The 144,179-nt window shown below is 39.0% G+C and overlaps 2 protein-coding genes and 1 long non-coding RNA gene across 3 annotated transcripts; all 3 read right to left on the bottom strand.

The window, feature by feature from the left end:
- Positions 1 to 41,043: 41,043 nt before the first annotated feature.
- On the bottom strand, positions 41,044 to 109,596 carry LOC131401776 (flavin-containing monooxygenase 5-like). Its single transcript, XM_058536934.1, has 10 exons — positions 109,374 to 109,596; positions 108,208 to 108,386; positions 54,985 to 55,125; positions 52,185 to 52,373; positions 51,601 to 51,763; positions 48,711 to 48,853; positions 47,686 to 47,885; positions 44,031 to 44,380; positions 42,479 to 42,551; positions 41,044 to 41,398 (listed from the first exon to the last, which is right to left on the bottom strand). Exons 1-10 carry the CDS (start codon positions 109,594 to 109,596, stop codon positions 41,044 to 41,046), a joined length of 2,016 nt encoding a protein of 671 aa, XP_058392917.1.
- Positions 109,597 to 116,450: 6,854 nt separating this feature from the next.
- LOC131404732 (uncharacterized) lies at positions 116,451 to 124,688 on the bottom strand. The gene is made up of 5 exons (XR_009219839.1): positions 124,631 to 124,688; positions 122,899 to 123,056; positions 121,480 to 121,622; positions 117,295 to 117,454; positions 116,451 to 116,953 (listed from the first exon to the last, which is right to left on the bottom strand). It is a non-coding gene; the product is annotated as an uncharacterized LOC131404732 (long non-coding RNA).
- Positions 124,689 to 124,710: 22 nt separating this feature from the next.
- Positions 124,711 to 126,533, bottom strand: LOC131401769 (flavin-containing monooxygenase 5-like; the record flags this gene model as incomplete). The annotated part of the gene is made up of 3 exons (XM_058536933.1): positions 126,388 to 126,533; positions 125,707 to 125,859; positions 124,711 to 124,818 (listed from the first exon to the last, which is right to left on the bottom strand). Coding segments are annotated over exons 1-3 (267 nt in total), but the record flags the coding sequence as incomplete, so codon positions are not given.
- Between the last annotated feature and the right edge of the window lie 17,646 nt (positions 126,534 to 144,179).

Here is a 144,179-nt window from a genome sequence, read left to right as displayed (position 1 = left end):
TGGTGAGAACACTTCAGATCTACTCTCTTAGAAAGTTCAAGTATGCAGTATAGTGGTATTAACTATAGTCACCATACTGTACATTAAGTCTCCAGCACTTATTCATCTTATAAATGAACGTTCCATTTAACCAACATCTCTCCAAGTCCCCAACCACCAGTCCCTGGTAACCACTCTTCTACTCTCTGTTTCTAAGAGTTCAACTTTTCGAAATTCCACATATAAGTGAGATCATACAATATTTTTCTTTCTGTGTCTGTCGGTCTTATTTTACTTAGTATAATGTCCTCCAGCTTCATCCATTATGTGCCAAATGGCAGGACTTCCTTTTCTTTTAAGGCTGAATAATATCATACCACATTTTCTTTCTTCCTTCATCCACCAATGTTCACTTAGGTTGCTTCCACAGCTTGGCTTTGTTATTAACAATGCATGAACATAGGAGTGCAGATATCTCTTCAAGATCCTGTTTTTATTTCCTTTCAATATATACCCAGCAGTGGGATTGCTGGATCATAAGGTAGTTCTATTTTCAATTTTTGGAGGAATCCTCATACTATTTCCCATTTACCAATTTACATTCCCACCAACGGTGCGCAAGGGCTCCTTTTCTTCACATCCTCACCAATACTTGTTATCTTTTGACGTTTTTATAACAGCGATGCTAACATATGTGAGATGATATCTCATTTTATATTTGCGTTTTCCTAATAATTAGTGTTGTTGAAAACCTTTTCAGTACCTATGGGCCATTTATGTCTTCTTTGGAAAAATATCTATTTAAACACTTTGCCCATTTTTAAATTGGGTTATTTAGGGTTTTTTTTCTATTGAGATGTATGAGTTCCTTACATATTTTGAACATTAACCACTAATTGGGTCTATGGTTGGCAAGTATTTTTTCCCATTCCATAGGTTGCCTTTTTGTTTTGTTGATAGTTTTCTTTGCTGCACAGAAAATTTTGATGTAGTCCCACTTGTTTATTTTTGCTTTTGTTACCTTTGCTTTTTGTGTCATATGCAAAAAATAATTGCCAATACCAATATCAAGGAGATTTTCCCCTATGTTTTCTTCTAGGACTTTTACAGTTTCAGGTCTTACATTTAAGTTTTTAATTGATTTTGAGTTGATTTTTGCATATAATAAGTGTCCACTTTCATTCTGTTGCTTATGGATATCCTATTTTCCCAGAACAATTTATTGAAAAGATTATCCTTTCTCCATTGTGTATTCTTGGTATCTTTGTCAAAGATTAGTTGACGATATATACTTGGGTTTATTTCTTTTTATTTATTTATTTTTTAGATCTACATTTTTTTTTATTGCGGTAACATTGGTTTATAACATTTTATAAAGTTTGGGTGTACATTGTTATACATTGATTTCTGCATAGGTTACATCATGTTCACCACCCAAAGACTAATTACATTCCATCACCACACACATGTGCCTAATCATTCCATTTCCCCTTTTCCCTTCCCCCTGGTAACCACCAATCCAATCTCTGTCTCTATGTGTTTGTTGTTGTTTTTGTCTTCTACTTATAAGTGAGATAGTATGGTATTTGACCTTCTCCCTCTGACTTATTTTGCTTAGCATAATACCCTCAATGTCCATCCATGTTGTCACAAGTGGCTGGATTTCATCGTTTCTTATGGATGAGTAGTATTCCATTGTGTATATATACCACAACTTCTTTATCCATTTGTCCCTTGGTGGGCACTTAGGTTGCTTCCAAGTCTTGGCTATTGTGAACAATGCAGCAATGAAGAGAGGGGTGCATGGAACTTTATGCATGTGTGTTTTTATGTTCTTTGGCTGAATATCTTGGCTGAATCCTAACAGTGGAACAGCTGGATCATATGGTAGTTCTATTCTTAATTTATTGAAGAATCTCCATACTGTTTTCCATAGCGCTGCACCAGTTTGCACTCCGACCAGCAGTGTATGAGAGTTCCCTTTTCTCCACATCCTCTCCAATGCTTGTTGTTTTCTGTCTTGTTAATTATAGCCATTCTGACAGGAGTGAGGTGGTATCTCATTGTAGTTTTCATTTGCATTTCCCTGATAGTTAATGATGTTGAGCATCTTTTCATGTGCCTTTTGGCGATCTGTCTATCTTCTTTGGAGAAATGTCTGTTCAGGTCTTTTGCCCATTTATCAGTTGGTTGTTAGGTTGTCTTTTCATTTTATTGAGGGTTTCCCTTACCATGCAGAAGATTTTTAGTTTGATATAGTCCCATCTGTTTATTTTTTCTATTGTTTCCCTTGCTTGGTTGGCCGTGGTACTTGAAAATATGTTGCTAAGACTGATGTCGAAGAGCATACTGCCTATGTTCCTCTAGAAGTTTCATGGTTTCAGGTCTTACATTCAAGTCTTTAATCCATTTTGAGTTGATTTTTGTGTATGGTATAAGACAATGGTCTACTTTCATTCTTTTGCCTGTGGCTGTCCAATTTTCCCAACACCATTTGTTGAAGAGACTTTCCTTTCTCCATTGTATGTTCTTGGATCCCTTGTTGAAAATTAGCTGCCCATAGATGTGTGGGTTTATTTCTGGGCTCTCGATTCTGTTCCATTGATCTGTGTGTCTGTTTTTGTGCCAGTAGCATGCTGTTTTGATTACTATAGTTTTGTAGTATATTTTGGAATCAGGGACTGTGATACCTCCTGCTTTGTTCTTTTTTTTTTTTTGTGAGGAAGATCAGCTCTGAGCTAACATCTGTGCTAATCCTCCTCTTTTGCTGAGGAAGACTGACTCTGAGCTAACATCTACTGCCAAGCCTCCTCCCATTTTTTTTTCCCGTTTTTCTCCCCAAAGCCCCAGTAGATAGTTGTATGTCATAGTTGCACATCCTTCTAGTTGCTGTATGTGGGACGCGGCCTCAGCATGGCCGGAGAATCGGTGCATTGGTGCGCGCCCGGGATACGAACCCCGGGCCACCAGTAGCGGAGGGTGCGCACTTAACTAAGCCATGGGGCCGGCCCCCAGTTTTGTTCATTTTTCTCAGAATTCTTTTGGCTCTTCGGGGTCTTTTGTTGTTCCATATAAATTTTAGATTTCTTTCTTCTATTTCTGTGAAAAATATCACTGGAACTTTGATAGGGATTGCACTGAATCTGCAGATTGCTTTAGGAAGTAGGGACATTGTAACTATGTTAATTCTTCCAATCCAAGAGCACAGAATAGCTTTCCATTTCTTTGTGTCTTCTTCAATCTCTTTCAACGATGCTTTATAGTTTTCAGTGTACAGATCTTTCTCCTCTTTGGTTAAGTTTATTGCTAGGTATTTTATTCTTTTTGTTGCGATTGTAAATGAGATTTTATTCTTAATTTCTCTTTCTGCTACTTCATTGTTAGTGTATAGAAACACAACTGATTTTTGTATGTTGATTTTGTATCTTGCAACTTTACCATATCCATTTATTATTTCTAAAAGATTTTTGGTGGATTCCTTAGGGTTTTCTACATAAAAAGTCATGTCATCTGCAAATAGTGACAGTTTTACTTCTTCTTTTCCAATTTGGATCCCTTTTATTTCTTTTTCTTGCATGATTGCTCTGGCTAGGACTTCCATTACTATGTTAAATAGGAGTGGTGAAAGTGGGCATCCTTGTCTGATTCCTGTTCTTAGAAGGATAGCTTTCAGTTTTTCACCATTGAGGATGATATTAGCTGTAGGTTTGTCATATATGGCCTTTATTATGTTGAGGTACTTTCCTTCTATACCCATTTTATTCAGAGTTTTTATCATAAATGCATCTTGTATCCTGTCAAATACTTTCTCTGCTTCTATTGAGATGATTATGTGATTTTTATTCTTCATTTTGTTGATGAGGTGTATCACATTGATTGATTTGCACATGTTGAACCACTCCTGCATCCCTGGCATAAATCTCACTTGATCATGGTGTATGATCTTTGTAATGTATTGTTGTATTTGATTTGCTAGTATTTTGTTGAGGATTTCTTCTTTGATGTTCCTCAGTGGTATCGGCCTGTAATTTTCTTTATTTGTGTCGTCCCTGTCCGGTTTTGGTATCGGGGAAATGTTGGCTTTGCAGAATGAGTTAGGAAGCTTCTCCTCCTCTTGAATTTTTTGGAAGAGTGGAGAAGGATAGGCATTAAGTCTTCTTTGAATGTTCGGTAGAATTCACCAGGGAAGCCAGCCTGTCCTGGACTTTATTAATTGGGAGGTTTTTGATTACTATTTCGATCTCCTTAGTGGTGATGGTCTAGTCAATTTCTCTATTTCTTTTTGCTTCAGTTTTGGAAGGTTGTATGATTCTACTAATTTATCCATTTCTTCTAGATTATCCAATTTGCTGTCATATAGCTTTTTGTAGTATTCTCTTATAATCTTTTGTATTTCTCAGGTGTCCATCGTAATTTCTCCTCTTTAATGTCTGATTTAATTTATTTGAGCCTTCTCTCTTTGTTTCCTTGAGGGTCTAGCTAAAGGTTTCTCAATTTTGTTTATCTTTTCAAAGAACCAGCTCTTTCTTTCATTGACTTTTTTCTATTGTTTTTTTAGTCTCTATTTCATTTATTTCTGCTCTGATTTTTATTATTTCACTTCTTCTACTGATTTAGGTCTTTGTTTGTTCTTCTTTTTCCAGTTCCTTTAGGTGCACTGTTATATTGTTTATTTGAGATTTTTCTTTTTTGTTGAGTTTGCCTATACTTCTATAAACTTCCCTCTTAGAACTGCATTTGCTGTATCCCATAAATTCTGACATGTCGTCTTTTCATTGTCATTTGTCTCCAGGTATTTTTTGATTTCTCCTTTGATTTCTTCACTGACCCAATCGTTTTTCAGTAGCATTTTGCCTAATCTCCACATATTTGTGGCTTTTCTGATTTTCTTCCTATTGTTGTTTTCTACTTTCATACCGTTGTGGTCAGAAAAGATGCTTGGTATTATTTCAACCTTCTCAAATTTATGGAGACTTATTTTGTGGCCTAATATGTGATCAATCCTGGAGAATGTTCCACGTGCATTTATAAAGACGGTGTATTCTTCTGTTTTTGGATGGAATGTTCTGTATGTATCTACTAAGTTCATCTGGTCCCATGTGTCATTTAAGGCCAATGTTTCCTTCTTGGTCTTCTGTTTGGATGATCTATCCATTGGTGTAAGTGGAGTCTTAACGTCCCCTACTATTATTGTGTTACTGTCTGTTTCTCTTTTTATGTCTGTTAATAATTGCTTTATGTGTTTAGGTGCTCCTATGTTGGGTGCATTGATATATACAAATGTTACATCCTCTCCTTGGATTGTTTCCTTGATCATTATGTAATGCCCTTCTTTGTCTCTTGTTACAGTTTTTATTTTAAAGTCTATTTTGTCTGAGATAAGTATTGCTACCCCAGCTTTCTTTTTATTGTAGTTTGCATGCAGTATCTTTTTCCATCCCTTCACTTTCACTTTGTGAGTATCTTGAGGTCTGAAGTGTGTCTCTTGTATGCAGCATATATATGGGTCTTGTTTTTTTGTCCAATAAGCCATGCTATGCCTTTTGATTGGAGAATTTAGTCCACTGACATTTAGTCCATTGACTTAGCTATTGATAAGTAGATACTTACTGCCATTTTTTTTTTTTTACTTTTTTTCTGGATGTTTTAGTAGTTCTTCTCTGTTCCTTTCTTCTTCTCTTGCTCTCTTCCCTTGTGGTTTGATGACTTTCTTTAGTATTATGTTTAGGTTCATTTCTCTCAGTGTTTTGTATATATATTATAGGTTTCTGGTTTGTTATTACCATGAGATTCATATATAATAACCTATGTATATAGCAATCTATATTAAGTTGATGGTCTCTTTAGTTTGACCTCTTTTTAAAAGCTCTACTCTTTTACTCCCTTCTTCCCACATTTTATGTTTTTGATATCATATCTAACCTCTTAAGAAACTCAGAGAAAATGGACATAGAAGGGAGAATATAAAACCAAATGACATAATTAATATCTTTATGGATAAAAGAAGATACATGTACATAAAATAAGCCTAGATAGCTTCAAGAAAGGGACATCAGAGAAAAAGAACTTCTGGAAATTAAAAATATTAGCAGAAATGTAAAATCTCTGCAGGAGATCTGGAAGAAAAGATTGAGAAAATATCTTCCAGAAAGTGGAATAAATAGATGGAGCTAGAAAACTGAAAAGACAGAAAAAGCAGGTAATCAGGAAAGGAGATTCAATACGCAAAATATAGGTCCTCTAGAAAGAGAATAAGATGAAATAGAATAAATACTTTTTAAAAATTTAAATATATTTCCTAGAACAGAAGGATCCAAATCTCTAAACTAAAAGTCCTCTGCATGCCCAGCACAAAGAATGAAGGAAGACCTACTCCAGGGCTTGTCATCATGAAATTCCAGACCACTGGGAATAAAGAGAATATCACAAAATATTCCAAGGAGAAAAACAGGCCACACTTAATGTTAGAAGATAACGAAGAAAGTCCTTAACAAGTCAGATAGGAGATCATTTTGAATCTAGAATTCCATACTCAGCTCAATTATCAATTAAACATGGAGGTAAAATTAAGACCTGCATGGTTTAATAAAACTTACTACCAATAAACACTCCCTCATGAAGCTACTGGAGGTCATGTTCCACCAAAAGAAAATGGTAAGCCAAGAGGGAGAAGACCCAAGATCCAGGAAACGTGATTCAAATCAAGAGCAGGGCAAAGAAAATTCTCAGATGATGAAGAAAAGCCCTGGAATGGCAGCCAGTCCAACCCTAGTAGATCAGCAGATTCCAAGAGACAGGGCTCTAAGAAGGGAGAAAGAAGAGAGAAATACTTTTACCTAATGTTTTTAACCAAATTAAGAGGAGATTTTCAGCTTTTGCAGGAGGATTTGGGTCATATAAGTGCATGGAGAATTAAGCAAATACAAATGCAACAATTAACGCGAAAGAAAGCAAAAATTTATAACAAGAAAGGAAATATAATCACAGCATTTTTACCCAATACCTAAATTTGCCCTACAACTAAAAAGTTTACAACTTCATATGAGATCATTTTGAGTCTCTTTTGTTCCCCCAGCTTTCTTGAGTTATATTTGAGAAATAAAATTTATATATATTTAAGGTGAACAACTTGATATATGTATTTCATAATTTTATTTATTTATTTTTTTTCCCCCAAAGCCCCGGTAGATAGTTGTATGTCATAGCTGCACATCCTTCTAGTTGCTGTATATGGGACGTGACCTCAGCATGGCCAGAGAAGCGGTGCGTCGGTGCGCGCCCAGGATCCGAACCCTGGGCTGCCAGCAGCGGAACGCGCGCACTTAACCGCTAAGCCACGGGGCTGGCCCTGTATTTCATATACATTATGAAATAATCACTACAATCAAGCTAATTAACATATCCATCACTTCACATAGTTACCATTTTGTTTTCTTTTTTTTCCTGGTGAAAACACTTAAGATCTACCTTCTTAGCAAATTTCAAGTGTATAATACATTATTGTTAACTATAGGCATGTCATTGTTCATTAGATCTCCAGAATTTATTAATCTTGCGTAACTGAAACTTCGGACTACTTTACCAACATCTCCCCATTTCCTGGCAACCACCATTCTAATCTCTTCTTCTATGAATTTGTCTATTTCAGACTCCATATATAAGTGAGATCATGTGGTAGTTGTCTTTCTGCATCTGGCTTAGATCACTTAACATAATGTCCTTCCAGGTTCATCCATTTTGCCTCAATGGCAGGATATTTCATGACCGATTTTCTTGGATGAAAGGTCATTCTGCCTCAGCAAATAATATCAAGATACAGCTCCACTGTATAGACTATAGAAAAATATAACAAAACTCTGAAAATTCTGATACAACAAGAGTTGAAATGCCACATATTTAAAATGACTAGACAGTAACTCGATTATCACTTTTCTCGTCTCTTCTGGTCTTCAAATTACTCTTCCCTTTAGGCTCTTTATAAACATATATTCTCAGAGTTGACGATATCCGTTCATTGGTTCCCTTCTTTCTCTCCTTCAGTTTATAGTGGAAATTTAAAAAGCAATTTTGCATTATGGCTAAGTCCAGGAGAAACACGTAAGGACAAAAAATCATTATATAGTGGATGAGCATTGACCAAAGAGCCACAAGGTCCCAGGTTTGAATCTTGATGCTGCCCACCAGCCAGCTACGTATTTAATGCAAGCCACTTGGCCTTTTGGGTGTTTTGTCTTCATCTGTAACACAAAAGGTTAATTAGGTGACTGCTGAGGCCACATCTAGCTCCCAAACCACAGTATACAAACAAGCAAACGTGTATATAAGGGCTGAGATATTGATAGTGTAGAGTTCTATCCTGGTTATCTTGCTTGGAAATTCTTACAGAAGCTAATTAACATTCATTGTAACTAATGAGAATTAAAAGTACTTGAAGATCTGGAAGAGTTTTCTATTGCTGAATAACAAATGATCACAAACAGAGAGAGTTAAAAAAGCACCCATTTATTGTCTCATACTTTCCACAGGTCAGAGTTTGGGTACAGTGTAGCTGGGTTCTCTGCTCAGAGTCTCACAAGACTGAAATCAAGGTATTAGCCAGTGCTGAGCCTTGGGGTCCTCTTCCAAGCTCACATGCTTGTTAGCAGAACTTATTTTCTTGCAGCTGTAAATCTCATGGATCTGTGTCTTCAAGGTCAGCAGAAGCATGTCTCTCTGATGCTTCACCTCTTTTAAAGTCCTCAGGCCCACCCTAGATAATCTCCCTTTGATTAACTCAAAATCACTGATTAGGGACTTTAATTACATCTGCAAAATCCCTTTTGCCATATAAAGGAACATAATCATTGAAGTGATACCCCATCATATTTACAGACTTTACCCACACTCCAGGGAAGAGAATAATATGAGGACGTGGGTCACTAGGGTAATTTTAGAATTCTGCCTATAACAATATCCTTCTTTCCCTTTCTTCTGATCTTCACTGATTATGTGTAAAAGCATTTTCTAACAATATCCTACAATAGGATATCCTTTTATCAGTAAACACACTGTGACATCCAACAGCTGAAAGAAAATCTTTTAATTGGAAAAAATCTCAACACAACAAATTGATAAATTAGAAATATAAAGGAAAACAAAAAAAAATCCAAATACACAAAAGTTCTTTGAATATAGTAGATTCTAATTTTATCAAGTAATAACGAAAAACTCAGCATTCCATTGTTATGAGCATCTATTTTAGTGCTTTCGTTTTGCATATTTCTTCTCTATGCTTCAGAAATTATAGGAGGTGGAGAATATCACAGATTTATTAAATTTACTGAAACTTTCAAATAGAATTTTTCTTGTTCCTCCGAAACCTCTTTTTTCCTGAGTTTTGTTTCCCTCTTTCCAAAAAGATCCATGAATCAAACTCTCTCCATGTCTTTGATGGATCACATCCATATTTAATTTCTGAGTCATATAAAAGTATAAGATTCCTATGGGCTTCCCTTTCTCTCCCATCTTATTTGCCACACATCATCTTTTACCCTTGGTTTTTTCTGATTAACACTACTCTTTTGGGTACAGATATGGAAAAAAAAAAGATAATCATGCATTTATAACCAATAAACATTTTTTCCTAAAGTATTCACAAAAACTCTTGCTTCTGAATATACAAAATGCAGTAACACTAACCTTAAGTAGGAAGAGAAATCAAATTTGACTCTAAAGTCCTCAGTGTGGCAGAGAATTGCACTTGTGTATGCCTGAAATATGAAGAGTGAATGCCCTGTCTACTGTACTCTCTCTTGGCTTAAGGTTATCTTTTTGTGATGATTCACATACAAAGACTTCTGTTTATCTTCTCTATTTGGCTTTAAAAAGTTTATATGTATAGAAATTAGCATGTTGTCAGCATTTTCTAAACCCAGTATTATGGTTGACTTCACAGGGCAGAATTGAGCTAAAGGTTCATATTGAAAAAAAATAATCTACTAATGAAGTCTTTAATCTCACTGTAAGTATTCAAGGAGATATTAATTTGATAGTGCAGATTTCTATTTAGAACAATAGCTAACCTATTGCACTATCTTGATTTCTTCTTTCCGGTCCAAGGGAAACCATGCCTCATACAAACAAATTAACCAAAGTTTTTGAGCTTATTTTGCAGACAGCTGATAAGAGAGCAGCTTGCTGACAGCCCCACCCCACTCTCCAGATGACTAAACATCATGCAGGTCCATTGAGAAGCTAAAATGATGAATCATAAATTTTAGACATCACAGACTAAAAATCCACTGCATGCAACACATAGAACCCCCCTGAATTTGCACATGAATTGTTCTCCTGACCTTGACAAGCACCTTTACTACCTTTGTATTTAACTTTTTATCAGGTAAATCCCTCACCTCTGTTTCATTAAGGTCTGTTTCTGGAGTTTTATATTGTTCTTTTTTTTCTTTTTTTTTAACTTATTCTTCTGTTTCTTCATTTTTCTTGACTCTCTTTGTTGGTTTCTTCACATTAGATAAAACAGCCACCTCTCCCAGTGTTGATGGAGTGGTCTCACGTAGGAGATGAACCTATCATTCAGCGCAGACTGAGCTCTTGGTTGTCTCTCAAACCTTTGGGATTGTCCTACCTGATTTTTTTCTTCTTAGTGGCTCCCTATAGTTGAGCGTGTGCCAAGACCTGTCAGTGTCCCAAAGGGAGGGTAAACATCAGCACCTAGATGCAGGCTGATTGGAAGCCAGACTCTCAGGCAACAGCTGGGAAAGTATGTACTTGGGCCTCTTCCAGGGAGAAACTGGGAGGTGGTCTTTTTTGCCTGCTCCCTCTGAGCTGGGCCCAGGTGTATAGCTACACGTGAGTGCTACTAGACCTGTTAATAACTGCCTCTTTGTCTGCTACAGTCCTGTGGGACTCTTAAATGCAAGCCCCATTGGCTATTAGAGCCAGGCAATTGAAGGGCCCGTCCCTTGGGTGGCAACCACAAAAGCTGGAGTGCTAGACATGTGTAAAATTTCCTTCCAAGGAGATGTGGGCTATTTGGAGCAGGCTTGAGAAAAAAGTCAGAGGTGCTGTCTGCTAGTTTCCCCAGATGCTGCGAAGGATTGCAGTCAGCACCTAGATTCCTGCTAAATTAAAGGCCTTACCCTCAGGCAGCAGCTTTTAAAGTATGAAAATAAACTCTTTCAGGGAAAGATTGGGAGGTGGGGATAAGTTGCCTGCTCCCTCTGCACTGATTTCTGGGGGTATAGCCATGAAGAGTCCTCATTAACCCACTACGAACTATTTTGTTTGCTATAGTCTTGTGGGTTTCTTGGATGCAAGCCCCACTGGCCTTTAAAGTTAGGTGTTTCAGGGTGGGGGGGGCTCTCTAAGGTGGGCGTCTTAAAAGTTGAGATGGTAGATGTGGGATCGAAACCCTTCACTCCTCAGGAAGAAACTGGAAGTTGTTTGACTACTGATTGATGCTGTGCTGGGATGGGAAATGTGTCTTTTTGCCTTTCCTACCCATACTGTTATGAGTAATGTAGGTATTTTCTCATTTGCCTGATGTGTACGAGTCATTCAGCTAGTTTCCGTATTTCTTTCAGAGGAAATTGTTCTATCTGTAGCTCTAGATTTGATGTATCCATAGCTACACAGTGAGCTTTTCTAGGTCTCAAAAGAAAAACACCTCTATACTGGCCAGTTCTGCCTGCTAACATACAGGTGGCCAAATCAATAAAGACTAGCTGAAATCGTTAAGTTTTCTTTAAAGAAATATCCTATGGATTCAAAATATTGCTTTCTGGTTTCAAGCAAATATTTAGTCTGAAAAAGACAAAATATATTTAATAATACAAATCTTGTTTACCTTCTAGGGGTTGTGTCCAATGAGTAGGGCATGGAGGGACAATTGTCCCAAATGGGACAATACTAAGGTACAGAGAAAAGACACCAGCCCCTGGATTGTGCCTGAGACAGAATGTTTTGACTCCAGTTAGGTGGAATGAAATTTAGACAAGCTTCTACCTCATATGGGGAACTGAATCACTGAGCAGAAAATCAAAGCATTCTCATTGCACTCAGTTCAGTAGTCAGTTTTGAAACATACATTGGGTTAGGCAAGCATTGAGCTGGGCTTGGGGTAGAAGCATGAATAAGATACAGTCCTTATCCTCAAGGAGCTTTCTATTAGTGGCAAATATAGATCTATAAACAAATAATATACCCTGATAAAGGTATAGCAAGGTGCCCTGCAGGGAGGGAGGGATCGTGGAGGGAAGTAGCTTTGGCAGTTGTGGAGGGAAGGTAATGCATTCAGTTTTAGATATGGTAATTTCGGGGTGTGGATGGAGCAGGCAGAATCATATATGGATCTGAAGCTGTGTTGTGGAATTATTGGAGTTAGGAATGTAGATTTGGGATTCATGAGCATATGCTCTTGTGATAGTTAAAACCACAAGGGCAAATAAAATTGTTTAAAGAGAGAATACGTACAGAAAAGTGCAGTGGGTCAATGTTTAAGCGACAGAAGGAGCCCATAAAGGAAACTGAAAAGGAAGGGTCCAAGAGGTAGGAGAACCAGGGAATGATGATGATGATGAGCAATATCTTGTGGACAAGGGTGATGATAATGGTGATGATAGCAATGCTGACCATGCATAAGACTCTGTTCTAAGAGTGTGACAGGAAAGTGAAACAGGATTTTGGAATGAAGAAACTTGTTTGAAAAGACTGAGAGTGAAATACGGGTGGGCAGGGTAAAGAGAGAGTGGCTTTAGGATAGAAGAACTTGATTGTGTTCACAGCCTGAGGGGGATTCCCCAAGGGAGCAAGTCATGTTGATGATATTAGGAGGGAGGCATAGTTGATGCAGGAGCTCAAGGGAGGAGGAGAGGATGGGCTTGTGGCTCCTATGGAGATGCTGAGCTTGACTCTGAGAAGGGTTCCCTCCCAGACTAGAGGAAAGGATGGCACAAGGGCAGACGGGGCAAGAGTTTGAGGCAGCTTATAATTGATTCCTCAATTTTATTAATGATGTAAGAGGCAAGACCTGTGCTGAGGGAGCAGGGGATGAAGGCTGAGCCTGGGGTCTGAGGAGAGAGATAGAAGAATGGAGGAGTTGCTGAGAGGAATACGAGAGGGAGCAGACAAAGGACAAGCACATAGTCCTGGGAGGCTGATCCTCACTGCCTCACCTAAAATTACAGCTTCCCTGCCCACCCTGCCTGGCTTCATCACTTCTGATCCCTTTTAATTCCCTCTATTTTCCCCACACTACCTATCATCTTTGCAAATACTCTATAAGGTACTATTTTATTCAGTTCAGTGTTTGTCTCCCACCACTATGAGGTAAACTCCGTGATGGTCTGTTATGTTTACTGATTTATTCCCAGTACATAGGAATGGCACAGAGTGGGCTGGTGCATGTTTATTGAATGAATGAATGCATGAATTGCATATTTATTAAATGAGTGCATGAATTGCTGAGCAGCGTCAAGTGTGGAAACCAGATCTTTGCAGAGGCATCATTATTCCAGAGATGTCCTTTTACTACAGCAGTACGTGAGAAGGGAAGGTGAAGATTGGTCTGAGTCTAGGGTAGAGATGTTGCTAAGTGGATGTTGCAGAAGAGCAGGATGCAAGGATGTGGAAAAGTCCATGAGAGAATTGATCCTAGGCAGGGTATGGATATAAATGGGACTGGGGAGCATGCAGATGATGGAAGTTCAGCTCAGTCCAAGAGACACAAGTAACACCTTCCAGCACCACCTATTGATGGCAGTGGGGCTTAATGCACTTCACCCCATCAGGTTCAACTGAGGACACTGGAAGGACTGCACTTGCAGGTGACATCCTTTAATGACCAATACTGACAGGGGAGGAGAGGCAGGAGGCAGGAAAGTACATCTAGGATATTAAATCCGGGTACTTTGAAATAAGGAATTGTCTCTAGCTTTATGTAAAGTATGATTTTACATATGCTCTGTGAGCAAATCATATGCCAGATTAGTGATCTTCAAGAAGGAGTTGCAGAGTGAAACAATCCACTGGGGAGCAAGAAGAAAATATTATACTTCTACTATATTTATTTTTGTTCTAAATATAAGAAATACATTAAGCTTCACTATATTTAATAAACGAGTTGAGGCACATGGCAATAAAAGGCCTGAGGCATGTGTCATTTTTGGTGATCTTGTGGGATGCGGAGGGGCTGGCTAGGGCATCCTCATTTGGTCGTTTGCTCTCAGCATCTTGTGGCTGGTGCCAGGTTACCTGAGCTGGGTTATATGGGTTTATAGATTACACTATTCCAGTTCAACTGAACTAAGCTTCATGAAAGGGCATGTGGCTTAAAAAAGATTACTCAAGAAATTTTGATTGAAGGTAATATTAATAATGCTGTTAATATAATAATAATTAATAACAAGTTAGCAAGAAAGTCTGAGCTGATACTTCTCTGACTTTTAGCTTGAGCTCTTTATCTGCCCCATTAGAGGTAAAAATTAATGATAATATCATCAGATTTGTCAAGCACTTTGGTCAGTGTGGAAGGGCAGAATCCCCTACCCTTAACAGAGTTCTCCAAAAGTCCACCAGTGGCCTCCCTTTTCATTTACAACATGATTTGGTTTGTGAAGTGTGGTTTATAATAGAGGTTGTCAAACTGTGGCCCATGGGCCAATCCAACCCACAAGCCTAAGAATGATTTTTACATTTTAAATAGATGGGAAAAAAGAAGAATATTTCATGACATATGAAAATTATATGAAATTCAAATTCCAATATCCATAGATGAAGTTGTATTGGAACACAGCCATGCTTATTATTATTATTATTATATTTTACATACTATCTATGGATGCTTTTACACTACAACAGCAGAGTCAAATAGTTGCCAAAGATACTGTATGACCTGCAAAGCCTAAAATATTTACTCCCTGGTCCCTTACAGAAAAAAGTTTACACCTCCTGGCTTATAACACAGATTTTAGAACTCATATATTAGTTTTTTGGTTCTGGACACAATTCTAGGACATGTAGGGGGACTTCCACACACCAACAAGAAATTCTCAGACACCAGCAGGGTATCTGAGAACTCAACTCAATTCCAAAACTATCTACCTGGAGATAGTGTCAGATCCCACAGGTTAAGGGTTCAGTCTCACAAGACTGCCTCCCCCATTTTGGATGCCAATCACAAGTCTAGGTTGCCAGCTGTGCTTTTGACAGATCAGCTATAAATTATGACTCCCTCCTCAAATTTGATTAATTTGCTAGAGCAGCTCACAGAACTCAGGAGAACACTTATACTTACCAGTGTATTAAAAGATATGATAAAGAACACAGATGAGCAGCCAGATGGAAGAGATGCATAGAATAAGGTAAGTAAGAAGGGGCATGGAGCTTCCACGCCCTCTCCAAGTGTGCCAGTCCCCCCACACCTCCAACTGTTCACCAACCTGGAAGCTCTCCAACTCCATACTTTTGAGATTTTATGGAGGATTCAACACATAGGCATGATGGATTATTAACTCCATTTTCAGCTCTTCTCCCTTCTCAAGAGAATGGAGGGTGAGGCTGAAAATTTCAAGCTTCTAATCATGGCTTGATCTTTCTGGTGATCAGCACTCATCCAGGAGCCATCTAGGAGCCCACTCAAAGTCTCCTCATTAGAACAAAAGATACTCCTATCACCCAGGAAATTACAAGATTTTTAGGAGCCCTGTGTCAGAAACCAGGGTTAAAGACCAAATATTAGAACAAAAGATGCTCCTAGTGCTCTTACCACTTAGGAAATTACAAGGGTTTCAGGAGTTTTGTGCCAGAAACCAAACACAGAGATCAACACACGTTTTTATTATTTCACAATTATGTAAAATAAAAATCTCAATATAAGTTATTAAAAATTATTGTTACAGGATTATTACGTGAAACTGATTACACGAGTAAGTAGCAGGCATTGCTTTAGTCATCTGGAGTACATTAGTGAAAAAAACAAAGTTGCCTCTCCTCATGGAGCTTACACTCCAGCAGGGGGAGCCTGTCAATAATCAATCAATATAGTAAATGAGTAAAGTATATATCATGTTGGAAGATGATACGTGCTTTGGAAAAAAAGAAAAAGTAGACGGGATTGGGAGTACACTTGGTAGAATAGAGGGTGGGCTTGTCTTATTCTTTCATTTGTTTCCTTAAATTTAGTAATTTATTATCATTTTTGCCCCTAAACATCTGTTGTAAATACAGGATCAGTCACCTACTTTAATTATTTGCTGAAACCAAAAGAAAGCAGGAGTAGAAATACTTATATCAGACAAAATAGACTTTAAAGCAAAAACTAGAATAAGAGACAAAGAAGGTCACTATATGATGGTAAAGGGGTCAATCCAACAAGAGGATATAACAATTGTAAACATCAATGCACCCCACTTGGGAGCACCTAGATATGTGAAGCAAATATTAATAGAACTGAAGGGAGAAATAGAGAGCAATACGATAATAGTAGGAGATTTCAATCACACACTTTCAACAATGGATAGATCATCCAGACAGAAAATGATTAAGGAAACACTGGACTTAAACTACAAGTTAGACCAGATGGACCTAATGGACGCTTACAGAACATTACATCCACCAGCAGCAGAATATACATTCTTCTCATGTGTACATGCAATATTCTCTAGAATAATCATATGTTAGGCCACAAAACAAGAGTTAATAAATTTAATAAGATTGAAATCATATCAGGCATCTTTTCTGACCATAAAGGTATGAAACTAGAAATCAACTACAACACAAAAACTGGAAAATTCACAACTATGTGGAGACTAAACAGCACACTCCTGGACAATGAATATGTCAAAGAAGAAATCAAAAGAAAAAGCAAAAAATATCTTGAGACAAATGAAAATGGAAATACAACTACCAAACTTATGGGATGCAGCAAAAGCAACTCTAAGAGGCAAGTTCGTAACAATAAATACCTACATTAGGAAAAAGAAAAGATCTCAAATAAAAAACCTAAATTTATACCTCAAGGAACTAGAAAAAGGACACAAACTAAGCCTAATGTTAGTAGAAGGAAGCCAATAACACAGGTCAGAGCAAAAATAAATAAATTGAGACTAAAATGACAATAGAAAAGATCAATGAAACTAAGAGCTGGGTTTTGAAAAGATAAAGGTAAACAAAACAGGCAAACCTATAGCTGGATTACTAAGAAAAAAAGAGATAGGGTCAAAAAATAAAGTTTTTTTACTGATAAAAAATGATGATAGTGAAAAAGATGAAAGAGACATTACTACTGATACAAAAGAAATACAAAGGATAAGAGACTACTATGAACAATTATACACTAAGAAATTGGACAACTTAGAAGAAATGGATAGATTCCTAGAAATGTACTACCTACCAAGGCTGAATCATGAAGAAATAGAAATTCTGAATGGACCAATTACTAGTAAAGAGATTGAATCAATAACCAAAACCCTCCCAACCTAGAAATGTCTAGGACCGGATGGCTTCACTGGTGCATTATGCCAAACATTTAAAGAAGAATTAATACCAGTCCCTCTCAAACTCTAGCAAAATACAGAAGAGGAGTGAACACTTCCAAACTCATTTTACGATGCCGGGATTACCCTGATACCAAAACCAGACGTGGACATTACAAGAGAAGAAAAATTACAGGCCATTATACCTGCTGAACATAGATGCAGAGTTTTTAACATCATTGCAAACTGAATTCAACAATACATTAAAAGGATCATACACCATGATAAAATGAGATTTATTCCAGCAATGGAAGGGTGGTTCAACATCCACGAATCAATCAATATGATACACCAAATTAACAAAATGAAGAATAAAAATCATATGATCATCTCAATAGATGCAGCAAAAGCATTTGACAAAATTCAACATCTTTTCATGATAAAAATTCTGAACAAACTGGGTATAGAGGGAATGTAGCTCAATGTAATAAAGTCCGTATATGACAAGCCCACAGCTAACAACATACTCATTGGTAAAAAGCTGAAAGTTTTTCCCCTAAGATCAGGAACCAGGCAAGGATGCCCACTCTCACCACTTTGATTCAACAATATACTGGAAATCCTAACCAGAGCAATTACACAAGAAAAAGAAATAAAATAAATCCAAATCAGAACAGGAGAAGTAAAACTGTTTCTATTTGTAGATGATATGCTATTATGTGTAGAAAACCCTAGAGACTCTACCACAAAACTATTTGAACTAATCAAAAAATTCAATAAAGTTGCAGGATACAAAATCAACATACAAAAATCAGTTGCGTTTTTATATACTAACAACAAACTATCAGAAAAAGAAAACAATCCCATTTACAATTGCATCAAAAAGAATAAAATACCTAAGAATAAATTTAATCGAGGAGACAAAAGGTCTATATCTTGAAAATATACGACATTAATGAAAGAAATTGAAAAAGACACAAATAAATAGAAAGATATTCCATGCTTATGGGTTGGAAAAGTTAATATTACTAAAATGTCCATGTTATCCAATGCAATCTATAGATTCAGTGCAATCCCTGTCAAAATTCCAATGGTGCTTTACAGAGAAATAGAAAAAACAATTCTAAAATTTGCATGAAACCACAAAAGACCCCAAATAGCAAAGGCAATCTTGAGAAAGAAAAACAAAGCTGGAGACAACACGGTTCCTGATATCAAACTATATTACAAAGCTGTAGTAGTCAAAGCAGTATGGTATTGACATAAAAAAAGACATATAGATCAATGGAACAGAGTAGACAGCCCAGAAATAAACCCACACATACACGGCCAATTAATTTATGACGAAGGAGTCAAGAACATACAAGGGGGAAGGGATAGTCTCTTCAATAAATGATGGTGGTAAAACTGCACAGTCACATGTGGAAAAATGAAACTGGATCCCTATCTTACACCAGACAAAAAAATCAACTCAAATGGATTAAAGGCTTGAGCGTATGACCTGAGACTACAAAAGGCTTTTTGGATTTGACAGAAAAAGCAAAGAGAACTAAAGCAAAAATAAGTAAGTGGTGCTATATCAAACCAAAAATCTTCTGCACAGTAAAGGAAACCATCAACAAAATGAAATGGCAGCCTACAAAATGGGAGAAAATATTTGCAAATCGTATATCTGATAAGGGTTAATATCCAAAATATATAAAGAACTCATACAACTCAAGAGCAAAAAAACAATCTGATTAAAAAATGGGCAGAGGAACAGAATAGACATTTTTCCAAATAGACATACAAATGACCGACGGGTATGTGAAAAAGTTCTCAACATCACCAATTATCAAGAAAATGCAAATCAAAACCGTGAGGATATATCACCACACACCTGTTAGAATGGTTATTATGAAAAAGACGAGCAACAACAAGCGTTGGACAGGATGTGGAGAAAAGTGAACCCTTGTGCACTGTTGGTGGGAATGTAAATTGCTACAGTCACTATGGAAAACAGCATAGAGTTTCTCAAAAAGTTAAAAATAGAACTACCATATGATTTAGCAATTCCACTTCTGGGGATTTTTTCAAAAGAAATTAAAATACGAACTCAAAAAGATATATGTATCTCTGTGTTTATTGCAGTATTATTTACGATAGCCAAGACATGACAGCAACCTAAGTGTCCATTGATGGATGAATGGAGAAAGAAAATGTGGTGTATATATATATATATATATATATATACACACACACACACATATATACACACTGGAATATAATTCAGCCATAACAAAGAAGGAGATCTTGCTATTTGTGACAACATGGATGGACTTTGAGGGCTTTATTCTAAGCGAGATAAATCAGACAGGGAAAGACAAATACCACATGATCTCACTTATATGTGAAATCTAAAAAAAAAAAGAAAAACTCATAGACGCAGACAACAGATAGATGGTTGCCAAAGGCAGAGAGTGAGGGTGGACAAAATGAGTGAAGGCAGTCAAAAGGTATATAACTCTGGGGCCAGCCCTGGTGGCCCAGTGGTTACGTTTGGCACGCTGCACTTCAGCAGCCTGGGGTCAGTTCCTGGGCACAGACCTACACCACTCGTCTGTCAATGGCCATGCTGTGGTGGCAGCACACACACAAACACAAAAAAAAGAGGAAGATTGGCAACAGATGTTAGCTCAGGGCGAATCTTCCTAAGGGAACAAAAAAGGTGCACAATCCTAGTTGTAAAATACATGTGTCATGGGGATATAATGTACAACTTGGTGACTATAGTTAATAATACTGTCGTGTATATTTGAAAGTTGCTAAAAGGGGAGATCTTAAAATTTCTCTTCAGAAGAAAAAAAAATTTGTGTATATCTATGGATAGTGATGGATGTTAACTAGATTTATTGTGATGATCATTGAGCAACATATACAAATATCAAATTATTATGTTGTACACCTGAAACGAATATAATTTTTTATGTCATTTATATCTCAATTAAAAAAACACACAATGAGATGTCACCTCACACCTGTTAAAAGAACGGCTGTCATCAAAAAGACAAGAGATAACAAGTTGTGGCAAGAATGTGGAGAAAAGGGAACCTCTTGTGAACTGTTAGTAGGAATGTAAATTTGTGCAGTTACTATGGAAAACAGTATGAAGTTTCCTCCAAAAATTAAAAACAGAACAATTTTTAATAGTTTAATAGTATGATCCATCAATCCTACTTCTAGATATATATTCAAAGGAAATGAAAACCGGATCTTGAAGAGTTATCTGCACTCCCGTGTTTATTGCAGCATTATTCACAATAGACAAGATATGTAAACAACTTAATTGTCCATCAACAGGTGAGTGGACAAGAAAATGCGGAATATTATTCAACCCTGAGAAAGAAGGAAATTCCGTCATTTGCAACAACGTGGATAAACTTGAGGGCATTATGCTAAGAAAAAAGCCAGACTGAGAAAGACAAATACCACGTGGTGTCACTTATTCGTGGAATCTAAAAATCAAACAAACAAGCAAACTCATGGCAACAAGAAGTGGAAGGTAGATGCCAGGGTCTGGGTATTGCTGGGGGCTGGGTAGTAGGGGAAATAGAAAGAGGTTAGCAAATGGGTACAAACTTTCAGCTATAAGATGAATAAGGTCTGAGGATCTAATGTAAAACATGGTGACTATAGTTGATAACACTGTATTGTTTAATTGAAATTTGCTAAGAGAGTAGAATTCAAGTGCTCTTACAAAAAAGGTATATATGTGAGGTGAGAGATGTGTTAATTAATTAGATGGGGGAAATCCTTTCACAACATATATGTATATATCAGTTTACCATGATGTACACTTTAAACATCCTACACTTTTATATGTCAATTACACCTCAATAAAGCTGAAATTAAAAAAAATTATGAACCAAGATAAGTTTTAGACTACAAAATGAATTAATGGACTATAAGACTTATTGTTCCTCTGAGTGTCTAGAAAAGAGACAAAATACAGATAAAATGTTCTAAGCCTTGGCACATCTACTTCAAGAAACAGTAACTCAGTTATAAAGCCACCTGAGGAAACTCCTTGGCAGGTCATGCACATAATCCTCTGGGTTGGATCCTGGACACAGGTGAGTAGTTTTCCAATAAGATTAAACAGAAATAGGCAATGTCTTTCACAACATTCAATTGTATTGTCATGCCGATAACTATAGCTGATCTAATAGTTAATCTACTTCTCTGGCTCTCATTCTCTAGCAATACTATCTGCTTCATTTTAATTATGTGTACAATGCATTTGAGAACATTCTTTAGGGGTCATTCTGACTCATTGGCAAACATGAAAACCCGTGATGAAGACATCACCAAGGTCATCTGTGTCCAGTGCAGGGCTGGAGGGTTTGCTCCACTCAGCTCTGTCTTCTCCTCGGAGTTGCCCTCCCTCCTCATTTCTGTAACCAGTTCATTCAAAGCTTACCTAGAGCCTTCTGATGCATGGCAATCTACTAAGTACGAACAAAGGTACAATAACAAGGAGCACAACCAAAATGAAAGAAAGAAAAAAAAGGCAGAAGATATGATAACATTTGAAGAATTTGCATTGTGGAAGAAATACTTAACAAAATTCCATGCTCCCAGCATTTCTGGTCCAGTAATCTTTCTTTAAATTTTTATCTCCTTAATTTAAAACTATAAATAAGTGGTATTTGTCTTGCCAAGGGGATATATAGCGGAACTATCCACTAACAAGATCATTCACTAGCATGAACCTTGGATAGAACTAGCACTTGTAACTTCAGTTTTTTTAGATTTCACTCCTAATAACATTTTATTTATTCTTTTAAAAGTACTTCTGTAAATTGAGTACTGCATTGGTTGAGAGTCCTTTACCACAGTCACCTGTAATGTGAGATGAGGGTCTCTTCAGGGACTCACAGACAACTTTTCTCCCTTTTCTTTTCTCTGACTTTTCTCCTGAATGCTTTATTACTTGGATAATAATATGCAAGACCCAGATTTACAAAGGTGCTAGGGCATAAAGCAAATTAAATACTTTTATGATAATGTTAATATGAGGAGGAAAAAAGTTTTAGGTGTTAAGCACATAAACTAACTTCATGATTTAAATCGCGTTTACCTAATGTAATGACAAGCATATTGTATGGACAGAATCAGATACGTTATTTAAAAATCAATACAAAATATACCTATTTCTTCCTTTTTTGTACAGCGTTTTGGATCAGTGTTTTGTCCTTACAAGATATTTGTTGAGAGCTAGAGCTTGGGTTCGTTCGTGTTGAATCACTGCATTTAAGTGAATCAGATACAGTCCCTGGTGAACAAAAAATATTGAAACAAAAGAAACCATTAGGAATCAGAAGGAAGTTACCAGGTTGAAAGACTAGAAACTGGAATTGAGGAGCAGTAGGCAAAGTTGTTATGAATTAAGGATGAGAACCCAGGGTCCTAACATTAGCAGAAGAGGAAACATAGGGTCACAGAAGGAACAACAGAAGAAAGAAAGCCAATCTCCAGATTAGAATGTCTGGGACTTAAAATAGCTGATCCCACCTGGCGGAATCATCTCCTCCCATTTGCAGAACTTGCAGGGTCCTGACAGGATCCGATTATTCTGACAAATTATTTTCTCTCTCAAAACGCATAGTAGCACATTACTCTTGATTCTTAAGTAATTCTTTAACTGTTGCTCAACTGTTGGTTACCATAGCACTTCTGTCTCCTTCTAGATTATAAATATATTATGATATATCCGGGAAACTCTTGAGGAGTTTTTGTGATTACCAAGATCACTTTCAGGTGATAGGAGACTAACATGCTTTGTAAAAGGGGCTGGCAGTCACACAGTCACATGTCTGATTCCAGTGAAGAAAAATAGACAATATACAAGTCAGGGCAATGACTGGAATCCACTGGGCCTGTCACCAGGAGAAATGTTGGCCAAGTGTTGGGAGCTAAGTTGAAGGACACTTCCACAGAGGTGTGCATTTTGGTCTATTGTCTCAGTGAGTCTTGCAAAAAGATAGAAGTGGAAGAAATATGGAGACACAGTCAGGAGAGGCAGAAAGAATACAACAGCTGTTCTGCTGAGCATTTTCCCCATATATGTTTCTAAGTCCATGTGTACACTGTGTGAGAGAGCCAAGCCTCAGTAATCCAACTGAGCAGTGCATGCAATAAAGACGGCCCAAGGGGAATGTCGCTGGGTCTGACAGTAATGGACTGACTGGAGAAGATGTAGTAGATGAACCTCAGGACAGAACACCTGTCCTGCATCAGTGGCCATGAGGCTGAGTTTGTCTTGCTGCACTCACCACGTCCTTCCACTATCTTCACATTAAATGTATGTGTATATGTTTTTTCTCTATATATTTTGTATTAATTCAGTTTCATTCTATGAATCTGTATTTGTATGTTACTTGAGATCATGGGTCTGTCAACCTTGTCCACCTCTGTATCTTTAGTGCCTGGCACATGGTGAGTGTGACGGTTAATTTTATGTGTCAGTTTGGTGCAGCTATGGTGCCCTGGCGGCTATGAGATTCAGTGTGCTCAACGTTGCATCCCAGGTTCATTTCCCAACCAGGGAACCACACCACTCATCTGTCAGTTGTCATACTGTGGCAGCTGCGTGTTGCTGAAAGCTATGCCACTGGTATTTCAATACCAGCAGGGTCACCCCTGGTGGACAGGTTTCAGCAGAGCTTCCAGACTAAGACAGACTAGGAAGAAGGACGTGGCCACCCACTTCTAAAAAAATTGGGCATAAAAACTTTATAAATAACAGCAGACCACTGTCTGATATAGCACCAGAAGGTGAGAGGATGGCACAAAAAGACTGAGCAGGGTTCTGCTCTCTGTACACTGTGTAGCTAGGAGTCAGAATGAACTCAGCAGGCACTAACACAATGGTGTCCATGGTTAAATATCAGTCTGGATATTGCTGTGAAGATATTTTTTAGAAGTCCTGAAGATTTCAGACTTGCTAGCCTCCATAATTACATAAGCCAAATCCTTATAATAAATTTCTCTCTCTTTCTTTCCCTTTCTCCCTTTTTCCCTCCCTCTGTCTCTCTCTGTCTCTCTGTCTCTGTCTCTCTTTGTCTCTCTCTTTACATATATGTACAGATATTTATCTATCTATATCTATATCTGTGTATCTATATATGTCTTTCTCTATATATATCCTATTGGTTCTGATTCTCTGGAGAACCCTGACTAATACATACAATGGACATTCAGTAAATATTTGTGAGACAAATAAATAGGAGGGAGAGTGGGTGTGTGTCACAGTCCTGCTTTTTCCAAATAAATAAATTACCCAGGAGTGTTGGGGCAGGATATTCAACGTTAAACACCATTTCAGTATATTAATTTCCTGAAGAATTCATAGATATTTATATTATCTTTCATAGATGTTCAAAAACTAATAAAAGGATTAAAAGATATGTAACAGATACATGAGTTCTTTGTTTTGATGACTCAGAAGAGTTAAAGGAACTGGTTTCTTCTAGAACAGGAGTGGCTTGGCTTCTGGTAGGTAAGCCTACTCCTCATCCAGTGGAGAATTCCCTTCAAACTAGGATAGAGCCCTCCAAGCCATTCAAAGAAAGGAGCACATGTTGCAAATAGGTGAACCATGATGTTTTCAGATTGTAGTTTAAAAAGTTTAATCCCACATGAGAATAAAGATAGAGAAACATTGCATTTACCTAATTTAAAATATATTTTATCTAAAAGATCTTGGTTTAATGAAGTTGTTAACTTCTCGTGTATGTTGTAAACATATGCTGTACATAATTTCCTAAAATTTTTCATATATGTAACCAAAAGTCATCTCTGCATTGCCACACACTGTGCCCGCAGTCTTGCGCTGATGGATTAACTCAAATACTATTCTCTGAAAAGAGGTAAATTAGGAATTAAAGAATTGGTTTAGATAGAAAGAAAGACTACTATTTAACCTTTATTGGCTATAAAGGAAGAATTGTGATTTGGGAAATTAAATAAGCTTCTACCTTGAGAAGATCAGTATAGCTTAAAATGAAATTGAAAAGTGTGGGTTGTTCTACTCTGAGTTCATTTTTCCATCTTTAACACACAGGGATTTTCTATACATTTAATGAAGCCTGGCATTTCATTCCACTTGATTAATAATATTATAACCATTGATTTATTTCTATTTATATCATATATCTTAGTCTATCCTTTATTGTTTAACTCAGGGGTCAATAAACTTTTTTTGTAAAGAGGCAGAGAAAAAAATTAGGCTTTGTGGCCTATATGGTCTCTGTTGCAACTGCTAAACAGGAAACAGCCATAGACAATATGTAAACGAATGGCCATGACTGTGTTCCAAAAAAACTTTATTTACAAAAACAGGCAGTGACTGGGCTGGATTTGGCTTGTGAGACACAGTTCTCTGTCCCCTGGTCTAACCTTTTGTGTCACTTTGTTTTATATTCTATACTTGACTTTGTCTTATTCAACCAATTTGAGAGTTTAACCCATTTACATTTATTTTCAAAAGTGAAAAATTTGGACTTTATTTCCATCATTGTGTTTTATGGCTTCCATTTTTTGAGGTATCCATATTTTTTCTTAGCTATGTGGACAATACTTTCTTTGCTTGTCTCTTCTCTGGCATTTAGAAAGTTGTATGTATTGTTTTTTGGTTTTATTGGTTAAAGTTTTCAGAAATATTCTGTAACCTATATCCTGTGTCCTATTCATCATGGCTGTTCAAATATGTTCCAGTTCTTGGCCTTCTTGGGAAACCATTTTATCTAATGGTGGTAGGATTGTACTTCTCTTCTTTGAAGTTAGATGTGGCCACATGACTTGCTTTGGCCAGTGATATGTGAATGGTGGTGACATGTATCACTTTCAAGAGGTGATTGAAGAGTGAGTGCACAATTTACTATGTTTTCTTTTTCATGTCTCAACAATTTTGGAAGCATAAGCAAAGAGGGACAGACCTGGATCCCTGACTGACTATAATGTGTGGAAGCTTCCTGCTGACCCACCACAAGTTGAAATAAACATTTGTGATTCTGAGCCAATGAGACGTGGGGGCTGTTTGAACTACAGTGAAAATCTACCCAATCTTAAGTGATAGAGACACTGATACCTTGAAGTGGGATGCCGCCATGCCAAAAATCTAGACAAGTGTTTATGATCCAAGTTGTACAGAGCTGAAACTTTTCATTAAATGGTCACCTGTGATAATTTGGAAGGCAAATGATGAAGTAACTATTACCACAAAAAGGGCATGATCTGCTTGCTGTGAGACAAAAGCCAGTCATCAAGAGGCTAGAAGTGGCAGAGAAAGGGCATTTTATTACAGCTTGCTAGCAAGAGGGAAGATGGCCAACTCGTGTCCAAAAGATCCATCTTAAGGGGGCACAAAATCTTACTGCAGTTATGTAGGCTGGTGAGTTATAGGGGAGGAGGTTAGGAATGTCGACCTGTGGTGTTACAGACTGGGAGTCACCACACCAGATCTTTCAGTTTTCATTGATGATGGCTATCAGCATAAACTCTCTGTTCGGGGGTCATAACATTTCTAAGGTTTTTGTGATAGCTATTTTGAATTCTCTGTCATTTAGATTGCAAATTTCTGTACCATCATGATTGATTTCTGGGTGTTTGTCATTTTCCTTCTGGTCTGGAATATTAATATACCTTTTCATACAATTTCATGGGGTGGATTTGTGCCTTCACACAGTGGAAGTATCTGGTCACAGATTCTACCTGCTGCCACTGTGCTGTGTGTGTGTGGGGTGGGGGGAAGGAGCTGTGTATTCTGAGCCTGCCACGATCCCTGGCATCAGTGCCCATCCTTTGGAATCTATGCTGACAAAGTCCACCTGTGATTGCCTGTTCACTGCTGCTACTTTACAGATGTATGGGGATATGCTCTGATGGGTGTCCCTTGCTCTGGCTGACCAGCTGAGCTGGTGGGCCAGGTGGTGGGAGGGACACTTTCTTTTGTGTACATGATCCCCAGGGCATTCTCTCTCTGCTCTTGCTATCTGCCCTCCTGGCTTGCTGGCTTGATGAAGACAATCCCACAATTGCTTGGCCTCCTCTGTGTGGGGCTTTCCCACTGCTGGGAGGCAATTCTGAGAGTGAAGGCATTCCGATTGAGAGCTGCAGCTCCACACTCCCCAGATTGCTGAGTCCCACGCCCTAGATTGCTCTGGAGAGGAAGAGGAGATACCCTTACCTCCTTCCACTTCCTCCTGGGGGTCCACTACCTCCTCCTTCAGACATATGGCTGCATGCGTCTCTCAGATGTCTATTGTGTTGTGTGAAGGTCCTCTGTTGGTTTATGAATGTCCATTTCATTGTATCTTAGGGGAGGAGAGTCTAAGGGAAGAGCTCACTCTGCCATAATGCTGACGTTCCCAGGTCTTTTTTGCCCATTGTTATTTTTTAGAACTATGGTCATTATGTAACTTGTTTTTCCAGAAAACACCATTGAAGTTTGTGTTCAGTATTGTACTCAGAACTGAAATATTTATTAGACATTTCTATGTTTAGTTGGTTTCAGAGAATAATTCCAGTCTTAATTTTCTTCAATTCTTTTAGTAAATTGCTCAAGAAAAGTGAAGGCACTGTGACTGGGCATCTGTATTGCTTCAGGCACAACATGTAACTCTTAAGAGTTTCTGGGTTTTTAGTCTCCATACACAGCAGCGACTCAGTGTGCAGTCACAGGCCAGACAGTTTAACACATCTGTTTCATTTCTTGAGGAGGAAAGGATATTACAACTGTCTGACCTCTGAAGGATTTTGTACAAAGTATTTTCTGATGTCAAAATTTATAATACAAATTCAATTATTGTTTCTTGGAAATTGACACCATCAAAAAGCCAGGATAAACATATAGCAAGAAACAAATTTCAAAAGTACTTTCCAAGTGCCCTGAATCCCTTCCAGTGTATTTGGGTTCAATGGAACTTGATCATTCAGGTATAAGTATTTATTGTCAGTTTCCACTGATATGAGCTCTGTGGTAGGTGTTGAGTGTGTAAAAGCTGATAGAGTAAAGTGTTTCATTGCCACTCATGGGCCCACTGGCAGAGACTGCCTCGGGAAGAACTAACTGTGACAAAGGAAGAATCCCTGTCTAAGTCTGTCAGATGAAGGTTAAAATGGAGAAGACCTCATTGGCTCAGTTAAAGAGGGGGCTGAGCAAGTTCTCCCCGGGTCCCAGAGGTTCTGATATCTACCATCTGTATATCTGTCTATACAATTGCTCAAGAGTGAGAGAGCAGAATCTGTCCTTTTTCATTTTTTTTTAGATCGAACTATTCTTTTTAATTAAAAAGGTTTTATATTGAGATAATTGTAGAGTCACATGCAGTTGTAATAAATAATACAGAATAATACACTTTACCCAGTTTCCCCCAATGGTAACATCTTGTAAAACTACAGTAAAATATCACAACCAGGATATTGACATTGACATAATCCACGGACCTTATTCAGCTATCCCCAGTTTGACTTGTATTCATTTGTGTATCTGTGCATTTAGTTCTACGTGATTTTATTACATGAGAGTGTTTATACGTTCACCGCCGTAGTCAAGGTGAATCTGTCATTTTTCTAAAATCTCCATGAGTTTGCCTTCTTGGCTGAATTCACTTCCCATGGACATATTAAATGAGTTCAGAAGTAACATTTACCACACGGTTATAGCTGTTGTAGGGCAATGGTTCTCAAAGTGTGGTCCCCAGATAGAAGCAGCAACATCACCTCAGAACTTGTTAGAAATGCCATTTCTTGGGCCTTACCCCAGACCTCCTAAATTATAATTCTGCAGATAGAGTGCAGAAATCTGTGTTTTAACAAGCTCTCTAGAGAATTCTCATACACACTGAAATTTGAGAACAACTGTTGAAGAGGATCATTTGTAAGTAAGACGCCAGACCAAAACTATTACAAAAATAAAAACAAGCCAAAAAGAACTTCTATGCTTGGAATTACTCTAATGTGATTATATTCGTGATGAATCTCCTCAGACGTATGGTCAAGGATCTGATGTGAGGAGAATTGAAATATGTATCTGATGTAAATTTGAATTCCAATATTGCATTTCTGGATTAATAAAGAAAATAAAAGTTAATGAAGTAAAGAAAACTTCTAATAAACATAGAAAACTTTACTTTACTTACAACCTATAAAAGAAACTTTATATGCAAGCTGAGGAGTTTGAGTTTGGTTCCACAGACAATAAAGAGTGAAATTGGTTTTAAGCAGGGGAATGACGTGACTAGATTAGACTTTTAGAAAGTCAACTCTGGCGGCAGTTTAGGAGATGGGATGTTGCGAAGGAGAGGCTGGATGCAGGGAGATGGAGGGTGGGGGTGTGGGAAGCTCTGGTTCTGGTTCAGATGACTCAAGAGAGTAGGGTAGGTGTGGAGGGCAGAGGTTCCTCCTATTCTGTTCCCAGGTGAACAGGTTCATCTTCAAGTTCATCTCTGTCACCCACTCCCACATACCCTGTGCTAAGGTCACTCCCGGAACATTCTAGCATTTCAGGCTGTTCCACTCACCCACACATGGCATATTTCATGTCCTCCCCCATTTCCAGGAAAAACTTCTAAACATCTTTAAAGATCTAAATCCACCTTACTTTATCTCCGTAATTCCTGCCTCACTTCCCCTTTTCTGAGTTCTTTGCTCTAGCCTGTGTATTCCAATGGTAGTTGTTTGTATATTTGCTATAGACAAATGTTTCAATGTTTAATTATTTATCAGCTCATGTTGCTACTTTTCTTACTAAATATTGAGATCTTGAGAACAAAGAAAATATCTACTTGTTCATTTATTCAACAAATATTTTTTAAGCACCTAATTTGTCCCAGGAAAAGTTCTAGACAAAACAGTGTAAGTCTCTGCTACACTGAAGAGAGAGCTAGAAAAACAAAAATAACAGAATAACGGTTAATATGTATTACGTTTGCTGTGAGTGAGATCTGAAGGGAGAAATATAGCAATACAATAATAATAGGGAGTTTCAATACCTTACTCTCAACAAAAGATAGATCATCCAGACAGAAAATTGATAAGGAAACATCTGACTTGAATTACACATTAGGCCAACGGGCCTAACAGACATATACAGAATATTCCATCTAACAGCAGCTGAGTATACATTGTTCTCAAGCACAAATGAATATTCTCCAGAATATCATATGGGAGGCCACAAATAATTCTTATCAAATTTAAGAATATTGAAATTAAATCAAATATCTTTTCTGAACACGTGGACTAAAACTAAAAATCAATAACAGGAGGAAAGCTGAAAAATTCGCAAATATGTAGAAATTAAACAATGCACTCCTGAACTACCAAATGGATCAAAAGGAAAATCAAAAAAAACTCAAGAGAAATGAAAATGAAAACACAACATACCAAAACTTATGGAATGCAGCAAAGCAGTACAAAGAGGAAAGTTTAAAGAGATAAATGACTACATTAAGGAAAAACGAAGATCTCAACAAAACAACATAACTTTACACCTCAAGGAAGAAAAAGAAGAACAAACAAAGTCCAAACTTAGCAGGAAAAAAAAAGGAAATAACAAAGATCAGCATAGAAATAAATAAAATAGAGACAAGAAAGACAATTGAAAAGATCAACGAAACTGAGTTGATGTTTTCAAAAGAGAAACATAATTGATAAACCATTAGGTAGACTAAGCAAGAAGGTGGAATATTTTTAAAAAATCAAAAATGAAAAAGGAGACATTACAACTGATGCCTCAGAAATGCAAACGATCACAAGAGACTACTATTAACAATTGTATGCCTATAAATTAGATTACATAGAAGAAATGGATAAATTCCTAGAAACATACAACCAACAAGATCAAATCATGAAAAAATAGAAAATTTGAACAGACTAGTAATGAGTAAGAGATTCAATTGGTAATAAAAAAAATCTCCCAACAAGGAAAAGCCCAGAACAGGTGATTTCAATGGTGAATTGTACCAAAGGTTTAGAAAAGTATTAATACCAGTCTTTCTCAAACTCTTCCAAAAAAATTGAAGAGGATGGAACACTTCCAAACTTATTGTACATGGCCAGCATTAACCTGATACCAAAGCCAGACAAAGACAATACAAGAAAAGAAAATTTCATACCTAAGGAGATGAAAGATCTGGACACTGAAAACTACAAAACACTGATGAAAGAAATTGAAGAAGATACAAATAAATGGAAAGATATCCCATGTCCATGGTTTCAAATAATTATTGTTGTCAAAATATCCATAATATCCAAAGCAATCTACAGATTAAATGCAATCTCTATCAAAATTCCAATGGCATTATACAGAGAAATAGAAAAAACAATTGAAAATTTGTATGAAACCACAAAAGACCCTGAATAGCTAAAAAATCTCAAGCTAGAAGATAAAAACTGTAGGCATCATACTTTCTGATTTCAAAATATATTACAAAGTTATCTTAATCGAAATAGGATGGTACTGGCATAAAAAGAAACACATACACCGAGAGAAGTCAAGATGGCGGCGTAAGCAGACTCTGAACTCACCTCCTCCCTTGGACACAGCCAATTTACAACTACTCACGGAAAAATTAACCCTGAGAGAGAACTGAAAACTGGATAAGAGGAAATCTTGCAATAAACGCCAATCCTAATTGAGGTGGAAGAGGCAGAAATTCCCTTCTGGAAAGGAAAAAAACACCACCATCACAAGCCGCCAGCTTCACGAATGTCTGGGACCAGCCCAAAGGTACACAGCCCTCCCTGGAGGACCGGGGCCCTGAGCCGGGGAGCGCCCCCGCTGTGGGCATTTTGTGGACCCACCACAATTGAAACGAGTGGCATAATATCTGACTTTGCCTGCTACTAAAACATTGGGGAGTACCCCCAGAAAAGCTGGTTCACAAAGAAATTAAAACTGACTCTTAAAGGACCAACGGACAATTCAACCATTTCAGAAAGCAACCTACAATCACCAGAAAGAAAGGTGCACAGTGCTTTGATGAAAAGAGACTCACCTGATAGGCTCTGAGTACATCTCAGTGAGGTGAGACCTCTCTAGGGACTGGGACATTGGTGGCAGCCATTGTTATGCCTTGGTGTGGGCGTGCTGGCACAGACACTGGCAGACGCCATTGGAGTTCTCCCTGGTGCCTGCTAGCCCAGGGTCTGCACCATCCACTAGAGAACCGATTTGATCCAGTTCAGCCAGGGCAGGCAGCCCACCCTAGGGACTGGCCCCACCCAACAACAAGCCCTCAGGCAACTTGTGGGCCTGCATAGATTGGTGACTGGATTCTCTGCAGCCTGAGGACGGCACCCACTTCAGTGGGGCAGGGCGTGCACAAGGAGTGGGTGGAGAGTGTGAGGCAGCAGTGGAGTGTGTGGGGCTCCCACCATGGAGAGACTGGGTCCACTTCAGGAGGTTGGGGCACACACATGGGGCAGGACTGTGTTGACTGTGTGTGTGGACCTGTGGACGGCAGGGCTTGTCAGCTGCAGAAGACTTGTGCTTCTCAAAGACCAACATAGGGGGTTTGCCCGAAGCATGGAACAATTGGGTGCTCCCGTGCCTGAGGCCAGCCCCACCCAGCTGCAATCCTCAGAGAGCTGACAAGAGACCTAAAGGCTGAAGGCTTATAGTAAGCCCCTGAGCCTAACAACCTGCCACGCTGGGGGCCTACTCACTTAAAAGAAATACTGCAACACAAAATGTGCTATTAGAATTTGCATCCAACTGTGCCAGGGCTCCCCACACCCGATAAAGAGACTGAAGGGCCCACAACAACTACAAGCAGCTGAGCATTACAACAGTTGGCCAGGAGCATAGCTTAGCCTCCCTGGGCACCTACAGGGAAAGCAACCACACCACAACAGAAGGACACATGTAGCCCACATAGGGGTCACTCCTGGAACATTCAGAACAGAGGGAAGCACACTGTGGGCCTCATAAGGCATCACTTATATAAGATCACCTATCCAAAAGCAGGAGACATAGTTGACCTACCTAATACACAGACACAAGCACAGGGAAGAGGCAAAATGAGGAGGCAAAGGAATACATTCCAAGTAAGGGAATAGGACAAAACCCCAGAAAAGGAACTAAGTGAAACAGAAATGAGCAACCTACCTGACAGAGAGTTCAAACAAAGAGTGTTAAGGATGCTCACTGATCTGGGGAGAAGCACGGATGAACTCAGTGAGTATGTCAACAAAGAAATGGAAGATATAAAAAAGATATAAAATAAACCAATCAGAGATGAAGAATACAATACTGGAAATGAAAAATTCACTAGAGAGACTCAAAAGCAGAGTAGAGGATACAGAAGAACGGATCTGCAAGCTGGACAAAAGACTAGAAGAAATCATCCAAGCTGAACAGGTAAAAGAAGAAAGAATTAAAACGAGTGAGGACAGTCTAAGGGACCTCTAGGACAACATCAAGCGCACTAACATCCGTGTTATAGGTGTCCCAGAAGGAGAAGAGCAAGACAAAGGGCCAGAGAATCTATTTGAAGAAATAATAGATGAAAACTTCCCTAACCTTAGGAAGGAAACAGACATCCAGGTATAGGAAGCACAGAGAGCACCAACCAAGATAAACCCAAAGAGGCCCACACCAAGACACATCATAATTAAAATGTCCAGAATTAAAGATAAAGAGAGAATCCTAAAAGCTGCAAGAGAAAGGCAACAAGTTACATACAAAGGAAACCCCATAAGGCTATCAGCTAACTTCTCAGTGGAAAACTTACAGGCTAGAAGAGAGTGGCACAATATATTTAAAGTGCTAAAAGGAAAAAATATACAGCTAAGAATACTCTACCTGGCAAGGTTATCTTTCAGAATGGAAGGAGAGATAAAGAGTTTCCCAGAGAAGCAAAATTAAAGGAGTTTATCCCAAAGAAGCCAGTCCTACAAGAAATGCTAAAGGGACTTATTTAAGGGGGAAAGAGAAGACCACAAATGGGAAAAAAAATTATCTATTTCTGTGATAAGAGGGTAATGGATACAAATGCACAAAAAAGATGTTAGATATGATATAAAAAACATAAAATGTGGGAGGAAGGGAGTAAAAGAGTAGAGCCTTTAAAAAGAGGTCAAACTAAGGAGACCATCAACTTAATATAGATTGCTATATACGTAGGTTATTATATATGAACATCATGGTAATAATAAACCAGAAACCTATAATATATATACAAAAACTGAGAGAAAGGAACCCAAGCATAATACTAAAGAAAGTCTTCAAACCACAAGGGAAGAGAGGAAGAGAAGAAGAAAGGAACAGAGAAGAACTACTAAAACACCCAGAAAAAAAGATAAAAAAATAATGGCAGTAAGTACCTACTTATCAATAGCTACTTTAAATGTCAATGGACTGAATTCTCCAATCAAAAGGCATGGCGTGGCTTATTGGATAACAAAACAAGACCCATATATATGCTACATAAAAGAACACACTTCAGACCTAAAGACACTCACAAACTGAAAGTGAAGGGATGGAAAAAGATACTGCATGCAAATGACAATAAAAAGAAAGCTGGGGTAGCAATACTTATCTCAGACAAAATAGACTTTAAAATAAAAACTGTAACAAAAGACAAAGAAGGGCATTACATAATGATCAAGGGAACAATCCAACAAGAGGATATAACATTTGTATATATCTATGCCCCCAACATAGGAGCACCTAAACATATAAAGCAATTATTAACAGACATAAAAAGAGAAACAGACAGTAACACAATAATAGTAGGGGACGTTAAGACTCCACTTACACCAATGGATAGATCATCCAAACAGAAGACCAAGAAGGAAACATTGGCCTTAAATGACTTGCGGGACCAGAGGGACTTAGTAGATATATACAGAACACTCCATCCAAAAACTGAAGAATACACCTTCCTTATAAATGCATATGGAACATTCTCCAGTATTGCTCACATATTAGGCTACAAAATAAGTCTCCATAAATTTAAGAAGATTTAAATAATACCAAGCATCTTTTCTGACCACAAATATATGAAAGTAGAAAACAACAATAGGAAGAAAATCAGAAAAGCCACAAATATGTGGACATTAGGCAAAATGTTACTGAAAAACGATTGGATCAGTGAAGAACTCAAAGGAGATATCAAAAAATACCTGGAGACAAATGAAAATGAAAAGACGACATACTAGAATTTATGGGATACAGCAAAGGAAGTTCTAAGAGGGAAGTTTATAGCAGTATTGTCAAACTCAACAAAAAAGAAAAATCTCAAATAAACAATATAACAGTGCATCTAAAGGAACTGAAAAAAGAAGAACAAACAAAGCCCCAAATCAGTAGAAGAAGAGAAATAATAAAAATCGGACCAGAAATAAATGAAATAGAGACTAAAAAACAATAGAAAAAAATCAATGAAACCAAGAGTTGGTTCTTTGAAAAGATAAACAAAATTGACAAATCTTTAGCTAGACCCACAAGGAAAAAAGAGATAAGGCTCAAATAAATTAAATCAGAAATTAAAGAGGAGAAATTACAATGGACACCTGAGAAATACAAAAAATTATAAGCCAATACTACAAAAAGCTATATGACAGCAAATTGGATAATCTAGAAGAAATTAATAAATTATTAGAATTATACAACCTTCCAAAACTGAATCATGAAGAAATAGAGAAATTGACTAGACCATCACCATTAAGGATATCAAAACAGTAATCAAAAACTTCCCAATTAATGAAAGTCCAGGACCAGCTGGCTTCCCAAGTGAATTCTACCAAAAATTCAAAGAAGATTTAATACCTGTCCTTCTCCACTCTTCCAAAAAAATCAAGAGGAGGGGAAGCTTCCTAACTCATTCTGCAAAGCCAACATTTCCTGGTACCAAAACCAGAGAAGGATGACGCAAAAAAAGAAAAAATTACAGGCCAATATCACTGAGGAACACCAATGAAGAAATCCTCAACAAAATACTAGCAAATCAAATACAACAATACGTTACAAAGATCATACACCATAACCAAGTGAGATTTATGCCAGGGATGCAGGGGTGGTTCAACACCTGCAAATCAATCAATGTGATACACCACATTAACAAAATGAAGAATAAAAATCACATGATCATCTCAATAGGTGCAGAGAAAGCATTTGACAGGATACAACATGCATTTATGATAAAAACTCTGAATAAAATGGGTATAGAAGGAAAGTACCTCAACATAATAAAGGCTATATATGACAAACCCACAGCTAATATCATCCTCTACACTGAAAAACTGAAAGCTATCCCTCTAAGAACATGAACTCAACAAGGATGCCCACTGTCACCACTCCTATTTAACATAGTACTGGAAGTCCTAGCCAGAGCAATCAAGCAAGAGAAAGAAATAAAAGGGATCCAAATTGGAAAAGAAGAAGTAAAACTGCCACTATTTGCAGATGACATGATTTTATATATAGAAAACCCTAAGGAATCCACCAAAAATCTTTTAGAAATAATAAATGGATATGGTAAAGTTGCAAGATACAAAATCAACATACAAAAATCAGTTGTGTTTCTATACACTAACAATGAAGTAGCAGAAAGAGAAATTAAGAATAAAATCTCATTTACAATTGCAACAAAAAGAATAAAATACCTAGGAATAAACTTAACCAAAGAGGTGAAAGATCTGTACACTGAAAACTATAAAGCATTGTTGAAAGAAATTGAAGAAGACACAAAGAAATGGAAAGCTATTCTTGCTCTTGGATTGGAAGAATTAACATAATTACAATGTCCATACTTCCTAAAGCAATCTATAGATTTGATGCAATCCCTATCAAAGTTCCAATGACATTTTCCACAGAAATAGAACAAAGAAACCTAAAATTTATATGGAACAACAAAAGACCCTGAATAGCCAAAAGAATTCTGAGAGAAAAGAACAAAGCTGGAGGTATCACACTCCCTGATTTCAAAATATACTACAAAACTATAGTAATCAAAACAGCATGGTACTGGCGCAAAAACTGACACACAGATCAATGGAACAGAATCGAGAGCCCAGAAATAAACCCACACATATATGGACAGCTAATTTTCAACAAGGGAGCCAAGAACATACAATGGATAAAGGAAAGTCTCTTTAATAAATGGTATTGGGAAATCTGGACAGCCACATGCAAAAGAATGAAAATAGACCATTATCTTATATCATACACAAAAATTAACTCAAAATGGATTAAAGACTTGAATGTAAGCCCTGAAACCATGAAGCTTCTAGAGGAAACATAGGCAGTACGCTCTTCGACATCAGTCTTAGCAACATATTTTCAAGTACCACTGCCAGCCAGGCAAAGGAAACAATAGAAAAAATAAAGAAATGGGACTGCACCAAATTAAAAATCTTCTGCACATCAAAAGAAACCATCAACAACATGAAAAGACAACCTAACAACCAATTAAAAAACGGGCAAAAGACCCGAACAGACATTTCTCCAAAGAAGATAGACAGTTCGCCAACAGGCACATGAAAAGATGCTCAACATCATTAACTATCAGGGAAATGCAAATGAAAACTACAATGAGATACCACCTCACTCCTGTCAGAATGGCTATAATTAACAAGACAGAAAACAACAAGCACTGGAGAGGATGTGGAGAAAAGGGAACACTCATACTTTGCTGGTGGGAGTGCAAACTGGTGCGCACTATGGAAAACAGTATGGAGATTCTTCAATAAATTAAGAATAGAACTACCATATGCTCCAGCTATTCTACTGTTAGACATTCATCCAAAGAACATAAAAACAGACATGCATAAAGCTCCATGCACCCCTCTGTTCATTGCAGTATTATTCACAATAGCCAAGACTTAGAAGCATCCTAAGTGCCCATCAAGGGATGAATGGATAAAGAAGATGTGATATATATACACAATGGAATACTACTCAGCCATAAGAAACAATGAAATCCAGCCATTTGCGACAACATGGATGGACATTGAGAGTATTATACAAAGTGAAATAAGTCAGAGAGAGAAGGACAAATACCATATTATCTCACTTATAAGTAGAAGACAAAAACAACAACAAACAAACACATAGAGACAGAGATTGGATTGGTGGTTACCAGAGGGGAAAGGGGCAGGGAAAAAAACAAACAGGGTGATCAGGCACTTGTGTGCGGTGACGGAATGTAATTAGTCTTTGGGTGGTGAACATGATGTAATCTATGCAGAAATCAATGTATAACAATGTTCATCTGCAATTTATATAATGTTATAAACCAATGTTACTGCAATAAAAAAATAAAAAATGTAGATCTAAAAAATAAATAAATAAAAAGAAACAAACCCAAGTATATATCATCAACTAATCTTTGACAAAGATGCCAAGAATACACAATAAGAGATTGTGAGAAAGAATAATCTTTTCAATAAATTGTTCCCGGAAAAAAGGATATCCACAAGCAAAAGAATGAAAGTGGACGCTTATCCTTATTATATGCAAAAATCAACTCAAAATCGATTAAAAACTTAAATGTAAGACCTGAAACTGTAAAGTCCTAGAAGAAAACATAGGGGAACATCTCCTTGACATTGGTATTGGCAATTATTTTTTGCATATGACACAAAAAGCAAAGGTAACAAAAGCAAAAATAAACAAGCGGGACTACATCAAAATTTGCTGTGCAGCAAAGAAAACCATCAACAAAACAAAAAGGCAACCTATGGAATGTAAAAAAATACTTGCCAACCGTAGACTCAATTAGGGGTTAATGTTCAAAATATATAAGGAACTCATACATCTCAATAGAAAAAAGCCCTAAATAACCCAATTTAAAAATGGGCAAAGGGTTTAAATAGATATTTTTCCAAAGAAGACATAAATGGCCCATAGGTACTGAAAAGGTTTTCAACAACACTAATTATTAGGAAAATGCAAATATGAAATGATATATCACCTCACATATGTTAAGATCGCTGTTATAAAAAAGTCGAAAGATAACAAGTATTGGCGAGGATGCGAAGAAAAGGAGCCCTTGCGCGCTGTTGGTGGGAATGTAAATTGGTAAATGGGAAATAGTATGAGGATTCCTCTGAAAATTGAAAATAAAACTACCTTATGATCCAGCAATCCCACTGCTGGGTATATATTGAAAGGAAATAAAAACAGGATTTTGAAGAGATATCTGCACTCCTATGTTCATGCATTGTTAATAACAAAGCCAAGCTGTGGAAGCAACCTAAGTGAACATTGGCGAATGAAGGAAGAAAGAAAATGTGGTATGATATTATTCAGCCTTAAAAGAAAAGGAAGTCCTGCCATTTGGCACATAATGGATGAAGCTGGAGGACATTATACTAAGTAAAATAAGACCGACAGACACAGAAAGAAAAATATTGTATGATCTCACTTACACGTGGAATTTCGAAAAGTTGAACTCTTAGAAACAGAGAGTAGAAGAGTGGTTACCAGGGACTGGTGGTTGGGGACTTGGAGAGATGTTGATTAAATGGAATGTTCATTTATAAGATGAATAAGTGCTGGAGACTTAATGTACAGTATGGTGACTATAGTTAATACCACTATACTGCATACTTGAACTTTCTAAGAGAGTAGATCTGAAGTGTTCTCACCACAAAAAAAAAGGGTAACCATGTGAGGTGATGAATATGTTAATTAGCTTGACTGGGGTAACCGTTTCATCGTGTGTATGTCTATCAAAACATCACATTGTACACATGAAATATATACAATTTTTATTTTCAATCATACCTCGATAACACTGGGGGAAAAATCCTGTTATGCAGAACATCAGAACTAAGCTCAGACATAGCTTGTGATATGAGTGCCTGAATCAGAGACTATAGATTTCACCTCTCTGATTAGTTGTAAAAGTCTCTGTAAATGTTGCAAATATTTGCTACTCTTTCTCCCGATTTCTGCTTCTCATTCTCCTCAGTGTTTTTATAGAATTTTGTTTGTTGCTATGAATTTATTCCATGTATTTTTGAAAGTTTTACTAGAACACAAAATTATGTGCATTTCCTAACTTCTATTACTCCCTCTTTTTCTCTCCATGGCACCCTCCATATCCCAAAAATACCCTCTATAATACCTGAAATAACTTGTTACCTCATTATCCATGATTCTATAGAATGTGATCCTAGTGGAAATGGTTTCTGATGATGACATTTGTTCATTGTTTACTTTTCTAGATCACTTGAAGAGAGAATTTTTCCTGCCTGTGCTTTACATGCAAAACAAAAAATTTGCAAATTGCAAATAGCTGACAAATTGTGTGTTTACTATAGACAGAGGCCTAGGAGAACTTGGTGTAACTGAGAACATTTTTCATATCATATAAATTAAATATACACTTCCAAAGCAGACTTTCACACAAACCACCTCATTTGAAATATGTTGAATAATCTCTAATTTTGCCAAAATACTCATGCATGAGAAATTTGGAAATTATTAGATAATTCACTGCATTAGTCTAGTTTGAATTGAGGGATAAACACTTGCACATGGCCCAGTCTCTTAATTTGGTGTGTGTCACTGTTAGCCTATAATATAGTAATGATCATGGGATTATCCTTTAACAATGACCAAAGCAAGAACAAAGAGGAGAAGAACTGCATAGACACATTTAAGCCAAAATGGCACCGAGTACAGAGGCTGGTTATAGGTGAGGACGCGAGTCCTCAGGGGCTTGATGATACACTGTCTCTGGGTCAAGGTGGATCCCGGGGCCCCAGCCCACTTCCCTGGACCCTGTAGGCGGTACTGGCAAGGTGTGCATGGTCCAAAGAAAACTTCCATAAACAGCTTTGGATCCCACAGGAAGAGTGAGAATAGGTGGGGTTTCACTCCTATTTCAGAGGCAATTTCATCCATGTAATCCACATACTTCACTCTGAGCTTATTACAAGGATTACTCAGCAATCTGAAGCCAGAAGGAAAAAAAATCAGAAATAAGTCAGATGACAACCTCCGTGCCTCCATGCACAATTTCCTCTAAAACACTGGTAGAACTAACATGAGGGGATAATCTACGGGGAAAAGAATTAATAGCCATTAATGATTTCTCCAAAAAGAGAGATAAAATGAGTTTTCTTGTTTTCAATGATCATGGTCTCAGTGGTTTCTAATGAAATATTCTTTCAGTGTATTTTTCCCCCTCAAATCCTTCCAAGGATCTCAAATACTAATAGGTGTGTTTCAGAAGGTTTTTGTGTTATTAATGATATTCTTTTCCTAAATCCTGTACTTTGGCCCTGCATTTGATTCTCCCTCAGGATGTAATCTCATTTGGGTATTTCGGTAGTGAGGAATATGATATATGAGTTGCACACGCCAGTTATTTAGGTATGTGTGACATTGATTGTAAGTATTACTGAAATGAAATTCCTGGCACACCGGCTAGAACCAAAGTTACTGGATAACTGATTCTTCTTAGGATGAAGCTTTTTGATCTTAAAGAGCATGCTGTGACGTTCACATTGTAGATTGTCAACAGATGTTTGTTGAATAGAAGTAAATTACATTCCCAACCACAATGGTTGCGAATAATTTTTCTTTAAGAAGATTTGGCACAAATTACAAGTTTCTGACCTCAAGTTAGAATTTTAATCGACTTCTGTATGATTTGCCAACTTATGTCTCACATTGATGTATCTTTCCAACTCCTTAAAAGAGTGCAACAATTCTTCATTCCATTTTACATTTTCACATGCTTTACATACCTAAGGCTATGATACGACTACATTTATAGTTGTATGCTATATCTAGTGTTCCATGAGCTTTAAACAAAATTCTGAAGTTTCTGTGTTGGAGCATTCTGCATCCATTCCATCCCATAAACGTTGCATACATGATATTATGCTTAAGAGGAAATGAAAAAGTAGATAATTTGAGATCGCCTCTAGCCAAAACGATTCAGATTCTAGGATGAGAAAAATATAGAGCAGCAGCAGCTCCTCTTAAACACTTTCAATTGACTTTCACCAAAAAGCAAGTCTCTTACTCTTTGTTCAACATTTTTTCCCTCTTCTTTACATCAGCCATCATGACACTCATCGAAGGTAGTTCGTTCAATCCTAGGAAACAAATTCCGAATGTGAACATGGCTTTCTTATCGAGAAGATGTGGTTTCAGGAAGAAATGGACACCCTGAGAGTCAGTTGGATAGAAAACATCATGAGTGAGGCAGCACAAGAGTAGGGGAGACGGATCCAGAAGTTGCTCTGGAACGCCCCGCACATCCATCAGGCGCACATGCCTTACAGTGCACAGACATATCCTTTAATGAGATCACGTCTTGATTAGCAAACTTCACAGCCCACAAAGACAGATGGAATGAAGGCAGTCACATTCAACTGACAAAACACAAAGTAGTGTGTGTGTAGTCCCATCACCAGAGTGTTCACCCGGCTCTCCTTTAAACAGTAAGTTAAATTTACTCATTTATGTTATGACTTGGTTTACAAGTGTATATTGTAGCTACTAGTGGTGACTCAATGTCTCCTGATTGTTTTCATTGAGCAGAGATTTGTTCTTAATTTTCCATCTTAACTCATGGAAGGCACCTTCCTACAATTCTCCTTCATTTCTTTGATGGGTGACACCCTGTATTTTGAGAAACACAGAATGTTCCAGGAAAATAGGGGAAAATTTTTAAAGGAGAAGCAAAGAAATGAGCAGAATTATTACAAAGTGATTGGCCTCATTTTCTAAAGGTAGGTTTTGAATCTATCTTCATGAATTCATTCTCAATCTTAGAATTAATGATACAATAGACAATAATAATAAAGAATTACAATAACAGTGGCTAATCTTCATTCATTCAGTCAATAGTTATTGAAGGCCTACAAAAGTCAAGGTGCTTAATTGTTAATTCTTACCATCCTGCAAAGTACGTGTAAGTATTCCCATTTTTATAAGTGAGGAAATTGTGGTCGTCAAGTAACATATCAACATCATGCAGTCAGTACATGGAGGAGCTGGGTTTTAATCCCAGGATTATTTGATTACAAAGCTCTGACTCTTTTAATTGTGCTGTGATACTATTCAGTTACTCTGTGACTCTGACATAATTCTTATAACTCACATAATTCACAGTTTGTAGTTTTGTGGCTTTGCTTGTCCTCTTTATATTTTGAACCTGAGAGACAGGCTAAAAATGCTCCCTTCAATTTAGCCTCATTCCAGAACGATCCTTGCAACATCAGAAAGAAAGATAACTTATTTTCCATCTATACTTTAGATTGAGATCTTTCCTCTACTGCCCTCACTTCCTATACTATACACCTCCATGAAGTGCTCTAAAGAATTATTTGCCAATAAATTGTCATTTGATGAAAGCTTAAGGTGGTAGTTTTTTAATCTCCATTTTTATACAAGAATCCTAAAGATTAAATAGCTATCAAACACTGAAGTAACAAATCAAGTGGCAGAATTTCAAATACTGTACAGGTTAGCTTCAAATATGTTTTACAGCAGAAGACCTTTGCAATGCCTCTGAAATCACACCACCTGGATGGCCATCTTTTCTAAATGTGCATAAAGTCAACACATACCCCTGAAGACACGAACAGCCCATCGGCTCTGGAGTTCTGATGTGGGAATGGTGGCTCCCAGTGGTTGGAGGATGCCAATGATAGCTAGTGTTGGTTTCTCTAGCTGAGGAGGGAAAACAAATTTAAACATGGAGCACTGGCTGTCCAGAACTGTTGAATCATTTTCCAAAAAGGGGAAAGAGAAAGTATATCCTGTGGCGAAGACAACAGCATCAAGGTCCTCTTCTGTGCCATCTTCAAAGATGGCCGATATCTCCGTGAACTCTCTAACATTTGGTTTTATCAGAACTCTTCCAGAAATTATGTGGTTGGGTAGATCATCGCCGAAAGTAGCTTGATGGCTTAGATAGCTGAAGAATAAAAATAGAAATTCAGGAAAATTAATATAAATCTTTTTGGAAAGGAGTTGAGCTAAGAAAATACTTAAAATACTTTTTAGGTGAGCCAGAAAAATGAAAGACCTACATTTTTGTTTTATAAAAGATTTCTTTTCCTCATAACTTTTTCTGAATTATTTACTGAATACACATTCTGTATTTATCAGAATGCCAATAATATTTATTTAATGCTTACTATATGCAAAGAGAAGATTTTAAAATGCGGTATATAAGTTTATAGCAGTGATATATTGATATCTAACTTTTTAAAAATAATTTTATGGGGAGAGGTTTTTAAAAGAAATTGACAGAGTGTTCATATTGGAACAGGAAAATCAGATTATACCTGATTTGCATTTTATTTTGAGAACCTACCTATCATTTTTATAAATTTTGTAAACATTATTTGACTTTAACACTGTTAATAGCCTGCTTGGTACCCCCTTGACTTCCTACAATTTCTCCTATACTCAGCAGCCTGAATGATCCTTTTAAAATGTAAAATTATTCCCCAATGGGTTTCTATTTCCACCAAAATAAAATTCAAGATTATTACTATGCCCTAGTCCTAAAAATACCTATGATCTGGCCCCTGCCATACTATATCAGAACCCTGCTTGACCATAGTAGGAACTCAAAAATATTCATTAAATTTATCTAAGCCGTACAGATAGTCTGTTTTATGCGTTTCCCATCTATATCTCACAACAGATAGGCAAATAGGGATTGCATTTTAACAACATAAAAAAAGAAAGAGAAAAGACTCAACTACTCCAAGACCATATGACAGGTAAATACCAGAAATTTGTTAAGACTTACCAACGAAGACAAAATAAATTTATCATCCATGATTTTAATAAAATATTTTAACTAACATATATTTATATTCTTTATACTTGGGTGAATATATATTCAGCTAAAGAGAAAATAGTTTTCCTTATATTTCCTAACATTTTAAGCAAAGCTTTATTCTATTAACACCATGTTTGTATTAATCATATGATGTTTATGTTTATATTTGTCCCATATTTTACTCTTTCACTTCATGGGTGTTTCCTGATAGTTTTTATTCCAGTATTCAGTGAAATCCAGTCGTCCGTTCCTCACACCCATGATATCTGCAGATTTCTACTATGTCTTCAAGTGGCAGACCTTCAGTCCACCTTCATCATTTTCACTGTCTTTCTCAGATATTTCTGATTCCATTACGTATGTCCAAAATAGATCACTCACATTTCAGATGCAGACAAATCATGTTTTCATAGAAAAGTTGGGTAATCTTCCTGTACTTATTTCCAGCAGTCATCCTATTGAGTCTTAGCACTTTTGAGTTTTGGGGCATGGGAGTTGATAGATTCATTCTTTTAATTCACATACTTACTTACTCCCATGTAAAAAGGAGCACACAGAAGGGCTCAGATAATATTTGTTGGCTTACTACTCTCAACACTGTTGACCATTCCCTTCCTGAAATGTTCTCCTTCCTATTTCCCTGTCCTCGTTACAAATTCTCCTACTTCTCTGCCTATACTTTCTTTCTCAGTGTTTCTAATGGCTACTCTTCTTCAGCTTTTCCTTTAACATTTGGGATTCCTTAGCTTCTGATCTAGACCTTCTTTTTTTCCCCCTAGATCATTGTTTCTTAAGCCAGCATGGGGTGGGGAGCGAGTTCATGCAGGCATGTGTGTGTGCGTGCAAGGGAGAATACCAGAAGTGCCTGTTCAAACTTCACCAGTCTCCCTCCTCCCACTTCTGACAGTCACACCCTCCACCACTGAGACTCTGATATACCTCCCCACGGCTGATGACTCCAAGTCTAACCTCTACTTTGAGTTTCAGGATCATCTATCCCAATGCCTGTCGTGTATCTCTGTTGGCATACCTCACAAGTAGCCCAAATACAGATTTCTAAAGTTTAAATCATCAACCAGCCTCCCCATACCTTCCAATGTTGCTTTGCTTCTGAATTCCTTAGCTTTATAGGATGGTACACTCTCTACTCAGTCATTCAAGCTAGAAACTGGATGTCAGTGTATAATTATGTTTTTTATTTTCTGTATTTTTTGATGTTTCGACATCTTAAAAAGCTTGCTGGCTGGGGAGAGGCTGCCCCTCTCAGGGCTAGCCAATTCTTAGAGATAGCAAAGGGCTCTGCCAGGAGCAAACCAGCCAATCCCAGTCCATTGCCCCAACCAACTCCTTATCTAATTCTCACACACCAAGCCAGTATTTCCCCTGCCCTGAATCATCCCGGGCCAGGAACCAGGCAACTAGAGGCCACTCCACTAGGCCAAGCAAACCAAAATTATTCCAACTAGCCAATTCTAAACTGTTTACCCTGCCTTGCCTTTACCATGGAAACCCCACTAAAGGCTCTGGCCTCAGCTTTTTCCCTTGCCCCTCTTCTCTTTGACCAAACATGGTGCTCTTATGTGGCCCTGCATGGCCTGGCATGTCCTCTTCTCTCAGGAAATGTAAGTAATAAATTCTTCTTTCAATGGCATTACCTCTCCATGTCACCACTTACTCACCTCCATAAATTAAAATCCTATGACTATAATTTTAACATAGTCAGAAAACTAATTCTATAATAAAACAATGCAAATTCTTGAACGTTGACTATGTGCTGGCTACTAGTATAGGCTATACATGTATTTTCCTCTTTAATGCTCACAACATTCCTCTGAGTTGGTGCTAATGTTCTCCCTATTTTATATGTAAGGAAGGTGAGGGACAAACAGTTAAATAAATCTGACAGTATCACACAGCTAGTAAGAGATGAAGCCAGGATTCAAACCTTAGCTGTCTGGATCCAGAGTTCTAGTCAAGGCAAAGAAAGCATGTGTTGCGTCTCAAAGGACTCCTCTCTCCCTGAATTGCCCCACTTTATTGCTGGAATCTTACCAGATTCCTGATTCATTCTTTTAGCCTGGACAAATGGAGTTGATTTTTATGATATACTATACCACCCGCTGCTTGTCCACCATCTGAAACTCTCAGTCTAAAGAAGAGGTGAAGAGTAGCCTGAAAACATGAAGGGTGGGGACAGATGAAGCCGCCACCATTTCCTGAAATTCAATCACTTCCTCTAAGTGAGTGAGTACAATGGTGCAAAGAAACATGAGAAAGGAAATGATGATTAACATTCTCCTAAGATAGCTGAAGTCTATTTTCAAGGTAGTAAAACATGAACTGTAAACCACCCCTATGCTCCAAGGCTGACCTGCTGACTCCAAAAGGCAGAGGCAAAATTATTTTTTTTAAATCCTGGAACATACCTGTGTTGAGGTAGCAAACCATAAATGTCATGGTTAAATTGAGCGTTTAATCTATTCTCTCCCAATCTGTTGATTAAGAATGAAGGGTAAAATTTGTTGAGGACAGTGCTAAAACGAGTGGAGAGAACAGTGTCCATAGGCATCCCATAATCCCAGACCCGGCTCCAAATCCATGCACCCCGCCTTGTGCTGAGAAACACCTAGGAGAGAATGCAAATAAATGAAAAAGACATGCCTCACGATATAACAGTTTCCGATCACAGCATCCTTTTCTCAGTTCTTCAGATAGCTCTCACTTGACTTATGAGGAGAAATGGATAAGAACTCTCTTGCCTTTTTAGCATGAAGAGTTCTTCTGCTCTCAAAAACAGGTAGACCAACAGATACAGTCACACACACTCAGACATCTGACTTGTTGCTTATAGCCCCAGAGATCTCCCCAAGCCTTCCTCTGGATTTCACCCACTATCCCTTTTGAGTCTTCTCCAAAGTAGTGTTTGATGCCTGCAATCTCTTAAATTCCAAATTTTGGAAAAACACAATGATGCAAGAAACTAGAGCTCAACAAATTGACGCATAAGATTCCATCCATCTGCTAATTACAGTATTACAATATCTGGAACACTTAGTTAATCTGTATCTCTAGAAATCTAAATATAGAAGGAATCAGAGTCGGGAGATAGAGTAAAGCGTCATGTTAATGAAAAATGAAGGGATTCAATAAATGGTTTTCTGGTATGTTCATTTCTTTAATTCTTGGCTGAGCTAATGAAGCCTCCACACTCTGGTAAAAATAAACAATATGGCAGCCACTACAATTTGACATATTTATTTTTATTCCATTCTCAATTTTTTTTGGAATGGATTACCAAGATGTCTCCTGAGAAAACTGGTGTGAAGAGGTAATTAACAGTCAGGGTTGAGGCCGTGTGTGGGTGCACACTACACACACTTCATGAGATTCCCACATCTCAGAGGGCAGTGGGCAGCTTGCGCTTCAGGAAAGAGAATTTTAGAAACCAAACTTGTGCAGCTACATGACTGAACTCGATCGCCAAATCAGCTCCAGAATTTCCAACGCCAACCACAGCAATCTTCTTCCCCCTGAATATCTCTGGGCTCTTGTATTCCCTACTGTGGATGTATCGACCTGTGAACCTCTTGATTCCTGTGGGCAAGAACAGAATTGCTCAAGTCCTGACCATTACTTTATTTTATTTTGTTAACTGCTGGCATCGTCTAAAGCTTATTACTGAACTCAAAGGCCTATTTTAAATCCTATTTAAACCTCTCATTTGCTGGCCTGCTGACTCTGGTCTGTGGACTATGCCTGTCCAACACCATCAGACAGAATGAATCCTCCTAAAGTTTGGTTCTAGACCATAAATACTATGGTCAAACAAATTCCTAAGGTTTCTGAGAAACTCCGGTATCTCATTTCTTCCTCCTTTTTACTTATCTATACCTGGCCAAGCCTTCAAAGAGGAGCTTGGCTCCTATTTAAGTAATGCATCTTCCTTGTCTGTCATCCTTGTTGTTTACAACCACTGTTGTGGACACAATTCCCTGCCTTGCTTTCCCAACTCAAGCTGCATCTCTGTCTACCTTGTTTCCATCTCTTCCTGGGCCCAGTACACCCTTCCTGCTGTGCATTATTCACTCTGCTTTCCTACTGGGGACAAATGCTCCAACATCTCCCATGGGATCTGAAGCTGAGATGATGTAGCAACTTCTTATTTTTGCCTAAAAATTTGCTCTGACTAAAACAGAAACCTCCTATGGCAAAGCTATAAAAGCTGGTTGATTTTGCAACATTTCATCTTTTAAACCACATAGGGGCCTGCACATATGGCTTTGTTTGCTCCTCCTCCGACGCTGGACAGCTCTACTCAGTCCTGATTGCGGTTCAGTCTTTGCCCTGTTCTTTTTTCTCTACAGAATCTGCTCCAAAACTTCAGCTTTGCCCTGGAGGCTGTTCTTCGATCCTCACCTAGTGAACTCCCCGCATGATCTAATTGTTTCCAAACACCATCCTGGCCAAATTCAATTGTCCATCAAATTTCCGACTGCAGCTATTTCAATGGAAATATGGAAATCATTTAACCTAGCTCATAGGAATGATATAAGGATCCCTTAAAATTGCTTAAATTCCTACTTAATCCCTTAAAAGTACTTCCTATGACATAGTAAGTACTTGAAAAATAAGTTAAATGGTCTTCTTTGAATGTGTTCAATGCCCCACATCCTCTCCCATTTTCAACGAACATCACGACCTTGTCACCTGTGGCCTCCTCAATCTTCCTCCCTCATACAGGCAGAATCAGCTCTTCCTGCAACCTTCCCTATCCCAGGAAATGGCAACTTTATGGCTCGGGCTGACAACATGAGAGTTATCCTTGATGTCTCTCTTTTTATCACATCTCGTTTCTGGTCCATCAGCAAATTCTGTCATCTCCTTGTTCAAACTATATTCAGGATCCAAGCACCTCTTTATATCTCTACTGCCACCATCCTGATCCAAACCACCATGATTTCTCACCTGAGTTAGTGCAAAAACCTCCCCCCTACGGTCTCCCTGCTTCCACGTTTCTCACCTCCTTCCCCAACTATTCTCAACACAGCAGCTAAAGTGATTGGAGCATGCCACTCCTCTGCTCACAATCTCCCAACAGCTCCCATTTCACTCAAAGTCAAAGCCAGAGTCCAAACAATGGCCTTTGAGGCCCTTCTTGATATGACCCACCAATCACTCTCTGACGTCATCTCCTTCCTACTCTTTCTTCTGCTCCCCTCATACTGCACCTATCAGTCACACTTCAACCTCAGGGCCTTTGCACTTGCCCTTCCTTCTGCACAGTGTGCTTTCCCCAATATCTGCATCACTTCTTCAACTTCTTTTGGTATTTGTTCAAATGTCCCTTTCTCACTGAAGCCTTACCTGGCCACCTTATCTAATATTGTATCACAATGCTCTATGCCTAAAATACCTTCCCCTTCCCTGTTAAATGTTTCTCTTCACAGTTATCACCTGCCACACATTTGTCCCATTTGTGTCTGTCTCCATATACTGTCATGCATACTCTTTGGAGATGAAAGTTTTACCTGTTTTGTTCTCTGCTGAGCTTCTGGCATATAGTTGGTGCTCCATAAGTATTTCTTGAACAAATGTTGAACAAATAAATCCAGGAATACTTAAATCTCTAATGAACTAACTGACTAACTAATAGACCTCTCTTGACCAATTTTAACCTTCTCTGCCTTCTCATACACTGGAAAACAGACACTCACAGCAATGAAAGTGGGAGGAGTCCAGCATCTCCTAAGAACCTTGAAGGAGTCTCAGGTTCAACCTTCTTTGAGAAGATTGAGTATACATCCTGCTTCTAGAGATAAACAGGGAGATCCTGTGCAGGTAAATTATTCCTGCACGGTTCCTTATACGCAGGGTGCTTAAGCTTCCAAATAGTAAACAATAGCATTGCGGTCTCTTCCAAGATGTGTAGTGACACTAGCACATAGCTATTTATATTATCATGCTATACATACACATTCGGCGCAAAGTTAAATCTTAATATATTTTCTGTAGCTTTGATCTTACTATTTACTCCAAACTATTACCAGCACGAAACAATTCTCACATTTTACCTTCCAATTGTGGCAAATGTAGTACTTCTCTCCTAAAACATCCCAGAACTGGTGGGGATACGATATTAGTAATTTTTATTCCCAATTTTATAGCATTATGTATTATCTGAATGAAACTTGAAAGAGCGTGCATTACTTTATAAACAGAAAAGATAATATTTATTTAACAAATAAAGTAACTTTCAGAGTTATGAACTTTCTTCAAAAATAACAACTGCCTCAGTGATAAAACCCCACAACAACTGTGCCTTAGCATTCAGTATGACATACCTGGAAAGTTCTGAAGAGGCAAGAAGGGATCTGTATAAAGGCCACTACATACCATAAAGCCATCAAAGACATAGCATTTCTGCTTCCCTTGAGCCTCAACCACAACATCCCACTGTCCTGTGCAAGAGAAGTTGGAGCGCTTCCTCACACTGCACACCTTCGACTGGGAATGAGACAAATGCAGACTTGTGACCACTCTTCCTGGTTGCCCTCCTGTCCAAGAACTCAGTGAATAAGGTTGGGTATAGCTACTCTCCTCTGAGGTTTTGTGAAAGAGTTCCTTTATTACTAGTTTCCCTACCAGGCTCTTTTATGTAGAGACATAGCCCCGTTTGTTCCCAACTGTGGTCCTGAATGTGGTTAGTGGTGAGCCAACAGCAGGTGCACAGTCTGGCATTTCAGCCAATCCACCATCCTTTTTTCCAGAAGGAGGTGAGGAGAGGAGTTCTTGCTGACTTCACTGGAGATGTATGCAAAGCTAACCTTTAAGACTGAATGGATGCCTTTCTGCACTTTACCCTGGCCTGGCTCTCGACTCTACTCAGAGGGTTCCACATGTGCCGAGTGTTCTCTGCTTTACTTACCAGAAACTGGATGTGCTTCATAAGGCCAAGGTGTTTAACGTACATCCTGAGGTACTCCACGATTTTGGAATTGGGCAAGTAGTTGGGGAAATGATCAGGGAAGGGATAATCACTGTAGGCTGTCATTTCCTTCGAAGTGTTGCTGGTGATAGATTTATACATACTTGGCCTGCCAGCCTTAGCCTTCTCCTACCAAGGAAAAAAGGACACCCACTGTCTTTTAGCATACAGGAGTAACAGTTAAAAAATAAATCCCTTTATTTGTCAAATTATGAGGCTCCTGGAATAAATTCTTTCAAAGAAACTAAAGTGGCTTTTCCATTAACTTCACTGAGAGATGACATACCTTGTGGTAAATTGTTTAAAGGAGTAAATAATTTTGTTGGGGAACAAACAGAAGAACATGAAAAGAAGGTGGAAAGAACATGAAAAGAGAAAAGTATGTAGAACATCAGAGAGTGAAAATGAGGAGAGTTGGGGCTGCCTCTCTGCCCACAGAGCTTGGTGAAGTCAGAGTCCTGGACTGAGGGGTGATCCTCAGTCCTGGGTGGAGGATATCCAAGAAGTCTGGGCTGTTGTAGTGACTGACAGAAAAGAAGAAAGAGTGTAATTACAGTAGACTTTCTTTTTTCCCTTTTTTTTATTGGCATTCTTTTCTAATTACAAAAGCAGCACATGTTTATTACAATTTTATAGAAAACTATAGAGAAGAATATCACTCATGATGATCACTTTAAGAGTTTTGGTGTATATCTTTCCAGTCTTAGTCTCTCAATCTTTCAGTATCTATTTTTCTATATGTTATCTACTTAGCTATACACATACAGACGGGTATACAGTATTTCAGCACTTTATAGTACTTTATTGTTTATAAAGAGTTTTTCATATACATTACCTATTTCAATCCTGTGAAGCACATTATTATCCTCATTTTTCAAGTGATAACAGCCAGTCCAACATATAATATCTGTTATGTACATTAGCAGCCGTTCCTGATTTTTGTTTAAACTAAGGCTAGATATCTAAGTAATTTAAAGCTAAGAAAAAAAACACACCACTACTGAAAATATGTTATTTTCTCCTAGAAGAATTTATTAAACTCCTAAAATATAATCATTTTAATATATGTACACATAAAACACAATTTGGGGAGTTTTAATATTTTTTCTGTATCTCATGTGTAATGCTAGTGAAATAAAGGATCAGTAATGCATTCACTATGAATATTCTAAACTCAAAGCCAGGAAATATGAAATTTAATTCCTGCTAAAGTATATCAACTTTAAGAACAGATCAAAGCATGTCTTTTCTTCTTCAAAATGAGCAGCATTGTTTATTAATAAAGCCCATCATATTAAGACACTCATACACAAAAATACCACTCCTAATAAGGATAATCTCTGTACATATGATCAGCATTTTTTATAAGTGAAAGCTTAAAATATGGGCATCACTAGTGAAATCAGAGATTTGATGTGGTATTTTATGGCATTTTGATGTGGTCTTTGAGATGTATCATTGCATGGCTTGGACAAGGAATCTGACATCAAATCATTTTCTAAATTTATTTCTTTACCTGTAAATAAGTACTTGCCTACTTACAGCGTTGTTGTAGAGACCAAGTAATGTACATAAAATGCTTGAAAAACCCTACACAGGAAATCAACAATTGCACTCTCACTCCTATCAAAAGTGATCGGAGCAATAGTGGATGTGTGCACAGGGTGCTGTGGACATCAGGCTAGAAGGCTGGTGAAGCTTTCCTGGAGACATGTGTGTATCAGTCAGGGTTCAACCAGAAACATGGAAACTGCTCTCAGTACTTGAAACAGGAAATGTAATGCAGGGAATTGGTTACACAGGTAATGAAAGACCTGAAAAGCCAATGAGCTATTGGTGAGACATCCCAGAGATTAGCAAAAGCAGGCAGCAACCACCTCTAGGCTATGGGTACAGTTAAGAGTCGGTATGCTTTCTCTCCTTCTTTTCCCCTCCGTGGCAACCTTGGAGGCCGTGTGGTCCAGGGGTATAACTATAAATTGGAGAAGGGCCACTTAATCACATCTGACTATGATGCAGGCCAGAAACTGGTTATTGTGCTAAGCTCTTGAGATTTCAAAGTTTGTCTGTGGGACGGGTAGTGTTAGTTGCCCTGACTAACACATGTATACTATTGGGCTGAAGATAAAAATCTAAAGGTCATGTATTAGCACACATGTGGTAGCTGAAGCCAAGAGGAGGATAAGGAGGTATCCTACGGAACTTGCAAAAAGGTAAAAGACCAGAAGACTGAGAATAGAGCTATCATCAGCCACATTTAGAGGCCAAGTGGAAAAGTATCGAGAAAGAAAAGAGAGTGAAATCACAGAAGCTAGGGACAAGTACTTTAAAAAGGAGTTTGTTTGTAACATTATTAGATCTCCTTGAGAAAGCAAGAAAGTTCTGGGCATAAAGTCCATTTGATTTGACAACTTTGATTGGCAACAGCAGTGAGAGCTGCTTTCAGAAAGTGCTGAGATTTCCATCATGTAGCAATGGTGGCGAGACACGAACAGGGAGCAAGCACACATTTCTCCTCCAAGGAGCTAGACTCTGAAAGGAAGAAGGACTGACTGAACATCATCCTTGGGGCGAAGGAAAGAGTGAGATTTAACACACAGGTGTAAGTACTAATAAAAATTACAACTATTATGCTGGTAATTGAAGAATAAATTAGTGCTGTAATCCTTGCATTCCTATGTCCTGGTTATGGAAAAAAATGTCATCACACATATAGAAGCATAAATCTACTGGAACTTACCTCATATCTCCACATTCCTCCAATGTCATCGCTTCCTTCAAAGTAGGTGGGCTCCAGTCCCTCCTCCAGACAGACCTTAATGGCACCTAAGCCACTGATACCGGCACCAATCACTGCAATTCTTTTTCCCAGCACTGCGTCCTGTCTCAGGAAACTTATTAGTATAAAATCCGATCTTTACTGCCTTGTAATGTTTTTCTATAATGCAAGACTAGTTTTTTTTCTAAAATTGCTAGTCAGTGCATTTAAGGAATATCCTACTCAAAGCTGTTAAGGCACTCAAAGGCTCTCTGAGTGACAGAAAATCCTACCTTACATAGACTGTCTCATTTGCAAGTACAAAGTAGATTGTTTTAAAAAAAGGTTTGACTTCTAAAATTTTCCTACCCGTATGACTTAAGTTTTACCTTTATTTGATAGCTTCCTTCTACCTAATATATTTATACACACACACACACACACACTCACACACGCCCTGAAAAATCTCTTCACACACAGATTTTGCCCAATCTGACTTTTAATTCCTTCCACTACTACTATCTGCTTGTTGGAATACTCATACTGGGTACTTTCCCACAGTTTATTTAGGCCAGAAAATCTCTACTTTTGCCCCATGATAGGGTTTGAAGTAGAGAAAAAAAGAAAACCCCAACTGAGCATTTCATCCTGTAAGTATCAGTCATTACCCTCTCCGTGGGGCAGAGTGTGAGCTATGTCAATATAAGTGGTCTTTAGAAAAGTAGTCCAAATGCCTTCATACCAGAGACAATATCCTACCACTCATTCATTCAGTAAATATTTGCTGGGCACCATCTATGTGCCAAACACTTCCTTAGTGGGACAGATACAGCTGGGAACAGCAGACACAGTTCCTAGTGAGGTAGAGACTAACAAATAAGTAAATAAGTAGTAAACCAGGTGATAATACATACCACGGAGAAAAATGAAGCAGGTAAGGTCTATAGAGAATAGAGAAGGGAGGGTATTATTTTATTTAATATGGTCAGGGGGGTGCTCACTGATGACATTTAAGCAGGAAGTGAGGGACCAAGCCACGTGAATATCTGAAAGAGAACTCCAAACAGATTGCCTGTGGCAGGTACAAGCTGGACGTTTTTGAAGATAAATGAGAGAAGCTCTGCGAGTGGATGCCAAAAGGATGTAAGTGATATAATGAAGAGGGAGAGGAAGCACTAGGCACCAGTGTCAGAATCAGTATCAGTATCAGAGGTCAGAGCAGGCAGTGCACTTTTTCAAAGGATGGAGCAAAGAAAATATGTGGACTATACAACATCAACAGATATTCAGAAATGCTACTTACCTGTAAGTGCCTCTGAGGACACTATTTCTCTCCTCATCCTGTCTACTCTACAAGGTTATGTTCCATCCTTTATCACTCAGCTGAACCATGACGTAATAGAATTTTCTTAAGCAATGTCTTCTTAATTTATCATCTGGTGATTTTCTCCCTCTATCTTTGTTCTTTACCCTGAATTGAAGAAGAAACTGAACGGAATTCTGTACTGCATTTGAGCGACTTTATGTTATAGTGGATTAGAGCAGCTATTAATATATGAGACTATTTTTTGATCTAGAGTTAGTTCCTTGGTAAGTTCTTTTAATTTAAGGCTTATTAACATAACCGTGGACTGGTGATGTGTTGCTACCACCTGAAAATGTATCCAGAAGCTACAAGCAATGAGTGTACAGAAAGACAACAGCAAGTACCTAAACAATCCCCCTGAGAACACCAGCTAATGCATAGGTGTTCCAAGTACTTAGGAGGGTTAAAATGTCAGCCAACACCCTGGACTATGCAATAGCGGAATGAGTCAATATTAACAAGGAAAATGAAATCAGAAATACATGGATAAAGAAGATTGCATTTACTAATTGAAAAGCAGACCCAAATACTCAGTGTCCATTTTTAAACACCAAGGCTATTACATTTCCATTAGATACATAAATTTACTTGAAAAATCACCTTTCAAATGTCAAAAATGTCTAGTCAAATACTTTTCTTCAGGGTATTTGAATTCCCTGACTGCTGAAATAAAAAGCTATTAGCACATACAATTGCTGTTTAGCGTGTTATAGGTGTCCTTGATCATTTCCATCCCCTCCCTACTCCAGCAGGTCCCCTTAAACTCTAGTTACCAATCACCTCTGTCCATTTATTCCCTCATCTGAAATGAACCCAAGCAAAACCTCAGCGGGCCAAATCCCTCTCCATATACACAGCCGACACTGTCCACAGCCTGTCTTCTGCCTGCATAAAACTAACCTGTAGCAAGAAGAAAAATAAAAGCAGATTTGCTCTTGGAGTCTCCAGGCGCTGAGGTAAAGGTATGGGCTTCAGAATGTTTGTCTCCTAAGGAAACTACTGGTTTCTTCTTGGCTCTTTCCAACACTGAGGTAGCCCACTAAGGTGAGTTTTATGTGATGGCTAATTTGCAAAAACTCCTTCCCTTGTCTCTCTTCTTTCCACCTGACTTTTAAAGTTGGGATTCAGGTAAAGAAACTATCAGGTCATCAAATTTTTCTAAACATAGTAATTGTGTAGGTCTCACAAAGTCTAATTAAATCAAAGGTATAAAGAAGCCCAGAAGAACTCTATTAAGATAGTGTACAGCTTAGGAATTGATCTATAGTGAAACTTGGAAAATATGGGGAAATGTTTTGTCTCCTGTGGTGATAGATAATGAATGTAAATGCATTTCAACTGATAGAACATTATCGCCAAAGCTAGAATAGGGAATGGGAGTGATTGACCAAAAACATCCCGTACTAAACATTTTGTGTATTTCTGGCTATTTCTTTTTGGTAAATTCCCACAACTGCAATGGCTGAGTCAAAGGCATTTGAGGAACAATTTTTCAGATTTTCAATACAACATCTCCTATACAGAGTAAAGCAGTTTCATCATGATTAAAAATGTTTGAAGATACCTTTTTCCTCCTCCTTGCTAATTACAGAAATATTCCATTTCTTAAAGGAATCTGCAATTCTTTGAATATCAGTAAGTCTAAACTCTGTTCATATATTTTTGGTCCATTTGTATTTCTTCTTTGGTGAATTTGATGAACATCATTTGTACATTTTTCTATTTGTTTTAATATAAAGAAATCTTTTAATATTATAACTAGAAACCATTTTTACTTTTATACACTTTTCCAATATTTTATCGTGTTTTGTCTTTAGCTTTTAAAAATTATATAGATTTTTCTTCCATTTTTATCAAGTGAAATGTATTTTTTTTCCTTTATAGTTACTGGCTATTGTGTTATACTCATAGTCTTCCCTGTCTCCAGATTAATTCATCTATGTTAGTTATTTATCTTATGGTTTTATGTTTTTATTTAACTCTTTGGTATTTCCAGAGTTTGATTTTGACATATGATGCGAGATAATACTTCAACATGATCCTCTTTTCAATAATTCACCGGTGCCTCTGCCAATTTTCTTGAACAAGCCATCCTTTCCCTATCATATCAGAAATGCCACCTTTATAAAGTCCTCAATATTTATATGTTTGGTTTTATTGTAGATCTCTATTTTCTGCTCCACTAATGCTTCTTTACATTCAGATATTAAAACCACACTATTTAAGTATTGCTGCTTTAAAGGACTTTTGATATTTCCCTGTGTGGTTTCCAGTTATTACTTTTCTTTTTTTCAACATTTCCTTGACTTTACTATCATTTATTTTTCTAGATGAAACTTAAATTAATTTCTCACAGCTCCCAGAAATAAAATTTTATTAAATTTATCAGTTAATTATGGGGTAATTGACATGTTTATAACATGGAACTGCCTCATTTATTCACATCTTTTTTTCTATCCTATATTAAAGTTTTCTTCAGATGGGCTCACAATTTTTATTGTTGATGTCTAGTTACATTTCTTATTACTATTGGAAATGTTAATTTTTATTATAGGATTTAACTTATTTATTGCTGGCATATTAGTTAATAGTTGTATATATTTTATTTACTTATATGTTATAGAGAAAACTATATATATGTGTTATATTTTTAATAGCTTATAGACACACATATATTTCAATCATGGCTAAACTCTCATTCATTCTAAATATTTCATAGATTCTCATGAAAGTCCAAATAAAGAATCAAAGAATCAAAATGATAACATAATTTAATTTCTGATAAGTATTCCTGTATTTTTCTTCTCATTTACTGAGTTGTCTAGAACTTCCAGAACAATTTCCAACGGAAGTGGTGAGTGAACATGTTCTTTGATGTGTTTTACGCTTCAGTATGATGTTGGCTCTTGGCCTGAGGAACATATGCTATATCATATTCAGGAAACATTCTTCTCTTCCTACATAGCTCTGTGTGTATGTGTGTGTGTTTAATCAGGAAATAGTATTGATTTTATTGAATGCATCCTGGAATTTATTAAGATAACCATGTGGTTTTCTCATTTCCTCTATTGCTGTGATGGATTATATTAATAGATTTCCCATTTGAACCATATTTGCATTTGTCGACATTAAATCTTACTTGCTCATGATATACTAGCATTTAAAAATGTTAGATTCTATTTCTTAGAACTTTAAGAGTTTTTGTATTTAAAATAATAACTAAGGTTGGTCTATTGCCTGCTTTTTCGTGCGCTGTCTTTGTCAAGTTTATGCCATCTTTGTTATTAGGGTTATAAAGATGCCTCAATAGGTACTTTATACTGTGGACAGTTTACAGAGTGTGGTAATTATCTGTATATTCAAGGCTAGCACCAATTTTCTCAGGCAACCATCGGAGTCTGGTTATCTTCTCGGAGATAATTTTTATTTTTTAAACTCTTTATTTTATAGGTTTTATACGTTTTCATATATCAATTTAATTAATTGTTATTTTCCTTGAGGATTATTCGAGTTTCACAATTGTAATCTAGTATTATACATAATCTTATAACCTTTTGATCTCTGTTGATTTGTAACTGTTCCTACGTTCTTTATTAATTTTGTATATTATGAATTAACTTAATTTTACTTTGGACTGATAGCAGAGCTAGTCCAACCAGCCTTCATCGAGACAAGGAGCTTGCACCGAGATGTAAATCAACACACTGCTTCAAGAGAGGCTGGCAACAACAGCAAAAAGTTGGTGAACATTAACAGTGTGTTTAGTGACTTAGCCAATTTACGTTTTTGCACAAACTCCTTGTCTTTTAGCAGATAAATAACAAGCAATTTGAGAATACAACCACACCCAGCTAGAACTAGAGACTTGTTTATTTTACTTTATACTATCTAAAGAATCAGCTCTTAGATTTACCAAGTTTACAATTATTGATTTATTAATGCATTAATTTCTGCTCTTATTTGTATTTCTTTTTTTATGCTTTCCTTAGGTTTGATTTCTTGTTTTCTAACTTCTTGAATTTAGGTTTTTTTAATATTATTATATTTTTATTATCTTTTATTCTTCTTTATGGTTATAAATGTTCCTTTAATTACTGTGTTAGCCATGTCCCAACCTAGGTTTTTAAGATGTAGTGTTCTTTTTTTGTGTGTGTGTGTGAGGAAGATCAGCCCTAACCTAACATCCATGCTAATCCTCCTCTTTTTGCTGAGGAAGACCGGCCCTGAGCTAACATCTATTGCCAATCCTCTTCCTTTTTTTTTTCCCCCCAAAGCCCCAGTAGATAGTTGTACGTGATAGTTGCACATCCTTCTAGTTGCTGTATGTGGGACACCGCCTGAGCATGGCCGTGGAGAAGTGGTGCGACGGTGCCACCCAGGATCCGAAGCCGGGTCAACAGTAGTGGAGCGCGAACACTTAACCACTAAGCCACGGGGCCAGCCCTTAACCATGTTTTTGAATTATTTTCCTGATAGGTGCTATAGGCACTACAATAAAAACATATTAGAAGCTACTTCAGATTTATACTAACTTAATTCTAGTGAAATATAGAAAATCTATTCTACTACAGCTCCATTTCCTCTCCCCTCCTTTGTGCTATTACTCTCATATATATTTGGTCTATATGTGTTATAAATTCAACAATACAGTGTTATAATTGTTGTCATATAATCTCATGTCTTTTGAAGAAACCAAGAGAAGAAAAGATATCTTTATAAAGTGTTCATATTGATCATCTTATGTACAATTTCTAGTATTCTTGATTTCTTCCTGTGGATTCAGCTCCCTACCAGTTGGAGCTGCAGGAGGATAGTAGCCTCCATTTTACTGGACTCCCCTCCTGGCATGAAACCTCTGCCGCGTGAGCAGAAATGAGGACAATCAGGGCCCCAGTATTCTTGGCTTGGTGCATCTGATAGCAAACCTGTTAGTGTCAAGTTTGTGTGCCTGATGCACAGTAAGCCAATCACTGAGACATGGTGCTTGTAGATGGAGAAAACTTTATCAGAGTTGGCCAAAATGAGAAGGCAGGAGGGTAGGTTCTCTCAAACCCACCTTAAGAAGAGAAGAAAGCAGAGGGTGTTGTAGAGATAAGAGACTTGGCAGGAGGAGTTTTGGAGAAACAAAGAGGTAATGTGTGTTTCTTTCACTTCAGATAAGCCCTTGGGCAATCTGACTTCCGGGCATCAATGGCAGCTGGGGACTGGTTATCTGGTGATTGTGACTTCCTTAAGGCATTATTTTTTCTTCTGTAAAACAAGCTCATAAATCCTTATGACCCTTGAGTCACCCCTCAGGTTAAACAAGAAAACAGCAAATTGACAAGATTAACTTCTTTTCATCATTGTCTGTGTTGGGAACAAGGTCAAAAGGTAGTCTAATTGAATATTTACAGTAAACCTCAGGTACCCAGCTTCACACCTAAAGTAGAGCCTCCACACTAGAAATGGAAGCTAGGTGGAGCTTTGGAAAGGAGCTTTGCTTAGACCATGCTCCTACAATTTGTGGAACTCTCTTCTCCACTGTGCTTTGCATCTATATCTAGAATGGACCTTGAACAGTGTGCCTTCTTTAGAGGCTTCACAGATTTCACAACTTGCTTCCTTGAAGGTACAGATTTGGGAACCGAGGTGTTGCTTTAGAGTTGAACAGCCACAGACCTTTGTAAATGATGTTTGTGTTTCCTTGGGTATTGTACTCTCTTCAAACCTTCATAGGTTTTAGTTTATTGGGTTCTAGCCCATTTTATGTACAGGGAGATATAAATAACCATAATCAAAGTGCTTCCTTAGACAGCATTATTAACCCTGATGACTCTCCTGTTATTTACTGGTCTTTGGGTATAGCCCATCCTTCTCACTCAACTCAGTGCTGTCTATCTTGAGGCCACTTGAAACAACAGGCTTGGGTTGGAAGCCAACACCCTTAATCAGACATGTGCCTCTGGGCTGGCTCCCTTTGTCTCCCAGAGAAGATCAGAGCGAAGCACGTAAGAAAGGCAAAGCTTTTATCCTAAATTGGTAGGAAAGAATGTTTTCTTCAAAGCTGTCATCTCAGTGTATTTAAACTTCTGGCCCTAGCCAGAGACAGCCATCCTTCGCAGAGCTGTATCGTTTTCCCTCTTTGCTTGAAAAATGGTTAATTCTTGCCTGAGTTCTCTCTTGATGAAATTTGATAAGAAATGACAAGAAACAGACAATACACTCTGACATTTTCCAGTCACTTGTCCTGGAACTAAAGGCACAATAAAAACATGATCATCCTTTCAAGGTATTATAGGTGACACTTTTAACAAATATTTTGCCCTGGTGTAATAAGGATCATATGCTTTTCAGTCACAATACCTATGTTTTCACTGACCCCTACCTAATCATTTAGCCAATGCCTTCAAATTTTAGGTTTCTACAATGCAAGGGCCTCATTTCTAGCACTACTTTGTATATTAATTAGAGTACAGTCTAACCTGTTTTTAAAAAGAGACTCCAAAATACAGTGGCTTAAATAAGGTCAGGTTTTATTTCTCTCATATCACAGTCAAGAAGTAGGCAGTAAAGTGCTAGCAGGGCCAGCACTACCCCTCAACACATAGATATCATCTTTGAGTCTAAGATATTTTGCATAGTTCTCATGAACTTCTTTGTGTCCTGGCTGATGAGAAGGGAAAGATCAAGCCCAACTTGCTCATTGTTTTTAAGAATACAAGCAAGAAGAGGCATCTATCACTTCCACTGACAGCCCATTGGACAGAACATATTCTTATGGCTATATCTAGCTGCCCAGGTAGGCTGGGAAATGAAATAATGAAATCTTTAGCTAGGTAACTATGTACTCATCTAAAACATGGGAATAGTATTAAAGGATAAACTAGTCAGTGGATTTTGGTTAATAACTAGCCATCTCTGCTATACCAAGTATTAGATTATAATTAAGTAGGAGTTGACATGTCTTCTGCCTAAGATTTCTAAGGGAAAAGATCTGAATTCTTCAGGTTCAGACCAAAAGAGAAGGAAAAAAGAGACATTTTAAAAAAAATACATGATCACTTCAGTGACCCTTTGCCTCGGATGGAGTGGAAAGGAAACTGGAACTGGAAAGTCCCAGCTTGGTTTCTTCATCATTTCTTCTTGGTGTCACTCATGAAGTGGCTGCTCATAAAGTCAAGCTTTCGCTTTAGCCTAGCTCCTGCACCAAGAACAGGCAGAGGCAATATTCAGTTCCTTTCTTGAGATGGATGCGTGCCATGCAAACTTTTGTTCACCTTACGAAACATTCACGTTAGGTCACCAAATAGCCTTCCTGGTGTTTCTCTTGTGGCAATATGCAGACAGCACTTGGTGATCTATACAAAGGCAACAATTTCTAGGTCTACATTACAAGATGTCCAAAATTTTCATTGTCCATCCTTTCTCTTACCTGGGAGAAAGTTGATAATGAAAAAGAATTAATTAGAAAGAAGAAATTAAAAAGAAGTGAATGGTACCATTTACTGTCAATTAATGCAGAAAGCTTAACAATATAGTTCTAAATAAGAAGAGATGTGCCTCCTTAATATTAAAAGGCAAGGGAAACTAGTTCCTTAAAAAAATGGTTTAATATTATGCAATAGGCAGAATACATACCTCTTCTAGGGGTAAGATTGGAAATGATAGAAAGGAAATTCATCTTTGTGGGTTGTGAAAAGTGTTTTGGAAACCTCTAGAAGAAAACTACCTTCACGTCTCACACACATACACACATACACACACATCACTACCATCTCCATCATTATTTATACCTTCACCCTCTAGTCACATCCAAAAGACCAGACCTCTGTCTTCACCCATCCATTAAATAGCCCACAAATACTGTCATGCCCTTTGAGGAATAGCAGTAATTGGGCAGAAGAGAAAGTCATTGACATTCAGTCTGTGCCTTAATTGTTAAATTATCAAGACATCAGGAAGAGCCAGCTGGTTGAGGTTGAGAATTGATTCTTTCTTGAAAGAAGGGCAGCAGATCCTGGAGGAAAGCATAAGTTGGAGTAAAGTACTAAAGAGAGAAAGCTGCAGGGACAGCAGGAAAGGATGAAGAGGTAGGAACCCAGAGAGTGTCCATGAAACCTGCCCTTATTCCTCACCCTCATCCCGTGCAAACGGCCTTGGCAGTGAGGAATAAGGGAGCAGTCAACTATAGTGGATAACAAAGCCTTTTTCCCTTCTCCCAACTCTGTACAACTGGGAAAAAAGTATGTAAACTCTTTGCCAAAGAACTGTTTGAGACTTCTTTGGGGCCTGGTAAGTATGTGTTTAATTTGGGAAATAGTAGGCTGAGCATTATCTGGAGCATGAGTGTCTATAGGTAGTACTTTTCTCTTGTTGATCATCCTACCAGCATTTCTAGCCTCCAGTGGTTGGAAAGGGATATCCATTTGACTCCATATTGTTCCTTTACTACCACTTCCTTACAATCCAACAAAGTTCTCTCAGCTCTACCTTCAAAAACATTTCCTAGTCCAACCACTTCTTGCCATCCTCACCTCTCCCTCTACTCCAAACACTACCTGGCTACTGAAATGTCCTTCTCACTGACCACTCTGCTTCTACTCTTGCTTCGTCAATCAGCATCCAGAGTCATCCTCAAAGCATAAACCAGATCATGTCAGCACCCCCGGCTTAAAACTCTCCAATGGTCTCCCATTACCCCTGGAATATAACCCACACACCTCACCAGACCCTTTCTGTCCAGGCAGTTTCCTGGCACTCTCCCCATTGCTCACTAGGCACCAGCCACACTGGCTTTCTTTCATCAAGTCAGATTTGTTTTTCCCTTAAGTATCTTTCCCTTGCACTTCCTGTTCCCTCTGCCTGGAGTGCTATACCCTCAGATTCTCTTTCTTTATAGATTTCCTTTTGTAAGCTCTTTGTACTGAGAAAAAGCCTGGCATGTAGTAAGCAATGAATGTGTACTCTATGGTAAGGAGTTTGGATTGCTTATTGAAGTGGCCCATGTTTTGTAAAAGATAATAGCCAATGGGTTAAAGATTATATTGTTGGCAGAAATTAATATGTATGCCAATAATGTAGGCACACTATTAAGATCCATAAGTCAATTTGTAGAAATTTATTCTTAGATAGAGTAATCCAAAATATGCACAAGTGCAGAAATTTGTTTGCTGATATGTTATTTATAGTAGCACAATTTGGAAAAAACCTAAAATATCAACAATAGCATATCACTTAAGAAAACTTAACAACACAATAGAATATAATTATATCTGTCAGGGTTCTCCACGTAAATAGAACCAATAGCATAGCATTGGTAGAGAGAGAGAGAAATTTATTTTAAGGAATTGGCTCCTGTCATTGTAGGGGCTGGCAACTCTGAAATCTGTAGGGCAGGCTGGCAGGCTGGAAATTCAAGTAAGAGTTAATGTTACAGTCTTGAATTCAAAATCCATAGGGAGGGGAAGCAGGCTGGAAACTCAGACAAGATTTCTATCTTGCATGCTCAAACTGAAAGAACAAGCTAGGATCATTCTAATACAAACTTCTACCAACAACATAATCTTCAACCCATTGGTTATTATCTTTTAAAAAGTGTGAGCTACTTCAATAAGCAAATCTAAGCTCCTTACCGCAGGCTACACATTCAGTGCTTACTATGTGCCATAGAGTAGGCAAAGTTAATTTGGTGCCCTCAATTTTTTTACATCCTTGATGATACTTTGCTTTTACCTCCTGCTCTTTCCATCTAACCCCCATCAAAACTCCCATCACAGAAAACAAATTGATAACAACCATAGCTAGGTTTTAAAAAGTACCTGGTACGTTCCAGGTACTACTCTAGAGACAACTATGAGATGAGTACTAGTACTATTCCCATTTTATAGATGAGATGACTGGGATATAAAGAGGTTAAATATTTTGCTAAGATTTATACAGCTATTAAATGGTGGGGCTGGGATTCAAGCTCAGGAAGTCTGGCTCCAGAAATCACACTCAACACGAAAGTGTATTGCCTTTCATGATGAATGTATTAACATGTTAGTATATAGTACATGTGTGTAGCCTGCTGTCTTAGGAAAATATGCATGTTAACAAGGTTCTGACACCAGAGGACTAAAGCTGTTAGAGGTGGTCAGTAAATGAGTCATTTAGGGCTGAATGGCAGAGAGGTCTTTGCAGAACCCCTCATCTGACTCTCTGCAGGTGGATAGTTCTCTCTGATGTCTGCAAATCAACTGTAGGTCTGTAAATTTCTCTGGGACAAGTAGGGCTATAGAGCCCTGATCTGGTGGTTTAATCTGGTAGTTTGAGGCCAAAGTCTTCTGGTCAATAAAAAGAGAGTTGTTTCCCTTTGGGTTATGAAGGAGTTTCAAGCTTCTTTCAAGTTGTCTGTGCTCCCGGCTAGGGGTCTTCTGGGTTCTCTTGAATGGATGGCATTACTTCCTATGGGTCAGTCACTGGTTCTTGCCCCTCTTCATCAAAGTCCATGTCATTATATTTCCAACAGATACTCCTGAACATTCATACAATTATCAGAATTAGTCTAGTTTTCTCTTATGGAATTATCCAGTGCTGACTAAATTTCTTTTAACCCAATATTGCCCTTAATCTTAGGTGTTTTCATGCTCCCTTTGAAAATAAGCTTCTCCTCCTCTCCTGCCTAATCACACTGTTGAGGGAAACACAGAGCAGAGCATAAGAGAGCACAGCTAGAAGGATAGCGGAATGTGAGAAGGGAGAAGAATGAGGAGAGTGAGAATTTCAACCACGGCAGTTACGGCTGTAGTGCTGTCACCTGTGCCTCCCCCGGTTATCAACTCAAACAGAGCTGCAGGACATCTGGTCCTGTCAGAAATGTCCATGAAGACATTTAGTCCATGCCGAAAGGTCCTTGGTCTTTGGTCCTGCCCAAAACCAATTGGCATGGACCAAATATGATCACGGAGTTTTTAGGCAGGACTAAATTTCAAGGATTTTTTGGCGTGGACCAAATGTCTTATGAATATTTTCAGGACCAAATATCCAGGACCTTTGGGCATGGTCTGAAAGTCTGTGGATGTTTTGGACGGGACCAAATGTCCGCTAATCTAAAGAGAAACCAACTCAGGAGGAAAGTCTAACAATCTAGAACTCTTTCCTTCTTGTTGAGATTTCACTTTGCACAGACTCAGAAAACATCCCAGGAAATAACCTCTGAGCTATAAAACAATAACTATCTGTATACCCATTTCTGTTAATAGAAACCCCCAGTTCCTCTGTTTTCAGACTTTTTAAGGTTTCTTTTATGTATGTTCTTCTGGAAAGCTACTTTGTCTTTCTGTTAGAAAAGTTTCTGTTATCTCCATTTTGGTATAGTACCTTGAGAAGAATATAGATTTAAAATTCCTGTATCATTTTTAAAAGTACCTTTTGTGGCTTCTGTCAGTTGCCTTAATCTTACTGGAATTTGTACTCCAATATTGTAATATCAGGACACAAGAAGGCCACTTTAGTTTTGAATTGTCACATTTGGCCTATGCTTTGGTGACTCTTCTATATCCTGTATAGATGTCTTTATCACTTCACTGCACTTATTTGCTTACATGTCTCCTCCTTCTACAGACTGTAAGCCCCATATGACAAGGACAAGAGTGCGGATCCTCATTATTTTAGGGCAAATTTATTATGCTTCTCTAGTCTACTCAGTTCCCTACACTTGGCAATTGGGGTTGCTAGATGTAGTAAGTAAAAATATAAGGCACCAAATTAAATTTAAATTTCATATAAACAATGCATAGTATTTGTATTAGTCAGGGTTCTCCAGAGAAACAGAACCATAGAATGTTTGCACACACACACACACACACACACACACACACACACACACATAAGGAGAGACAGAGAGGGAGAGAGAAAGAGAGATTTTTAAGGAATTGGCTCACATGGTTATGGAAGCTGGCAAGTCCAAAATCATTAGAGTGGGCTGACAGACTGGAGGCCAAGGGAAGAGCTACATTTTGAGTCTGAATGCCCTCCATTGGCAGAATTTGATTTTCATCATGAGACATCAGTCTTTTCTGTTAAGGCCTTCAGTTGACTGAATGAGGCCCAACTGCATTATGGAGGGTGATCTAGTTTGCTCCAAGTTCGCTCATTCAAATGTTAATTTGGAAAAAAATATCTTCACAGAAACATCTGGAATAATGTTTGACCAAATATCAGGATACTGTAGCCTAGCCAATTTAATAGCTAAAATTAACTACCACAGTATCTTCTAATGTAAGTATGTTTCACATTATGTTTGGGAGATATTTATACTAAAATATTATTCACTGTTTATCTGAAATGCAAAGTTAATTAAGTATCTTGCATTTTGTCTAGGAAGCCTATTTCCAATGATTAATTAAACTGTCTCTATTATTTTTCTAACATCCATCCAACTGCTTCTCTTTTCGTAAATGACCTAAATTCCTTGACCACTGGTAAAACATGTAATCAAAGAAGAAACACACAGTTGATATTTGTGACCATGAATTTATAACAGAATTAATCTACCTTGATGTGCAACTTTCTGCAGCAACACTTCTGCCCAGTTGCAAGTTGGAAAAAGACAGAGATTGAGTTGAAGTAGCAAAGAATAGAGAAGCAGAGGTGGTTAGTGTATTTGTAAGAAATTATAGAAGATGCACGACAAACTCTAGAATGGGTGAGGGAGTGAAGACAGACTTGGGGTGGCAGAAAGGGAAAGTGGAGTAGTATTTTATGGACTAGAAGTCCCAAAGAGCTTGAGGAAAGTTGTGGAAGTGATGTTTAGGCAAACAAGAGTACTGAAAGAGTAAGTGCTCTATTGAGGAAAAGAAATGCCTGAATTAATTATGTTGGAATTTAGAAAGCTATGAGTAATTCAGAGTGACTATGGGAATCAGAGAGTGAAATGAAATATAAAGCATCATTGTACGTTAGAAGCTCAAGAAACAGAGAAGCCGTGGTGTTGTATAGATCATCCACTTAGGTACTGAAGTCATCCCAAATTTGTGATGCAAAGGAAAATATATGCAGGTGTCAAAGGCTGCAGTGAATGAGTGAAGTGCCTAGACTCTAGAAGGTAATAGATGATAGCACAGAACAGGAAGAGTGAGTGGTAGAGTCACATGGCATAAATGTCAAAAAGAATGGATTTTTAAGATGGTGGAGAAAACTTGAGACTACATTCTTGTCATATTCATTTCAAACTATTAGCACTTATTTCCAATTTCTTACAGTAATTGCCACCAACCCTTCCCCAACTGGTCTTAACACTTCCTGAACCTTGACTTGTGCCCTCTAGCTTCTGGCACACAATGCTGTGTGTGATACATTCTCATTTCCATCTCTGATGAAATCAAGTTTCCACTAATTGCAAGGGATGGTCATTACATAGAGTTTGTGTCCAACCCAGGATTCCCTAGAGAAGCGCTATTTAATAGGAGTTTCTGCAATGACAGAAACGTTCTCTACCTGTGCTTCCACCATGGTAGCCAAATCACTCCCAGGGCCATGTTCAGCACGCAGAGGCTCAAATAGAAAACTATCCTTCATCTTCTTGTTGCAAACATTCCTTCTCTGTCCCTCGCTCTATGTTCTCTGGTCCAAAACTCTTCTTTGGGATTCAAAAAATAATCTAAGAAATGCCTGTGCCCGTGGTTCTCAATCTGAAACCAATGGCTATTCAAGGTGTCATGGATGGGCTTCAAGATCCCACAAACCTGAGGATGTTATGCACAAGTCAGTGTGCGTATTTCTGGGGAAAGTGTCCAAAGCTTTCATCTCTCTTAAAGGGATATGAGATACAAAAAAGTTAAAAGTTTCTTGTTTATACTGAACACACAAAAATCTTAGGAACCCTAAACGAGACCAAATTAAATTACCACAAAATAGCTGAAAGATGAAGGCACTAGAGAGCAGTTTTTTTTACCTCCTAGCAGTGCCTATCATAGTGCTACCATGTAGGCACTGGTAATAAATATTTATTGGTGATTTATTCAGTCAATATTGATAATTGATGGATGACATAAAATTGATAAAAGGTAAAGTGTAATTAGGGAAGGGCAGTGTACCTTGATAAGCTCCAACCTTCTTGAGGGAGCAGGAGGCTTTAGGACTTCCCCATGAGCTTAGGAGCTGTGGATCAGGGATCTTGACCATGAGACCTGGGTAAGCTTTCTTAATCCCTTGCACCTGTGTTATTGTCGTTACTCCCTGGCCATTATGCAAAATAAAAAAAAATCTCAAAACAAACAAAAAAGACTTATTGACTTATTTGAGGAATCGATATCCTGCTCCACAGTCAAGGAACCCCTGGAAATAAAATGGGCATTAACAGAAAGCAAAGGAAGCAAATCCTTGGGTGGAAAGAAAGAAGTAGGCAGAGTAGGGACCTACGGTTGTTTTCAGGTTTAATCAAGTGGAGACTCACTTCATATCATACATTTGGTGAAGAAATAGAGTTTAGCGATCAAAAGTTTGAGGACACGGTGATTGAAAATGCTAATAAGGGTGTTGAAATTTGTGGGAAACTCTCCAGCTGTCGTGTTCCCAGCATCTCATCTTGGTTTGTTTCCTTAGTTAGAAGCACAAACATATGAAATGCCTTATAGTCAATCTAAGAATGGGAGATGTTCTAAGATTTGAATCCACCCCAAATTCCTGTATTCATGTTGTCAGGTGCTGACTCAAGGCTCGCTTTATGAGTGATGAAAAATAGATTGGAAGCTTATATAATAAAGTGTTTCCTTCTCTTTCATGATAAGGAATTGCGACATTACAGTACACCTTAATGACTTGGTGTTAAATCTTATTAGCCCTTTAAAATCATTGCCAATATTTCTTCAGTTAATTAAAACCAGTGAGTCTATTTAACGGGTAATGTGGTTATTATAATTAATTAAAAACAGACAAGGTCACAAGTCTCTGAACTAGGGGCTTAGTGATTTTGTAGAATATGGAGAAGGTAAAGTCCCTAAGATCAAGATCTTGAATTCTTGTGAGAACTTCTGAAGTGAATGTAGGAGGCAAAAACTGGAAGCTAACTTTTGTGTTATATTCTAAGTAGTTAATTTGCATACACATATATAGACACATTTTGACTGTAAAGTCTACATCATTTGTAGATAATTGATAGTCATACTATGCTTCTTACCTTAATCCTAAATCCATCTATTGAATGCTTCAACAGAAAGCAAATATCCAAAATGAGGCACTTAGAAACGTTGTGTCTAGAAAAACCATTAAACTACAGGTCAGAAGAATTGCTCATTTCTGTATGTGTTGCTATTACTTGTGTGAGTTTGAGCAATGCCTCCTTTCAAAAAAATCCGTGAAGCAGAAATAGTAATATATGAATACAAACCTTACAGAATTATGGTATAGTTTAGATATAGAGCTATAACTAAAGATATTTGAAGACATGGAACATAATCTACAAATTTAGTTTTTATTACTTAGAAGGTTATCTGTTTTGATGGGTTCTAACCTGGTTGAGCATTAGAATCACTAAGGAAATTAAAACAAATGGTGAATGTCTGGGCTTCACCCAAGATATACTAAATCAGAATGCCCTAGGAAGAAATCCAAAATCAATATTTTTACTAAACCATCAACCTACTACAGATCTATATCAACAATAAAACAATAGCTACTATTTATTTCATACTATGTTATAGACACTTTGAAAGGTAGGCACTTTTCCCACATGCCTTATTAAAATTAAAATTCTCGATGTCTATTTGATATTCATTGCCCTAACAGTATGGGCACTTTGACAAAAAGTGATTTTGCACAATGACCAAAATTTGAGAGCACAATATAGGGCTCACAGCCCATACTTCTTACACTGCCTCATACCTCCAATTGTTTAATACAGGTAGCTTTTATTGTGAGGGGGATCAAGTTCTCCTTGCCCTAACTTTAACTCTTACTTAAGGTGTAACATACAATTTCTTTTGTCCTCATTGAATATGTGCTCTTTAGCCTTATTTCAGCTTAAATTTTTAGTATTTTTCCACTCACAGAAAACTAATACTTTACAAGGCATTTCTGCCGAGAGTGGGAATGTTCTGCTCATGTAGGATGAGGCCCTGCTTGGCTCTTTATACCAGGGCAACTTCCACATGGTGGTGTCTGGAAGTCTGGCCCATGAGACACTGGGAAAAGCCTCCGCAAGAAAAGCCACGTCTCTGAGACGTACACTAGGCCAGAGAGGGAGCTCTTTTCTTGCTGTCCCTTTCCCCAGAGCTCTGGTTGGGAGGTGTTGCTTTGACCGTAGCATTAACCTCTTCTTTAGTCTTCTCTTCTGCCTTCAATCTATAAAGCACATTTTCTGCCTCCTAGTAAGTTTTGCTATTTTTGTTTCAAGATACCTCCAAAATTTCCTACTTTCCTTAAAATCTGACTTCAAACTTGTACCCTATAATATATGTTACTATGGTTAAGTACTTTGATTGAATTTAGGTTGGAGTGAGCTATTAATTATTGAGTATTAACTATGTGCCAAATAGTTTTAACAAGCACTTTATAAGCATAATCTAATTTAATCTTTACAATGACCCAATTACAAAAAGCTTTATTTCCATTTTGTAGATAAGGAAACAGACTCAGATTTATTATCCAGTAAATGGTAGACCTGGAATAGAAACCCATGACTATCTAATTTCAAAATCCCTCCTCATTACTCTGATTTATCAGCCTCTTTCATGATGGGTGTTAGGGTTTTAAATAAACGGCCACCAACATTTTTAATATTTCTCCTATTAAGAGGTGAAAACAAGGCCTCCTCTCCTTGAATCTGAGAAGGCTTGTGACTCACTTGTAGTCGACAGAATGCAATGAAAGTGAACGCATGAGTTCTGAAGCTAGGTCATAAAAAGTGATGCTGCTTGTCTTATTCACTGGGACACTCATTTTGGAGGCCTGGCTTCCATGTAGGAAGCCCAACGATCCAGAAGCCACCACACTATGAAGAAGTCCAGGATGCTTGGAGAGACCTCAGCTGACAACAGCCTTAACCAGCAGACATGAGAGTGAAGACGCCTCCAGATTTCTAGACCCCCAACTTCTAAGTCTTTCCAGACGATGCCCCAGACATCATGAAGCACAGACTGTCATTTTCATTATGCCTTTTTTGAGTTTTGGAACACAGTATCTGTGAGCACTAAAAAAATGAGTATTTGAAGTTTCTAAGTTTGGAGGTAACTTCTTACATGGTAATGGTAACTAGAACAATTGATCACCATATACCTGCCCAGAAACATCTTTCTCCACTCTCCTCATAGAAGCCAATGTTTCTTTAACTTCTCTGTTGCTCCCTTTGCCTGGAATTCCTGATCCCCAGATAATGTCTACTTATCCTTCACTATGCAGCTTTGGTGTCACCTACTCCAGGAAACTTTCACTGCCAACTCTTCCTCTTTCCATGGTCAACCTCTATGAGGCAGTGATGATATGAAATACTTTCTCCTCTATCTTCTGCACTCAGCAGTAAGATCCTTCAGGGCATGAATGCTTCGTCTTTTATGTCTATGACTTTGGGGCCTAGAATACTGTTGGTATACAGTACACAGTCAAAAAATTATGAGTTAATACATGTATAATTGAATTACCCAATTAATGAGAATATGAATGAATTAGTAGACCTAGTGGGATGTAATATGGAAAATACACAGACTGTAACATCTAATAGGAGAAGAAATACAATTTTATAAAAAATTTTAAATATAGGGGCCGGCCCAGTGGCACAAGCAGTTAAGTGCGCGCGCTCTGCTGCAGTGGCCTGGGGTTCGCCGGTTCGGGTCCCGGGCGCGCACCAACGCACTGCTTGGCAAGCCATGCTGTGGCAGCATCCCATATAAAGTGGAGGAAGATGGGCACGGATGTTAGCCCAGGGCCAGTCTTCCTCAGCAAAAAAATAGGAGAATTGGCAGATGTTAGCACAGGGTTGATTTCACAAAAATAATAATAATAAAATAAAAAATAAATAATAGATATGCAGTGATATTGTTGTTAAAAAAAAAAAATTTTAAATATAGACATCAGTGTTTAGGTAGAACCCATAAACAATTCAGTGTTCAATGTTAATAGTTTAAATCAAATGCTCTTTGGTTTATAATCAATTTAGGGATGTAATAAATGTTTGCCTTATATATACATAACTTGGATTAAAAGAGATCAAAGTATCAGTAAATATCTTTTACATATTGCAAGCCATAATTCTATATTTATAAACAAAGATTGGGTTGATATTCATAATATTTTTAATAAAATATTTCACCAGAGGAGTAAATTGCATAAAATAGAATCAATTGGAAGTCATAAAACTAAAAGTATAATATCGAGATTTTTGCTGCCACCCATGAAGGATTTACTGCTGTGGGAATTGCCCTCCCACCATAAATAGTTAGAAAGCCTGACAAAAGATATGAAACAATTATTTTCAGACCATTGAGCAACAGATCACTGAGAAAAGGGAAATAAATGAGATAAACCTTGCAATTGCTCCCACTTATGGTGTAAAGGTAATTTCCAGGCCACAGGGCAGGAAGGGGAACCAAAGAGAACCCAGTGGTCTCACTGAGGTGAGGAGACAGAGATTGGAGTTCAAGAAGGCTTGAGGCAGCTACAATTTGTGGCCAGAAAATTAGAGAAGTTTGCTGAGCAGAAAGAGGACTTTGCAGATCTGCGAAAGTATCCCCTTGAATCCTTGTCTGAATGTTAACCTGCACATGCATGGATGAAACTCCATGAAGCTGGGGAAATAAACATAAGAAAGCAAGAAGCCAAAAATTCCTGGAGTTCACACAGTGCTGAGAATAGTTCACAATCCCAACAGCTAGAGAGGAAGGACCTTGTAATACATTGGCACTGGATAGATTCCCTAGAATGGTGTTACCTGGGTAGAGGGGTTAAATCAGCCCTATGCTAATGCCAGTTCCAGATCAGTGCTAACTAAACTTAAAAGCTAGCTTCAAAAGAATTAAATTGATTCAAAGTAACTTAATGCACTTTAGAACAAAATAAAAATTTAGGTAAAGAAATGCACTAAAATCCAATATCTTAATGCATAAAATCCAAATGTACAGTATCCAAAAAGAAAACAAAATTATCAGAAAAACTGGGATGCAGGAAAATAAGATCCATAATCAGAAGGAAAATCAAAAATAATTTTTTTGCCATAAATGGAAGAGATGATAAAAAGAAAAGAATTAAGATAGCTATCATAACAAAGCTGAATATGCCAAAAAAAAAAAAATACAGAGGAAAACATAAGCATGAGGAAAGAAAAGAAAGGCCTAAAAAAAGCCCGAAGATATTCCTAGAGGTGAGAAACATAACAACTAAAATGAAAGAATGCATGTTTCAGTTTAAGAATGGAATAGATACTGCAGAAAGAGAGCTCAGTGAATTTGAAGACATAGCATTAGATAGTATCCAAAATAAGGCAAAGAAAAACACAAAACAGGAAAAAATAAACAGAGCATTAGTGACTTGTGGGAAAATATCAAGCAATCTAACACAAGTTTAATCAGAGTCCATAAGGAGAATAGAGAGAGAGGTGAACAGAAAAAATCATTAAAGAAATAATGGCCAGTAACTTTCCAAATTTAATGAGAACTACAAGCCCATAGATCCAACTAGTTCATAAACTCCAAGCCAAAGAAGCCTAATGGAAACCACGTCTAGGTACATGACACAAAACTGCTGAAAACCAATGATATATAAAAAATCTTAAAAGTAGCCAGAGAAAAATGGCACATGTATTCAAGCAACAAAGATAAGACTGACAACAGCCTGCTCATCAAAAACTATGCAAGCCAGAGGACAATGGAGCACAAGACCAACATATATAGAAAAAGATCAACCTAGAATTTTAAATCCAGTGAAAATAACTTATCAAAATGACGATCAAATACTTTATCAGACCAACAAAAACTGAAGTCAGTCCTCGCTATCAGATCTTTACCATAAAAAAATATTCAAGAAACTTTTCTGGGAAGAAGAAAAACTATACCAGATTGAAAATTAGATGTACAAAAGGAATGAAGAGCACCAGAAGGGATAATCATGGAGATAAATATAAAAAGTGTTTTTGTAATTAAACAATACCTTTAAAATATAACGAGTGGTTGAAGGTAAAATTAATAGCAACATAGTTTGAGGATTAACATATAAAGAAGTAAAGTGTATCACAAGAATTGCACAAGGGACAGAAGGAGGGAAATAAAGTATACTGGGTTATATTTGTACAAGAAATATTTGAGAGTTCAATAAGTTACAAATATATTTTATAAACCCTAGAGCAGCCACTAAAACAAAACGAGAAAGACTGAAAAAAGTACCAGTAGCTTTTACATATCGCCAGCAATAATTCTATATTTGCAAAAAAGGTTGCATTTAGATTTAATAACAGTGCTTATTTTTAAAAAAGAAAAAGCTCCAGAGAAGGGAAAAGATCGTATTCAAGAAGGAAGTATCCACTTTCAGATTTGGCTTCTAGTGAGGAAGTGAAGTCAGTGACAAAGTCAGGAGCAAAAGATTTTGGAGACTACTCACTTCTCAATCCCCACATTCCCATGGGGCTTCCCCAGCAAGTGCATCATTTGTGTATATGGTATAGAAGCTGTGTGTGAGTGTGTGTTTGTGTGTGTATATGTGTGTGTAAATGCTTCTTTTGAGGGCAGGGTCTCTCTTTTGTTCATTGTCTTATTGGTGCCCATACAGTGCCTGGAATAGTAGGTATACAACAGTATTCGATGATTTACTCACTGGAAGTATCAGAAGCCTCTGGAGAAGCAGGCAGATGGAGCACCAGGAATCAATCTTTGCGTCTGGGTGAATAAGAATAGAAGATGCTATCATTTGTGGCCTGGTATTTAAAACCTCCAAACCTCACTCCGATAAGTGCCCCACCCTCAGCCTACCTGTGACCCTAAATTAGAGTGTTTACCTGACAGTTCCCAACTCTGACCTTGAGTGTGCTTGACCTTTGTTTAGCAAAATTAACTCTGAACTTCCATGCACCTGACTTCTTTCCTTGGCTCCTGACTGACCTCATCTTGACAACTAGCAGCCAAAGGGCAGAGAGAGCCTTTTTCCTATGTATTTTTTTTCATCTTGATGTGCTCCCTGATGTGGCTCCTGCTTTAAAGTGCACTGGCTGATCCTGTTGTGTGGAATGCTCTCTCAATGAGATGGGCATAGCTGACTCCCTTACATTTTTAATAAGGCCTACCCAGACATAGTCTGTTGAAAATTGCAACCCATGCCTGGTATTCCTAATTGCCCTCAGTTTGTTCTACATTGGCCACTGCTTAGTATTTATTATCTCCTAATATGCTATATAATTTACTTCTTATTATGTCTATTGTTTATTTGACTCCCCCTGCTAGACAATGACAGGAATATCTGTTTTTGTTGTACACAAGTGTATCCCATAATGAATAGTGCCTTGCCCTAGGTATAGTCCAACAATAAATATTTGTTGAATTGAATTGAACTTAGGTGAGTTGAAATGAATTGAATTTTATTGAATGAAACAACTGACTCTCACTTCTTACTCACAAGCACGTCCAAAGGATTCTATACTCTACTGGATCACTCCCGTCAGCCAACAAATATGCTATTGTTTCGCTCATCAAAACAAGAACATAAAACAAAAAGCAAAAAATCTTTGTTGACATCTGTTGCTCCCCCATCAACTCACCCCACCCCCTTTTCTCTGCTCCTGTTTCAACTAAATTCATTAAAAGTACTGTTGATACTTGTTGCTGTCTCTAATTCCTCGCCTCTCCTTCTCACTTGACTGTACTCCGCCAGGCTTTTGCTCCCACTTCTCCACATAAACTACTCCTGTCAGGAGCATCAGGAACCTACTCATTGCTAATGCAAATACAGTTCTCAGCATTTGTCTCGCTTTACCTGTCAGCAGCATTTGCCTCACACAGTTGATCATGGTCTCCCCTTTGGTGTACTTTACTTACTTGCCTCCAGGACACCAGCCTGTTCTGGTTGTCCTACCACATTGTCTGCCCCTTCTCAATGTCCTTGCTTCCTCTTCATTTCCCCAACCTCTGAATGCTAGAGATCCTCAGTGCCAAGCCCTTGGACCTCTTCTCTCTCTACTCTCACTCCTCAGTGATCTTATCTGAAAGCTTTAAGTACTTGTTATACATTGACAACTTTTACATTTATATCTCTAGTCCAGATCTCTCTGCCAAACTCCAAACTTTATATCCAAGTGCAAACTAGACTCTTAAAGGTGGATACTAATAAGTATTTCAAACTTAACATGTCCATCCAGAGCTCCTGACTTTCCCTCCCAAACCAGTTCCTCCCACAGTCTTTTCTGTCTCAAATAATGAAAAGTTCATTTTACCAGCTGCTCAGGCCCAAACCTTGGAATCATCTTTAACTCCTTTCTTTCTCTTACGCCTCACATTTGGTTCATCTGCAAATCTTCCCACCTCTTCCAAACATATGGAGAACCTGACCACTTCTAGAATCCCCACTGACACCACCCTGCCCAAGCCCCCATCTTCCTGCTCCTGGATTAGTGGGACAGTCTCTTGACCAGACCTCCTGCTTCCACCCTTTTCCATGCAGTCTACTCACAACCCAACAATCAGAGTTACCCTGCTGAAATCATAGGTCACACGTCTGCTCAAAGCTTTCCAGTGGCTTCTCATGTAACCAGCAATAAGTGAGACTAGTTACCATGGCCCTCATCTGTAAAAGTAACAAGTTTAACTGAATAATGTCCACAAACATTCTTACTTTAGCATTCCTTAATTCCCTAATCTCTGTCCCCTCTGTCTCCAGCTTGTCTTCTCTCTCTCTCTTCTTTTTAAATATTTTTCATTCATTCTACAAACAATGTGTAAGCATATTCTGTGGGCCAAACTCTGGACTGAGAACTGGGGACATATGGCGAAATAAGACAAGTCCCTGCCCTCAGAACACACACAGGGGAGAGGAATGTAAGTGAAGAAAGGCAGCTTGTACACCTCAGCAGGGTGGTCACTGTTGTCCCACGTGTCCAAATAGAGACCAAGCCTTGACAGTGTGTTTGGTACAGGCGAGAGATGGTAGGCAGGGTGGCAGAGGATAGAAATGGGGTTTCACTCATGGATTGAGAGGCTGCATAATGCCCAGGAAATCCAGAAGCTGACCTCTGAAAAGAAGGCTATTGAGTTTAGCAGTTCTCTAATATTTGAGTTCTAGTTTAGCAGCTGCACCATTGGTATCATGGCAACAGAATCGCCCACAAAATTCAGAAACGATTAGGCTAGGTTCTCAAAGAGGCTTATACATTACAGGTGGAGTCAGCCTGTATTTCTGGCCGGTGGCCTACACAAGTAAAGAAACAAAAAAGACTGCCTGCTAAAGCACTCTCTACCCAGTCCACCCAAGGGCCAGCTTCAGACTTACCATAACATGCATGGAATTTGGGGAATTCCCCAGGAAGTATAAGTGAGCCTATGAATGCCTTATTGGGCTGAGGCAAGGGGAGGACATGAGACTTGCCAAGACAACAAGTTAAGACTTTGCTTATCCCTTCTGACACAAATAATCCTTTGCAACATCCTCAATTGGTAGACAGATTATTTTTCTAATTGTATAGACAAGGACCTGAACCAGTCAGCCTTCTGCCTCCACAGAACTATCTCGCTGCATAAACAGAATTACATTTCCCAACCCCAGCCTTAAATGGCAAGTAGTGGAACACTGAGGGAAGGCAGCTCATGCTGCTCTGCATGTGAGTCTAAAGAGTCCAGTGTGAGCCGATCCATGTCTTGAGGCAATCCCGTACCTCTGTCCCAGAGATGAGTTTGAGAGTGAAGTGCAGAAGAATGGGCATATGTGAGAGTGGACTCACTCTCTCACTTCAACCCTGGAGATGCTTGCTGCCTTCCTTTCTTCTTATGCCAGTGATGACCCAAATCTGACGGCACTGTTGTCACTTCAGATTTTGGACTCTTGTCCAGATGTTCTAACATACTCCAGTCCTTGCTTTGTGGCTCTTCCACGTAGTTCCCCTCAGTCATCCATCAGCAAGCCTTTATTGTAGGCCTACTATGTGCTGCTATCCAGGCATCAGTGGAGGTTCAGCGATTAACCTGCACAGTCCACACCCTAGAGACCCCCCGGCCCTAGTTGAGAGACAAACACTAGCAATCATTGCAATGCCATATATTGCAGGCAGTAACAGAAACAGATTTAAAGACTGGAAGTGGAACAAGAAGAGGAAATTTATGACTCCAAGAGAGGCAGTGGCAGAGAAGGTTTCTCAGATGAAGTGTTATCTGAGCTGTGTATATAAGAATCAAAAGAAATGTATCACTCAGATAAGAGGCAGACTGGCTGAAGTACCTGCAGTACACAAGCAGAAGGGAGAAGCTGTCCAGGTGTGCAGGGAACCAGTGCTTAAAGCACTCCTGGAGGACAGAACAAGGAGGAGAGCTCCAGGAGGATGGGGCGGCTTCCCAATCCGGATGGGGAAGGCATCCACCACTCTCAAGACTTTTCCTACGATCAATGAGGCTTCCATCACTGCAAGCTTTCAAACAAGGCGCTGCCATGTTCAGATTTGGGTTTTGGAGAGATTACTCTGTAAATAGCAGAGAAAGATCAGGCAGGAATACTGATGAGCCAGCATCGAAGGAGGTGAGCCATGATGAGGGCAGGGCATGCATAGACAGAGGCTACAGATAAGATCATGTTTAGGAGGTAAAGAGACACCATGTTGAGGTGTTCGAGCTACCTTTCTTCACCTGCATTCCTCTTCCCAGCGCCTGTTCTGAGGACAGGGATCTTCTCTTAGTCAACCAGTGCTTGTCGAGTGCTTGGCCCACAGAATATACTCAATTATTCCTTTAGAAATGATGAAGGAATAAAGAAAATCTTAAAAGGAGAGAGAGTAAAACTTGGAGACAATGCAGGGACAAAGGTTTAGAGAATTAAAGAATGTTAGGGTAGGGATGTTTGTAGAGATTATTTAGTTCAACCCATTAATTATACAGATGAGGAAGGGGCCCCAAAAGACAAAGATACAGGAAGACTGGGGGTGGACAGTTTTGGGGTGGAGAGATAACAAATACAGTTTGCGTTGTATTATGTTTGTGATGCCCATGGTGAATGGAGACTCCAGTATCCAGTGTGCAGATGGAATGTGGAGCTCAGGAGAGGGGTTAAGTCTAGACATGTAGGATTGGGATACAGATCTTATGAAGACCAGGGCAGGCAGTGCTATTATTAACTCATCAGTATAGAAGTCAGGAGTTGGGAGGGCCAGGGGAGAGTTGGTAGAGTTAGCATAGCATAGTAGGAAGCAGCACAGCAAGTTACTTATCCTCCCTGTGCCTCACTTTCCCCAACTGCATATGCACCTACTTTACAGGGTTGCATGAGGTTTAAACGAATGAATATTTCTTAAGCCATTAGGGCAGTGCCTGGCACGTAGTAAGCCCTATGTAAGTGTGAAAATGAATATATAAACACCAACATTTGATGGTGGATAGAGGAAAAGAGCTCTGAAAAATAAATAAACTAGGTATGATAGGAAAGGGAGGAGGATAGCAGGTAGCTGTGGGAATACCAAACTCTAAGGGAGAGAGTTTAAAGGAGGGAGCAATTATGGTGCAAAAGCCAAAGAAAGACTAAAAGCAGGAAGGATTGAAAAGTGCCTATTGGCTTTGGCAACTGGAAGTTCATTGCTGGTTTTAGAGCTGCTTTGGTGGAAGGTAAGGCAGAAGGGGGGTAGGCTGAGGATGAGTCGGTTTGTGAACAAGAAGTGGGAAGGCTAATGAGGGCATTTGTCTCAGGGCGAGGCTGGGCAGAAATGTGGATAAACTCTGAGCTAGGCGCTTTTAAACTCTATCCTAGTCAGGCTACACTGCAGCACAGGAAAGCCCCTTCCCCATCCCAGAGTCATCATCTGTAAAATGAAGGAAGACTTGATTTCTATGTTCCTAACAGCTGTGATGGCCTCATCTTTTTCTTTCTTGTTACCAACATTCGATGATGATCAAGTTCTTTTAGATTTAGAAATGGTACCTGAATTAGCTAATGATATCCTCTTTTAAATCTTATTTTCACTTTATGGAGATGGATGCAGTTAGTTGCTGGTATATTTTTTAATTTATAAAATATTTTCAATGTACGATTTCACATTGGATCTTCAGGAATGTGTTATGGTGTTCTCACTTTATCAATGAAGTAGACTCCAAAGGATGCGATGATTTTTCTCAAAGTCACAAAAGGAGTAACCCAAGGTTTTAATCCATGTCTGCTGGCAGCAAGTCCAGTGCCTGACAGGTGATAGGGATAACAGGTGGGTGGCAAAAAACTAGTTTAGAACTGGGCCTCTAAAGAACACAGTTTTTATTTATGAAAAACGCCTCTCGCATAAAATGTCTTCTATTTCTCAACACAATGGGTTTTTCTGCCCCATTCTCTTCTCCCACAATAGGACATAACCTAACATATGATTTTTCCCTTGGAGAAATAGGTTTTTTTTTAAAATCTTTTGGTTTCTCCTGTACTAGTAGAGTGTTTAATAAGATCATCAATTGTATTTTATTATATTAATGTGGTTATTTATGCACCTACACAATTTCAAAGGTCATTCACATGCATTATTTATATGCTTCTCCCAACCATTCTTAAAGCATGGAAAAATAGGGGTGACTAATTCCATTTTAGAGGTAAGAATCTTGTGTTAGAAAGATCACGTGAACAACCCAAGGTCTCAAAGAATTTCCCAGGAACACCAGTTAGACCTTCGGTTCCCTCTTCTCTAAGTTGGAGATAATGCCAACCTTGGGTGTCATTGCCACGTGCCGATTAGATAATGTCAGTAGGTGCCTGGCCTATAATTGGCCATAACTCATAAACCAGGGAGCATGAGGAAAATAAGGGTCCCTGATTTCTCCCCACAGCCCTCATGTACTGCCAGGGTGTTGGTTGTGGTGTTTTTATCTCTTAGTCACTGAAACTGAAGAGAACACCAAAAATAAGGCATGAGATGAGAGAGAAGGAGAAAGGAAGGAAATGGAGGAGGAAAGGTGAAGAAACCTTGGCAGGAGTTAAAAACTTCACAAATGGCGGCTCTGGATGTTTCAAATGTTTGTGCAAAGGGCTGACTTCATCTTTCTGCAAAGCATTTATGAGATAATATCCAGGCAGCACTTTGAGTGCCTTGGAAAATAGAGTTAGAGAAACATAAAATGTCAGAAATATGAAAGTGGAAGACAATCTTAGGTATATAGTCTATGGGTTCGAAGAGATAAAATTGCTTTGTTCATCAAAATGATCAATGTCAAGTGAAGAAAGCAGATATTTTTGTTTCTTGGCAGGGTAACCAGTCTTGTTTTCGTAAGGACAAATGTAGTATGAACACGTTTAACATGGATAAAAGAGTCTATAGAAATAACACTTCTCTTGTTCAGCATGAGGTTGAAACATTGCTAGTTTAATCTCAGCAGAAACAATTCAGTTGTCGTTAGGACTAAATTTGTATAACACTAAGTCATTTATAGTAAATTAAAAATCGTATGATCAAGGAAGTAAAGAATTCTATGATCAAGACATCCAATGACCTCTAGATCAAGCAGGTTTAAAGTGTGACCTGATTTTATCTCAGAAGGATCTTTTCGGACATGGATTCAGAATATTCTGGACATTATCTTTGGAACCAAGTAGCACCATAATTTCAAAGGATAACAAAATACAGGGCAATCTTTTATGTATTTCATGAGTTCTCAAATTCTTGCACCCGTTTTAAGAAAAGGGTACTGTAAGTTTGACTATAAAATATTTTGCTACAAAACTGAAAGAAAAACCACTATTGGTTGTTTCCTTTATCAAACAACTATTTGTTGTTTTCTTTTTTCCCTAAAACAACTTTCCTTTATCTCAAAAACATAATTTTGAAAAAGAAAAAAGCTACTTGTGCAAAGATACTTTTAGCTGCATTATTCATAACATAAAAAAACAGAGACAACTTAAATAATAGATAATAGTTAATGAATAATTGCATGTTGATGTGATAGACTATTATACAACTATTAAAATGATAAATATCTTGTTCAATGAAAAAGCTGAGAAAATGTTTACAATATGTTTTGAAAAGTGTCAAACAGAAAAGTATGTGTATACTACGATTATGTCCATGTAAAAACTGTATGTTTATGTAAATAAAGTGTGATTGGAACATGGAAAGAAATGGAAACCCTCACTGTAACAGTGTATCAGTCAGGATGAGCCAGGTTCTGCTACAGTAACAAACAATCCCTGTCTATCAGTGATTCACAACAACAGCTCATGAGACATGATCAGGCTCTGTTCTTTGGGATCACGCAGGGACCCAGGCTGAAGAAGGTTCCATCTCTACACCTGCTTCCTCAACCTCGGCAGAGGAAAGATGGGCTTGGTACTAGATCTTAAACATTCTACATGGGAGTGAAATATGTCACTTCTACTTACTTTTATTTGGCTGAAGCAAGTCACATCATCATGCCTAACATCAAAAGGGGCAAGAAAGCTAACTCCTACTATGTTACACTAGAGAGAACCAGAAAAATTTGATGAACAACAGTAATGAATCTCACAGTGAGATTGGTGAAATTATAGATGCTTTTTAGAAATATTTTATAGTGTTAAAATATATTTTACACTATCATTGCCTCAGATTCCACTTGTGAGCCAGAAATTGAGAGCTGATAATGTATACCATACTAATCATTCAAAGACAGGCTTTTAGCTGAAAATTCTTTAAATGTACATTCTTTTATTGAAACATTTTAAATGGAGTGAGATGATAAACATTTTCATGTCAGGAAATATAGTGTGATTGAAAAACATTTCTGGCTTCACATCATTGTAATATGCAATTTCTAAATTATATGGAAGAAACAAACTGCAACAAGGCGTCGTGTTATAAATATTGATAAGTTTTCTTAGAAAAATACATCTTTTTGCCTATGTACAAAATAACAATGTGCTTGCTTCAGCAAGCAATCAGCAATAAAGAAAATACATGTCACACTAGTAGGGTTCTAAATATTCCAGTATGTAAACTCCTGAAAAATATCAGTTGAAAATGAATGGGAGATAGTGTGATGTACAGCAAAGAACACTGGCTTTGGTATCAGTTAGGTTCAAATGCTGAACCATCATTTATTAGCTATATAACCTTGGGCAATCTGGGCTAACATCTTCCATGAAAGAAACAAAAAAATCTTCCCATGTGTATATTGTTGTGAAGTTTATGAAATGACACATATAAAGCATTTAGAAAAGTGGCTAGCACATAGTAGATAAATAAAGGTTCATTTATTTTCTCGTTAGCTGAATATTGAGCAATTGCAGTTACACAATAATCCTGCCACATAGTAAAGGGAGCAGATGTCTTTCAAATTCCACTCTGTTATGAATAGACATATAGAGAGATTTGGTCGAAGCAACTCTGATCTAAATGTTCTTACTGAATGGAGATGCTGTTCAAACAGAATTCCATTAGGTGCATATCTTTTAACTGATGCTCATCCAGTGCAGGGTGAATACCATTGCTGGGTGCAGCTCCATGTCTACAGGGAGTACTTAATAAATAATGAGGAAGACGACAACCAGTCAAACCTCCTCTCTTAGTGATCTGTGATCTGGGAGCAAGCCAGGTGAGGGGAATCAAGCCACCCGAAGGCATCAGGGATTGCCTTGGGTAGTGGAGAGAGACATGGGCCCCTGCAGCCTTTGCTCCATTCTGTCACGTTCATAGCAGGTGATCACAAACTCCGAGATGGCCAGGCTGGCACAGAGAAACTGGAACCAGGTTGGCCTATGAGATTGGTGAAGTCCTCATGGACCACCCGGAGTCTTTATGGGTTTGAGAATCTGCTCTCTCTGGGTCAGGATGGCTCTCTGGGACACATCCCATTTCCCCAGTCCCTGGTAGTGGTGCTGGTATAGGGTGCATGGTCCAAAGAAAACTGCCATGGCTAATTTGGGATCAGCGGACAAGAGAGACAGCAAACTGGGTTTCATTTTGGAAAGAGGCAACTTTGGCTAAGCAGTGGAACTGATCCTCCCGAAGCCTGTGCTAAGGGTTCTGAGTATATCTAAAAACAAACCACATGGCTCTCATTGACTGTGCAGAGAGAAAAGAAACTGTTAATGACTTTGCAGCTTCTGGGGCCACACTTGACCCTGGATGTGCAGCCTCTCCTTTCCTTTTGCATAGACAAGTGTTAACTTCAGGGCAAGTCTCGAGTCCCTCCCTTCTAACCACCCGAACTCTCTGCTACCAGCCACTTGTGCCCTCACTGATTGTTCTTACCACGCTTGTCTGTACTTTGTATGCTGTCCCGGTGTGTAGTCTCATGCACGTGGAGGCTTGTGTTTTCAACTATGCTGTAAACTGTCTGTGGGAAAGGACAAGAACTTCTAGTCCTTTTTATACCCCACACTGCTTTCAATAAATATTTAGGGAGGGAGTGGGAGTGGACATTTACTTAAATATCTACTGCAATTAACTAAGGCTTGATTTGGAGCATCTGGTTGCCAAAGGTTGAATTTGGCTTTATTTCTATCCTTTTCTAAGTGGTGAGGTTATTATCCTTCTTACTGCACCTAAAAATGGACCTATAAACAAGTCTTCTAAAAGATGGTAAAAAAGAGTCTAGAAAATATCTAGTTGCCTTAGGTCTTTTCCTGATTAGAGCGTTAAAATTATTCCCCCTACCTTCAGAATTTCTCCTAGGACACATTTGTAGTCTTAGCTTGTGTAAAGATTCATTCTTGCAGTTAGGAAAAATTTAATTCCCAACAGTTGGGCATCCTTTGTGGGTGGGAATTGTGTTATTGATACATTTATTCCATCTGACTACCACAGTTCCTGGCACATAATAAGCACTCAGATATTTGTTTCATAAGTGAATTTCTGCCTCGTTTCTATCATTTCTACATTATGAAATAATTTCTCTTGGCCTATAGAATAATCAAATTATACCTAATATTAAAACCAAAGACAGAGTAAGTGTCTGCAATAATGAGCTTTCTATCTTTTCTTGAAACATTCCTGGGAGCTGCCTCCCTGATGCTAGAAGTTAGGTCTAAAATCTACCTCAGAGATTTTGCTCTCCTTTGACCCCACCCCGCTAAACCCACAAATCCTGTTTGCGGTAATTGCCTGCTGGTGGAGGGCCCTATCTTTTCCCCACAGCCTCTCTTCTCCACACAATGTCAGCCACCATGTCCTCGGTGGAGAGCAGCCTGTTCTGTCCTGTGATATAAGTATTAGGAGGGGTCCAGCGAAAGAAAAAGTATGGCTCCAGAAAGTAAAAAAGTGGCAATGCTGGGGCTGAGCTTCTCCAAAGCTGATTAACAAGACTTGAGGGAGGAGTTGTAGAAAGAAAAGGCATTTTCCCAGTTAGCAATAGAGATGGGAGTTTTTTGGTTTTTGGTATTAATTTTATTTTTTTTGTTTTTGTTTCTTATTTGTTTATTCTTGCAGTAACACTGGTTTATAACATTATATAAATTTCAGGGGTACATCATTATATTTTGATTTCTGTATAGATTACATCATGTTCACCACCCAAAGACTAATTACAGTCCATCACCACACACCTGTACCTATAAATCCCTCTCACCCTCCACCCTCCCCCATTCCCCTCTGGTAACCACCAATCCAATCTCTGTCTCCATGTGATGTTTTGTTGTTGTTTTTATCTTCTACTAATGAGTGAGATCATACGGTATTTGACTTTATCCCTCTGACTTATTTTGCTTAGCATAATACCCTCAAGATCCATCCATGTTGTCACAAATAGCCGGATTTCATCATTTCTTATGGCTGAGTAGTATTCCGTTGTGTATATATACCACATCTTCTTTATCCATTCATCCCTTGATGGGCACCTGGGTTGCTTCCAAGTCTTGGCTATTGTGAATAATGCTGCAATGAACATGGGGTGCATGTATCTTTATACATTCGTGTTTTCATGTCCTTTGGATAAATACCCAGCAGTGGAATAGCTGGATCATATGGTAGTTCTATTCTTAATTTTTTGAGGAATCTCTATACTGTTTTCCATCATGGCTGCACCAGTTTTCACTCCCACCAGCAGTGTATGAGAGTTCCCTTCTCTCCACATCCTCTCCAACACTTGTTGTTTCCTGTCTTGTTAATTATAGCCATTCCCACAGGTGTGAGGTGATATCTCATGGTAGTTTTGATTTGCATTTCCCTAACAGTTAATGATATTGAACATCTTTTCATGTGCCTGTTGGTCATCTGTACATCTTCTTTGGAGAAATGTCTGTTCAGATCTTTTTCCCATTTTTTAATTGGGTTGATAGTTTTTTTGTTATTGGGATGTACCAGTTCTTTATATATTTTGGATATTAATCCCTTATCAGATATGTGGTTTGCAAATATCTTCTCTCAATTTCTAGGTTGTCTTTTCATTTTGTTGATGGTTTCCTTTGCTGTGCAGAAGCTTTTTAGTTTGATGTAGTCCCATTTGTTTATTTTTTCTACTGTTTCCCTTGCCTGGTCAGACATGGTACTTGAAAATGTGCTGCTAAGTCTGATGTTGAAGAGCATACTGCCTATGTTTTCTTTCATAAGTTTTATGGTTTCAGGTCTTACATTCAAGTCTTTAATCTGTTTTGAGTTAATTTTTCTGTATGGTGTCTTTTCGTTCTTTTGCATGTGGCTTTCCAGTTTTCCAACAGCATTTATTGAAGAGACTTTCTTTTCTCCATCGTAGGGTCTTGGCTGCCTTGTCAAAAATTAGCTGTCCAAGATGTGTGGGTTTATTTCTGGGTTCTTGATTCTGTTCCATTGGTCTTTGTGCCTGTTTTTTTTTTGTGCCAGTACCATGCTGTTTTGATTATTATGCTTTGTAATATATTTTGAAATCAGAGAGTGTGATACTTCCAGCTTTGTTCTTCTTTCTCAGGATTCCTTTGGCTATTTGGGATCTTTTGTTGTTCCGTATAAATCATAGTATTCTTTGTTCTATTTCTGTGAAAAATGTCGTTAGAACTTTGGGATTGCATTGAATCTGTATATTGTTTTAGGAAGTATGGACATTTTAACTGTGATAATTCTTCCAACCCAAGAGCAAGGAATATTTTTCCATTTCTTTGTGTCTTCTTCAATTTCTTTCAACAATGTTTTATAGTTTTCAGTATACAGATCTTTCACATCTTTGGTTAAGTTTACCTCTTAGGTATTTTATTCTTTTGGCTGCAATTGTAAATGGCATTATATTCTTAATTTCTCTGTCTGCTACTTCATTGTTGGAACAATTGGTTTTTCAAAGCGGCCATCTCAGTGTATTTAAATTTCTGGCCCCAGCCAGAGACAGCCAGCTTAGCAGAGCTGTGTCCTTTTCCCTCTTTGCTTGAAAATTGGGTAATTCTTGCCTGAGTTTTCTCGTGACAAAATTTGATGAGTGAGAGGAAACAGCCAATAAACTCTGATATTTTCTAGTCATTTTTTCCTAGAACTAAAGGCTCAGTAAGACCATGATCATCCCTCCAAGGTATCATAGGTGACACTTTCAACCAATATTTTGCCCTGCTGTAATAAGGGTCATATGCTTTTGAGCCACAATACCTATGTTTTCACTGACCCATACCCAATCATCTAGCCCACGCCCGCATATGTTAGGTTTTTGCAATGGAAGTGCCTCATTTCTAGCACTATTTTGTGTATTAATTAGAGTAAAATCAAACCTGCTTTTAAAAATAGACTACAAAATACAGTGGCTTCAATAAGGTCAGATTTTATTTCTCTCATATAACAGTCAAGAATAAGCAGCCAAGTGCTAGTAGGGCAGCTCTACCTGTTAACACCTGGATTTAATCTTTGTGTCTAAGATATTTTGCATAGCTCTTATCAACTTACCTGTGTCTCAGCTGATGAGAAGGGAAAGATCAAGGCCAATTTGCTCATTCTTCTTAAGGATACAACCAAGAAGAGGCATCCATCACTTCCACTGACATCCCATTGGACAGAACTTCATCTTCTAGCTATAGCTAGCTGTGAGGGAGGCTGGGAAATGAAATAACGAAATCTTAAATTAGGTAATTATGTACTCACTAAAACTTGGAAATAGTATTAAAAGATAAACCCAAAAAAAAAAAAGAAAGAAAGATAAACCTAGGGCCACCCTGATGGTGTAGTGGTTAAGTTCGTGTGCTTCGTTTCGGCAGTCTGGGATACGTGGGTTTGGATCCCAGGTGCAGACCTACGCACCACTTATCAAGCCATGCTGTGGCAGCATGCCACATAGAAAAGAGAGGAAGACTAGCACAGATGTTAGCCTAGACACAATCTTCCTCAAGAAAAAAGAGGATGATGGCAACAGATGTTAGCTCAGGGCTACTCTTCCTCACCAAAAAAAAAAAAAAAAAAAAAGATAAACCAGTCAATGGATTTTGGTTAATAACTAGTCATCTCTGCTACACCAAGTATTAGATTATAATTAAGTAGGAGTTGACATGTCTTCTGCCTAAGATTTCTAAGGGAAAATATCTGAATTCTTTAGGTTCAGACCAAAAGAGAAGGAAAAAAGAGACATTTTAAAAAATATACATGATCACTTCAGTGATCCTTTGCCTCGGATAGAGTGGAAAGGAAACTGGAACTGGAAAGTCCCAGCTTGGTTTCTTCATCCTTTCTTCTTGGTGTCACTCATGAAGTGGCTGCTCATAAAGTCAAGCTTTCGCTTTGGCCTAGCTCCTGCACCAAGAACAGGCAGAGGCAATACTCAATTCCCTTCTTGAGATGGATGCGTGCCATGCAAACTTTTGTTCACCCTACAAAGCATGCACTTTAGGTCACCAAATAGCCTTCCTGGTGTTTCTCTTGTGGCAATATGCAGACAGCATTTGGTGATCTATACAAAGGCAACAATTTCTAGGTCTACATTAGAAGATGTCCAAAATTTTCATTGTCCATCATTCCTCTTAGCTGGGAGAAAGTTGATAATGGAAAAGAATTAATTAGAAAGAAGAAATTAAAAAGAAGTGAAGGGTACCATGTACTGTCAATTAATGCAGAAAGCTTAACAGTATAGCTCCAAATAGGAAGGGATGTGCCTCCTTAATATTAAAAGGCAAGGGTAACTAGTTCCTTTAAAAAATGGTTTAATATTACTGCAATAGGCAGAATACATACCTCTTCTAGGGGTAGGATGGGAATTGACAGAAAGGAAGTTCATCTTTGTGGGTTGTGAAAAGTGTTTTGGAAACCTCTAGAAGAAAACTACCTTTACGTCTCACACACACACACACACAGACACAGACACACACATCACTACCTCCTCCATCATTATTTATACCTTCACCCTCTAGTCACATCCAAATGATCAGAACTCAGTCTTCACTCATCCATTAAATAGCCCACAAATATCGTCATGCCCTTTGGGGAATAGCAGTAATTGGGCAGAAGAGAAAGTCATTGACATTCAGTCTGTGCCTTAATTGTTAAGTTATCAAGATGTCAGGAAGAGCCAGCTTGTTGAGGTTGAGAATTGATTTTTTCTCGAAAGAAGGGCAGCAGATCCTGGAGGAAAGCATAAGTCGGAATAAAGTACTAAAGAGAGAAAGCTGCAAGGACAGCAGGAAAGGATGAAGAGGTAAGAACCCAGAGAGTGTCCATGAAATCTGCCCTTGTTCCTCGCCCCCATCCAATGCAAATGGCCTTGGCAGTGAGGAATAAGGGAGCAGTCAACTATAGTGGATAACAAAGCCTTTTTCCCTTCTCCCAACTCTGTACAACTTTGAAACAAGTATGTAAACTCTTTGTCAAAGAACAGTTTGAGACTTCTTTGGGGCCTGGTAAGTACGTGTTTGATTTGGGAAATAGTAGGCTGGGCATTATCTGGAGCATGAGTGTCTATAGGCAGTACTTTTCTCTTGTTGATCATCCTACCAGCATTTCTAGCCTCCAGTGGTTGGAAAGGGCTATCCATTTGACCCCATATTTTTCCTTTACCACCACTTCCTTACAATCCAACAAAGTTCTCTCAGCTCTACCTTCAAAAACATTTCCTAGTCCAACCACTTCTTGCCATCCTCACCTCTCCCTCTACTCCAAACACTACCTGGCTACTGAAATGTCCTTCTCACTGACCACTCTGCTTCTACTCTTGCTTCGTCAATCAGCAGCCAGAGTCATCCACAAAGCATAAACCAGATCATGTCAGCACCCCCGGCTTAAAACTCTCCAATGGTCTCCATTACCCCTGGAATATAACCCACACACCTCACCAGACCCTTTCTGTCCAGGCAGTTTCCTGGCACTCTCCCCATTGCTCGCTAGGCACCAGCCACACTGGCTTTCTTTCATCAAGTCAGATTTGTTTTTCACTTAAGAATCTTTCCCTTGCACTTCCTGTTCCCTCTGCCTGGAGTGCTATACTCTCAGCTCTCTTTCTTTATAGATTTCCTTTTGTAAGCTCTTTGTACTGAGAAAAAGCCTGGTATGTAGTAAGCAATAAATGTGTACTCTATGGTAAGGAGTTTGGATTGCTTGTTGAAGTGGCCCACGTTTTGTAAAAGATAATAGCCAATGGGTTAAAGATTATATTGTTGGCAGAAATTAACATGTATGCCAACAATGTAGGCACACTATTAAGATCCATAATTCAATTTGTAGAAATTTATTCTAAGATAGAGTAATCCAAAATATGCACAAGTGCAGAAATTTGTTTGCTGATATGTTATTTATAGTAGCATAATTTGGAGAAAAACTAAAATATCCAACAATAGCATATCACTTAAGAAAACTTAACAACACAATAGAATATAATTATATCTGTCAGGGTTCTCCACATAAATAGAACCAATAGCATAGCATTGGTAGAGAGAGAGAAAAAGTTATTTTAAGGAATTGGCTCATGTCATTGTGGGGGCTGGCAAATCTGAAATCTGTAGGGCAGGCTGGCAGGCTGGAAATTCAAGACAGGATCTCTATCTTGCAGTCTTGAGGCAGAATTCCTTCTTCTTTGGGAAACTTGTCTTTACTCTTAAGGTCTTCAACTGATTGTGTGAGACCAACCCCCACAATGGAGGGTAAGTTGCTTCAGTTAGAGTCAACTGATTGTAAATGCTACTCACATGTTACAAATACCTTCACAGCAACTCTAGACTAGTGTTTGACCAAACAACTGGGCACCGTATCCTATCCAAGTTGACAAAAAAATAAGCACCACAATAATGCTGTCATTTAAAGGAATGGTTAAGTGAGCTATGTAGTCACGTGAAAAAAATGCTTCAATATGATTTGAAGAAAAAAGCAGAATGCTAAAGTCTATATATCCCTCGGTTATGGCCAGGTTAAAAATGCATGAGAGAAAAGACTGAGATAAAAACATCAAAATGCTAGTAACTTTGAGTGAGAGTGGTAAGATTACGGGTGATATTTTTCTCACATGCCGGAAAGTTTTACTATGTTATTATATTATTTTTATGACGGAAAAATAAAATTTTAATAGGAAATTCTTCCTTGATGTTTATGTTTATAATGGGAAAAATAAAACATTACTAGAAAATTCTTCCTCAATGAATGAATTATTTAAAACAGAGGTCAAGACAACAACTAGGTGAAGTTAAAGACAATAAATGTTCAGACTTTTTAGTGCGTAGAGAATTACTATATGTGTAGAGTCTTAATATTTTAAAGATAGTCTGAACTGTATCTTGGTAATCAGTCCACTTTCCTGAGAGGTCAAAAATTCCTGAAGACCAAACCCAAAATAAGCAGAAGTATTTATGGAAATTTGGAAGTACCTCTGAGATCTGAAGACACACTCCTTCTACTTCTTCCTTTAGAGCTTTTGGCCTTGGAAGACAAGATGAGTTTCCTAATTTCCACTCATGCTCAAACTGAAAGAACAAGCTAGGATCATTCTAGTACAAACTTCTACCAACAATATAATCTTCAACCCACTGGTTATTATCTTTCTAAAAAGTGTGAGCTACTTCAATAAGCAGAGCTAAGCTCCTTACCATAGGCTACAAATTCAGTGCTTACTATGTGCTATAGAGTAGGAGAAGTTAATTTGGTGCCCACAATTTTTTGCATCCTTGGTGATACTTTGCTTTTACCTCCTGCTCTTTCCATCTAACCCCCATCAAAACTCCCATCACAGAAAACAAATTGATAACAATCATAGCTAGGTTTTAAATAAGTACCTATTACATTCCAGGTACTACTTTAGGGACAACTATGAGATGAGTACTATTACTATTTCCATTTTATAGATGTTATGATTGAGATATAAAGAGGTTAAATAACTTGCCAAGATTTATACAGCTATTAAACAGCAGAGCTGGGATTCAAGCTCAGAAAGTCTGGCTCCAGAAATCACACTCTTAACACGAAACTGTATTGCTTTTCATGATGAATGTGTTAACATGTTAGTACATAGGCTACGTGTAGCTTACTATCTTAGAAAAATATGCATGTTAACAAGGTTCTGACACCAGAGGACTAAATCTGTTAGAAGTGTGCAGTAAAGGAGTCATTTAGGGTTTAATGGCAGAGAGGCCTTCGCAGAACCCCTCATCTGACTTGACCCCTCCTGACGTAGTTATCTCTGATGTCTGTAAATCAACTGTAGGTCTTTAAATTTTTCTGGGACAAGTAGGGCTATAGAGCCCTGATCTGGTTTAATCTGGTAGTTTGAGGCTAAAGGTTTCTGGTCAGTAAAAACAGAGTTGTTTCTCTTTGGGATATGAAGGAGTTTCAAGCTTCTTTCAAGTTGTCTGTGCTCCCGGCTAGGGGTCTTCTGGGTTCTCTTGAATGGATGGCATTACTTCCTATGGGTCAGTCACTGGTTCTTGCCCCTCTTCATCAAGGTCCATATTGTTATATTTCCGACAGATACTCCTGAACATTCAGATAATTACCAGAATTAGTCTAGTTTTCTCTTATGGAATTATCCCAGTGCTGACTAAATTTCTTTTAACCCAAAATTGCCCTTAATCTTAGGTGGTTTCATGCTCCCTTTGAAAATAAGCTTCTCGTCCTCTCCTGCCTAATCACACTGTTGACAGCAACACAGAGCAGAGCATAAGAGAGCACAGCTAGAAGGACAGTGGAATGTGAGATGGGAGAAGAATGAGGAGAGTTGAAGCGTGAGAATTTCAACCACGGCAGTTACGACTGTAGTGCTGTCACTCGTGACTCCCCCGGATATCAACTCAAACAGATCTTGCGGGACATCTGGTCCTGTCCAAAACAACCCGGAAGACATTTGGTCCATGACCAAAGGTCCTTGATATTTGGTCCCGTCCAAAACCAATTGGCATGGAACAAATATGATCATGGATTTTTCAGACAGGACTAAATTTCAAGGAATTTTTGGCGTGGACCAAATGTCTTATGAATGTTTTGGACAGGACCAAATATCCAGGACCTTTGGGCATGGACTGAAAGTCTTATGGATGTTCTGGACGGGACTAAATGTCTGCTAATCCAAAGAGAAACCAACTCAGGAGGAAAGTCTAACAATCTAGAACTCTTTCTTTCTTGTTGAGATTTCTGGTAATAGAAATCCCTAGTCCCTCTATTATCAGGCTTTTTAAGGTTTCTTTTATCTATGTTCTTCTGGAAAGCTACTTTGCCTTTCTGTTAGAAAAGTTTCTCATATCTGCATTTTGGTATAGTACCTTGAGAATAATATAGAGTTAAAATTCCTGTATCATTTTTAAAAGTACCTTTTGTGGCTTCTGTCAGTTGCTTTAACCTTAATGGAATTTGTACTCCAATATAGTAATATCAGGACACAAGAAGGCCACTATAGTTTTGAATTGTCACATTTGGACTATGCCTTGGTGACTCTTTCTATATCCTGTATAGATGTCTTTATCACTTCACTGCACTTATTTGCTTACATGTCTCCTCCTTCTACAGACTGTAAGAACCATATGGCAAGGACAAGAGTGTGGGTCCTCATTACTTTAGGGCAACTTTACTATGCTTCTCTAGTCCACTCAATTTCTTACATTTGGCAATTGGGGTTGCTATATTTAGCAAGTAAAAACATAAGGCACCAAATTAAATTTAAATTTCAGATAAACAATGCATAGTATTTGAATTAGTCAGGTTTCTCCAGAGAAACAGAACCAATAGAATGTTTGCACATACACACACACACACACACACACACACACACACACACATAAAGAGAGACAGAGAGGGAGAGAGAAAGTGAGATTTTAAGGAATTGGCTCACATGGTTGTGGAAGCTGGCAAGTCCAAAATCAGTAAGGTGGGCTGACAGACTGGAGACCAGGGAAAGAGTTACAGTTTGAGTCTGAATGCCCTCCATCGGCAGAATTCACTTTTCATCGTGGGAGATCAGTCTTTTTCTAGTAAGGCCTTCAATTAAGTGAAAGAGGCCCAACCACATTATGGAGGGTGATCTAATTTACTCAAAGTCTGCTCATTCAAATGTTAACTTAGAAAAAAATACCTTCACAGAAGCATCTGGAATAATGTTTGACCAAATATCTGGATACTGTAGCCTAGCCAAGTTAATATCTAAAATTAATTACCACACTATTATCTAACATAAGTATATTTCACACAATGTTTGGGACATATTTATACTAAAATATTATTCATTGTTTATCTGAAATCCAACTGTAATTTAGTATCCTATATTTTGTCTAGCAAACCTATTTCCAACGATTAATCTGTCTCTATTATTTTCCTAACATCCATCCAACTGCTTCTCTTTTCGTAAATGACCTAAATTCCTTCACCACTGGTAAAACATGTAATCAAAGAAGAAACATACAGTTGATATTTGTGACCATGAATTTATAATAGAATTAATCTACCTGGTTGTGTGACTTTCTCCAGCAACACTTCTGCCCAGTTGCAAGTAGGAAAAAGACAGAGATTTGAGTTGAAGTGGCAAAGAACAGAGGAGCAAAGATGGTTAGCGTATTTGTAAGAAATAATAGAAGATCACCACAAACTCTAGAATGGATGAGGGAGTGAAGACAGACTTGGAGTGGCAGAAAGGGAAAGTGGAGTAGTATTTTATGGACTAGAAGTCCCAAAGAGGTTGGAGAAAGTTGCAGAAGGGATGTTTAGGCAACCAAGCTGAAAGAGTAAGTGCTCTATTGAGGAAGAGAAATGCGTGAATTAATTATGTTGAAATTTAGAAAGGTATGAGTAATTCACAGAGTGGCTATCATTGTACATGAAAAGGTCAAGAAACAGAGAAGCCTTTATGTTGTATGGATCATCCACTTAGGTACTGAAGTCATCCCAAATTTGTGAGGCAAAGGAAAATTATATGCAGGTGCCAAAGTCTGCAATGAATGAGTGAAGTGCCTAGGCTCTAGAAGGTCATAGATGATAGCACAGAATAGGAAGAGCGGGTGGTAGAGACACATGGCATAAATGTCAAAAAAGATAAATTTTTAAGATGGTGGAGAAAACTTAAGACTACATTCTTGTCATATTCATTTCAAACCATTAGCACATATTTCCAACTTCTTACAGTAATTACCACCAACCCTTTCCCAACTGGTCTTACCACTTCAGGAACCTTCACTTGTGCCCTCTAGCTTCCACTACACAAGGTTATGTGTGATACGTCCTCATTTCCTTCTCTGAGGAAAGCCAGTTCACACTAATTGCAAGTGATGATCATCACATAGAGTTTATGTCCAACCCAGGATTCCCTAGAGAAGCGCTGTGTAATAGGAGTTTCTGCAATGACAGAAACATTCTCTACCTGTGCTTCCAAAAGGGCAGCCAAATTCGGTACACAGAAGCTCAAATAGAAAACTGTGCTTCATCTTCTTGTTGCAAACTTTCCTTCTCTGTCCCTTGCCCTATGTTGTCTGGTCCAAAACTCTTCCTTGGATTTCAAAAAGTAATATACAGAAATGCCTGTGTCCATGGTTCTAAATGTGAAATCAATGGCTATTTAAGGTGTCATGGATGGGCTTCAAGATCCCACAAACCTGAGGATGTTTACAAAGGTTATGCACACATGCATGTGCATATTCTGGGGAAAATGTCCAAAGCTTTCTCCTTTCTTAAAGGGATATGAGATCCAAAAGAGTTAAAAGCTTCTTGTTTATAGTGAACCCACAAAAATCTTAGGAACCCTAAATGAGACCAACTTAAATTATCAAAAAAAAAAAAAAAGCTGAAAAATCAAAGTACTAGAGAGCAGTTTTTTTACCTCCTAGCAGTGCATAGCATAATGCTACCAATAGGCACTGGTAATAAATATTTATTGGCTATTTATTCAGTCAATATTGATAATTGATGGATGACATAAAATTGATAAAAGGTAAAGTGTAATTAGGGAAGGGCAGTGTACCTTGATAAGCTCCAACCTTCTTGAGGGAGCAGGAGGCCTTAGGACTTCCCCATGAGCTTAGGAGCAGTGGATCAGGGATCTTGCCCATGAGAGCTGGGTAAGCTTTCTTAATCCCTTGCACCTGTGTTGTTGTCATTACTCCCTGACCATTACCCAGAATAAAAAAAAAAAAATCTCAAAACAAACAAAAAAGACTTATTTAGTTATTTGAGGAATTGATATCCCACTCCACAGTCAAGGAACCCCCAGAAATAAAATGAGTATTAACAGAAAGCAAAGGAAGCAAATCCTTGGGTGGAAAGAAAGAGGTAGGCAGAGAGTAGGGACATACAGTTGTTTTCAGACTAAATCAAGCGGAAAGCCACTTGGTATCATACATATGGTGAAGAAATAGAGTTTAGCAATCAAAAGTTTGAGGACACAATGAATGAAAATGCTAATAAGGATGTTGAAGTTTGTGGGAAACTCTCCAGCTGTCTTGTTCCCAGCATCTCATCTTGGTTTGTTTCCTTAGTCAGAAGCACAAACATATGAAATGCCTTATAGCAAATGTAATAATGGGAGACTTTCTAAGATTTGAATCCACCCCAAATTCCTGTATTCATGTTGTCAGGTGCTGACTCAAGGTTTGCTTTATGAGTGATGAAAATTAGATTGGAAGCTTATATAATAAAGTGTTTCCTTCTCTTTCGTGATAAGGAATTGCGACATTACAGTACATCTTAATAACTTTGCATTAAACCTTTTTAGCCCTTTAAAATCATTGCCAATATTTCTTCAGTTAATTAAAACCAGTGAGTCTATTTAATGGGCAATGTGATCATTATAATTAATTAAATACAGACACAAGTCTCTGAACTAGGGGCTTAGTGATTTTGCAGAATATGGAGAAGGTAAAGTCCCTAAAATCAACATCTTGAATTCCCGTGAGAACTTCTGAAGTGAATGCAGGAGGCAAAAACTGGAAGCTAATTTTCTTGTAACATCCTAAGTAATTAATTTACGTACACATATATAGACACATTTTGACTATACAATTTATCATCCTCTATACATAATTGATAGTCATACTATGCCTCTTACCTTAAAGACAGCTAAATCCATCTATTGAATGTTTCAACAGAAAGCAAATATCCAAAATGAAGCACTTAGAAGCATTGTGTCTAGAAAAAGCATTAAACTACAGGTCAGAAGAATTGCTCATTTCTGTATGTGTTGCTATTGCTTGTGTGAATTTGAGCAATGCCTCCTTTCAAAAAAATCCATAAAGTAGATATAGTAATATATGAATACCAACCTTACAGAATTATGATATAGTTTAGATATAAAGCTATACCTAAAGATATTTGAAAGAAATGGAACATAATCTACAAATTTAGTTTTTATTACTCAGAAGATAATCTATTTTGGTGGGTTCTAAACCTGATTGATCATTAGAATCACTAAGGAGCTGAAAACAAACGGTGAATGTCTGGGCTTCACCCAAGATATACTAAATCAGAATGCCCTAGGAAGAAATCCAAAATCAGTATTTTTATTAAGTCACCAAGGTACTACAGATCTATATCAACATTAACACAATAGCTACTATTTATTTCATACTATATTATAGACACTTTGAAAGGACGGCACTTTTCCCACATTTGATATTCATTTAGACCTCACAAGAGTTCTGGATGTAGGTATTATTATCCCCAATTTGCAGATGAGGGAAGATTAAAGGACATTCCCAAGGCTCCCAGTGTCACACAACACAATTATTAAGCGGTGGAAACCTCATTAGAAACCCAGGACTGTCAGACACCAGAACTTTTGCCACCAGTTTTCAGCTTTCAGGTTTGTGGCAGAAAGTTTAGGACTAGAATTTCTAGTCTTAAAAACTAGCAGGATACTTGAAAAGATTAAGATTCTAGAAACTGAGAACAAGCCATGGCTAGAGCATGAGCACCCTTCTAAGGAGGTCAGTGTCACTTTGCTGCCCATCTACAGTGCGATGCTGAAGGAGCAGAATGTGACTGCCTGACTAACTCTCATGCTCTCATGAAGTAGACGTCTCATGTTCCACTAGACATGTGATCAGCTTTCTTTGGTACCGGCTTCTTATTGCATTATGTCTTGCATGCTCTATTAAAATTAAAATTTTCAATGTCTATTTGATATTCATTGCCCTAACGGTATAGGCACTTGGTTTGACAAAAATTAATTTTGCACATTGACCAAAATTTGAGAGCACAATATACAGCTCACAGCCCATACTTCTTACACTGTCTCATACCTCCTGTCTAAGACAGGTAGCTTTTATTGCGAGGGAGATCTCAAGTTCTCCTTGCCTTAACTTGAACTCTTACTTAAGGTGTAACATACAATTTCTTTTGTCCTCTTGGAACATGTGCCTTAGTTGAGCTTAAATTTTTAATATTTTTCCACTCACAAAAAATTAATACTTTACAAGGCATTTCTGCCAAGAGTGGGAATATTCTGCCCGGGATGAGGCCCGGGCTGGCTCTTTATACCAGGGCAACTTCCACATGGTGGTGTTTGGAAGTCTGGCCCACGAGACACTGGGAAAAGCCTCCACAAGAAAAGCCACATCTCTGAGACGTACACTAGGCCAGAGAAGGAGCTCTTTTCTTGCTGTCCCTTTGCCCAGAGCTCTGGTTGGGAAGTGTTGCTTTGACAGTAGCATTAACCTCTTCTTTAGTCTTCTCTTCTGCCTTCAATCTATAAAGCACATTTTTTGTCTCCTGGTAAGTTTTGCTGTTTTTTTCAAGATACTTCCAAAATTTCCTATTTTTCTTAAAATCTAACTTTAATATTGTACCCTATAAGATATGTGACTATGGTTGTTAAGTAGTTTGACTTAATTTAGGTTAGAATGAGCTATTATCGAGCACTAACTCTGTGCCAAACATTGTTAATAAGCATTTTATAAGCATAATCTAATTTATTCCTTACAATGACCCAATTACACAAAGCATTATTTCCGTTTCATAGGCAAGGGAGATTAATTGTCCAGTAAGTGGTAGAACTGCAATAGAAACCCTTGACCATCTAATTTCAAAATTCCTCCTCATTATTCTGACTTATCAGCCTCTTTCATGATGTGTGTGGTGGTTTTAAATAAAGGGCCCTAAACTTTTTAATATTTCTCCTACTAAGAGGTGGAAACAGTGTCTCCTCCCCTTGAATCTGAGTGGGCTTGTGACTCACTTGTAGTCGACAGAATGCAATGAAAGTGAACGCATGATTTCTGAAGCTAGGTCATAAAATGTGTTGCCACTTGTCGTATTCACTGGGACACTCATTTTGGAGGCCTGGCTTCCATGTAGGAAGTCCAACGATCCAGAAGCCTCCACACTATGAAGAAGTCCAGGACTCTTGGAGAGACCCCAGCTGACAACAGCCTCAACCACTAGACATGAGAGTGAAGATGCCTCCAGATTTCTAGACCCCAACTGCTAAGTCTTTCCAGACGATGCCCCAGACATCATGAAGCACAGACTGTCATTTTCATTATGTCTTTTTTGAGTTCTAGAACACAGAATCTGTGAGCACTAAAAATCAGTTATTTGAAGTTTCTAAGTTTGGATGTAACTTCTTACACGGTAATAGTAACTAGAACAATTGATCACTAAATACCTTCCCAGAAACATATCTTTCTCCACTCTCCTCATGGAAGCCAATGTTTCTTTAACTTCTCTGTTGCTCCCTTTGCCTGGAATTCCTGATCCCCAGATAATGTCTACTTATCCTTCACTATGCAGCTTTGGTGTCACCTACTCCAGGAAACCTTCACTGCCAACTCTTCCTCTTTCCATTGCCAGCCTCCATGAGGCAGTGACAATATGAAATACTTTATCCTCTATCTTCTGCACTCAGCTGGAAGATCCTTCAGGGCATGAATGCTTTGTCTTTTATTTCTATACCTCTGGAGCCTAGAATAGTGTTAGCACACAGTACACACTCAATAAAAACTTATGAGTTAATACATATATAATTGAATTAGCTAATTAATCAGAATATGAATCAATTATTAGACATAGTGGGATGTAATATGGAAAATACACAGAATGTAATCTCTATACCAAGCCAATAAGTGAAGAAATACAATTTCATAAAAAATTTTAAATATAGACATCAGTGTTTAGGTAGAACCCATAAAAAATTCAGTGTTCAGTGTTAATAGTTTAAACAAATACTCTGTGGTTTATAAACTATTTAGAGATGTAATGAAATGTTTGCCTTATATATACATAAGTTGGATTAAAAGAGATCAAAGTATCAGTAAATATATTTTACATGTTACAAGTAATAACTTTATATTTCCAAAGAAAGACTGGGTTGGATTTCATAATATTGTTTATAAAAGATTTCACCAGAGGAATAAATTGCATAAAATAGAATCAATAGAAAATTATAAAACTAAAAGTATCATATCTGGATTTTGCTGCCACCCACGAAGGATTAACTGCTGGAGGGAATTGCCCTTCCACCATAAATAGTTAGAAAATCTGACAAAACATACGAAACAATTATTTTCAGACATTTAGCAAGTGATCACTGATAAAAGGGAAATAGATGAGATAAACTTTACAATTGTTCCCACTTATGGTGTAAAGGCAATTTCCAGGCCACAGGGCTGGAAGAGGAACCAAAGAGAACCCAGTGGTCTCAGTGAGGTGAGGAGACAGAGACTGGAGTACAAGAAGACTTGAGGCAGCTAGAATTCATGGGCAGAAAATTAGAGAAGTTTGCTGAGCAGAAAGAGGACTTTACAGCTCTGCCAAAGTGTCCCCTTGAATCTTTGTCTGAATATTAATCTGCACATGTGTGGATGAAACTCCATGAAGCTGGGGAAATAAACACAAGAAAACAAGAAGTCAAAAATTCCTGGAGTTCACACAGTGCTGGGAATAGTTCACAATCCCAATAGCTAGAGAGGAAGGACCTTGTAATACATTGGCACTGGATAGATTCCCTAGAATGGTGTTACCTGGGTAGAGGGGTTAAATCAGCCCTATGCTAATGCCAGTTCCAGATCAGTGCTAACCAAACTTAAAAGCAAGCTTCAAAAGAATCAAATGCATTCAAAGTAACTTAATGCACTTTAGAGCAAAATAAAAATTTAGGTAAAGAAATGCATTAAAATCCAATATCCTAAAGCATAAAATCCAAAGGTACATTATGCAAAAAAAAAAAAAATTATCAGAGAAAGTAAGCAGCAGGAAAATAAAATCCATAATCAGAAGGAAAATCAAAAATAATTTTTTTGCCATAAATTGAAGAGATGATAAAAAAAAAACATTGACAGCTATCATAACAAAACTGAATATGCTGAAAAAAAAATACAGAGGAAAGCATACGCATGAGGAAAGAAATGGAAGGCCTAAAAACAGCCTGATGGTAATTCTAGTGGTGAAAAATACAACTAATATGAAAGAACGCATGTGTCAGGTTAAGAATGGAATAGATACTGCCGAAAAAGCTAGTGAATTTGAAGACATAGCATTAGATACTATCCAAAATGAGGCAAAGAGAAAAAAAACAAACACAGGAAAACATAAACAGAGTGTTAGTGACTTGTGGGAAAATATCAAGCAATCTAACATAAGTCTAATCAGAGTCGAGGAGAGGAGAGAGAAGGGAACAGAAAAAATCATTAAAGAAATAATGGCCAGTAACTTTCCAAATTTAATGAGAACTGTAAGCCCATAGATCCAACTAGTTCATAAACTCCAAGCCAAAGACGCCTAGTGGAAGCCACACCTAGGTACATCATGACCAAACTGCTGAAAACCAGTGATATATAAAAAATCTTAAAAGTAGCCAGAGAAAAATGACACATGTATTCAAGCACCAAGATAAGATTGACAGCAGCCTGCTCATCAGAAACTATGCAAGCCAGAAGACAATGGAGCACAAGACAAGCATACATAGAAAAAGATCAACCCAGAATTTTATATCCAGTGAAAATAACTTACCAAAATGAGGATCAAATACTGTATCGGACAAACAAAAACTGAAGTCAATCCCCACTATCAGATCTTTATTATAAAAAAATATTCAAGAAACTTTTCTGGGAAGAAGAAAAATGATATCAGATTGAAAATTAGATGTACAAAAGGAATGAAGAGCACCAGAAGGAATAAATACAGAGACAAATATAAAAGTTATTTTTGTAATTAAACAACACTTGTAAAATATAATAAATAATTGAAGGTAAAATTAATAGCAAAGTAGTGTGATGATTAAAATATAAAGAAGTAAAACATATCACAAGAATTGCACAAAGGACAGAAGGAGGGAAATAAAGTATACTGGGTTATTACTTGTACAAGAAACATTTGAGAGCTCAATAAGTTACAAATATATTTTATAAACAGTAGAGCAGCCACTAAAACAAAACAAGAGAGACTGAAAAAAGTACCAATATTTTTTACATGTTGCAAGCAATCATTCTGTATTTGCAAAATAGGTTGGATTTAGATTTAATAACAGTGCTTATTTTTTAAAAAAGCTCCAGAGAAGGGAAAAGATTGTATTCAAGAAGGAATTTGGCTTCTAGTTAGGAAGTGAAGTTGGTGACAAAGTGAGGAGCAAAAGATTTTGGAGACTCTACTCACTTCTCAATCCCCACTCTCCAATGGGGCTTCCCCAGCAAGTGCATCATTTGTGCATATTGTATAGAAGCTGTGTGTGTGTGTATGTGTGAGTGTGTGTGTTTGTGTGTGCATGTGTGTGTGTAAACTCTTCTTTTGAGGGTAGGGCCTCTCTTTTGTTCATTGTCTTTTTGGTGCCCATACAGTGCCTGGAATAGTAGGTATACAATAGTATTTGATGATTTACTGACTGGAAGTATCAGAAGCCTCTGGAGAAGCAGGCAGATGGAGCACCAGGAATCAATCTTTGCATCTGGGTGAATAAGAATAGAAGATGCTATCATTTGTGACCTGGTATCTAAAAGCCCGAAATCCCTCTCTGATAAAGGTCCCACCCTCAGACTACCTGTGACTCTAAATTAGAGTGTTCACTTGACAGCTCCCAACTCTGACCTTGAGTGTGCTTGATCTTGGTTTAGCAAAACTAACTCTGAACTTCCATGCACCCGCCATCTTTCCTTGGATCCTGACTGACCTCCTCTTGACAGCTAGCTACCGAAGGGCAATGAGAAGTTTTTTCCTATGTATTTTTTTCATCTTGATGTGCTCCCTGATGTTGCTCCTGCTTTAGAGTGCACTGGCTGTTCCTGTCGTGTAGAATGCTCTTTCAATGAGATAGGCATAGCTGACTCCCTTACGTTTTTAATATGGCCTGTCCAGACCACTCTATTGAAAATTGCAACCCATGCCTGGTATTCCTAATTGCCCTCAGTTTGTTCTACATTGTCCTCTGCCTAGTATTTACTATCTCCTAATATGCTATGTAATTTACTTCTTAATTATGTCTATTGTTTATTTGACTCCCCCTGCTAGACAACGACATCAATTTCTGTCTATGTTGTTCACAAATGTATCCCATAATGAATAGTGCCTTGCCATAGGTTGAGTCCCAATTAATATTTGTTGAATTGAATTGAATTTAGTTGAGTTGAAATGAATTGAATTTTATTGAATGAAACAACTATCTCTCACTTCTTACAAGCACGTCCAAAGGATTCTATTCTCTACTGGATCATTCCCATCAGCTGAAAAATATGCTATTATTTCTCTCATCAAAAACAAAAATCTTGGGGCCGGCCCGGTGGCGCAAGTGGTTAGGTGCGCACGTTCCGCTGTGGTGGCCCGGGGTTCGCCGGTTCGGATCCCGGGTGCGCACCAACGCACCGCTTGTTAAGCCATGCTGTGGCGGCGTCCCATATAAAGTAGAGGAAGATGGGCATGGATGTTAGCCCAGGGCCAGTCTTCCTCAGCAAAAAAGAGGAGGATTGGCATTGGATGTTAGCTCAGGGCTGGTCCTCCTCACACACACACACAAAAAAATCTTTGTTGACCTCTGTTGCTCCCCCATGAGTTCACACCTCCCCCCCCCCCCGCCGTTTCTCTGCTCCTGTTTCAACTGAATTCCTTAAAAGAACAGTTGATACTTGTTGCTCTCTCTAATTCCTCGCTTCACCTTCTCGCTTGACTGCACTGAATCAGGCTTTTGCTCCCACTTCTCCACATACACTAATATGGTCAAGAGCATCAGGAACCTCTTCATTGCTAATCCAATCCAGTTCTCAGCATTTGTCTTACTTTACCTGTCTCACGCAGTTGATCATTGTCTCCCCTTTGGTGTACTTTCTTTACTTGCTTCCAGGACACCAGCCTCTTCTGGTTCTCCTACCACATTGTCTGCCCCTTCTCAATCTCTTTGCTTCCTCTTCATTTCCACAACCTCTGAATGCTAGAGATCCTCACTGCCAAGCCCTTGGACCTCTTCTCTCTCTACTCTTACTCCTTGGTGATCTCATCTGACAGCTTTAAGTACTTGTTATATGTTGACAACTTTTACATTTATATCTCTAGTCCAGATCTCTCCGCCGAACTCCAAACTTTATATCCAAGTGCAGACTAGACTTTTAAATGCGGCTACTAATAACTTTTTCAAACTTAACATATCAAACCAGAGCGCCTGATCTTCCCTCCCAAACCAGTTCCTTCTGCAATCATTTCTGTCTCAACAAATGAAAAGTTAATCCTACCAGCTGCTCAGGCCCAAATCTTGGAATCATCTTTAAGTCCTTTCTTTCTCTTACGCCTCTCATTCAGTTCATCTGCAAATCGTCTCAGCTCTTCCAAACATATGAGGAACCTGACCACTTCTCAAATCCCCACGAACACTACGCTGCCCAAGCCCCCAACTTCCTGCTCCTGGGTAGTGGGATATTCTCCTGACTGGGCCACCTGCTGCCACTCCTTCCCCTGCAGTCATCTCACAACCCAGCAGTCAGAGTTACCCTGCTGAACTCATAGGTCACTCGTCCGCTCAAAGCTTTCCAGTGGCTTCTCATCTCACCAGGGGTAAGGGAAACTCCTTACCATGGCCCTCATCTGTAAAACTAACAAGTTGAACTGAACGATGTCCACAAACATTCTTACTTCAGCATTCCTTAATTCCCTAAATTTTGTCCCTGCTCTGTCTACAGGTTTTCTTCTCTATCTCTCTTCTTTTTAAATTTTCTTCATTCATTCTACAAATAATGATTGAGCATATTCTGTGGGCCAAACCCTGGACTGAGCACTGGGGATATATGGTTAAATAAGATAAGTCCATGCCCCCAGAACATGCACAGGGGAGAAGAATGTAAGTGAAGAAAGGCAGCTTGTACACCTCAGCAGGGTGATCACTGTTGTCCCATGTGTCCAAATAGAGACCAAGCCTTGAGTGTGTGTTGGGTACAGGCAAGAGATGGTGGGCAGGGTGGCAGAGGATGGAACAGGGGTTTCACTCATGGGTTGAGAGGCTGCATAATGCCCAGGAAATCCAGAAGCTGACCTCTGAAAAGAAGGCTATTGAGTTTAGCAGTTCTCTAATATCTGAGTTCTGGTTTAGCAGCTGCACCATTGGTATCATAGCAACAGGCTCATCCACAAAATTCAGAGAAGATGAGGCTAGATTTTCAAAGAGGCTTATCTCGTGACAAGTGGGGTCAGCCTGTATTTCTGGCCTGATGCCTACACAAGTAAACAAACAAAAAAGACTGCTTGCTAAAGCACTCTCTACCCGGTCAATCCAAGGGTCAACGTCAGATTTACCATAGCGTGCATGGCATTTGGAGAATTCCCCAGGAAGTGTAAGTGAGCCTGTGTTTGCCTTTTTGGGCTGAAGGCAAGGAGAAGACATGAGAATTGCCAAGACAACAAGTTAATATTTTGCTTATCCTTTCTAACACAAATAATCCTTTGCAACACCAACAATTTGTAGACAGATTATTTCTCTAATTATATATGTAAAGGCCTTAACGAGTCAGCCTTCTGCCTCCACAGAACTATCTCACTGCATAAACAGAATTACATTTCCCAACCTTAGCCCTAAATGGCAAGTAGTGGAACGCTGAGGGAAGGTAGCTCATGCTGCTCTGCATGTGTAAAGAGTCCAGTGTGAGCCGATACATCTCTTGAGGCAATCCCGTACCTCTGTCCCAGAGATGAGTTTGAGAGTGAAGTGCAGAAGGACTGGGCGTATGTGAGAGTGGACTCACTCTCTCACTTCAATCCTGGAGATGCTTGCTGCCTTCCTTTCTTCTTATGCCAGTGATGACTCAAATCTGACTGCACTGTTGTCACCTCAGATTTTGGACTCTTGTCTGGATTTTCTAACATACTCCAGTCCTTGCTTTGTGGCTTTTCCAACTAGTGCCCCCCAGTCATCCATTAGCAAGCCTTTATCATGGGCCTACTATGTGCTGCTATCCAGGCATCACTGGAGGTTCAGCGATTAACCTGCACACACCCTAGAGACCCCCCTGCTCTAGTTGAGAGACAAACAGTAAGCAATCATTACAGTGCCTATGTTACAGGTAGTAACAGAAATACTTTTAAAGACTGGAAGTGGAGCAAGAAGAAGAAATTTATGATTGCAAGGGAGGCAGGGGAAGAGAAGGTTTCTCAGAAGAAGCGTTATCTGAGCAGAGTATCTAAGAATTGAAAGAAATGTATCACCCAGATAAGAGGCAGACTGGCTGAAGAACCTGCAGTACACAGGCAGAAGGGAGAAGCTGTCCAGGCGTGCAGGGAACAAGTGCTTAAAGCACTCCTGGAGGGCAGAACAAGGAGCAGAGCAGGTTCCGACATCTGGGTGGGAAAGGCATCCACCACTCGCAAGACTTTTCCTACGATCAATGAGGCTTCCATCACTGCAAGCTTTCAAACGAGACACTGCCATGTTCAGATATGGGATTTGGAAAGATTACTTCGTAAATAGGGGAGAAATATCAAGGCAGGAAAACTGATGAGCCAGCATCGAAGGAGATGAACCATCACGAGGACAAGGACCTGCATAGACAGAGGCTACAGATAAGATCAACGTTTAGGAGGTAAAGAGACACCATGTTGAAGTGTCCGAGCTGCCTTTCTTCACCTGCATTCCTCCCCGCCGTGCGTGTTCTGTGAAAAGGGATTTTCTCTTAGTAAACCAGCGCTTGTCCAGTGCTTGGCCCACAGAATATACTCAATTATTCCTTGTAGAATTGATGAACGAATAAAGAAAATCTTGAGAGAGTAAAACTTGGAGACAATGCAGGAACAAAGGTTTAGAGAATTAAAGAATGTTAGGGTAGAGATGTTAGTCGAGATTATTTAGTTCAACTCATTAATTATACTGATGAGGAAGGGGCCCCAAAAGACAAACACACAGGAAGTTAGGGGGTGGGCAGTTTTGGGGTGGAGAGATAACAAATACAGTTTGGGTTGTATTATGTTTGTGATGCTCATGGTGAATGGAGACTCCAGTATCCAGTGTGCAGATGGAATGTGGAGCTCAGGAGACGGGTTAAGTCTAGACATATAGGATTGGGATACAGATCTTACGAAGACCAGGGCAGGCAGTGCTATCATTACCTCGTGAGAATAGAAGTCAGGAGCGAGAAGGTCCAGGGGAGAGTTGGTAGAGTTAGCATAGCATAGTAGGATGCAGCACAGCAAGTTACTTATCCTCCTTGTGCCTCAATATCCCCAACTGTATATATACCTACTTTACAAGGTTGCATGAGGTTTAAATGAATGAATATTTGTTAAGCCATTAGAGTAGTGCCTGGCATGTAGTAAGCCCTATGTAAGTGTGAAAATGAATATATAAACACCAACATTTGATGATGGATAGAGGAAACGAGCTCTGAAAAATAAATAAGCTAGGTATGATAGGAAAGGTAGGAGGATAGCAGGTAGCTGTGGGAATACCAAACTCTAAGGGAGAGAGTTTAAAGAAGGAAGGAGCAATTATGTGGCAAATGCTAAAGAAAGACTAAAAGCAGGAAGGATTGACAAGTGCCTATTGGCTTTGGCAACTGGAAGTTCATTGCTGATTTTAGAGCTGCTTTGGTGGAAGGTCAGGGAGAAGAGGGGTAGGCTGAGGATGAGTCGGTTGGTGAACAAGAACTGCGAAGGCTAATGAGGGCATTTGGCTCAGGGAAAGGCTGGGCAGAAAAGTGGAGAAACCCTGGGCTGAGTGCTGTTAAACTGGATCCTAGTCAGGCTACATTGCAGCAGAGGACTCCCCGTCCCAAAATCATCGTCTGTAAGATGAAGGAGGACTTGATCTCTACGGTCCTACCAGCTGTGACAGCCTCATCTTTTTCTTTCTTGTTACCAACATTTGATGATGATCAAGTTTTTTGTGATTTAGTTTACCACCAACATTCTTGTGGTACCTGAATTAGCTAATGATATCCTCTTTTAAATCTTGTTTTGAGTTTATGGAGATGGATGCTGTTAGGGGCTGGTATGTTTTTTAATTTATAAAATATTTTCAAAGTATAATTTCACATTTGATCCTCAAGAATGCGCTATCTGTGTTCTCATTTTATCAATGAAGCAGACTACAAAGGATGGGATGATTTTTCTCAAAGTCACAAAAGGAGTAACCCAAGATTTTAATCCATATCTGCTGGCAGCAAGTCCAGTGCCTGACAGCTGATGGGAATAACAGGTGGGGGGCAAAAAACTAGTTTAGAACTGGGCCTCTAAAGAGCATAGTTTTTATTTATGAAAAATGCCTGTCGCATAAAATGTCTTCTATCTATTTCTCAACACAGTGGGTTTTTCTGCCCCATTCTCTTCTCCCACAATAGGACATAACCTAACGTATGATTTTTTTGTTTGGAGATATAGGTGCTTTTTTTAATCTTTTGGTTTCTCCTGTACTGGTAGAATGTTTAATACCATCAATTGTAATTTATTTATATAGATTAATGTGGTCATTTATGCATCTAGACAATTTCAAAGCTCTTTTGCATGCATTAATAATCTGATTTTCCCAACCACTCTTTGAGAATGGTGAAATAGGGGTGACTAATTCCATTTTAGAGGTAAGAATCTGGTGTTAGAAAGATCATGTGACCAACACTAGGTCTCAAAGAATTACCCAGGAAAACCACTTAGACACTCCGTTTCTTCATCTCTAAGTTGGAGAAAATGCCAACCTTGGGTGTCATTGTGCAAGTGCTGATTAGATAATGTCAATAGGTGCCTGGCCTATAATTGGCCATAACTCATAAACCAGGGAGCATGAGGAAAATAAGGGTCCCTGATTTCTCCCCACAGCCCTCATGTACTGTCAGGGTGTTGGTTGTGGTGTTTTTATCTCTTAGTCACTGAAACTGAAGAGAACACTCAAAATAAGGCATGAAGTGAGAGAGGAGGAGAAAGGAAGGAAATGGAGGAGGAAAGAAGGTGAAGAAACCTTGGCAAGAGTTAAAAACTTCACAAATGTGGCCTGGCCCCATGGCTTAGCAGTTAAGTGCGCGCGCTCCGCTGCTGGCGACCCGGGTTCGGATCCCCGGGCGCGCACTGACGCACCGCTTCTCCAGCCATGCTGAGGCCACGTCCCACATACAGCAACTAGAAGGATGTGCAACTATGACATTCAACTATCTGCTGTGGCTCTGGGGGAAAAAATAAATAAATGAAAAAAAAAACTTCACAAATGGTGGCTCTGGATGTTTCAAATGTTTGTGCAAAGGGCTGACTTCATCTTTCTGCAAAGCATTTATGGGATAATATCTAAGCAGCACTTTGAGTGCCTTGGAAAATAGAGTTAGAGAAACATAAAATGCCGGGAATATGAAAGTGGAAGACAATCTTAGATATATAGTCTATGTGTTCAACAAAATAAAATTGCTTTGTTCATCTAAATGATCAATGTCAAGTGAAGAAAGCAGATATTTTTGTTTCTTGGCAGGGTAGCCAGTCTTGTTTTCGTAAGGACAAATGTAGTATGAACACGTTTACCACGGATAAAAGAGTCTATAGAAATAACACTTCTCTTGTTCAGCATGAGGATTAAACATTGCTAGTTTAATCTCAGCAGAAACAATTCAGTTGTCGTTAGGACATAAACTTATATAACACTAAGTCATTGATAGTAAGTAAAAAATTGTATGATCAAGGAAGTAAAGAATTCTATGATTGAGACATCCAATGACCTCTAGATCAAGCAGGTTTAGAGTGTGACCTGATTTTATCTCAGAAGGATCTTTTTGGACATGGATTCAGAATATTCTGGACATTATCTTTGGAACCAAGTAGCACTATATTTCAAAGGATAACAAAATACAGGGCAATCTTTTATCTATTTCATTAGTCCTAAAATTCTTGCACCAATTTTAAGAAAAGGGTACTGTAAGTTTGACTATAAAATACTTTACTACAAAACTGAAAGAAAAACAACTATTTCTTTCCTTTATCTCAAAAACATAACTTTGAAAAGATAAAAGCTACATGTGCAAAGATACTTTTAGCTGCATTATTCATAACAGAAAAAAACAGACACAACTTAAATGATAGATAAATAGTTAATATATAATTGCATGTTGATATGATAGACTATTATACAATTATTAAAATGATAAATACGGTCTTCCATGAAAAGGCTGAGAAAATGTTTACAAGATAATGTTTTGAAAAGTGTCCAACAGAAAAATATGTGTATACTATGATTATGTCCATGTAAAAACTGTATGTTTATGTAAATAAAGTGTGATTGGAACATGAAGAAATGGAAACCCTCACTGTAACAGTGTATCAGTCAGGATGAGCCAGGTTCTGCTACAGTAACAAACAATCCCTGTCTATCAGTGTTTCACAAGAAGAGCTCACGCTACACGATCAGGCTCTGCTCATTGTAATCACGCAGGGACCCAGGCTGAAGAAGGTTCCATCCCCACACCTGCTTCCTCAACCTCAGCAGAGGAAAGATGGGGTTGGTACTAGATCTTACAGATTCTACATGGGAGTGAAATATGTCACTTCTACTTACTTTTATCTGGCTGAAGCAAGTCACATCATCATGCCTAACTTCAAAAGGGGCAAGAAAGCTAACTCCTACTATGTTACCCTAGAGAGAACCAGAAATATTTGTTGAACAACAGTAATGAATCTCACAGTGAGATTGGTGGAAATTTAGATGCTTTTTCAAATATTTTGTGGTTTTTTAAAATACATTTTACACTATCATTGCCTCAGATTCCACTTGTGAGCCAGAAATTGAGAGCTGATAATGTATACCATACTAATCATTCAAAGACAGGCTTTTAGCTGAAAATTCTTTAAATGTACATTCTTTTTTGAAACATTTTAAATAGACTGAGATGATAAACATTTTCGTGTTAGGAAATATAGTGTGATTGAAAAATATTTCTGGCTTCACATCATTGTAATATGCAATTTCTAAACTATATGGAAGAAACAAACTGCAACAAGGCATTCTGTTATAAATATTGATAATCATCTTAGAAAAATACATCTTTTTGCCTAAGTACAACATAAGAATTTGCTTGCTCAGCAAGCAATCAGCAACAAAGAAAATAGTTTTAAATATTCCAGTATGTAAACTCTTGAAAAACATCAGTTGAAAATGAATGGAAGATAGCGTGATGTACAGCAAAGAACACTGGCTTTGGTATCAGTTAGGTTCAAATGCTGAACCATCATTTATTAGTTATATAACCTTGGGCAATCTGGGCTAACATTTTCCATCAAAGAAACTAAAAAATCATCGGGGCAGCCTCGTGGCACAGTGGTTAAGTGCACGCACTACGCTTCCACGGCCCGAGGGTTCACAGGTTTGGATCCCGGGCGCACACCGACGCACCGCTTGTCGAGCCATGCTGTGGCAGCGTCCCCTGTAAAGTAGAGGAAGATGGGCACAAATGTTAGCCCAGGGCCAATCTTCCTCAGAAAAAAAGAGGAGGATTGGCAACAGATGTTAGCTCAGGGCTGACCTTCCTCACAAAAAAACAAAAAAGAAAAAGAAACTAAAAAATCTTCCCATGTGTATATTGTTGTGAAGTTTATGAAATGACATATAAAGCATTTAGAAAAGCAGCTAGCACGTGGTAGATAAATAAAGGTTCATTTATCTACATGTTAGCTGAATATTGAGCAATTGTAGGTACACAATGATCCAACTACATACTAAAGGGAACAGATGTCTTTCAAATTCCACTGTTATGAATAGATATATAGAGAGATTTGGTCAAAGCAACTGTGATCTAACCATTCTTACTGTACGGAGATGCTGTTCAAACAGAATTCCATTAGGTGCATATCTTTTAACTAATGCTCAACCAGACTGGGATGAGCACCATTGCTGGGTGCAGCTCCACGTCTACAGGGAGCACTTAATAAATAATGACGAGAAAGACAACGACAACCAGTCAAACCTCCTATCTTAGTCATCTATGATCTGGGAGCAAGCCAGGTGAGGGGAATTAAGCCACCTGAAGCCATCAGGGATTGCCTTGGGAAGTGGAGAGAGAGACATGGATCCCTGTAGCCTTTGCTCTACTCTGTCACATTCATAGCAGGTGATCATGAACTCTGAGATGGTCAGGGTGGCACAGAGAAACTGGAACCAGGTTGGCCTATGAGATTGGTGAAGTCCTCAGGGACCACCCAGAGTCTTCATGGGTTTGAGAATCTGCTCTCTCTGGGTCAGGATGGCTCTCTGGGACACATCCCATTTCCCCAGTCCCTGCTGGTGGTGCTGGTATAGGGTGCATGGTCCAAAGAAAACTTCCATCGCTAATTTGGGATCAGTGGATAAGAGAGAAGGCAAACTGGGTTTCATTTTGGAAAGAGGCGACTTTGTCCATGCAGTTGATCTAATCCTTCTGAAGCCTGTGCTAAGGATTCTGAGTACATCTAAAAACAAACCACCTGGCTCTCCTTGACTATGCAGAGAGAAGAGAAACTGTTGATAACTTTGCAGCTTCTGGGGCCACACTTGACCCCAGGTGTGCAGCCTCTCCTTTCCTTTTGCATAGACAAGTGTTAACTTCAGGGCAAGTCTCGAGTCCCTCCCTTCTAACCACCCGAACTCTCTGCTACCAGCCACTTGTGCCCTCACTGATTGCTCTTAACCACGCCTGTCTGTACATTGTATGCTGTCCGGGTGTATAGCCTCAGGCATGTGAAGGCTTGTGTTTTCAACTATGCTGTAACCTGTCTGTGGGCAAGGACCAGATCTTGTAGTCCTTTTTGTACTCCACACAGGTTTCAACAAATATTTAGGGAGGAAGTGGACATTTACTTAAATATCTACTGCAATTAACTGAGGCTTGATTTGGAGAATCTGGCTGCCAAAGGTTGAATTTGGCTATATTTCTATCCTGTTCTAAGTGTTGAGGTTATTTTCTTTCTTACTGCACCCAAAAATTGACCTATATAGAAGTCTGCTAAGAGTTGGCAAAAAAGAGTCTAGAAAATATCTAGTTGCCTTAGGTCTTTGCCTGATTAGAGCATTAAAATTATGCCCCCCAACTTCAGAATTTCTCCTAGGACACATTTGTAGTCTTAGCTTGTGTGAAGATTCATTGTTTCAGGGCGAGCCCCGTGGCTTAGTGGTTAAGTGTGCGCGCTCCGCTGCTGGTGGCCCGGGTTCTGATCCCGGGCGCGCACCGACGCACCGCTTCTCCGGCCATGCTGAGGCTGTGTCCCACATACAGCAACTAGAAGGATGTGCAGCTATGACATACAACTGTCTACTGGGGCTTTGGGGAAAAAAATAGATAAATAAAAATTTAAAAAAAAAGATTCATTCTTTCAGTTAAGAAGCATTTAATTACCATCAGTTGGGAGTCCCTTGTGCGTGGGAATTATGTTCCTGATACCTTTATCCCATCTGACTACCACAGTTCCTGGCATATGATAAGCACTCAGATATTTGTTTCATAAGTGAATTTCTCCTTTGTTTCTATCATTTCTACATTATGAAATAATTTCTCTTGGCCTATAGAATAATCAAATTATACCTGATACTAAAACCAAGGACAGAGTAAGTGTCTTCAACAAGAAGCTTTCAATCTTTTCTTTGAACATTCCTTGGAGCTGCCACCTTGATGTTAGAAATGACGTCGAAAATCTAACTCAGAGATTTCGCTCTCCTTTGACCCCACCCGGCTAAACCCACAAATCCTGTTTGCAGTAATTGCCTGCTGGTGGAGGGCCCTATCTTTTCCCCACAGCCTCTCTTTTCCAGACAATGTCAGCCTTCATGTCCTTGGTGGTGGCCAACCTGTTCTGTCCTGTGAGAGGAAACATATAACTATTAGGAGGGGTCTAGGGAAAGATAGATTGTGGTTCCAGAAAGTAAAAGAGTGAGAATTCTGGGGCTGAGCTTCTCCACAGCTGATTAACAGGACCTGAGAGAGGAGTTCTAGAAAGGAAATGCATACCCAACTTTTCCCTGTTAGCAATAAAGACAGGAGTTTTTATTCCCATAGAATTGCTAAAAAAAAACAAGGCACATTTTCCCTTCTCTGGTTCTTCAATTGCTGTTAGTTCCACAGAATAGATGGAATGAAAAAGAATCAAGGAGAAATCTTATCCCAGGAAGAATTTAATAAAAATTCTAAATGGAACCCACAGCACTGGTGCGCTGCTGGTTCTGGCTGCTGGTTCTGGCTATTGTTGTGCTGTGTGCAGAGCTCGGAAAGCAAGTACATGGACAGGGAAGTCTTTCACATTTGTAAAATTGTTGTAACTGGTTTTCTCCCACTTCTCTTTTTCAGGCCTTGCTAAATTCTCTAAAAAGAAAAAAAAAGAAAATCTGTCCTTGTTATTCTTAAGCAATATTGTATATTATTAAGCAAAATGAAATTTCACTGGAAGGTGGAAATAGTTTTTAAAAAAGAAAGTAGTGAATAGTAATATTGGTTGTAACTGACCAGTCCTTTAATTTAAACTTGATTTTAATACTCTTTTGGTTCAGGGTGCCTAGGAGTAGTAAAGAAACCACGGGAATTCATACCACAGCCTTTAACGTGCAGGTGACCCAGCGACTTTGGAGTTCTGTTGCTGGTATCACCACTGGCTGGATTAAACCAATGAAAGCCAAAGTTGGTTTTTCCAAATGAAGTGGGAATACACGATGCCATAGGGATATTTGGTTATCAATGATAGTCACAGCATCTTCAAAGAAAGGAAATGAGAATGTATATCCTGTGGCAAAGATGACCACACTGATATTCTCCACCTGTTACCATCTTCAAAAATGGCATCTGATTCCATGAATTCTTTCACACTGGATTTGATCATCATTCTGCCAGAAATGATGTGATTGGGAAGGTTGTCATGGACACTCACTTGAGGTTTTAGAAATCTATAAAACCAGGGAAGATGATTAATATTAGTTTTTGTCTCTCTTCATTTATTCATTTACATATCCACTATTTGTTCCAGAAAACTTTATTGGGCACTCTTTCTTCCTTCTGTTTTGACAGATGAGATGAAAATGTTCTTTAGGAAATGTTAAGGCTCTAGGGTCATCCTTTTCCTCTTCTCTTCCTCTTCCTTTATTCCCCCTTTATAAGACATTCTCAAACTAAGAAGGCAGTAAAAAGCCAGGAAAACAAAGTTCTGGTCCTCCAGTGCAAAAGGCTTCATCTGGCTTTCCACCCTTAAACATAGCTATCTACACTAGTGCAAGACAGAGGCACAGATAAACGCTGGAATGTGAGGGTCCCGTTCTCAACTTCGATCCTGATGCTCAACTCGGATCAACTATTTATCACAATGACCCACTCCTCATTCTCTCTGTGCTGTGAGCCTCAGCTCTAGCACACAGCTCTTGCCAGAGGCTGAGATCTTTAGTTGAACTTCACGTGGTGGTGATTGCATATACACAGCAAAGCTTCACTTACCAGGTACTGCCGTGTAATCAGCATGTTGAGGACACTGAAACGTACACAGGTAAGGAAATCCTTCTGTTACTTTTAATTTCTTTACTTTTTACTTAAAGTTTCGATGAAAATATTTCTAAAATTTGTTACACTCTTGTTCCATTTCTTAAACAGTTCATAATGAACGTAACCTTCTTTTATTGCTCATTCTCTTCATTAAGCACCTTAATTACCGCTCAAATGCTACAATGCACTTTTAATGTCTCCTCCCTGTGCTGTTCATTATCATGGCTCTTGTCACTGTGTCGGAGCCAGCAGTATTTCCCTTCTCATTTGTTGCTCTGGCCTGACAAATAAGACAACACATGGTTAGAATTATCCACAAAATAAAGGTCAATACATTCTGATGATTATCTTCGATCCTGTCTCATGAGTGAAGTGTATGGGTCATAATGCACACAAGTCTGTCTGTCCTTTCTAGTTCTTAGAATCAATCACATCAGCTGAGACAAAATAAATGCACCCTACAGGTAACATGGGTATCTTTTCTGAGGCCATAGTTGCATGATTGAATCTTTAATTTAGTCTCTGCCCAGTTATTCAACATAGATGTGTCATGATCTTCCTGATGATATTAAAGCAAAGCCGAAAGGACAGTGTCCAGGGGACTAGCCTTCATCCCACACACAGTGAAAGATCCAGGCCCCTCATCTGGTGCTAAGAAACACCCGGAAAAGGTAAGAGTGTGTTCAAAGTCGGGTAGTCGGGCCGTTGTGGGGCAGGAAAAAGAACCCAGAAGTTACCTGACCTCTTCAGTAAGAACAGAATCCTGTGATCTACTTCACGGGGTAAAGAATGTATCAGTCTGGAAACTATGCAGGAGCCAGAATTCCTCCCCTTCTCTGTCATTCAACACCTCCTCCTCTTGTGGGTTCTTTGGAACATGACCTGGGCCTCGACACTGCTTTGGAAATCCTGCTGAGGATGGTGTCCTGTGAACTGATAGAAGGGCTGAAAGAGACAAACGCCTTCAACTCTTCCCCAAACTTTAGTGTGAGTTTCTCTTTAAAAAAAAAAAAAAAGACTAGATAAACCAAGACTTCACTATCTTCCGATGGTGTAACTATACGTTTCCTGCTAATCTATAGGCTTCTTAAGATCAATATCACGTACATATAAGATCAGATTCCCCAGTAGCGCCTGGGCCCTCTCACCCCCTTGGTCTCCTGACCTCTGCCAGTCTCCAGCTTGGGGGCAGTGTAAGCACTTTCTCAGCTGGAGCTCCTAAGTCCTCCATCTTGCAAAGGACTGGGATCAGCTTTCCTCATTTTTACTTCTCAATTCACCCCCTGGTGTTCTCATTCATTCTCTGATGTCAGCTATTGACTTCCATGTGGATTAATCTTAAATATACAGCTCTATACAAATAGTTTAAATTAGTTCTTTTGTGTTTCCTTTGTCAAATCAATGACCATTGCTTAAACACGAAAAATACATACACACACACACACACACACACCAGCAACAACTTATTTCTTTTATTCTTGGGTTGAAAATGTGGCAAATCCACTAAAAAGGTGATCTAACTTTTAGTACTGGCCTTTTTTTCTAATTTTCTGCCTGCCTTTACACTAGCTGTTAATGTCTCTGAACCTGGTTTTTTGGTTCTGAAATACAGGGGGTTGAAATAAATAATTTCTTAAGTCATCTCCAGTTCTAAAATGTTATGATATTTTATCTATTACATGTATTCACCCCATTTAATTTGTCCAAACAACTACTATCAGAATTTCTTTAAAATATGAAATTTTGTTTATCATATTATTTTTCTGACCTTTTTTCCTCTTTAAATTGGATATTTTTAATGAGAAAATATTTTAAACATATAAAAAAGTAAATAGAATCATACAACAGACACCCAAGTATCATGTGTGATGATATATATGCACCTGGCACACAGCAGGTGATCAATAAATACTCCTGGAATGAGGGAATGATCTGGACCATAGAGAAGACAGTTTAAAATAGCTATTTTCCCAGAAAGGCCAGCAGAGGGCGAGCTTGTACATTGACAAAACCGACTCTTGGTTTAGATGGGTTACCTAGGTGTGTTAGCTCCCCTCAGTGTACAACTCGATTATTGTGCAATTACCAGCACATTTCCAGCGACAATCTATTCGCACCTTGTTAACCATACTCAATAAGCACAACCACACATGTGTAAAAATTGTTTACAGACCTCAAAGTGAGTGGCATTTTAAATAATTATTTGGAAAATTTGCAATATTTAAGTCACCTACCTAGATCATTCTAAAGCCCCCCACCCCCAACTCTTCTTTCTAGGTTGTAGAGATATATCTAAATCATGCCAGTCAGGATAGCAAAGCAAGGGTCTGAATTAATTATCTAAGTTGCTGCCTATTTTGTTTCACTAGCATTTTATATACACAGACACACCCACACCCATTCTTTATCCCCAGAAGAAGACACTGTTAGTGGTTTTTTGGATCTTCCTAAAATTGCATATACATGTACCACTACAGGTATATAGCATTTTTTTCTATAAATGGGATCACAAAGGCACACGGTCCTATAATTTGATTTTTTCAATGATTATCATCTGATATCTGCACATATACTCAAGCTTCATTTTTCCTAATGACCATGTAGTCTTCCACAGTATAGATGTGTTAACTAGCAGAGATCTTGACAGAGAGCAAAAGGCCTGACTATTTCTGGTCATGATTACTGAGTATCCATTTGGCCCAGCCAACACCCTCAAACCTCTGCTGCCTTTTGTGTGTAGATATGTGCTTTTAGTAGAAAGCCATAAGCAGAAGTCTTGAATCTTAGTTATCCTGGGTTTGTACATCTGCACAAGCAGGTGGAGAATTCCCACATCAACATGACACAACTCTCAGAAAACAGACCTGCTTTGCGGCGTGGCTGAGCTCCACAGCCAGGTCTGCGCCAGAATTCCCAAAGCCAATCACGAGGATTCTCCTTCCCATAAATCCCTCCGGACTCTTCTATTCCTTGCTGTGAAAATACTGACCTTTGAACTTCTCAATCCCTATGCAAAGAAAAAAATGGAAAATAGCAGTTTAGATTCAGGAAATGCAAAGCTTACTGTAGCTATTACATTGCATTTGCACAGTTTCATAGTAAACCACTTTAAAACCAAAATCTATATATAGTACCACGTTCAAATTCTTTTCCAATGGTCCTCTTATGATTCACAATTGATATTAACAGAAATTTGATTTATCATAGCACACACGAAGTTATTTTATATACACATGTATACAATTATATATACTATATATATATACACTTATACATACAACTTTTACGGAGCAAATTCACTTTCGTGATACCCAAATTCATACAGCATTCTATGTTTTTTCTGTGATTATCATTAGGGACTCTCAAAATTGGAAAATTAGAGTCACCTGGTCCAACCTTGCATTATATGTTAATACAGCCTTGTTATGCAAATGCAATTCTCAGACCAGCAGCACCTGGGAACTTTGTCAAAGGTGAATTCACGAGCCCCACTCCAGACGCATTGAATCAGAATCTCAGGGAGTTGGAACTAGCAATGTGATTTAACAAAGTCTCCATGTTATTCCTACCATACTAAAGTTTGAGAGCCACTGATCTAAAAAGTCCTCATTAATGGTTATTGGTTTCTGCTTAAATATCTCCTGAATTGGGAAACTCACTACTTCACAAGGAAGACTATTTCATTTTGGGACATGACTTCTTGCTGGAAAATCCCTTCTTTGAGCCAAGTCTACCTCCCCAAATCTTCTACCTGTCAGCTCTCGTCCTGCCCAACAAGAACACACACAGCGTGATTCCATCCTTTATATGATGGTCACATCACAGTCAAAGATAGTGATCGTGCTCCTTTCTCACCCACAACAAGCACCTTCCTCCAGGCTAAACAGCCTCTGTAGTTTTTATACATTCACGATGTTGCATTTGCCTAAGTCTTTACTATCTTGGTTGTTCTCCTCTAATTATGTTCCCTTTTGTCACCACTCTTCTTGAAGGGGACACCAGAGCAGAGCACAACACTCCAGGTGTGGCCTGACAACACAGGTAAAACAGATACCTCTCTTTTGTTGAAACTTAAGTGCCACTGGCTTGTACTCAGACATTCTGATTATAACAGGCTTTTTCCTTTATAAAACTTAAAAACTCAAAGAAGTCAGGTTTTATACTAATTGCATTATTGAGGTTAATGACTTATTGTATGCCATTATGAAGAGAATTTTAAATCCACTTTACTTAACCACAGACCATCCACCCTTAGGATCCCCTGAGATGAGAAAGCTACATACCTGGGAAAAACTGAAGTGGTAAATGAGGTCACTGTGACGACCACTGCAGACCACGCCTGCGTCAAAGGCAGATGGCCTTTGCTCGCCCTGAGCTTCCGCCACAACGTCCCATTGGCCAGTGGAAGGAAATCAGGAGGATTCCTCACACTGTACTTTGTCTGAGAACAAAAGGACAAACAAGGGTGTCACGTGACCCTCTCCTTCCACCTCCCAGAAACTAGAGGACCACACCTGGACCAACAGAGGTCATTCAGTTTATTCCCCAGATTCCAGGGAAAGTGGACCCTGAATAATCATTTTCTTGTAGATATTCCTATATTTAAAAATCTTCAGTGAGATTTTTATGATCTTGTTTAGATTTCTTCCACAATGCCCCTGAAAATTGAGAAATGGGTAATAAGTAAAGTGTTTATTTTTTTTATACCTGTTGCTTTATACCTTTATACCTGTTGCTTGACTTTTTCTCGTGCCATAGAGCTTATGAAGCAGATATATGTGCCAACACACCCTTGATTTCAAGTCTTCCAAATGGATGACCATATGGATGGATTAACAGACAGATGAGATGGTAAATATATGGACATATGTCCAAAAGTTGTCTTTTTAGAAATTTATGCCACAGACACATTAAATACTACCTAATACTAAATCAGACTCTCCTGTGAGGTGGTAAACAACCTGCTGTGGGAGGTAATCAAGCAGGGACTAGATGTCCAACCATCAGAAAAAATGAATTGGAAAAGAGATAAGGCTGGCGTAGCCTTTCCAAATGTAAGTTTCTATGAGTCTAGAAAAGTAATGATGATGATGATGATGATGGTAGCTAACAGTTACTGAGTGTGTATCTTATGATAAGCACTGATGAAAGTGTTCCAAATGCACGCACTCACTTAATCTGGAAAGAGACCCCTCTGCAAAGAGGATTATAGTGATAGTCTGAGTTTGTGCAAGGAAAATGCCAAGTGAGAAAGTCGTGTGGTTGATATATGCATATATGCAAGAGACCACCATACAGGCAAAGAGCTTTTACAAATAAATACAATATTGCCTCTAATTCAATAGTCAGTGTTTCTGTTTTGTTTTGTTTTTGTTTTTGTTTATTGTGGTAATATTGTCTAAATTTCAGGTATACATCATTATACTTCTATTTCAGCGTGGATTACATCATGTTCTCATGTTCATCACCCAAATACTAATTACAATCCATCACTGCACACATGTGCCTAATGTAAGACCTGAAACCATGAAACTTCTAGAAGAAAACATAGGCAGTACGCTCTTCGACGTCAGTCTTAGCAACATATTTTCAAGCACCATGTCTGACCAGGAAAGAGAAACAATAGAAAAAATAAACAAATGGGACTACATCAAACTAAAAAGCTTCTGCACAGCAAAGGAAACCATCAACAAAACGAAAAGACAACCTAACAACTGGGAAAAGATATTTGCAAACCATACTTCTGATAAGGGGCTAATCTCCAAAATATATAAAGAACTCATGCATCTCAACAAGGAAAAAACTAACAACCCAATTAAAAAATGGGCAAAAGACATGAAGAGACATTTCTCCAAAGAAGATATACAGGTGTATTCAGTGTTTCTAAATCAGGGTATTTAATCTCTTGAAATTGCACACAAAATGTTATATTTATGCGTCTATCTCTAGAGAAAAGTGACAATTGCCTTCATTAGATTCTCAAGGGTCAAGACAACAAAAGACCCTAAAGCTTACCTGGAAACAGATGTACTTCACAAGGTCAAGATGCTTGGCACACATCCTCAAATACTCCAGGAGCTGTGAGCTATGCATGTAATTTGGAAAATGATCAGAATGGAGAAGTCACTGAAGCAGGGCATTTCCCTGGAAGTGTTGATGTTCACAGATCTGTAGATGCTGGGCTGTCCTTCCTCTGACTTCTCCTTTAGAAAGTAAAGGAAAACACTCCCAATGAGTTCCTGGTGAATAATGCAGTGGAGAAAGATTGTGCTTTAAGAGGCGTGTGCAAGTCTACTCTGCTGCTAGATTTCTCCAATGCCTGCAAGACAGAGCATCGACCAGTGCTTCCTTTCAGCTGACTTTTGATTCTGACATGCCAAGACCTCAGTTCTCCAGGAGGCCAGAGGCTTGTAAGGGTTTTGTGGGTTTGATTCTTCCTACTGACTCATTCCCAAGCCTGCCAGCCCTTATTGATGTACCAGACAGTACTCTCGAGAAACTCATCACACAGTCTTGCTTTTCTTCACAGACAAAGAGGGACTGTATCTGATCTGGAGTTCAGTTACATAAAACACATTTTGCCTGTTCTGAAGGATTTAGTGGCACCAAAATTCCTCCCCAAACATGGTGACTCAGGAAGGAAGAGAGAGAGAGATTGCTGCATACCAACTCTGTAACCAATGACTAGGTTAGGCATTCTCACAGAGGCCACCTATGAAGAACTGATTACTCGTCTCTTCTCACAGATTAGGAAACGGGGGCTCTGAGACTTGCTCAGCAGAGGGTTTCCTCCTGTTCTAGGGCCTTTTCCTGCCTTAGGGCTGCCCGCCTCCACACCAGCCTGTGCACCCACAGCACCTCTAGGACCCCTGGCTCAGCACTAAGCACTATCTCTCTCTTGTACTGCAATGATCCGTATCGACATCTTCTTTCCTTTGCCATAAACCCCGAAAGCCAGGAACTGTTCATGTTCATCTTTCTATCCCCCACAGGGAGCACAGTTTCCAGCTCACAGCAGGTTCTTGTTTTACATTTGTCGAGTTGCAGATTAGATGTGCACTGCATTCCATCCCAGGAACATTAAGACTTACTTGGAATCTCCAGAGTCCCCCAGTGTCGTCACAGGTGGGCTCAAAGCAGGTGGGTTCTGGCCCTTCATCCAAGCAGCATTTAATGGCCCCCACACCCCCGATCCCAGCTCCCATCACTGCCACTCTCTTCTTCCTCACGTTCTTCTGCATCATCTGGAGGGACAGAGACCCTCATCGGTGCTGCGAGTCCACGCCACTCAATTAAAACACTTCTATGTCCGTAAAGATCTCTAACAATTCATTTTCTCAGAAATAATCCAATGTCCTAGAATTTTGGTTGATTCCTGCCTTCCCAGCCTTTCCCTGATGGAATCAGTGATGATCCAGCTCCACTCGGTTCCTAAGTCTCCTGACCATGGAAGGGAGAACAGGGGCCTGGATACTAGTTTAGGACATTAATTTTTTTTCTTTTTTTTTTTTTTTTGGTGAGGAAGATTGGCTCTGAGCTAACATCTGTTGCCACTCCTCCTCTTTTTGCTTGAGGAAGACTGGTGCTGGGTTAACACCTGTACCAATCTTCCTCTACTCTATGGGACACCGCCACAGCGCGGCCCACTGAGCAGTGCGCAGGTCCACGCCCAGGATCTGAACCCTCGAACCAGCGAAGTGGAGCACATGAACTCAACCACTATGCCACCGGGCCCGCCCCAGGACATTAATTTTTAAATCTCTCTCCTTTACCTCCATTCAAGCAGGTTACAGGCTCTCTGAGCCATTGTTTCAGGGAAGAATAAGCCAGGGCAAAATAGCAGAAGTTCCCATTTTCTGCTGTTCTCATCCTGAACGAGATGGAGGTGGGGACTAAGGGAAGAAACAGCAGTTGAATGGGCGGGAGGCAGGGAGGGGCCTCGCCCGGAACACACAGGCCCCACCTGCCTCCAGAACCACGCCAGAGTCTTCGGGCCCTGCTCTGCCCAGCCTCGCCCGCTCTCCCCCACCCGCCGTTTTTGAATGGAAATCCCTCCGTGCTTTGCCTCCGAACCTGCCCTTGTTGCAGCTAGTTCTGAAAATGTTCGCAGATAAATTCCCGTGGCAACCTTATGTTGGTCCATTGCTTAGTTGTCTTCCCCCCCGCTTTAGTAAGCTTCTTTCTTCTTTCAATTTGGTCCTCAGAAAAAGCAGGGAGGGCGAGTATTACTACAATCCCATTTTCCTGATGAGGGAAACCACGACTCATTGCCGAACCGTCAATTGTTCAAGCTCCCCCGTGGCACACAGTGAAGCTGTGCCCAGCACGTGGGCTGACTGACTTCCCCAGCACTTCCCAGGACCTGCCCACCATACGTCACGATGCCCACCCACCCACACTTCCTTCTGGGGAATTCCTGCCTGCACCCCCTCCTGTCCTAAACACTCACGCTCTGGACAGGGTGTCTTTTCCCAGCCCTGGACTGGGAGTGAGCTCCTAACCCTTCAAGGGTTAGCACTGAGGGGAGAGGTCAAAGGGATGTATAGGGAGAGGGGAGCATAGGGAGAGTCCCAGTGCTACAGAGGAGGCTAGGGCAGGCTTTATGGGCCACGGGCAAGGTCAAGTGACGACATGACCCAGCAGGGGGAGAGGAGAAGACAAGAGAGAAGCAGAAGGTAGAGGCCCAGCCTTTACAGAAGGAAATAGAGAGACATCCCTGGGTTTCCAAAACAGCTGCGCTGTGGCTCTCTGTATCCTTGAAATCACCCCATTTTCTTTAGCTAGCTAGACTCTGTGCCATGATTTAGGGCTAACCTGAGTCCCAACAAGGTCAGAGCACTGAGCACTGAGCCACTTCTACCAAGTGTGCTGCCTAAACAAGTCAGATGCCACAACCAAAGGGGCCTCTACCAAGACAGAAGCAGGGAATACACGCAGGAAATAAAATTAGTCTGAAATCCTGGATCCCTTCTTCATCATCCACCTGGGGGATATTTCTTTGAACTATTACTTAGTCCCTCAGTTTTTTTAAGCAAAGTTTTATTAAAAATTCTAATCAGTTGTTCATCTCCTTGGCTCACATAACACTTTATTTCTGTACTAAAATATTCATATGTTAAATTGTGATTTTTTTCACGTATTTGTTTCTCTACTAGACTGTGACTTCCGAGACAGAAGGGGCCAGTTTACTCGTCTTTGAATACCCTGTGTGTAATGCCACACTTGCACGGCATAGGGACCCAATAATAATGTGAAAAAATGAATGAATGAGTAAATTACCAAAGACAGCTTTCCCTCAGTAAAAATTCTTAAAGCAAGAATAAATAATGTGAAAAACTCTTATTACTGATCTAGAGTCAAATCCCCTCCTCCCACTCCAATTAAAAGAACACGATAAGTAAGCAGTCATAGCATAATGAATACATTTCATATCTTCTTTAAGTTGAATTCCAAGGCAGAATTATTGAAGCCCCATGGTACAGTTTTCACATCCTCTCATAGTAAAACATCACTGCTGGCTGGGTTATGGCCATGCTGCCCCCAAGCCTTCCCAACACTTGGCCCAGATGGTCTGCCCTCTGACTCATGAGCACAGCCTGCTACCACAACTGACTTTGCTTTACTGAGCGCTTTCTGTAAATGTAGCCAGCTTTCCAGGAAATGGCTGCAGAGATTTCTCCCCTAAGGGCCAGAGGCTTTGTGGAAGTGATCATTTACCTAGACACAGGTAATTTCTTTATCAGAGAAGCATGTACACCAGCCCACTAGAATCAGCTCATCACACTCAATTGTTAAGTTTCAAGGAATTTTGCAAGTCGGCTGCTAAACACAGTCATTAGTAAAATTTACGGAAACTTACAAGGAAATGAATTGTGTTAAAAATGAAGATAAATATCAAAACCTATCACTTCCTAATTATTTTGCTACATTTTACTGTGATCCATAATCGTGAGGTTATTTATATCTATCGTATTTGTATGGTGGAACCACTACATAATGATGTTCTATTATACGTCTCTTCCCAACTCCACATTCAGTGATATCACTTGCAAGCTTAAAATTGGCCTTGGTGGGAGTATTCACACCTTGGAGACCAGCAAACGCTACAAAGCAGGGCTATCCCCCACGCCCCAGAGCCTGTTGTTAACCATTTGCCAGCACACCACTGATGTACTATGGAATAAACTCTTAGCCTTCTGAGCCTGGCCTTACAATGAGAATTAAACATTCAAAAGAGGATAGTGCTTTAGAAGGCACATGGAGGATGCCGTAAACATCTGCTCAACAGTCTCTAATCCCTGAGAGAGAAAAAGTCCCATAAAATTGCTGGACTGAAGATCCACTGCTTTACTTCATGAAAGCACCACATGTAGACCCTCCCTCTCCCTGGGAACCAAACCCTAGAAACGGATTATGTCTCAACTGCATTTTAATACTCTGACTGCAAACTTTTAATGAAAAAGGCAGAAAAAGTACATTAAAGCCTCATATTGATCCATCAGGCTTTTTATGATCATGGACACAGAAGTGGAGTGGTAAAGCAGAGGCTATTTTCTTACTGTGATAACAGCAAGACAAATAAACAGGAAAACATTTAAAAAAAAAGTGGAGGTATGAGCTTAAGTAAGCAGATTGCAAAGAAGTCACTACCCTTGGGACTTTATCATTCAACAAAGTGATAAAAGAGTCAGTGATTTCAATCAGTGGTAGACAAGGTTACAGCCTTACAAATCAGATACTTCACATCCCAATACAACTGCTAAAATCCAATTCTCTTGGAACAGTTTGCATTTTTTAATTCAAAATAAACCAAGAAATTATTGCTAGAAATTTATGAGGGAATAAAATTTGTTTTTCACCCAAAATTAGGTCACAGTCCAAAGAATCAAGTCACAGATTTTTTTTTTTCCTGTCTGGGAGAATGTATTGTGAAGATGCAGGTTAAAAGAAGATAGTAAATCCTTGTTTAAAAAAACAACAACAGACAATAGTAACAATAATGAAAATAAACATTCACTCAGATGCCAAACTAAATCTGATCATAGTCACTGGGTCAGACAGGTACATATCTTGGCAGGTAATTCATTCCTTTGTTCATGACTTTTCCAGCCTGGTGATACTATGGATTCTGGAACTCAGAACACTCTTCTACTTCTACAATGCTCAAAAAAGGCAGACAGTTTTATGTATTTCTTTGCAGATGTCAAGTATTGTTTTCTTGAATCAGTTTGCTCAATTTTTGCTAAAGCAATTTTCCTGTGAGTTATTGTTGAAGTTGCTCACAAAACATTTATAAGCAAATAACCCTACTATTTCAGGTGAAAAATAAAAAAATCAATTTGTTAAAGAGCGGTTGTTGTGAAAGACACACAAATTCTCTCAGGCTCAAAAGAAAGTATGCAGTATGCTGATCACCTGGCCTTCTCTGTTTTTATCTTGTTTTAGGGGCAGCCTACGAGAAAATTTTGCATGGGTTGGGGGGCTGCCTCTGGCTTAATCTGCTCATTCAATGAAACTAAGAAAGATTATTTTCTATTTGCCCCTCTTGATACTATTTCTATTCCCATTTCTGAAAAAGAGAGAGACTCCTTTCTTTATTTCTACTTTGGAAAAATATTTGAAAAGAAATTTGTCTTACCCGGTGAGCCCCAGGTTTAGCTAGTGTGACATTTTACACTACATAAATTTCCACTGTTGAAGCATTTCTAGAAAAATTAAAATATTTCCTCAGTAAACACAGCCATAGCCATTGCTGCTTTCCAAGAGAGTAAATCAGCCTTTGATTCATTTGGACATGTAGTTACAACATTTGTGCATGAATGAAGATAAAACGCAAAACATACATTCTCAGGATCTCATAAAACACACATATTCACAGGATCTCAGAAAATTGCCATGCCCCTTAGTGAGGAAATTTGATAGCCTTCTAACCAGTCACCTGCTTCCTATGTCTCTACATTTAGAGGCCAGAATTACCTTTGGAAGATTACTCACATCATTCCCCTGCTCAAAAACCCTTTGATGGATCCCTGTGGCCTACAGAACAAAGTTGAAAATCTTTAATATGGCATTCAAGGCCCTCCAAGACTTAGTTCCAACTTTCTGGCTTTCCTTCCCCTACAATTATCCACAGGTGACTTATGGCACTTCCAAATTCATTAAATTATTTGTATCTCATGAGAATCCTATGAAGTAATGCTGTTATTATCAGCATTTTACAGAAAGGGAAACTGAGGCTCAAAAAAGTTAAATAACTTGCCTGAGGTCACACAAGAGGTCAGTGGTAGAGCCTGACGGAGGCGTTCCTGCTTCGGCGTCCCGCTCTAACCACTACTCCACCACCCCTGTGTTCCAGAGACCCGCTTACCCCACTCTGCCTTTGCTCAAGCTCGCTCTTCGGTTTGGAGCGCCATTTCTCCCCCAACTCCCGCCTGTCCTTCAGGATCCAGTTCAAATGCTGCTGCCTCCCAGCAGTCTTCCCTAATCCGGCCTGCCCCACCTCCCTTCGGGTTTCCCTCCCTCACCTCCTCCTTGAGCCTCTTAAAGCATTTCACTCCTCTGCTCAAAAAAGGTCTGTCACTTCCACAGCGCCTTGAGGGCAGCGCAGTCTCCTCTTCCTATGTATTGCCCACAAACACCTTCCATAGAATCTTGTAATTAGTTTGTGTTCAACAGATTTTGTGGAGTTGAATTGAACGTGGCCGCTTCCGGAATAACCGTTCCTAACTACAGGTGGTTACATTGAACGAACAGCAGGGGGCAGCAAATCAAGTAAAAATCTGAGACACATGATGAAGACCTTAGGGGACAAACAGGGTAGCAATGGGAGGCAGTGTAGTTTAAGGAAAAAAAGTATTTTTAGTGGAACAATATGAGTTCCAGTCCTAGCTACTCCTTCTTAGGTGAGTAAGTCGTTAATAAAATGTGGATCCTCATGCCCTGCAGGGGCATCCTAAGAGCTATGGACTAGTATACACGTGATCACATTGTAGATAAATGACAGCCTTTATTCCGGATTCGCTTAGTGTCTGGTGACGTGTTTTGTACCACGGTACGTCTCTAATTCTCCCCTCCAGCTTGCTCCCCACCTCTACCATCTTCTCCACCTCATCAAATAGCGTCATAGTCCCGCCAAGTGCTTGGCGCCAAGTGCCGCCAAAACTGGAAGCCTTGCGCAATTTCTTTCATTCTTCCATCCCCCACAACCAGTACAATAGCGGATTATATGGACTCGGCCTCTCAAAAGTATCTAGCATCTGTCCATGTCTCCTTATCACTGCTGCCACGCCCTAGGCCAAAGCACCATTATCTCTTGCCTGGGTTCCTGCAATGGCCTCTAAATGGGTCTCCCTGTTTCCACTCCGGCTCCTTCAATCCATTCTCCACACAGCATCTGGTCACCTTTTTAAAGTCCAAATCGGATCCCAGCCCCCATGGCTTGAAACCACCATTGGCTTTCCATGATCCTTAGAATCAAATCCAGCCCCTGCTACTCCTCCAACCCCTCACAGCACTCTTCTCACCCTCCTTCCCAGCCTACTTGCTTTCTTACTGTTCCTCAGACACGCTGGGCTCATTCCCAATTCCGAGAGCCTGCTGGCTTCTGACATTCCTTAAACACACTATACACGAGCTGTTTCTAGCTCCTACAATGCTTTTCCTTCTAGATTTTACATGGGCATCTCCTAGTCATTCAGCCCCCAACTTAAATGTCACTCTCTATCATACTTTATATATATAATGTGTGTGGAATACATACACACACTTTTTGTTTGCTTGCCAACTAAAATTCAAGGTTCATGAGAGCAGGAACCTTGTTGTTCTTGTTGAAATCTGTATCTTTACAGGATAAACTATTACTTGAGACATGGCAGGTGCTAAATAAATGACTATTGACTAATGCATATTAATAAATCTGAATAATAGGAATCCAAATTAGCATATAACTATAAAATAGTCATATTCATACATTAAACAAACATTTATTAAGTACCTGCCATGTACCAGATATTGTGCTAAGTGGTGGGAAATCAAGAGTGAAGCACAATCCCATCCCTCAAGGTCTGATGTTATGTTTTTATTATGGCAATTAGGACTTTTTATAATAAGAAAAAGTGTATTCTTTAGTTATTCTCTTATTTCTTCATCTTTCGAGTCCTTATTGTCCACGTGGCCTAGTGGGAGGGTGGGTAGTTTAATAGACTTTGACAGGCCTGGGTTCAAATCCCAAGATGCCCCCAAACAGCGACATGCATATGAACAATTTATGTCACCTCTTTGGATCTTTTTTCTTCATCTAAAAGAAAAGGAAGATAACAATACCTCTCTGGCAGGGTTCCTTTGATACTAAAATGAGTTGACACCTTTAAAGCACCTTCTCCTAAATTTTTACTTAGCTGATCATCAAGATACCAGATATCTGATCCTGTGATTTCCCCCAGATATAAACCATGATTGAAATATGTCTGTATCTTACCCCAAATCCTGTTTTTGAGTAGCATGACAGCAGAACGGTTAAGTGTACAGGGCCTTAGGGCAGAACTACCTCTGTTGGATTACCAGGGATGTAAATATTCAATTTCTGTATGCCTCAGTTTCTCTCAATAAAGAATGAGAATAACAGTACCTCTTCATAGGATTGCTCTGAGTGTTAAATGAGCTATGACACAAGAAGCATTTAGAACAGTGTTAAGCACACAGCAAGCACTCGATAAAGGTGTGCTATTGTTCCAGTTATTCATTGCTGGGTTAACAGACCACCCAAACTTAATGACATAAAGCAGCAACCATTTTATTATGCTTCTGGATTCTGTGGGTTGGGAACTTGGCAAGTGCGTAGTGGGGATAGCTTATCTCTGCCCCACTATGTCCGAAGCCTCAGCTGGGAAGGCTCTGAGCCTGGGAGTTGTTCTACGGCTGGAGGCTGGAAACATCTGGAGGCGTCTTCACTCACAGGTCTGGTGGTTGATGCTGGCTGTTGGCTGGGAACTCAGCAGAGGCTGTTGGTCCAATACGGGGCCTCTCCATGTGGTCACTTGCTTCTCTCAGCATGTGGCTGGCTTCCACGAGTCGGTATCCCAAAAGACAAGAATTGCAACCTGTATGTTTCTTAAGAACTTAGCCCAGAAATTGGCACAGCATCACTTCCTCTGTATTCTTCTGGCCAAAGCAGTCACAAGGTCCTCCCAAGTTCAAGGGGAAGCAACACAGACCTCACCATCTGATGGGAGGAATGTCAATAGCATGCTATAATAAGAGCATGTAGGGCAGAGTGTATTGTGGTGGCCATTTTTGGAAAATACAGCCTGCCACCTATTATTATTATTAATATTATGCCCTAATAGTCATAAAAAACACTTGAGCCCTTAAAGCAATCCTGAGAAAAAGGAACAAAGCTGGAGACATCACAATCCCTACTTCAAAACATACTACAAAGAAATAGTAATCAAAACAGCATGATATGGGTACAAAAACAGATACAGAGATCAATGGAACACAATTGAAAGTCCAGAAATAAAACCACACATATACAGACGGTTAATCTTTGAAAAAGGAGTTAAGAACATACAATGGAGAAAGGAAAGTCTCTTCAATAAATGGTGCTGGGAAAACTGGTCAGCCACATGCAAAAGAATGAAAGTAGACCATCTGCTATCGCCATTCACAAAAGTTAACTCAAAATGGATCAAAGACTTGAAGGTGAGCCCTAAAACTATAAAGCTCCTAGAAGAAAATATAGGCAACACACTATTTGATATTGGTCATAAAGGAATCTTTTCAGATGCCATGTCTACTCGGACAAGGGAAACTGAATTAAAAATAAGCAAGTGGGACTTCATCAGATTAAAGAGCTTCTGCAAGGCAAATGAAACCAGGATCAAAATGAATAGACAACCCACCAGCTGGGAGAAAATATTTGCAAAATATATATCTGACAAGGGGTTGATCTCCATAATATATAAAGAACTCCCACAACCGAACAACAACAAAAAATCCAGATCAAAAAATGGGCAGAGGAAATGAAGAGACACTTCTCCAAAGAAGATATACAGATGGCCAATAGGCATATGAAAAGATGTTCAACATCACTAATCATCAGTGAAATGCAAATCAAAACAACACTAAGATATCATCTTACACCCATTAGAATGGCTATAATCACCAAGACAAAAAACAACAAATGTTGTTGGAGAGGATGTGGAGAAACGGGAACCCTCATTCACTGCTGGTGGGAATGCAAACTGGTGCAACCTCTATGGAACACAGTATGGAGATTTCTCAAAAAATTAAAAATAGAAATACCCTATGATCCAGCTATCCTACTACTGGGAATCTATCTAATGAACCTGAAATCAACAATCCAAAGAGGGGTATGCACCCCTATGTTCACTGCAACATTATTCACTATAGCCAAGAAGTGGAAGCAACCCAAGTGTCCCTTAACTGATGATTGGATAAAGAAGATGTGGTGTATATATATACCATGGAATACTACTTAGTCATAAAAAAGACAAAATCGTTCCATTTGCAACAACATGGATGGACCCGGAGGGTATTATGTTAATTGAAATAAGCCAGAGAGAGAAAGACAAACACCACATGATTTTGCTCATATGTGGAATATAAACCAATACACAGACGGAGAGAACTGTCTGGTGGTTACCAGGGGCAAGGGGACTGGGGGTGGGCACAGGGGTGAAGGGAGGCATGTATATAGTGACTGACAAACAATAATGTACAACCAAATTTTGCAATGTTGTAAACTATTAAGATATCAAAAGAAAAAAAAAAAAACACTTTAGCCTTAAGGGATGCCCTCTCCAGGGCCAAAAATATTGGGATAAGAGAAATGAGAAGAGAGAAAGGGACAGTAAGCATTAGCCATCTGTAAACCATCACAACTTAGAAATGTTAGTCAAATGCCGTTATTTGACAGATGACTAAACGCGGCTAAGAGAGGTGAAGTGATTTGCCCAAAATCATACAGGTGCAGAGGCACCAGGATATTTCTATTTCCAATGCACTGTAACACCTGGAAAAGCAACAAAAAGTGGTTAGAAGGAGAAGAAATGGAAGATGGTATAGAGAGTACGGGAGAACCAGAGAAGGTCGTGGAGAAGGAATGGGTAGGAAAAACAAGTAGAGAGTTGCCAACAATAATGTTGCCTTGGAATAACATTGGCAAAAACGTTATTGGGCCTTTGGGAGGACGTCTGTTGCTTCCTAATCCTGAGCATAGATTTTGGGCTGGAGATGTGAGTGAGGAGTAGAAATTTACCAAGTCTTGCTACAACAGATGCCTCTTTCTTCCTGTTATTCCCTGTTAGCTGGTTTTCCTGGTTGCCTGGACTAAGCTTCTACATCTTGTGTCATCAAACTCTCTCTAAGGCCAGTCTCCACCTCACCCCTCTGAATGGGTTCTTCTCCACGCCTCCAGTGTCACTCTGGTCACCTAGTGTGCATTTGATTTGGGGTCCTGTTCAGTCTGGTGTTTGGTCTCAGATTAGGGTTCCAAGCCCTTGGGGACAGATTTCGTTCTGAAGTTTGGTGCTTTGCAAAGCCCCTATGTGTGGTGGAGGCACATCCACAGTGGAATCTCCAGGCTGGTCCTTCACCATCCTGTCTTTCCTGCCTTCATGCTGCTCTGTCCCACCACAGAGAACAAGGCTGCTCTAAAAGCAACCCAGAGAAGTTCACTTTTCTTTTAAACTCACTTCAGTATGAAACCACCAACCTTCCTACTGGAAGGCCTCCTCTATAGCCAGCTTAATTATGTCAAGTCACTAAGTAATCCTATTTCTCCTTTTTCTATACTCAGTGGTGCTAGAGACCAATAGCCATAAGAGCTAATATAATAGACATTCTTACAACTAATAGAGCAGATCTTTCCTCTTTCTTCTCCAACATAATTGTCCAAATTTCTCATTTTTACTAGTACATCAAGCATTTACCAAGCATTTATTACATATCAGGTTCATTGGGAATACAAACATGAATAAAGTACTATCTCTTACCTCATAAGAGTTTGTGACCTAGTGAAGGGATTATACACTTAGAATCCATGGACTGGACTCAGGGAGTCTGTGAACCCCCAAAATTACAAGCTTTGGGGGATATGTGCAATTTTCTGAATGCAGAAATCCCTTTTACCAGATTCTAATCAGGGACTTGGACACAAAAGATGAAAAACCACTGAGATATAGATAAAGTCCCAAGCAAGTGTCACTTTCACAATCCGAGACAAAGGGAGAAGGGGGTAGGGTTTACTGTGTGTAGTCTCAATAGAGGAGAGGTTAGTATTAGGTCCCGGCAGGACTGTAGAGGGGAAGTGATGGTTTGCAACCAGCTGGTAGGTGCCTGATCTTGAAAACACCTACTTGACCACTGGGTTGGAGAAGGAGGCTGGTTGCAGATGGAGGTACAACTTTGAAAACCTTGCCTCAAGGGAAATCCTCTCACTGTTATTTAATCCACTTTGGTGACTTCTTCATATTTTCCACAGCTTTATCATTTTCATTATTATTCTCAGAACACATTTCACCTTCTCCATGTGCCTCTTCATCTATAAGCCCAGACCAAACAGGGTTCTCTGGTGAGTTGCTTACACAAGCATGTCACGTGGTACTGAAGGACATTCTCTTCTTGGCCTCAGTCTGGACCAATTTGGCCAAAAGAGTCATAAGTTAATTTAAAAAATGATTTACATAGTATTTGCACTTTCATTTTAAGATCACTGTGCACTAAAAATATTATTACTATCTTCCAAAGTTTGTCATTCTTTGGAGTTTTTTCCACTGCTGATATATATAAAATAATGCATAATAAATATGTGCATATGATACGATATATATTACATATTATGTGATATATACATATATATTATCATTCAAACAAGCCCTCTTTTATCAGAAGTGGAAAATAGAAAGAAAGAAGAAAATTTGGAGGAAAGCAAAGAGTGAGCATTGAGGGATCCCAGTAATCAATTTTGTGGTATGAATTGTATCTCACTGACAGTTTAGAGAACCCTATTATCGTGCAAGAACAACTCATAGTTTTTATAGCCAAGAAGGTGATAACAAAGCATTAGAATGAACTTTCCTCAGGTTAGGTCAAGTTATTTTGCTTTTATCCAAAGGCTGCTGAAATACTCATCAAATATTTGTGAGTATTTCAAACAGGCAAAGTGTGACACCTAGAATAACGAGCAGATTACAGCAAGTTCCTTTGCATGAAGAAATTTGGTGTTTCAGAAGAAATTACATTAAAGAAAGCATCTGATCAAACATACCATTCTGTCAGTATGACAGCAGAATCTAAAAATAATTTTAGCTCTTACTTCTTAAACATCCAGTTTTAATGATTTCTTAACCTTTGTCACACACTTAGAAACTAGCTTCATTAGAATATATTTAAGTTGTCAAGCATTTACTTAACACCTATTGTTAGCAAGGTGCTATGCTAAGCTTTGCAGAGGATACAGCTATGAAGAAGAAAGGGTTCTTCCCTTAGGGAAGTTACAGGATGGTAATACAGACTCATATATTTATAAGCAGCTACAAGTCAAGGCTGAAACTATTAAATGCTATAAAAAAAAAATTTCAAAATGCAAGAGAAGCAGAAATGAAGGAGAGAGTATGTGGATTTGCAAAGCCTGAGAAAGGTCTCACGAAGGAGGCAAAATCCGAACTGGGCTAGGAAGGTGTAGGATGTCACTAAGCGAAGAGGGGGACAAGGTCATTTCAGGCCCAGCATATGGCAAGAGGCAGAGAGAAGGAAATTATAATACACGTCGTGGGAACAGCAAAGAGCCAGTTTGGTAAAAACAAGTATCTTGAGGGGTGAGTAGAAAGCAACACATCTAGAAAATTATATTAAAAAAAGAATTTTAAGACTTTTAAATACATAGTAAGGAATTTAAACTGTTCCATAGGCATAGCCTATGAAAGGGGAGGGGAGCTTGAATGAAAGTTTAGAAATTGAAGGCAGAGAGACCACTTAGGAGGTATTTACAATAGCCCAGGCAAGTGGAAATCAGGCACTGGATAAAGATAAAGGCATGAGACTGGGCTAGGAAGAATATCTATGAAGGCAAGGGATATTGGCAAGGTGACCTTCTCCAAAGAAAGCTGGTTATAACTACCCTAAAGACCTCTGGCATGAATCCCAATATACAGAGTAGAAAAAAATAGACAATATAAATGCTTATCTGGATCAGGAGCTCAGCAAGTCTAAATTCTCTGAACCCAAGCAGTCCAGCCGCCTTGCATTTAATCATGGAAGTCAGGCTGACGGACAAGGAGAATTCCATAGAAGCTCATCGGAAATCAGGAAGGATAAGATTAATCAGGGTAGATTATCCACAGTGATTATATTCGATTAATCTACTCTTCGTGGAAAATAATTGTCTCAAAAAATGTTATCTGATTGGAGAGCATTTTAAGTAAACCCAGTTGCAAAGTTTCGTGGTTGCTTGAACAATTACTTGTGAATTCAAGAGATTGACATAATGAAGGTCAAAACCCCAGGTTCAAATCTTGCTTGTCATCAACTACCAGTGTAACCCTGAACAGCTACTTAAGCTCAATAACAGTTACTGTCTTCACCGCTGCTGTGTCGACAATAACACTTACCTCATTTGATGATTTTGCAGATTAGAGGTGATAATGCACGTAGAAATGCCTGGAACAAGGAGAAGTGCAGTAATAATGGTTTTCTAGTTTTTCGTTTGTTTTCTTTTTAATGCACTTGGATTGAAGTGGCATAGGCCAATCCATTCGGTTCCACGCTTGGGCTTAGTGTGGTTTTGCTGGACTCTGAGATGGTGGCTACATGATTCTGCTTTCCAAGTGAGGGATTCCCACTACTGCTCCATTCACAGTTGACGAGTTACAAGAGGGCAAAATTGGAATATTATTTAGAACCTATTTGACTCACCGTTTTATCCACCTCTCACTTGTCTATTCCTAATGTCATGCCTTTTTTTGCACCAGTGTGCCAGGCTGTGCGTCTTGAAATCTTGAGGATGGAGAGGCCAGAGCTGCCTGCTGAGCAGGCTCCTTTGAGCAGGGATGTGGGGACGATATGGCAACCATGAAGCAGCAGGTGGAAGTATTCCAAACGGAATAAGAGCCACCCAGGCCATGAGGGACAAGAAACTCACTTCTTTCTTGGAAAGGCTGACCTGCTTCTAATAAAGGGAGAAACAAATGGAAAGAGACGGAGCTGACTGGCAAGTTTTTCAGTGGGGAAGAAAAAGAGGCAGCAGGGTTGAACAGATCTAGGTCTACCTTATTTTTTCCTACTGAAAATAAAACCAGAACTAGAGAATTAATAAGCCTGGTCATGTGCCTCCCTGTCTGTGGCTGCCCAGTCAGGCTGCTGTTGGAGTTACGTGAAGTCCAGTCAACCACTCTGCCAGATCAGCTAACCAACAGAAGAGTTTCACACCTGATAGTAGGTTTGCTTGTACATTCCCCTTAGGTGCTATAATAAAGCTCTCATTGCAGCTTGCGTAAGTCAGAAGAGAAGAACAAGGACTGAAAAGAAAATTCATAAATGGCTCTGATTTTAGGGGCAGGTATAAGTATGAGATATAGTCGAACTCTCCATCATCTCTAAAAGAGGCAGCATAGCATGGAGGTTAAAAGTGGGTAACTAGTTGGGGCTGGCCCAATGGTGCAGTGGTTAAGTTCACGTGCTCTGCTTCAGAGGCCTGGGGTTCACAGGTTTAGATCCTGGGCATCGACCTACGCACCACTCATCAAGCCATGCTGTGGTGGCATCCCACATATAGAGTAGAGGAAGTGGGGCACGGATATTAGCCCAGGGTCAACCTTCCTCAGCAAAAAGAGGAGGATTGGCAACGGATGTTAGCTCAGGGCTAATATTCCTCACACAAAAAAATATATAAATAAATAAAGTAGGCAACTAGCCTACCTGGGTTCAAATCCCAGCTCTATCACTTACTAGTTATGTGACCTTTGACAAGTTGTTTAATCTTTCTGTGCCTTGGTTTCCCCATCTGAAAACAGGTGATAATAATACTACATATATGTAACAGGATTCGTTGTGACAAATAAAATAATTAACATGTATGAAGTACTCTGTGAATGGGATCTACTATTGAGGTGGGATAAAGAAGCATGTGTAATGATGATCCTCAAACGTTATTTTAGTACAACCCCTTCCTACTGCACAAAATTTTGACCAGAAAGTAGCTGACTCCCCTGTTGCTGGAGACAGCCATTGAGCAAAAAAAAAAAAAAGGAAAAAGCAATACTTGGAGAGGGGAGATAAGAAGTAAGAGATTCTGAATAATTGCCCTCTGGAAAATCCCAGATGGCCCTGTCGCCCTTCCTGGAGTGCTGAGGATGACACCTGATGTCATATATGATAAGAAGGGCAAGAGCATGATTAAAGAGTAGACAACAGGCTCCTTGCTTCACACCTTCTGCAGGGGCAACACCATGGGTATCAGTCCACGTGTAACAGAGCAGCAGGCTTAGAGGAGTGAGTGCCAGTCCCAGCTCATTCACCGTCTATAAGCACTAGGTTCAAAAGCAAAATAGTGTCTTCCTAGGCTGGGTATTTTTGCATGGGCTTCGTCTTAACAAACGAGCCAACTGTAAACATGATAAATAAAAAAAGGCAACTGGAAAGGTAGAAGCACATTTTGCCCCATAAGACACAGGAACCCTGTCCGCTGAGCTGTCAGCAGCCCTGGCCATCGCCTGTGTGAAGGAGTGAAGGAGTATATGCAATGTTGTATAATCATGCATCATTCATTCATTTCCTCAACACACATTTTTAAGTGTCTACTGTGCCCTGCACATGTTAGGTGCTTATGCTGATGATTCCTGGCTGAGGAAGTACACAGCTCAGGGGTTTGCTTGGTGGAGCAGACTACTGCATTCTGTGGGCAAACAGGAAGACGTCACCTGGAAGTAGCAACTCCTCTACTTCTAGAATTCTAGATAAATGACCAGAGTAGACGCACATCTCTGTAAAATGAGAAAAGACAGCAACGGTCATCCATTCTCCCTGGGCTGGCAGGAAGAATTATTTGCATTATCAATAAAAATATATATATAACTCCAGAAATACAGATAAATATTCTTTATAACTTTCCCAAAGACTCTATGTATAGACAATACTTTTCCAGCCATATCTAAAGTCAGTTTTACCCACCAGAGTCACATTGTTGAGGCCTTTTAGCCTGATTCTAATGCCATGGTTACATTTGCTATTTAATTTAAATGAAGCTTCTCTCTACAAAGAGCCCTTTGTGCTTGCTAAATCCCCACACACCCCTGTGGAGCTCTGTCAATGATGCTGCGGAGGGTGATTTGATCCAGGTCTAAATAGCCAGGAACAAACAGCCATCATGAATTTCAGTCAAAGGCTGGACTCTGGTAAAGCCAAGCCTGCATCTCCTACAGAAGGCCCTCAGATTTCTTCTGGAGCACACTTCTCCACCCCAATAGCCAAAAGCTTGAATAAAATTCTATTTAGGAAGTATTTATCATGCAGTAAATTCTGTAAGGAATAGCGAGGAAGATTAATCCATTTCTCAAGGCTGGCTCAACTCTACTTTCCTCTCTAGTCACAAGTCCCAATGAATCCACATATTGTCCCCACCATTCATTTTGTGTGGTTAGTTAACTCTCTACAAGTGTCATTTCTCATTTGTGGTTTTATTTTTCTGACTAGAAAAGTAATTTAGAGACAGCATGTAAAGGAAGTTTATTTTCTGGGCTTTGGGGTCAGTCTAGTTTCTGTCACTTCCTACCTGCAGACTGTGGCAAGTTACCTGTTAACTGGGGACTATGATGTAGACATGAGAATTAAATGAGATAACGCACTTATTGCACTTGGCAGACGCTCACTATGTTGATGATCATCGCATAAATTGTGGAAACACAGAAAAGAAAAAGAAAATAAAGGTCACCCATAATCTTACCACCCAGGGGATAAAGCACTGTTGAGATTTTGGTGCATGCCCTTCCTTTATCAAGGCATACATATGGGTACAGATGTCTTAGAAATTTTGCCCAACACTAAACGTAGTTATATAATCTTTTTAATGTATTATGTAACGAGATTTTCCTCACAATACTTGTTTACTTCACTCATGATTTTAAAGGCTGAAAACTATTCTACCATATGAGTTTTACATAATCTAGTTGACTCTTTCTGTATTATTGGATGTTTTATTTTCATTCTTCATCATAAACAATGCAGCAATGAACATCTTCATTTATAACAACCTTTGTGTGCTAGTTGCTTTTTTTAGCACAGTGGCTTTGAGGACAGAACTGGGTTCAAGTCCTGGCTCTATGACCCACTAGCTGTGTGACTTTGAGCAAGTAACTTAACTTCTCTGAGCCTCAGTCACAGTATCTGTACAATGATGATAATAATAGTATCTACTTATAGGCTTATTGTGAAGATTGAATTGATAATTCATGTTACGTGCTTAGAAAAATGCCTGACAGAGAGTAAGAGCTCAACAAATATTATCTACTATGATAATTTTTTTATAAGGGGAATTACTGGGACAAAGTTTGGAAGGGATTTGAGTAGCATACATAGGATAAGATCTTCATGGGAAATTTGGGGATTTCTATTCCAAAGGGTTAAACTGAGCCTACAGGCTCCAGAACTCTCCCTGGGATTAGTGCAAACAGTAACCTGAATAACTGTGGGCACCCGTCACCCCATCTGTCTTGTCTTGTGGCATCACTGAATGGAAGTACGGCCTGGGGGGGCAGAAATGTTTGAAGAGGAATCCCTTGTTATTTTTAGTTATCCCTGGAGCAGCCCTTGTGAAGTGTCTGTGGGATTCCCAGAAACAGTGCTCACCCTGTGATCCAGGAGGGGGCGCATCTGCTCTATAACAAAGCCCACTTCAGAAGCTCCGGAAAGAAAACAGGGGCAGCACCTTATCCATTAAATGATCAGGCTCAGTAATGGAAAGGCTGAGAAGAGATTCTTCTTCCGTGGGCAGAGCAGGTGGAGCGGGGGTTTCCCTTGGAGAAGGAGGCTGGGAATTGAAGGCAAGGAGGTCATTACGCAAGCTTCGGCTGTGGCAGTGGTTAGGATAGCAGGGCACACTGCAGGTGTGCAGAACCCAACCCAACCCTGCTCTCGGCCCTCTCTGACATCTCACTAAAGGGTACCATCTTCCACCCAGCTGCTCAGGCCCCAAAGCCCCACATTCGATCTATCCGAAAGTCCTCTTGCCTCTCTCTCCAAAATATATCTGGAATCCACATCTCTCTTCATCCCCACTACTGTGGCCCTGATCCAAGCCACCATCGTCTCTCACCTGATTACTGCAGCAGCCTCCTGACAGGTCTCCCTGCTTTCACTCATGCCATGTCTCCCTCCTGTGTACATGCTCCACAGGACTGCCAGAACAATCTTTCAAAGCATAAATCAGATCCTATCACTCTCCTACTTAAAATCCTCCTGTGACTTTCTCTGCAACTAGAATAATGTTCTGACTCCTAACCCTGGCTTACAGTTACATCATCTGTCCCCGGCCTGCCTCTCTGGCCTCGCC

This window comes from Diceros bicornis, chromosome 4 (assembly GCF_020826845.1).
Source record: "Diceros bicornis minor isolate mBicDic1 chromosome 4, mDicBic1.mat.cur, whole genome shotgun sequence".
NCBI lineage: Eukaryota > Metazoa > Chordata > Mammalia > Perissodactyla > Rhinocerotidae > Diceros > Diceros bicornis.
This window is presented reverse-complemented; position numbering and strand designations above follow the sequence as displayed.

Excerpts from the sequence above, each read along its gene's own strand:
- LOC131401776 (XM_058536934.1), bottom strand. The coding sequence starts at position 109,596 with ATGGCAGTGTCTCGTTTGAAAGCTTGCAGTGATGGAAGCCTCATTGAT. Across the intron at positions 52,374-54,984 it reads GAGGAATGTGGAGATATGAG|GAGAAGGCTAAGGCTGGCAG; the intron begins GTAAGTTCCAGT and ends TTTCCTTGGTAG. Across the intron at positions 47,886-48,710 it reads TCAGTCATGTAGCTGCACAA|GTGTTTCTCAGCACAAGGCG; the intron begins GTTTGGTTTCTA and ends ATTCTCTCCTAG.